At 38.4% G+C, this 121,896-nt stretch overlaps 3 protein-coding genes across 5 annotated transcripts; 1 reads left to right on the top strand and 2 right to left on the bottom strand.

The window, feature by feature from the left end:
* The first annotated feature begins 3,446 nt into the window (after nucleotides 1-3,446).
* On the top strand, nucleotides 3,447-63,039 carry LOC121315691 (cullin-9-like). Of its 3 annotated transcripts, XM_041250003.1 has the most exons (42): nucleotides 3,448-3,635; nucleotides 16,660-17,298; nucleotides 19,971-20,125; nucleotides 20,893-21,423; nucleotides 23,916-24,057; nucleotides 24,760-24,950; nucleotides 25,090-25,462; nucleotides 25,661-25,853; nucleotides 26,656-26,857; nucleotides 27,205-27,395; nucleotides 28,820-29,034; nucleotides 29,279-29,516; nucleotides 32,200-32,305; nucleotides 33,383-33,610; nucleotides 33,994-34,084; nucleotides 34,609-34,780; nucleotides 34,967-35,072; nucleotides 37,727-37,822; nucleotides 38,024-38,199; nucleotides 38,376-38,509; nucleotides 38,884-39,069; nucleotides 39,528-39,557; nucleotides 44,894-45,015; nucleotides 45,292-45,477; nucleotides 45,627-45,784; nucleotides 48,962-49,163; nucleotides 49,390-49,561; nucleotides 49,665-49,810; nucleotides 50,141-50,270; nucleotides 50,615-50,817; nucleotides 51,140-51,402; nucleotides 52,278-52,653; nucleotides 52,940-53,080; nucleotides 55,717-55,881; nucleotides 56,140-56,303; nucleotides 56,636-56,729; nucleotides 57,064-57,138; nucleotides 57,260-57,370; nucleotides 57,711-57,828; nucleotides 58,228-58,361; nucleotides 59,422-59,513; nucleotides 61,851-63,039. In XM_041250003.1, the coding sequence occupies exons 2-42, from the start codon at nucleotides 16,674-16,676 to the stop codon at nucleotides 62,038-62,040; spliced, it is 7,623 nt and encodes a 2,540-aa protein (XP_041105937.1). In that variant the 5' UTR covers nucleotides 3,448-3,635; nucleotides 16,660-16,673; the 3' UTR covers nucleotides 62,041-63,039. The 3 variants fall into 3 exon arrangements, with proteins under 3 accessions (XP_041105940.1, XP_041105937.1, XP_041105939.1); XM_041250006.1 differs by lacking the exon at nucleotides 59,422-59,513 and having other exon boundaries at nucleotides 3,447-3,635; nucleotides 61,851-61,969; XM_041250005.1 differs by lacking the exon at nucleotides 39,528-39,557.
* Nucleotides 62,556-66,397, bottom strand: dnph1 (2'-deoxynucleoside 5'-phosphate N-hydrolase 1). The gene is made up of 4 exons (XM_041250007.1): nucleotides 66,055-66,397; nucleotides 65,306-65,377; nucleotides 64,481-64,591; nucleotides 62,556-63,867 (listed from the first exon to the last, which is right to left on the bottom strand). The coding sequence occupies exons 1-4, from the start codon at nucleotides 66,200-66,202 to the stop codon at nucleotides 63,743-63,745; spliced, it is 456 nt and encodes a 151-aa protein (XP_041105941.1). The 5' UTR covers nucleotides 66,203-66,397; the 3' UTR covers nucleotides 62,556-63,742.
* A 12,920-nt stretch (nucleotides 66,398-79,317) lies between these two features.
* LOC121315690 (serine/threonine-protein phosphatase 2A 56 kDa regulatory subunit delta isoform) lies at nucleotides 79,318-108,586 on the bottom strand. The gene is made up of 17 exons (XM_041250002.1): nucleotides 108,391-108,586; nucleotides 107,182-107,259; nucleotides 96,859-97,039; nucleotides 91,539-91,738; nucleotides 90,767-90,877; nucleotides 90,440-90,532; nucleotides 88,852-88,982; nucleotides 88,011-88,070; nucleotides 87,782-87,890; nucleotides 87,462-87,515; nucleotides 84,667-84,837; nucleotides 84,235-84,362; nucleotides 83,402-83,503; nucleotides 80,684-80,756; nucleotides 80,395-80,463; nucleotides 80,154-80,270; nucleotides 79,318-79,630 (listed from the first exon to the last, which is right to left on the bottom strand). The coding sequence occupies exons 1-17, from the start codon at nucleotides 108,415-108,417 to the stop codon at nucleotides 79,493-79,495; spliced, it is 1,842 nt and encodes a 613-aa protein (XP_041105936.1). The 5' UTR covers nucleotides 108,418-108,586; the 3' UTR covers nucleotides 79,318-79,492.
* Nucleotides 108,587-121,896: the final 13,310 nt, after the last annotated feature.

Genomic DNA, 121,896 nt, shown 5'->3' with positions numbered 1-121,896 from the left:
GAATAAAAAAGACAGCTCTGGGGGCAGGATGTGCCCTATAGCCTGGGGATTGTAGGTTCGAGCCCAGGCTGTGTCACAACCAACCGTGACCAGGAGTTCCTAGGGGGTGACGCGCAATTGGCCGAGCGCTGCCCAGGTAGAGAGGGCCTAGGTCGGCAGGGGAATCCACAGCTCACCGCGCATCAGCGACCCCTGTGGCCGATAGGGCACCTGTGGTTCTGCAGTGGAGCCGCCAGTTCGGTGTTGTCCTCCAGCACTATATGTCTGGTGGCCTCGCTGAGGATCCGCAGTGCGAAAAATGACGGATTGGCAGAAGTATGCTTCGGAGGACGTCACTGAGCCCTCCAACAGCCCCTGGGCCTCCCCTGCAGTCCTGGTACCAAAGAGGAACGGTGAATAGTGACTAGTGCCGCTTGAATGAGGCTTCCAGGAAGGACTCTTACACGCCTCCCCGGAATGACTAGTCACCGGACCCGATAGCCGGGTCAACTTGGTTCAGCTCATTGGATCTACGCAGAGGCTACTGATGTTCGCTACCCTCAACGCGGCCCTCATCCAAACTCCGGTCTTGACACCCCTGGCTCCAGCTGCCCCCTTCCTGGACACAAGTGACCAGGGACTGGGAGCTGTCCTCTCGCAAGTACTACCAGAGGGGGAGAAGGTCATCACCTACTACAGCTGGGCCTTCAACAAAACGGAGAGGCGGTATTGTGTGAGCCAAAGAGAGTTGCTGGCTGTGGTAGCTGCACTTCATCAGTTCAAAGCGTACCTTGTAGGAAGACAGTTCACGCTCAGGACTGACCACGCCTCCCTACAGAGGCTGGTTTCAAGGAGCCGGAGAGGCAGCTTGCCCACTGGCTGGAGCGCCTCCAAGAGTTTGATTTCGACGTCCAGCACTGGGCCGGGAACAAACACAGAAACGTGGACTCGCTGTCTTGCTGCCCCTGCAAAGCGGTCTACTGTAGCTACTGCGCAGTGAGAGAGAGCAGCAGGAATCATAGAAGAAGCGACAGGACGGATGCCAGGGCTGCCCCCCATCAGAGCTTGCTTGCCAGGAGGTTTGTACACTCTCCGTCACCGAATGGAGGGAACGAAAGGAACGAGAAGAGGACCTGGAACCCCCTCATCCCCTGGCTCTTCAGAGGCCAACGCCCCCGCTGGGAGGACCTGTCCAGCGGGGGCATTACCACCAAAAGCCTTCTGTCCCAGTGGCAGGGACTAGCGCTGAGGGAGTACTGCAGCGACGCTGGCTGGAGCCCAATACCCGCACAGAACAGTGGCAGTTGGCGGTTGCCCGTTCCTGTCAAGACGACATCTTAGCCACCATCCATGGATCCATTCCCCGCTGCACAGTAACAACTGGGCCTGTTCGGCAGTCATTAGAAATTAATAGTCTGCACTGTAAAGTTGATCACACACTACCATTTACTTTCCAGTCAGGATTATGGTGTGCCATTTAATGTTTACAATATCAAAAAACATTAACCTCAAGCTAAAACTATAACTAACAATGACACACTTTTTTTTTTTTAATTAAAGCCAGCAGAAACATATCAAGAAGGACTCTGTATAACTTTATGTGGCTTTGCACTTTCTGTAGGCTGGTGTTTTCTTCCTTCGTTTTTCTTTTGCAAGTAAACCAGCCCTGCTGTTACTCTTGCAGCCGCGGTAGTAAATAAAACAGACAGGTCAAAGTATGAGTATTGTGATTACTATTTGTTTATAGGAGTGTTGATACATTGTGCTTCACTGACAACACGTTGAAAACAGTGAAGATCATGAGCCGACATAGCACTCTCCATAGTCACAGTCGTCAAGCGCCTGCTTTCAGTGTTGCCAAATCTCACGAGAAAGAAAAGCAGCACTGCCTTTCAAAACAAGCCCAAAACAAGCGCAATCCAAGCTAGAGTATGGGTGTTAATGCAAATTCCAACAACGACTCTTAAAAAAAAAAAAAAAAAAAGCCCAATCCCGTTTACTGGCGATAGCGGAAATCCACTCAGTCGAAATGTAGACGTGAAGATTCAGTATTTTATTTTTTTTTATTTCCGATTCTCTTTGAGCTGCTAAACAACGATTACATAATAGTGGTTAAAATATCAATTCAAGACCATAATTTTATTTTACATTCATTTTTATTTGTGCATTTCAGAGTCGTCCAATATACCCGCGATTGAAAAGCCCTGATACAGCATATCCGGGAATCGGTCATGGATAGCAAAAAAAAAAAAAAAAAAATGATAGGACAATGATGTAATAGATGGGCGAACCTAAGACATGGTCGAGTGCCTGGAGCCCAGAAAGGATATTCTTGTTCAGGTTGCAAATGGGATAGAGTGACAATGAATACATTTTGCAACGACTATTAAATTCCAGCCGAATTGGAAGAAAGGCTGGAATAACACTGCTGTGACTCTGGACAGTCAATGCAAAAATACATGCAAAGTTAATTCTTATACGTTTTTAAATAATCGTTATAAAAATAGGTATCAAAAAAGGGTTCTGAGTTACGCAGAACCGTTAATTCCTCAAATACGCTGCAGTGTGTTTACTGGGGCAATACTGTATAGGTTAAAAGTTATTGTGACACCATGTGTTGAAATTTCACCTCTGCTGTTTGTTGCAATAATTAAACACTTAAAAAAGAATGGTAAGCGATAAAAGGAAATATGCAAGCAAGAAGTGATAAAACAATCGACTTTTTCTTTGAGTATTTCCATATTGCTCCCCACAGCCATTAAGGTAATAAGTTAAATCAGAATTGAAATATTCACTCTTCGGAGAAGCACGAACAAATACACGACAACCGGGTTTTTAAAAAGCTCTTTAAACGTTTCAAAACAAAGAACGCGGTCAAGTAAAATGTATCACACCAAAATATTTCAGATGCGCGGGAACATCGGCAAATCCATATGGATGAAACTAAGTTAATTTGTTACAATGTTATTTTACTTTTTTTTTTTTTTTTTTTTTAAAGAAAAGGCAAAAAAAGATTCTTCAGTGCATTCACACCTTCATCGGGACGCCAAAATATAAACAACAATCACACAAATATATACAATTACAGATAAACAACAACGGCTATAAATGGAGCCCAGTTAGACAGCTTTATACAAAAGCATACAACGTTAACTTTCAACAGGAGAAATAAAAAGAAAATAAAAAATACACATTTCATGCAAATTAAGATGTAATTCTTCAAAGACACTCAAAGTGCATAAATAATCTTTAGGAATATAATATTAACGTTAAAATCGAATTACAAATCAATTCAAAGTGTCACTTTAACATGGATTGTTTCCTTACAAAACTAGAAATTGTAGCTGTTTCCTCTGCCGCCTGGCCAATGCTTTTGTATTACCCGCCTGTGAGTGGGCTCCAATAATGGCACCTGTAGTGGTTAACGCAATGAATCATGGGAAGCACGATTGACCCAAGGGATTGATTGTCCTCCCCTTTTTGCTATGCTTGAATCCTTGCTAGGCGCACGTAATTGTATGTGCGCTGTATAAACTGGCCGAGTCCCGGAGGATTACGGTAGTTGGAGGAACCAGACGATATAACAAGGCAGGAACAGTCTCGCAACAGCAGTTTCAAAGAGTGAGGGGTTTCCATAAGAGAAAAAACGATTAGAGGTACGTGGACAGGGCTCTTATTTTCCATAAGGAGGCGGTGGCTGCAGGCCGCGTCCAGGGCTGTGTACAGAGTCGTACTCGGTGGGAGTAATTTCGAAAGGGTGGAAAAAGATTTTGACCCGCAGTTTGTAATTGTACATACCATTAATCAGACACACGCTGTAGTGCCTCGTTTCTTTATTTAGCTACCTTTTTTATTTTTATTAAGTGCTCGCTAGTTTTTACCCGTACTCACTGCTTTCCTGTTGTCTGTACGGACCAAACGTCAATGATAATTAATACCGCAACAACAACACATTTAAATAAGAATTCAAACTTACAGGAGGACCTCTAGGACTTAAACATATTTTAATAACTAACGTTAATGTTATATGGCTGTTCTGGAATTACAAATGTGTAGTTATGCAACCGTCCCAGACACGTCGATATCTTATTTTTTCATTGTTTTTGCTTAACTAAGGCTTTGTCAAAGTATTTAACTGATATTTTTTAAAGCTGTATTTCCTGTAAAGCCATGACAATTCATAGATTATTTCGCTTTGGGGATCTGTCTTAACTAAAAAGCGAAACACTGCTTACTGTAGCAGTATTTCTATTTTTTACTGCCTTTAACACATTTGTTTGTGACTGGTTCTAAACTGATAGTTGTTAACCTAGCAAACGACTGTTTAACACATTTAATCATTGAATGTAACTGTCAAGAAAATAATTGTTTTGGGTTAATGTAAACCCCCAGCTGGAAAGCTGGATTTATGCATACGTGTATTTTTCTCAGTTGGCATGCTCGCTGGAGGCTGGCAGCAACCTACCTGCTCTGCACAGTAATCACGGGGTGTGCCCATTATTGTTGTGAGCTTTGCATTGATAATGGATAATTGTGTTTAAATATTAGACAGGTCTAGAAAATCGTGTGCATTTTCTGTAGGTTCGAGTCGTGTATATAATTTTATTAGAAAGTAAAATAAAAATATCTTGTGTCCTTTTCCTAATATATATATATATATATATATATAGATATATATATATATATATATATATATATATAATATATATATATATATATATATAGATATATATGATATAGTATATATAAAATTTATATATTTTTAAATTATATGTTAAATAATATACATTAGTTTCAATATATACAGTTGTAATCAAAAGTTTACATACCCTAATGGAAACTTATTTCTAGAAATTTATCAAACAAAGAATTTTAGGAAAATTGATTTGTAGCAAAAGTTTTGCTTTTGTGGATGAAGAAAAAGTTACAACAAATAGATGTCTACTATGATTTATTTCAGCAATTATTTTGCAAACCTCCAAAAATGCTAATTCAAAAGTGCTCATACCCTTTGATGCTATGATAGTACTGTCTACAACAGTGGTTCTCAACCTTTTCTGATTATTATACCCTTTTCTTTTGTTCATCTTGAGTACCCCTAAATTACTACACACAAAACAACTTGCTAATGTGAATAGGTGCACAAGAAAGTGCAGCAACATATTAATACTAACATTGTTTTTATATAGTCCCTGATCTGTGTGATTGAAAAATAGTCAATATACTTACAATTCAGTGCGAAACTTGACTCTGTCTTTTGCAACAAGGCAACAGCACTTGTTAAATGTTTTTCAAAATTTAGTATCTTCCTGTGTTTTGTTTTGATTTGGGTCATTGCAGAAAATGCCACTAAACACATGTAACTTGATCCAAATGGTAGCAGTTGATCCAAAGCATGCTTTCCAAGGTCAGAGTATTCTTTCTGGACCAAAGTTAGTGTGGAGTCAGCAAACCTAATTTGCAGGCCACGGTCTGAGGACAGCTCCAGCAGTTTTTCCTGCAGGTTGGCAGGTAAGTTACTGCTGCTGGTGACTGGCAAAAGGAAGGGGTTTTGGACCCTGTCCAGTTGGGCAGGTTTTTTCTCGGTGTCAGGAAAGTATAACTTGAATTCACAAGTTTGTTGGGCCAGATATCCTTCTACAATACGTTTAATTTTTTGCTCTCTCGATTTCTCCATCACAGAGATAAGCATCAAGCTGAGGAAAACAGCTAAAATCCCCCTGTCCACATTTTGTCTTCCAGAATTCAATTTTCTTGATCAAACCACACACTTTATTATACAGATTCAGGATGTTGGTGTCACTGCCTTGCAAGGACAGGTTCAGGTCATTCAACTTGCTAAATGCATCGGCAAGATAGGAGTGTCGCGCTAACCACTCAGTGTTTTCAAACACAGAGGCAAGAAAAAATGAATGTTCTGATAGGAAGGTGTTCACTTTAGCTCACATTTCAGCCTTTGCAATACCTTCCCTCTGGAAAACCAGCACACCTCCTTATGGAGCAGCAGCTGCCAGTGTTCAGATCCCATGTTTTCACACAGGTTGCGAAACAACCGAGCATTAAGTGGTCTTGTCTTGATGAAGTTGATTATTTTTATGGTATCATTTAACACTTTTAGAAGCCAGCTCTTCTCTGTGTATAACATAGTGCAACCACTACACAGAAAGGTTTTCTTTTCTGAACCGAGCTCTGACACCGTTCACTCTCCCTATCATCGCTGCGGCCCCGTCAGAGCAGACATATCTCAATGAATTCCAACTCAAACAGTGTTCAGAGAAAAAATCATTAACGGGATAAAAATTTCCTCTCTGGTCGCTTTTGCTATTAAACTTTTGCATAACAGTATATGCTCCTCAGTGTCAGCACTTATATTGTCTGTGTATCGAACGAAAGCGAGAAGCTCTGCTTCCCCACTAACATCTATAGATTCTTTAAGTTGGAGGACAAATGTAGTAGCCACTTAGTTATTCTACAACTTGTGAGACAGTGTCCTCAGCCATGTCATCGATCCTACGACAAATGGTCATTTGACAAGGGTACTTTCTTGAGTGTCTGCAGCTTTTTTATCAAGCATGTTCTCTGCTAGCACCACAGCAGCGGGCAAAATTAATTCCTCTGCAATTGTTTATGGCTTTTGCGATTTTGCAACAAACAGCGAGACCACATATGACGCCTCAAGTGCTTTGGTTGAGGTAGATGAAGCTTTGTGCATTGTAAACTGGCAAGTCTTGAACTCTGAAAGTTTTCTTTTAAAAAAACTCTGCTGGCTTACTGACATGTGCAGGGTGTTTTGTTTTCAGATGTTGTAAATGCGCTGGCTTCATGCTGCTGTTTGACAAAATTTAAACAACGGTTGCGGTGGATCTAAATCTGATGTAATGATGTAATCCTCATGAAACTGACGGTGTTTTGGGGTTTTCCAAATCCGATGTATTGGTTTTACTGCTACTGCTCCCAGCACCGCATCCATTGCGCCACAAGCTAGCTAGCAAATTAGCTTCAAGTATTCAAAAGCACAACCTGAAACACGTACACAGCATGTGACAAACTAGCTAACTGGTGTCGCCTCACCAGTTGCCTTGGTTACAAACGCAACTGCATAAGCCGTAAGGTATGTTGCCCTAAAATACCTTATATACCGATCTACTTAATAGAAGCGCCAAACGTTTTGTGAAAGTTTTGTTGGTATTTTTGATATTCACAACATTTTACATGCCAAGGTCGCCTACCTCCTAGGAGATGATCGCGTACCCCAGGTTAAGCACCACTGGTCTACAAGGTGCTAGAAATTTCAGTATGATGATGCAAACCTAATTCTCAAAGTCTAGAAAATGTTGGCTTGTAAGTGATCATTCTTGGAGTATAAAAGGGTTATGCATAGGATGATTGCTGTTATTACGAATTAGTCAATATGGGAAAAAGTTAATAGCTACATGAAGACCTTGGGCAGAAAATTATTTATTGTCATAAAGCTGGAGAAGTATACAAGAAGATTTCCAAGCAGTTGAGTATCCCAATTTCAAGCATTGTTTCTGTTATCAAGAAGTACAAGACTCATGGTACTGCCACAATGCTTCCTTGGTCTGAAAGAAAGAAGATTGTTTCACCAGAACATGAAGGTTAATAACAATCTGAGATTGACTGCCAAAGATATTCAAAGTGAATTGTCTGCAAGTGGGATTGGGGTTCCCCATTTCAACCACAGGTCGAGTATTACATGGTGAAGGTCTCATTGGTCGCAGGCCAAGGAAAAAGCCACTCTTAGGAAAACGTCACAAGGACTGTTGCTTAAAGTTTGCAAAACTGCATTTGAATGATGGATATGAGTTCTGGTCAAAGGTTTTGTGGAGTGATGAAATAAAAATCGAGATATTTGGTCACACTGATATTCGTTATGTTTGGAGAAAGTCTGGTGAGGCGTACAAAGAAAAGAACACTGTACCTACTGTGAAGCATGGAGGTGGTAATATCCTTGTGGGACTGTTTTTTTTCTCCTCTAATGGCACAGGAAATTGTTCCAATACATGGTAAAATGAATTCCATAGCATACTAAAAGATATTGGCCAATCATTTGAAACCTACTGCTACAAAACTTGCTTTAAAGCACAATGGGACGTTCCAACACGACAACGATCCAAAGCACACATCAAAGTCTACTTCAGAATGGTGGAAGAAGAATAAAATCAAGGTTCTGGAATGACCTAGTCAATATCCCAATCTAAATCTGATTTTTAATCTTTGGTACGAGTTGAAGAAGGATGTGCACAAGAGAAGTCCTTGGAATTTGAATGAACTGGAACAATTTTGCGTTGAAAAATGGCATGATTCTTTAGTGATTTTTGACCAATTAGCTCATTGACAAATCGTAATCCTTTAAAGAGGTATGAATACTTTTTGTATTAGCATTTTTTTAATTTAGCAAAAAAAAATTGCAGAAAATAAATGATTGTAGACTGTTTCTTGTAACTTTTTTTTTCCTCATCCACATTGCAAAACTTTTGCTACAAAGATTTTTTTTTTCTATAAATTATAAATTTCCATTGGGGTATATGAACTTTTTACTACAAATGTGTGTGTGTGTATATATATATATATATACACACACACACATACACACAGTGCTTATAGAAAGTCTACACCCCCCTTTCAAAATTTTCACCTTTTGTTGCCTTATAGTCTGGAATTCTTCATTTATCTACACATCCTACCCCACAATTTCCAAGTGAAAAAAAATATTCTAGAAATTTGTAGAAAACTAATTAAAAATAAAAACTGAAATAGCTTGGTTGGATAAGTGTCCGTCTGCCTTGTAACCACCTTGTAACCATTCGCCTTCAAAATCACACACCAAGTTAGGTGGCCTCCACTCGTATTAAATTCTAGTGATTCACATGATTTCAGGATAAATTCATCAGTTCCTGAAGGTTCCATCTGCTGAGTAGTGCATTTCAAAGCAAAAACTCAACCATGAGCACCAAGGCGCTTTCAAAGTTGTTGAAAGGCACAGATCAGGGGATGGGTATAAAAAATACATCAAATGTCTTGAATATCCCTTGGAGCATGGTCAAGACGATTATTAAGAAGTGGAAGGTGTATGGAACCACCAAGACCCTGCCTAGATGAGGCCATCCCTCCAAACTGGATGACTGAGCAAAAAGGAGACTGATCAGAGAGGCTACCAAGAGGCCAATGGCAACTTTGCAAGAGCTACAGTCCTTTATAGCCAAGACTGGTCAAAGTGTGCATGTGACAACAATATCCCAAACACTCCACAAATCTGGCCTGTATGGTAGGGTGGCAAGAAAGAAGCCATTACTCAAGAAAGCCCACCTTGAATCCCATTTGAAGTATACAATGTGGCAAAAAGTTTTGTGGTCTGACGAAACTGAAATGGAACTTTTTGACTTAAATGTAAAGTGTTATTATGTTTGGTGCAAACCCAACACAGCGCATCACCCAAAGAACACCATCCCTATTGTGAAGCATGGTGGTGGCAGCATCATGTTATGGGGATGTTTCTCATCGACAGGGACCAGGGCACTTGTCAGGATAGAAGGGAAAATTAATGGAGCAAAGTACAGAGAAGTCCTTGAGGAAAATCTGGAGCCCTCTGCAAGAAAGCTGAAACTGTGACAGAACGACAGCAACCCAAAGCACAAAGCCAAAGCTAAGGATCAAAAAGGTAAATGTCCTTGAGTGGCCCAGTCAGAGCCCCGACCTAAATGCAATCGAATATTTGCAGCATGACTTGAAGATTACTGTCTGTCAACGCTTCCCCAAGGAACTTGACCGAGCTTGAACAGTTTTGTAAAGAGTGGTCAAATATTGCCAAATCTAGGTGTGTAAAGTTGGTAGAGACCTATCCCAACAGACTCACAGCTGTAATTGCTGCCAAGGTGCTTCCACCAAGTATTAACAGAGGGGTGGAGACTTATCCAATTATGATCTTTCAGTTTTGTATTTTTAATATATAATTTTTTTCTCAATAAAAACTTTTTTCCCCTTAACAGTGTGGAGTGTGGTGTGTAGATAAGTGGGGGGGGGGGGATCCTCATTTAAATGCATGAAATTGTGAGGCACTGACGCAACAAAATACGAAAAAAAGTTCAAGGGGGTGTAGACTTTGTATAGGCACTGTGTGTGTGTGTGTGTGTGTGTGTGTGTGTGTGTGTGTGTGTGTGTGTGTATATATATATATATATATATATTTATACATATATATATATATATGTATTAACATCATTATATATATATATATATAATATATATAGATTATAAATACATGAATGAAAAAGGTTTGGATGTATAATTGTAGCCTATAACTTGTGCAGTAAACTAATGAATAACTGAGCTTGAAATCCATAAAACCTACTGAATACATATTTATTATTTTTTTGGGTATTCAGTGACTAGCTAGGCAGCTAAGTGCAGTACATACAAGATGTGAAATACATAGGAAATGAGGGTAATGATTCATTGAATTTTTTAGGCTGAGTCATTGGTTCCCTTCCGTACCATTTTATTTTTCTGTAGCCACCCACAAAGTAATTTCAATGTATCTGGCTATTTTTTGAGCTCCCTACTGGGAGTGAGTTAGCTAATTTAAGTTATGTAAATGACAGCTGTATAAACCAGGTGGTATTGTTGGCTTTATTATTCTACTACACCACCCACTCACTATATCGCGGGTGTCGGGGTCCAATATAAATCCGCTATATATCGAGGGCTGTGATATAGCGAGAAACCCATTGAAAAACAAATAGGCTAACAAGTACTGTACAACCACTCCCTCGTTCTATCGGAAGCATCAGGGTCTAGTATCAATCCTCTACGCAACCCGTGTAGACTTCAGTTTCCCATACATAGATTTTCAAATAGTATGTAGGTTTTAAAATATAAAATGTTGGGCACAGTACATGTCCAGTTTTACTTGACAAGTGATAAAAACATTTGTTGTATATTCCTTAACTAATGAACAACAGTAACAAACAGGTTTTCCACTTCTTGCAAGCACACGTGTGATCGTGTAAGTTCCGTCTTTTAATGGTGCAGCAACAATATATATCGGAACAACGACAACTAAAGCAAAACTCCACATTCGCATGATCACAGTAAAGTTTATTAGAATATTTAAAATGTGAGATGATGCACGTTATTTGTATAGCTTTTTTAGTAATCAGTAATAGCCTATATTAACTACAAAATACAAGTTGCATGCAGAAACTACTACTATGCAGTAGGCTACTATTGGGGGGGGGGGGGGGGGGGGGGGGGGGGGAAGCCGTGAATTAAAAGAAAAAAATGTTTAGAAAACCTATATGCTATATTTGAAAGAACAATAAAAACAGCACTAATTACATCCACATAATCGTAGGCCATTCTTAAAACAACAGCACTGGCAAAAATCTAGTTTCCTTTACCTACTGACATATAGAATATTATATATGCTGACAACTACTTCCACACAGCGTAAGCATGTGCATGACTTTTCCTGCCTCTCCTGCAGGGGGTTGTGAGGCTCTCCGTTTCTTTCACTGCTCCCACCCCACCCCCCCGCTCCTCCGCTGTGAAACATTCCTAGTGAGAACCCTGAATCCCTATCGATGCCGCCGACATTAAAAAACTTTGTGCCCGGGGGGGTAATCTCTGGCTCCCGACCAGATCCTTTTGATGCGAACGTTCTGCTGCCCTATGTGAGACCATTGATGTAATTTGAGGAAGGAATCTGTTCAGAAACATAATCTTGTTGCACCTTGGCATATTTATTTCAACACTCATCGTTGTTATTTGGGATGTGTAGTGTGCAAGGTGTGTATATATATTTTGACTTGTTTAAGTTGTTATCATGTAATACCTTATTTGAATTCAAAATCATGTAGGACCAACCTATATTGAAATCAGAATGGATTGCTGGATCAGCCTTGTAATACCCACATCAATTTGTATAAGTCACATACAACAAACAGTTACTATAGTGTTCTAACTCAAAACATGAATTGAAAGCAGTAATGCTTTCTTTACAGTCTACCTCTAACTCTAAAATGCTAATTTTACTTTAAGGTCTGCTTAGTCTTGAGTTCATAATTGTTGAATACTTAGACTTTCGATGTCTCTTCCAGCTGGTCTGTATCTCATCAAAACCCACTCAAATGCTCTCCTGCAGGCAAGCAAAGTCCAGGTTCTGGGGGTCTGTCTTCCTTGCGTTGCGTTTCCACACCAGGGGACGAAATAATTGTTTTTCATTAATTATTTAGGTATTCCACTGAAACAGCAAATCCTCCACACGACGTGCACGTCAGAGTATGTCTGGGATATTCTACTGCAGACTCCAGCACTGCTAGCTGAATAACGAACTGAATATATTTCAATCTCTGTCGACTTCAAATGATATGTCCAGCTATCTTCCTCCTGTGATTAATCTGGGCTATGTTACAGATTTGATTCCAAGTACTTTTAGGATTTTATACGTCTTACGTGGTGGACTTCCACACCAAGGCAAACGCTGGGGTGATTATCCCGTATCAGTTTCTGAAAAAGGTATCTGTTCAAGCCGATCGCAGGCTGCAGGTCTTTGTCGTGGAAGTTTACAACTCAAACTCCTGTAAGAGAGAGACTCAGTAGAACAAACAAGATTGAGTTAACAAGTTTAATAGTTTGCAAACCCGAGAGCACACTCAACACGCGCAGGTGTTAGGAATGCAAAGCTATGCGCTGACTGCGCAGTGTCAATAAACGTAATATATACCTTGTAACCTACAGTTTTTGCGAGCCAATCACAGAAGCTTAACTCAGTATACGTTGGATAGCAACAACTTGGAAGATTAAGATGAGACCAATCATATGCAACAATAACAACTTATCTAAATTGCAAGCATCCTAAAATTATACCTGTTCTAACTAAGTCGGTGACATTTCTGTGAGCTGTCACGTATGCAGCTTGCGGTTGCTAAATAAAGAGAACTTCCTCTTTTTAGCTAGTAGTCAGTATCTTTCTGTCACTTATAGGGGCCGCTTGCCCTGCAGCAAGAAAGAGGAAGTATGTTTAAAAACAACTACCAGTACATAATACATTATTACTATATTATACCTAAATCTTATAACCCGTAATAGCATTTAAACCTGAGCATGGAAACCCTAAACAATCATAGCAGTAGCAACATTGTAATTTTCCCACCACAGTCTTCAAATTGTCAGAGTTCAGAGTCTTGTTCTGCGTGTCAGGGAGCCCCAATTTTGAAAGTTGCACTCGTCCTTTTCTAATCCTTTTTCACCCCGATGAGTGGATAGTTTGTTTATTTGGGGCTGTGCCCGAGTCCCCGTGGGCTGTTTTCCCATTGACCTGTTCTCGTTCCAAGACGGCCCAGTGTTCTCAATTGGTCTACTGTTTTGCCCTTGCCTGCTGGATTTGTGAGGTGCTGTTCTCTGTACGTGGTGTCAAAGCATTCAAAACTGTCTGGTAGTAAACAAGAAACTTGGCACCACAGAATTTATTCAAAGATGGTGAAGATATACTGCTTGTCCAGTATTTAGTTTACGACTCTTTTTAAAAGCATTTTTAAAAGCAAGTAAAAGGTATTTAAATAAACTGTGGCTCAAAAGTACACATCTCAAATAAAGATCTTGCGCACCCTAATGTAAATTTTATTTCCATTTAAAGGAAGCTGTTTTTTTTTTTTTTTTTTTTTTTTTGTACACAGCTCAAATATAAACCTGCCACACCTAGGGTATATTGAATTTCAATTTAAGGTATACAGTTTTGTTAATAGATTTTTCCTAATAGATGAGTTTGCATTATATTTACTTTATGTGCTTTCACCTCTCACTTTCACATGTACAATTAGTTCACTCACTTACTCAAAATGGCCCAAAAAGGGAAACAAGTTCAAGAAAACTAATAACAGCAGGGACTTGTGAGAATATTGCAATTGGTAAAGAAAATGGTAGCCAACTCCCTTTTTTTTTTTTTTTTTTTTTTTTTTTTTAAATTCCAAAAGGGTAAAAAAGCCTTCGTTATTGAACCATACTGGTAATAATTAAAAATGACTACCCTTTTAATATTTGTGTCCTGTTTAATCTTTAAAAGAAAGACATTTGTTCAAATGTATTTCCAGTTTTGGTGCAGGAACTCGCTCTTGAGATTTTCTAGCCATTTTGCAGATTTGAGCAAAGACTTGAAAGTAAAAAGTTCTTTGCTGGCAGCCATCTCTGTTGTAAAGTTGTTAAGCTTGCTGTAAGATTTGGCAACCCAAGTACAGGAGAACTCTTTGAAAGCCTTCCTTGGAGAATTCAGGCAAAAAGAAAACATCTTTATGATGGTTGTTCTGTTGAAGTTTGTTGAAGGAAATGCAACATGAAAAGAAGTTACCCTTATGTTTGTAAAAGTTTGTGACCCTACAAGTCTGGCTAGGCTTTGTGATTTAAATAATTTGTTTATAAAGAAATCTATTGCTTAATGAAAGCAAACAAGATATTTATAGCAACTACACTTTGAAAAGATTCAATGCAAGTTATATGTAACCTAAGGACAAGAAGTTGCTTTATTGTGTGTTTTTTCTTATACACTTTGCATTCCATTACTAATACTCACTTATTTGGAAAAACGTAAAGGCGTGTCTGACTCACTTGAAACTTCTCGTAAAATGAAACTGAACTTGTGAGCATAATGCAGGCTCTGGTCCAGTGGAACGTTAAGTGTACTGCAAGTGTGTTTATATAGATTATGCATATTAATTACCAGACAGTGGCTCTAAGTAATGAGATTTGCCCAAGTCTGTATTTACTTTTTGTAAAAAGCTTAATCTTAAGGAAAAATATTGCTACCTGTTTACAGAAAGAGACTAATTACTGTTGTCTTGGTGTTTACCATTCTTGATAATTATTTATTTTCTGCAGGGTTTCTCAAACTTTTTTTTGCTGGGCCCCCCTTTGGAAATGTTTCGAGGTGTGATATCATGTGAAATTACTGTACATCAGTGGTCCCCAGTCTTTGCTGGCCCATGTGGAACAACACTGAACAAGGAACGCACCGCGGCCAACATCATACTTTGCTCTATCTATCAGTCTGAAGAAACGTGCATTTGTGGCAAGCACAATATAGGAGACAGCATTGCTCTCCCTCACCCTAAGGAAACATTTATGTGTGCAAATAATCCACCAGCCCAGTGGCTCAAAAAAGGATATTAAGCAAAACAGCCACACTTTTTTCTACATGTTTGGAAAAACAGAGTAAAGAAATAACTGCATTGTATCTACCGAACCAAAAACGAGCATTAATAGACTGCTATGGCCAAACTTTTTCTACGTTCTATTTGTAACGGCAATTTGTCCATGTTTGTCAGTGCATGTGGCTTAGTAAAAAAAAAAAAAAAAAAAGCCCACATTTATCAAAAAGTTATTTGTGGTTTAAATAAACGTGCTAGTAAACAAATTACTTTATAACATGGTTTTTATACAGTCAGTTCACTTCCACTCACCTTCCCACCAAACACATACATTTCAAAATGTGTTACTTGAACTGCTTGCAGTGTGTGGTGGGCGGGGAGAGGCGATGCTGTTGAGGACTGTACGCTTATGGTATAGCGCTAGTCGAGTAAAACAAACTTACTTAGCTGACCAGTAAAACACGGCGGGAGAGCTGGCTTCATAATACATCTTTTGATGTTAGGGATGAGTGTACTATGCACTGTAATTAAATGCTAAGGTTTTTAAGATTAGGGCAGTGTTTTGTGGTCACGTGACTCCCCCTGCAATAGCCATTTTGGGTCAGGACCACCAGTTTGAGAAATGCTGCTCTACCCTAACCCTAATTATTTCCTTCTTAAGGAGGAAGAAAGTCAGTGTGATGACATATTTAGCCAAAACTCTGTTAGTTGGGTTGATTGTGGTCAAAATCAATTTTTAAAGTAGAAACAACAATTTGTAAACAAGGGTCTTCAACCCAAGATCAAAGGGGCTCTCTGAACCTCAGAAGAACCAGTCTGTTACCGTGACTCCTTAGAGATGCAGGCACCTCCCCCCACTGAGTGCAAATTCACATAGCCCCAATGATTCCTCACCTTGCCATCCAAAGGGGCTCAAAATTATTCCAATTGATGTAAAACCTTACAACACTACCTTTTCAGAGCTGCTGCTACATTTTAAAATATATATATTTGTTTTACATTTAAAATGTTTTTAGATTTTGTGAGAAACATGATGTATATAAATAGCTGGTACAGAATGCACTTATTAGTTATGTCAGGGATTTTCTTTTTTTTTTCTTGTTTACTTGCAATATTTTTTATCTCCTCTGTGGCTATTTTAAGGCAAAACGTTCATATTTTGTAGACTATGAGAATATTTATGTTATTACAAATGTTTGTTAAATAAAAATGTGGAAACTGGGAATCAAATTGCAGGAGGATTGACAGAAATCACAATGTAGTTTTAGCATCCTCTTCACAGACAGTTCACTCTTCCATATGCCGAGCTAAGCTACATGCTTCGATTCACCAAAGCACATTCACAGATGAGATTCTGGAAAGCCGTGTAAGTGGCAGTTTACTCAAACTTTTGTGAAAAGTGAAACAAACAAAAATACATTTTTAATTGTTTGCTGCACTGGTAACATGACACCCTAAACTCCCTTGAGGATTTAGCCCCCATGCCCTGTTGACATTTGTTCTTTCTGTTTGTGTGCAGGTTCTGCTGTCAGGATGGTGGGCGAGCGTAGGAACGGGAACCTGTTGGTGCAGCTGGGTCCCAATCTCCAGGCTTACCCGGAGGAGCTGATCCGGCAGCGACGTACCCATGATGGCCAGACTGAGTATCTGATTCGATGGAGCGTGGTGGCCATGGACGAGGGTGGGGGAGTGGAAAGCACGGGGGAAAGTGGAGGTGGTAGCAGCTCCTCTAGTGACAACAAAAGCGAGCACATCCTGTTGTGGATGACGAGGGAGGACGTGTACGCCAACTGCCCCACACTGCTGGGCAACCGCAAGAACGATGCGCAGAGGGCCGTGAAGGAGGAGCAGCCCAGCAGCGAGTTTCCCTCTGACGTCACCTTTGACGAGGCAGAGCTCTCCGACATGAAGGAAGACGTGAAGCAACTGGTGCGGCGGGCGCACAGGCAGATGGCTAGGAGTAATGATGTGGACATTGCCGTTAGCATCTCCCACACCATCCACGTGCTCAGTGCCTACGCCAGCATAGGCTCCCTGGTGGGAGTCTTCAAGGAGACTGGTGCCCTCGATCTGCTTATGGAGCTGCTGTGTAACAAGGAGAGGCAGACCAGGAGGAGCGCTGGCAAGATGCTGAGAGCCCTAGCTTCGCACGATGCAGGTAGGCTGGCACAGTCGTTTGTACGTTCACTCGGATGAACAAATGTACTGTTATAGGCAAATGACAAAGTGTTTAACTGTGTTTAAATTTTTGAGAAAATAAACATGGTTCATTACTCTTAAGCAGGTTGACAACTCCAGTGCTTCAGGAAAGTACTCAAGCTTATGGTTTTCAAAGAACTGAAATTGGGGAAGTCCCTGGTTTAGTGTGCCAGGAAATATTAGATTTGCATTAAAGCCCAGCCAGTGACAGGTTGACTTGTGTATTCTTCTGCACCACCCAGCTGTTAAATTGGGCTGACTCAGAATCATACTGGAAACGAGGGTTCCCTTTTTACATTTGATTCAACTGAGAAGTTTATTGTGGTCTTGGGCCCATTTATTTGGAGGCTAATGGGAAACATCTAAAGAAGTTTAGTTTGGTTCTGAGTCTGCTTCTAATATACACATCTCTGAATATTGACAATGTGTACACTAGCCCAATCCCAGAATGGTGAATAGGTAAGTGTTCTAACCCTACCCTCAACTTTCAAGTGTGATTCATACTCTATAATCTTCTGTTTTTTGGTCAAAAGATAAATATAACTTATTTAGTCTGCTAGTTCATTATAATATTTGTCAACTAAGATTTGTAATGAAGGTTTACTAGTGCAATATTACAGTATGCCCCTTGTTTTAAATTATCGTTATTTCAAAGTTAGAGATACTAACTTTTATAGAGTGTTTTCAGAAATGGGAATTCCAGGGCACTTCACAATCTAACAAAGCTTTTAAATACAAAAAAAAAAAAAATTGTATTGTAAGCCTGGCTGTTGCAACATGGGGACGGGGGATGTATTTTCCTTTGAGTAAAACTCCAAGCCTCTCCTCCACACTCCTCCTTGTTTGAGAAAGTCATGCTGCGATGAGTCACTATATGGGGAGTGGAGGCAGCCAAATGCCAGCACCACAGCTCTCCACTGGTTTTCATTTTTAATTTGCAACTCTTGCTTCCTCTGCATTTTCATCAGCAGTGTACATTACACATGTTTTTTTATATATGAATACTAGCCTTTACAAGCAAGCATGTTGGTGACATTTATCCCCTGTCATGGTTATAAGTTTAAAATGAAAACCATCAATAGATCACCATGACATATATCCACATGTGAAAGTGTTGTGAAATTTAAAATACCACCAGATTTTAGTACTGATTTTAGTACTGTGGACTGGCAGACTTCAGCAGACCGGTTCGATATAGACAGATATGCCCCCATCCCCACTGCCACTTACTATTATAGTTCATAGTTCAATGTGTACTTGTATATTAAATCTTTAATCCGATCCGAATGGGGGTGAAAAATGTATGAATAGATAACATATAAACAACTTGTTCCAAAACCTGAGGGTACTTCAGTTTTTAAACTTGGGACTGGTGCAGAATTAGAGTGAGTTTCCAGTACGGTTTGGGAAAGCCTTGAAATTTGGAGTCTTTTGAGTGTACATTTCACCAGCATCATTATTTTTTTTTTGTTTTTGTTGAATTTACAATTTATACAGTGTTTAGAATGTAGACTGAAATCTGTAAACTTCTTTAAGCGAAGTGAACAGCTCCCGTGACACTACCAGCAGTGGTAGCGCATGGAGTACATACAACACAGCGTACGGAAACTTTGGTGGGATCTACAATCTCTGAACTAATCGTCTCTGTTCAATAATAAACGGACTCCAACTACTTGGCCGGCTGTCGGTGGTTTCGACTTGCTCACTCACTCTTCAGTATCCAACCCTGGTTCTGGTTCTGGTTCTGTCTCTCCACTCTCATTCAAAGTACATTTTTCTTTCGCAAATATTTTTTAATTTTGTCTTTTGTTTCATCTCCAGTCACGCACTGTTTAATTAATTTCAAACTCTTTAAGCATTGTGAGTGCCATGTTTTTTCGGCAAAGTCAACAACACACAATTTCACATCATGCCTAGAAAATTGACTTATACAATGTTTTTTACGGTACCTGTTGATTTAGATTCCACACCTGGTAATTGCACACAACAGGCAGGCTCTCCCAGGAGCGTCAGGTACTTCATTCATTAATTACAATAAATACACACTGTTTACGATATACATTTATACAAAAACCCGTCTTCATGTGCAAGGCTCCTGCCCTGCCACAGTGCTGTATACACTTACATTAGTGTCTGGTAATTTAGCAAAATGTATAGGCTTACAAAAAAAATAAAATAATAACTTTCAATTGTAAGCACAACTTGCTTTTGCTTTCCTGTAGCCATTTTGCATTAACATTGCACACGTGTGTGACGTTGCTGAAGAGCTTGATCATGGCGGATATGTGACGAGCGGGTACACAACGCATTGCTATACTTTTTTTTTTTTTTTTTTTTTTTTTTTTCCCTTGCCAAGTACTTTACTGTATATGGGGAAACTATTTTAGAATTATATTTCCCACCTGTCTCAGTGACTAAGTCACAGAGACTTACCAGTTATGTTGCAAAGTGAATAGTGCATTGCAGTGTGTTTAATGGTGTGGCGTGCTTTGCTTTCATTCACCAATACAAATGTCTAGCCTGTGTGAAATGCATTGAACCTTTTATTTGTGACTATTTTTACTGTAGTTGAGAAGATTGTGTGATATCCTTATCACTTTTTTTAACCTGTTATTATTTCTTTTGTCTCAGGGAGTCGTGCTTATGTCCTCCTGTCTCTCAGCCAGCAGGATGGGATTGAGCAGCACATGGATTTTGACAATCGCTACACCCTCCTGGAGCTGTTTGCTGAAACTACTTCCTCTGAGGAACATGGCATCTCTTTTGAAGGGATACACCTCCCACAGGTACTGTACAGCTCAGATAAGCTAAGGCAAACAGTCCAGTTGTATTCCTGGTACACTAAATAGACAAATTCAGCAACTTCTGCAGTAGTGCCTTACGCGTGTGTAGGCAACCTTAGTTAGTCTAGTTCAGGTCTCTGTACCAAATACTGTAACATTTTCTGATGTTGGGTAATGGAGCATAGTTTGTCCACATACAGTTTAGCTGAGATCATGATATCTTTATATTATATTATGTTTTAGCGTGTGTGTATTTAAAAAAAAAAAAAAATCGATGGGTCAGAAGTAGAATTATTAGTCAAAATGTGCATGTGACAAATGTATGTTCAATGGTTGGGTTTGCAAAGCAGTTACACCTTTTAAAAATGAATATGCATGTTTGCCTATCTTCAAGTAAGTTTTACTGCTCAGTTTACGTTATTACCTGGAAAAATGACGCTGTAATCAGCCCGTTACGCTTTTTAGTTTGTTCCGTCTTTTAATGGTGCAACAGCCATATATATCAGAACAACAATAAAAGCAAAAGTTCACAATCACATGATCACAGTAAAGTTTATTAGAATTATTTAAAATGTGAGATGATGCACGTTATTAGTACAGCTTTTTTAGTAATCAATAAGTAGCCTATATTAATACAACTCGCATGCAGAAACTACTACTATGCAGTAGGCTACGATTGTGGGGGGTGTATGAAATGGCTAGCCATAGGATGCTGTAAAATGAGGGGGCATCAATTTTTATGTATGTATAAATATATCTCTTATCTTCAGATACCTGGGAAGCTGCTCTTCTCCTTGGTAAAGCGTTACCTCTGTGTGACATCGCTGATGGACAAACTGAATACCAGTGGGACTGATCAGAATGCTGAGCGATCGGACTGCGCATCCTCTTCGCACCAGACGAAGCAGTCGCGGTTGCAGCGCGAGTTTGAATTCACCATGGCTATGGCTAACCTCATTTCCGAGCTGGTGCGGGTCATGGGCTGGGATAGGAACAGACAGGCAGAACATGCATCTGTGCTCAGCTCCATTGAGGAAGAGGAGCAGAAGGTCATCCGCTCAATATTCCAGCCCCGCCACACCCCCTTTCAAACCGTCCTAGCTGCTGCGACCCCCAAGAAGAAGACCGGCAACGGCTTCAAGACCCGCACAGACTTTACCAGCCGCAGTGCCTACGTGGAGTACATACAGGAAAATCTGAAGAGTGGGATGATGGTGCGCATGCTGGAGGACTATGAAGAAGTCAGTGCTGGGGATGAGGGAGAGTTTCGATACAGCAATGATGGTACACCACCTGTACAGGTAAGCCTTTTTTTTATTTCTGTGCTATAGTTATGTTTGTCGGTAATCAGAACCAGTTTTGAAGGAATCTTTGCTGTTGGTCAGCTGTTCTGTGTGTGCATTCTGCGGCTGCACCTTCTACCGCTAATATTTCAAATGATCTAAGCTTGCACTTCATATTTTTTGAATTCTTATGAACTGGCCACCATATTAGGGTAATGTGAATTTTTTTGGTTTCTGAATGTTAGTTGTAACGCTTTGAGATATTGCCATCATTCTCAATACACAGCTGTATTCTGTGATTCTCTCAAGTTTGATCTTGGGTGTTATACATTAGAAATGAACCCTTTCATTACTTTTGTGTGTAAAATTGTCAGCCCCACTGTGTCTTAAGCCTTGAACCTTAGAACTAAGTTGTGACTTCATATATTCAGGGTTATGTAAACCCTGCATGATAAATGTGTTACTTCAAACATCAAAAGACCTCACGATTAGAGACAGTACACTTTTGAGTTAATCTTAGTTGTTAGTGGTTGGTTCACAGCTGTATTCTTTGATGTTCTTACTTGAGTTCCATTATAGTGCCTTTATCGTTGGTGTCATTACAGGTTGTTCATTGAGTTATCTTTCTCTGCTGTCTTTAACCGATATTTACCCAGCTGCGAGTTTGGTTGGATAATCCTAACTGCCAGGCAACATAGTGAACATTTGCTACTGTCCAAAACATTGACACATTATTTGAATGGAATGAGGAAGCCTGGACAGTCCTTGCTGCCAAACATTGAACAAACAAGCTAAGAGTCATGGTGGTAAACATCATGAAAAAACAAACATCTATACCAATGCCAATGGAAGCTACTTTGTTATGGATGACAAATTACAAGAACACAATAACGAAGAATATATGCATTACCATGGAACTGGATATACTAGTTGTTTAGGATATGCTGATAATGATTTAAAACTGCAAAAGCCCATTGAAAAAGCAGGTAGATTTTAGTTATTTCCACCTGATTCAGGCTAATGAAGGCTGTAACTTCAGAAACACTTGCCTATATTTGACAAAAAGGTCACCAAGTTGAGACCAAGACAGAGACCAGTAATATATGCATGCTACGTAGAAGGTAATATTCAGTGGCTCGTTGACTTCACAGTTGCTTCAGTAATTCTGTTCTCCATGTTTTCACTTACATGTAAGTATGCTTCTAAAATTGCATCAGACTTTTAGAAATAATGAAGAAATAAAATGCATTCACTTTTACAAATATTAATAATATAAGCATGATATACAATTACGCATAGGCTGAACACTTGTCTTTTTCACAGTGGATTAGCAGACGCTGGTATAACCAGATTACAGTTGTGTATAAATTGACTGAAATGAACTATTAGAATTGCTACTTTAACGTTTCATTGCTCAGAAATTGAATGTATTAGTAATTCTCTCTCTCTCTCACTCACACTTGGACATTTTAATTTTTTTTTCTTTTTTTTTAAAGCAATTGTCATTTGGCTGCCACTTTTCTCTTCTTAAAGGAAGACATTCCCCACAGTTCCGACACCTTTGTGTGGCAATGCTTGCACTTTGCCATCCATTTATTTTTCATATATTCCAAAATTGATGAAGGCAAATTGGGTAACGACTGGCCTGCTTGGATGCCATTTCAATTCTGAAGTGTTCAAACACGTGACCGCATTACTAATAGTAATATTTAAGCTGTAAGAAACTTGAGGGGCATGAATTTGTTGCAGAAACCAAAACTAAACCGCAACTTTTTGTAGTTGCCCCAATTTAGTGTGCCTACAGTGGCTTTCTATTTAGCTGTAATTTTTTGTTGCAAAATATTACTGAAAAATAAACGGAAAAAGAAATGTCCCACTCAGATTCTCTTTTGCTAGTGTAGGATTGGTACATCTTCTAATCACTCCAGCCAATCAATGGTTGTCTTTTCTCTTTTATCCATGGTAATTGTGTGGTCTGTGTTCAGAGGACATTAAATGTATGCATGCCTGTTTCACATTTTTTTTTGTAATTAAACCATATCTTTTGTCATTTAATAACTATGTCTGTGAGTGCATGTCAGTTTTGGGGGATGAAAAGAAAGAATTCATTTAGGTGAAAATTAGGATATAAGACAATACAGTATTGTCAAGAACAACGTGCCGAGATCAAAATCTCAAAATTTGATCTTGAGACCAAGACCAGGTTTCGAGACTCCAAACTGTAAAAAAAAAAAAATAAATAAATCCAAAAAAAGAATAATTCCACATGGTGACCTGCTTCTTCGCAATAGTGATTGTCTGGCTGAGTTTTGGAAGGCTCTATCTTGAAAAAGTTGGCCGTACTGTATTGTGGTGTACTGCATTGTGTGTACAGGTTATTGTAACCTAATTTTAAATACTGACACTTTTTTTAATATGATTGTGATCCTTGGGGGTGCATACTGACTTACAGGTTAAATGTGCTGCGGTCCCTCAAGTGTTCAGCTCTATTCCCTTCCCATATCCTGCAGGTGTACTGGAACTCCCTGAGCAGGACCTACTGGGTCCACTGGCACATGATGGAGATCATTGCCAGTTGCACGAGCGGGCAGGCTGAGAAGGAAGCTCAGGAAAAAGCATCGTCGCTCGCAGAGACTCTGAAGCTAAACACAGGTGAGCAAGATCCAGGAACGCACCAGTTTTGTTATGAAATGAATACACCGCTGAGTGATTTGTGTGGTCCATGTTGTACATTGTTGAAGTTCTGATAATGTGTAACTTCTTTTTATGAACTTTGTCGTTTCCTGCATTTATTGTTATAATGTGTACAAAATATGATTTTTTTTTTATTTTTTTATTATGTATTTAACATTTATTCATAGTGTGAAATAAATGTTGAAAAACAAGTAAATATATCCCCTCTCTTGCATGTTGTAAATTCATTGTAAGAACTGTTATGGGAAATGTTTGGGGAGTTGCCGGATGGGGGTGGGGGTGTGTGGACTGTTCTTCAGTTATGTGTACAGATTTGTTTTAAATAAGCCAGCAACACTGCATTACAAATTTAAATGTGACCTAAGGTCCTCTCAGATGCCTCTTGTTTAATTGGGACAGACATCTCTCGAGGCATCCTGATAACGCAGTGCTGAATGTATTAGTAGACGGTCAGTAGACGCTTGTGGCAGCAGTAACAAAGTGCAGCTGAATAAAACAAATTTGAAAAAACAGGTTTGTCACCTTGCAATGTTTTTGCATTATCGCACCGTTAAGTAATTCCGTGACCGTGGCTACCACTGTGTGTGTGTCCTTGTTGCATTGCATTACTATAAAAGCACCCACTTTCTATTTAACACCCTCTTTGTCTCTGATCGGCAGTAAGCCAGACTTTTTTCTACAAGCCCCCTGGTGGATTATATTCATTGCCTTACCTGGCTGAGAGTGTGAGGGAGGACACAGGGACTCTGAGCCGGGCTGAGTGGTGGGAGGTGCTCTTCTTCATCAAGAAACTTGAACCAAAGCAGCAGCAGGAGGTGAACAACATCATACGACAGAGCCTGGATGATCAGGTGAGATTGATTAGAGCCTATTTTAGAAAAAGAGAAGACACCACTGGAGTCTGTATATTTAAAAAAAAAAAAAAAAAAAACTGTAGCTTTTTACAAAAACTAGAGATGTTAAATAATTGTCCCTGTTTGTGTATGGCAGATGTCTGAGATCGATGATGCCACCTTAATCCAGCTGTCTGTGCCGGTGGAAGTTGCCCAGAAGTTGCTGCAGTACCTGACCCAGCACTCGTTGGCGGCCAGCCTAGGCGACCTACAGAGCTCCCAGGTCTACATCAATCACTACTTGCGCAAGGGGGGCCTTGAGCAGGAGAGGCTCACTGGGATGCTGAACTCCATGGAGTATGGAGATGAAGGCAGCTCCTCCTTCCTGGGGAGCCTGGTCTCGGTCTCCAAGAAAGCCAAGAAGGAGATTTTGTCAGACTCTGCAAGCTCTGCTTCAGCTAAGCCAGACAGTGAGCTCCCTAAAGACGATGAACTAAAGTTCCCTGAAGATCTAGAAGAAAAAATGAAAGGTGAGCTGCTTTTGTGTGTTAGGAAGAACCGCAAAAATATGGCTTTTTTTTTTTTTTTTTTTTTTTTTTTTTTCCTTTTTCAGTCTGACCAGATTCTGGATTTAAATCCCAACCCTTCCTTCAGTTCACTTCATAACCTAGCCAGGGCAAGGTTTGATACATGTTTTTTGTTTTGTTTTTGTTTTGTTTTTTAAACAGTGTTCAGTAACCCAAAGATTCAGGGGAAGAAGAATTACCTGGAGAAGTTTGGTGAGGTGATTGACATCATGAAGAAGAACAGTTCTGATCTAGGGCAGCAGCTGGCTGGTCTCAAATTCATTACCAAGATCCTGGAGGATGATGGAACTCAGGAGAAAATCATGCTGAGGACAGACTCTGCGCAAACCGTCCGGTAAGGCCATGTCCTGTTCTGTCTGTTTCTGTATTAACTTGTGAAACACAGACTGCTGAGTAGTGTCACCTGCTGGAATAGTTCTGGCCAGTCTTGTGCAGAGTCTCTATTTTCTTTAATTCATTTGAACTCCAATTAAGATATCTCATTTTTAAAGCCCTCCTACCAAATTTCAGTCCAGGTGATGATTTTAGTTTCGCGATTCAGATGAACAGAGGGGAAACGCAGTATTTTGCCTTTTTTATTGAGATTTAATCGTAGTGTTCACCTTGTATTGCTTTGGTTATTTATGATCTGTGGATGGTTTACATTACGTTGATCTGCGTGTGATTTTTAAATACATAACCTTTACAGTAAATACAAAAAAACACTTAAAATATGGTTTCATTGATTATAAATATACATTTACATAATGCAGCCATATATATGGGTGTGTATTTTATGCTTTGCATATTTATGCATAGCTCAGTTATTTGTAGTATTGTGTTGAAAAACCCAAACCTAATTTAACACATTTTGACTCCTTTTATCTCTTTACAGTAACACCACCGATTTTTAGGGACATTATTTTGTTAACATGTATTAAAGTTTGTTTACTTTTAAAGGTGGGGACAAAGTTTGCCATGATGCCAGGGTCTTTCTCTGGTTATACCTTTTGTAGTCATCTCAAGGGTGTATGGACTATGGGCTGTCATTTCCTATAAACACATGGCCTGTATGCATGTCAAAAAGGAAATGAATGGTCCTTTTTGCTGCCACACCTGTCCATTTTCTAAAGTACATGAATGTTTCCGGTCTCCAGAGAAAAGCTGTTGAAGATGCTGGTGGAGATGCTCATCACAGATTCGAAGGAAAAGGTGGTCAGTGCTCTGCGGCTGGTCCATGCCCTCATGCTTAAGTACGAATGGAGGGTCATGTTTGCCACAGAGGGGGGTGTCAAAGCCATCCTCACCTGCATGCAAGAGCACTCCAGCTGTGCTCAAGTGCAGCAAGCAGCCTTGGCGGTAAGCTGTGAAACTTGAAGGCAACCTAAACAGTTTTATTTATTTATTTTTTGTAAACCCTTTTGTTGAGGTAAAATGTATACCCTGGCGGATTAAGCCACAGCTATGTTTTTTTAAAGAACATTTTGCAGTATCAGGTAGCCACACATGGTCTCATACATTTAGAGGTTATATTGGAATAACCACTAGTCACTGTAATCCTCCACCAAGTTTTCATAACAACCCCACTGTCCTGAGTATGGCCATGATCATAATCCTAATCGCAGCTGCAATAAAAACAAAACGGTGTGAAATGGTGATGCAAATTACTGGTATCTACACTGGCATTGTTCTTTCTTTTCACACAGGCTTTAAAGGTGGTTACTGGAGCCAGCAAACATGACATTCGCAGTTTTACAAGCTGCTTCCCACTTTCTGAATCTGGAGCACAGATGATGCTTGAGATCTTTGCCAGTATTGGCTCCGCAACCCCAGAAGGATCAAAAGGTCTCCTCGATGCCATTCCAGCTGCTATTGACTTAATGTTAAACACTCAAGGGTAGGTGGGGCCAGGGTGTGGTTTGGTTGTTTAACTGTTCCGCAAATCACTCTTGTTTAACACTAGAACCGCCGCGGTTCTACTCATACCTAGAACCCCACTGCCGGCAGTTATTATCACGGTTACATTTTAAACAACATCAATATTAAAATGAAAGACAAACTATTGGATACAACTCAAAAGTTTTATTCAAGCAAGTCATGTCAAACATCTGCACAGCCAAAACGCCATATTTAAATGAACAGTTAAACATAAAAGGGTTTATTTTCTAACTTGCCATATAAATATAAAGCACTACTTTAAAAAAAAAAAAAAGAAAAACTATAATAAAGTAAACATTTCAAAAGTGTAAACATGTATATGTACATGATACTAAAAACAAAAGTAGATTTTAATTTAAAATGAACGTAACATGTTTTCTCGTGTGTGTGCGTCACTCTGTGCAGTAGAGAATCCAGATTGAGTTGAGCTATATAAAAAAATAAAAACATGTATTGTAAAAAGAAGTCAAAGTGATGGCTGTGGCAGTTCTAGGTAGAGGGGATTATAACTGCATTTTTTTTTTTTTTTTTGCGATCCTGCTTTTCAAATGGCATCAAAGTATTTAATACATGTATTTAGGATTTTAAAAGTGAAAACCATCAAAGTGACTGCGGTGGGGATTCTAGTTTTAATGTAGTGTGTAAGTATGCTTTTTGTTACATTTAACAAGATTTTCATATGTAAACGTTTTCCCATGTAAACAAGTATTTTTTCTTTTTTTTTTGTGTGTTCTGCTTAGGGTTACAATCGGTACATAGTTTAGGTCTAGTATTCTGGCAATATATAGTAAATAAAATGATTCATTTCTACAGCTGAGTAAACATTCTTTATGTATTATAATATGGAGGTTAGCAAAATGTTTTGCCAGTTCACACAACTATTCATAAAATATTTGTCTTAACCCAAAGTAGGCCAACAAATCATCAAGAACATTTAAATTCAGTATTGTAGACACGCATTTAAAATAAATATAATAATGGCAAGCTACACCCTGTCAGAAGTTAACAAGTTTTTTGGCACAATGTCGGCCTTCTTAAATTAAACTCTTGTCTAAATACAGTTTTCCAGCATTGGTGTTTACTGAGATTTGCTTTTTTTAGGTAGTGACACCTTTATCCTTCCATGAACTGAATACTTAGCGACACCTATTGTCTGTGTGATTGGGGAAAGTTGTATGTTTTTATATGGCTTTTCTTTGTCGGTTACTAAGAACCATTTCTTTGGCACAGCGTCACGCTCACTAAAGTAAACCGTCTGACCTGTATTGCTGTTCTTTCTGGTAAACTTTGATTTGTGCCAATACGTAATATGACCTTGTGACTTCTCCTACATGTCCTATGAGAGCGAGTATGTATTTTTAACTTATTTATTTTTCTGCCTAGTTGCTCCCTTGCAGTATGCAATGGCCTACTTGTGATCATCATGCTGGTGTCGTACCACAAGAGCCTGGCGGAGCAGCTAGTGGCTTGTGATGTATGTCTTGTCCTGAACCGCTGCATAGGAAAAAAGAGTAGCTCTGCTACAAGCCCAGTACAAAGGCTGGCCATTGTTGCCCTTAGTCACATCTCAATGGTCCACAAGCTCCCAACAGGACTGGGTAAGAAAAATGTCTTTATGACGTACATAGTGAAAATCCAATCACTTTAATTGTAGTTTTGAAAAGCTAAAAAAAGTAATTACTGGAGCCAGCAAGCATGACATTTGCAATTTAAAAGATTCTTCAGCTGCTATCATTTTAAATGTTTCTTCTTCAGTTTCACTGCATTTAACTTAGGCATTGACCAATTATGTTTGATTAAACATTTTGTGTATTCTTGACTTCAATCTCTTGTTGATTCCAGAGCCCAAGGAAGAGCTGGACTTCAAGGACATGGAACTAAAGATGCTCCTGGTGAGCCTGAAGGAGATGACTGCGACCAAGGAGATCATCCTGACTCTGGAGCGACTGATCTGTGACGAGGTGCCCCGGCTGGACCAGGAGCTGAGTGATATCATGAAAGACAAGGACTCCTACCAGGCGCTTGTGCGGGCGCTAGAGCACCACAGGATGGACAAGGCCACGCAGCTTTCTGTCCTGAGGTAGGCAACATTGCCTTTATCACCTGTAAAATGAAATCCAGGATGGGTGCGTTACAAACACAACATATTGTATGTACAGCATTGCATTGTGTACTCCCTCTTTGCTCTGTAGAAATAACTACGTGGAGGACATAAAAGCATAAAGAATGCAGAGCACATGCTTTTATTGTGTGAAGTATTGTCCTAAAAGCAGCAACACTCAAGTTTCTCAGAAATCCTGTGTGTCTTCCTGATAACAATGTGAACTTCTGAAGTACAGCAGCATCATGGTGTTCAAAGATTCAGGAATAATGACACAAGCTGGTCAAACTCCTTGCAGTGCACCTAAACACTGTCACCTTCTAATGCTATCGGTAGCTATAGTAATCGGGGGTATTTTTAATTCGAGAACCACTGGTGTGCTGTACTGATTTAAGCACTTCCTTGCACACTGTAAACCTGTCACCAGTTCTCCTATGTAACCTTCAGGCAGTTTGTGGGGGTGACCTAAGAACTAGTAGTCAGGAGATCCAGGCTGTAATGGAAACATGTTATTTGAGGGAAGTCACTATTTTTTTGTAAACTTTAACGAATGTTTAATACTGTGTAAGCAGCAGCTTTTCATTAGGATTGGGCTAGCCTGTATAAGCTGATAACTTTTTGCAAAGGGGGGAAAAGGAAAAAAAAAAAGCACATTATTGTATTTTGTCCAGAAGTACAGCTTTCTGTCAGCGAAGACTTACAGACTCTGAAATTAGTATTTGTCAGGATTCTACCTTGCAGCCGTTCAGAAGAATCCTTAACCTGCTAAATTATTTCATATTACTGCATCACTAACACAAGCTGCAATCCAATACTTGGATTGCATGTTGGGTGTTTTTTTTGTTTGTTTTTGTTTTTTCTCATGGGGTGTGTTGTTTTTCCAGTTCAAAGCTGTGAGAGCAAACATTTGGTCAATTCAGTCACTTGTCAGGGGTGTGCAAATTTTGAAAAAAAAAATCCATCTGTTCTTAAATCTACTTGCCTCATCCCTGTCGCACAAAACACACACACAAAAGTAAAATAACTTGTACGGTTTTGGTTTTATTTAACAGTTAACACAATCAATCAACTGGTGATTAACAGGGGTGGATCTAGCCTTGTAGCTTGAATGGTTCACAAAATTCTTCAAGATCCACAAAAGGTTCCCTGTGACCCCACCTCACCTCAATAAATGGATAACATACTTTAAGGAAATGTTCCTTTCAATGCAGTTTGGAACACATTTGCTAGTAAATGTAAGTAACATACCAAGAGTACAACTACAATAAGCAATACTTGGGAGTTACTCAAATATTAAAGTAGCTTCTGCCTGTTTTTTCCACTCTTTCCCTCAGCTGAATTCAACTCCTGATGTACAGGTGTTTTAGTTTGTTGCATCACAGACACAGTCATTGGCAACTATTACTGCTGCTTTGTGGAATTCAGATATTATTTGACTGCTGAACCACAGATTTTGTTTATTTCTTGTGTACTTATTTTTTTTTAAACAGTGTACAACATTTTACAGCTATTTTGGGACACTATTTTTTTCCTACTCACTGGGGGGATCCCCCCCCCCCCCCCAAATTCATTTATGGTTAATACATAAATACATCGTCATGAAATGTAGTCTATTTTAAAATAAAATGTCGTACAGAATATCATATTTCTATTTCATTTATATCATTATAAACATTTGTCAGACTTCATGTTTTATGTTTCACTAATTGATGGATTGTGCATCTCCAATAAATAACTAATATCGAATCTCTTCAAATCTAGTAAAAGAAAAAAAGTGTAATTTTTTTAAATATATAAAATATGTAAATATGGTAAATGGCAAACTAGGTTAGCAACACTAAAATCGAAAGAAAAAAATCATACATTTTTTGCAAGGAAAAGTTTTTCTTGAGATGCTTCTAAATAGTAAACATCCCAACAAGAACATGCTTGACCATAAAATAGATGAATCATTTTATTAAAAAAAAAAAAAACAAAAAAAAAACGCTTTTTTATTTTTATTTTTTTATAAACTGGCAATACCCAAGTACCTACAGTAAAATAACTTTACTAGATTTCTGCTTTTAAATGTCAGGTTTATGTGTTAAGAAGTCAGTATCACTTATTTGCTAATTCACAAAAAACATAAATAATACCTTAAGTTTAAAAGATTAGTCTGTGCATTGCCAGAGGCTCTCGAGTGGCTGTTTCTGGGCTTCCTTGTATAAAAGATCAGCTTCTTCCACAACTAGCCAATCCAGAAGTGGTAGGGGTGGGATGTAAACACTTTTATAAATGTTTGTGCTTAGGTGCTAGACTTCCGGAATTCCGTTTTTAGAAACTTGCGTGGCTCAAGAAGAAGCTCTCTTGTCAGCTACATTTGAAATTAATTCCACAGTTGCAAGCTATAACCTGTGTCAGTGTTATGAACAACCATTTTTTTCAAGCTTTCTTGCTAAAGTAAACCTACAGTCTGGCCAATTCAGTCTTTGTAACTGGGATCTGATGGTATATTGACTCCAGTCAATTTTAATCCTTCTCTCCTTCCTCTGAGAATGTACTCATATGTTCCGACAGCCTCACATGAAGTACAGAAATGAATTGGAGAAAGAAATTCCAATTGCCACTGGCTATATATCCTGCGTAATATTTTTTTTTTTTTTTTTTTTTCCCTTCCCTCTAGGACTTTAAACAAGTTTTTAGATAACTACCAGGAAGATGTCCTGCCCTGGCATGAAAGCATTGAGCCCTGCCTATCCTCCATGACAGCCCACATTGGTGACAGAGAGGTAAGAGAAAAGCACCAGTCATAAGTACCGATCCCAGTTTCCTCTACTTCAACTGCTAAAATATTGTAAACCAAGATGCCTATTTTCTTGGTATTCTAAACTCTATAGGAAAAAAAATCAGGCAAAGTCTGTCAGACAGTACATTTGACCTGTGACCTAATAAGACTGTAATTTTGTGGTCGTAAGACTAGTGGCATAACTCTTACTCAATAATTCTTTAGGTAAAGTTCTGTCTGTGGCAGTAGTTTTCCAAAGGTGATGTGGCCACACGGTCAAAGCTTTCCATTTCAGATTTGAAGTGGCCATTACAAACCGTTGAAGTACAGATGCCATTACTTTATTATTACTTTTTCAAATTTTCAAATAAATACCACAGTTGCAAGCAATGCTCTGAGTAAAAAGTTAGTAACATCCATTTTTGGCACAGTGTAACGCTTGCTAGATTAAACTAGTCTCAATGTTCCTTATCTCTCTTAACAGGGATTTGCTGGGCCATAGACTAACAACTTTAGCTTACTATGTAATCTCATTTGGACTTGATCACAAATATTTACCTAAAACATTTAGATTAGACATGGCTGCTAAAGCTGCAATTATGACATGCTGTAGCTTTTACTTGGTTTGCTGGCACAGTTGTTCAGTTAATTCTGCATGACCCTCTTAGTATTAGTCTTAGATCTGTTCATTTGAATTCAATGTTCCCTAGGTCTTTGTGAACAGGAATTGATTCTATTGTAACCTGGTAGGCATTACACTGCAAAAACATATGTACTTTGCACTGTCCCTGAGGTAAAGGAAATTAAATAACAAACCATACTAAATCCATGTAGTTCATGATGGCAAAAACAACCACTGTCTCGTCAGTCCTTTCCTTCAAGTTGTATGGTTAGTTAATTTACTTTTGACACATCAGTGTATCTTGTAGTGTTTCTCTAGAGCTACTCCAACGTTCATTGCAGACACTTCGCCTTAGCGTGTTGTTTGCACAGTCATTTTAGAATAATTAATAGAGTATTACTAAATACCCTTATTGCACAAAAAGCTAGTTCATTTATTTATTTTCTGTACTTTCACCAGGTTGTGCAGCTGTTCATCCGTTTCTTGCACCGACTAGCCACAACGAATAAGGACTATGCTGTGGTAATGTGTCGCTTAGGCACTAAGGAAGCGCTGATCAACGCCCTGGACAAGCACAGCACCAACTTGCTGCTGGTGACAGAGCTGCGTGACCTGATCAGTGACTGTGAGAAATATGCCAGCCTTTACAAGAAAATGACAACCAGTATACTGGCTGGCTGCATACAGGTACAAAGGGAGCATTCTCAGAGATGTTTGTATATGGGGATGTGTGTACAAGATTTTGTCAGTCCTATTTTAACTAGGACATTCCCGAGATGACATTATTTTCTTAAATGTTTAGAGGGGCCTATTAGCCTGTATAGCTGCATAGCTTTTCTTGTTTGCTGACTCCAAGTTCAAGTTAAGTAGTTGCTGGCTAGACCAGTGAAGTACCCCTTGCAGTTTTTGGAATTCAAAGCTGTACTGCATTCCCTCTTGAACTGTGCTATTGTTTATGTAAGGGCAGTAACTAATTGTAGTGACTAGAATAGGACAGTTAATGCACAGTGTAATTTGTGTAAAGTCCCTGAATAATATATTCCTTCCTGTAATTTGCTATTTTTGTGCAGATGGTATTGGGACAGATAGAGGAACATCGGAGGAGCCATCAACAAATCAACATCCCCTTCTTTGATGTGTTTCTTAGAAACCTGTGCCAAGGTCTGTGTTCTCTGAGTGAACTCAGTTTATCTGAAGTCTTAGATACGACTGCATGCCATAGTTAAGATATTTAGTCAGTGCATTGTTGGAAAGCACCCTTTTAAGTTATGTTCCTGACTGCTTTCCCTTCTGAAAATGAGCCTTGTTTTTTATGTGGTAGATGGGATGTAAAACTACTATAATTACTGCAATTCTGCTAAAGGAATTATCACTTTTTGTGTAATAGTTTAGTGTACAGGAGCAACAGGGTTAAAATCATCTCTGATTCCATCTCTTTGTGCCTCTGTTTCGCACACATACATGCTCTTCTAGACTGTTATCTGACACTAGTTTCCAAAATGTTCTGTTCGTGATACGTCATTTCATTGTTAAATGCAAATCGTTGAAACTTGTCAATTTTGTAATACCCTTTGCAAAATGGCAGAATGCATGTTTTATTGTAGACATTAATTAATCCTAGTTATCAACTGGAATACATAGTGAAGAACTAAATCCTAATTTCTCTCACTCGGTCTTGTCCTTAGGATCTAGTGTTGAGCTTAAAGAGGATAAATGTTGGGAAAAGGTGGACGTTTCCTCCAATCATCATAGAGCAAACAAGCTGACGGATAAGAACCCCAAAACATACTGGGAATCTAATGGCAGCACAGGTTCCCATTTTATCAACATTTACATGTACAAGGGGGTGGTGATCAGGTAATTTTGATAATGGAATATGTCAGTTATTTTCCGAATATTGTGAAACCATTTTAGGAGCGATTCAAATGTTATAATAAATTATTAATAAAAATATTATTGTACAGGAGGTAAATATTCCACCAGAATTGTTTCAATATGTTCCCTGAGCCTAAACTAATGACCCATTATGCTGTTCTAACACAGACAGCTGGTAGTGTTGGTGGCTAGTGAAGACTCCAGTTACATGCCAGCACGGATAATAGTGATGGGTGGTGATGACCCCTCAAATATCAACACTGAACTTAACACAGTAAGTAACAAAACATTCCAGTCTTTGGGGTAAGCAGCTGGTTGGAGAGAATTTCACTTTCCAGGAAAAATGATATAGCATAACAGAGTTCAAAATCCTTATGGGCGTCTGGTTCCTAGCTTTCAATTTGGTCACCTTTCAAAAAAATAAATAAATATGAACCAGGTAAAATACTATATAGTGATGTCACTGTTTGACACCCCCTTGGGCAATACAAGTGCCTTAATCCACTGAAAAGCCAGCCCGAAATACATTCTTGTTTAATCACCGTTCCAAATCAGTCTGCCCGAAAAAACATATACAGTATGACTTTGCTTGTGTATTTGACCGTTTTCTGCTATGTGAAAGTAAATCTCTGTTTTTGTGCACATCGTATGAATGCTGTCAATGTGGTATATGAAACAAAAAAATTAATCTAAGTGTTTGCAATCAGCGGCAATAACTGCTACTCTCTGGTTTTAATGACGTGTAAAAATAACACATGGATGTTGACATTGAGCAACTTGATTTCAGTAGTTCATTATACAACAACAGCAGACTTTGAATAAACTTTATGAACACATTGAAAACTAAACAAACAGCACGATTGGGAACACCACATTGGCTACGAGATGTCAAATTATATTACTTTCGCTAATACATTAAGATGTAGTAGTAATTAAATTAAGTTAAAGTCTACTGAAATCTACACAAAGAAAACGCAATGAAATAATATTTGTTAAAAACAAAACAAACAAGCTTGATTGTTTAACATGTAGGCTAGTTTAAAAATAAAGCGTTGACAAACCAGGACTGTTTTTAAGGTACCTACACTTCATGTAAATTAAGAAAAAAAATTATTTTGCGCTGTTTACTGCACCGCCGGGATACTGAACCAAAGCCTGAACCACGCATGGAATTGAGAGAAAACCACGTGGAATGTTGAGGTCAGCATTTTCAAAAATTACAAAAAATAGTGCTTAATAATAGGTGGGGAGGGGGGGTGGAAACAACAATCTGCGAAACTAATACTATAACTAACTTACTTTGTGTCTGACCTGCTCACTCCCACGGTCGCCATTGGGGAATAAAAATTAATATTTGATCACAGCAAATTTGATCCCCGCATAAGAGTACCTGAAAGTAAGGCATGCTATCAGAAGACACTTTAACCTAGAGTGGTGCTATACAAATTTGTGTTAACATGCACATTTAAAAAAAAAAAAAGCACATTTGAGGCCTATACAGCGAATGGAAGTGCACAAAAAGTAAGATTTTAGAACTACAGTGCCTATAGAAAGTCTACATCCTCTTTCAAAATTTTCACCTTTTGTTGCCTTACAGCCTGAAATTAAAATGCATTATGTTTTTTTTCATTTATCTACACATCCTACCCCACAACATCCAAGTGAAACATATTCGAGAAATTTTTAGAAAATTAATTAAAAATAAAAACTGAAATAGTTTGATTGGAGAAGTGTCCACCCCTCCCCCCCCTTGTAATAGCAATCCTAAATTAGCTCAGGTGTAACCAATCAACTTCAAAATCACACATCAATCGGCCTTCACCTGTGTTAAATTGTAGTGATTCACATAATTTCAGGATAAATTCAGCAGTTCCTGTAGGTTCCCTCTGCTGGGTAGTGCATTTCAAAGCAAAGACTCAACCATCAGCACCAAGGCGCTTTCAAAAGAACTCCGGGACAAAATTGTTGAAAGGCACAGATCAGGGGATGGGTATAAAAAAATATCAAAGGCCTTGAATATATCAGGCCGTCCCTCCAAACTGGATGACCGAGCAAGAAGGGAGACTGATCGAGAGGCTACCAAGAGGCCAATGGCAACTTTACAAGAGCTACTGACTCTTATGGCCAAGACTGGTTAAAGTGTGCATGAGACAATAATATCCCAAGCACTCCACAAATGCGGCCTGTATTTTACTCAAGAACGCCCTCCTTGAATCCCGTTTGAAATATGCAAAAAAACACTCAAGAGATTATGTAACCATGTGGCAAAAAGTTTTGTGGTCTGACAAAACTAAAATGCAACTTTTTGGCCTAAATGCAAAGAGTTATGTTTGGCGCAAACCCAACACAGCGCATCACCCAAAGAACACCATCCCTACTGTGAAGCATGGTGGTGGCAGCATCATGTTATGGGGATGTTTCTCATCGGCAAGGACTGGGGCACTTGTCAGGATAAAATGGAAACTGAATGGAGCAAAGAGACAGAGAAGTCCTTGAGGAAAACCTGCTGCCCTCTGCAAGAAAGCTGAAACTGGGACGGAAGTTCACCTTTCAGCATGACAACGACCCAGTCAGAGCCCTGACCTAAATCCAATTGAAAATTTATGGCTTGACTTGAAGATTGCTGTCCATCAATGCTCCCCAAGGAACTTGACAGAGCTTTAACAGTTTTGTAAAGAATTGTCAAACCTAGGTGTGCAAAGTTGGTGGAGACCTATCCCAATACTCATAGCTGTAATTGCTGCCGAAGGTGATTCCACCAAGTGTTCACTCGGGAGTGGAGACCTATGCAATTATGATCTTTCAGTTTTGTGTTTTTAATATATATTTTTTTTCTCAATAAAACCTTCAAGGGGGTGTAGACTTTCTATAGGCACTGTATTTCATTCACTAAAGCCCCTTTTCAATTGTTCTTCCTTGTCAATGCAGGTGAATGTTTCTCCGTCAGCCAGCCGCATTGTCCTTCTGGAAAACGTGACACGCTACTGGCCTATCGTGCAGATCAGAATCAAAAGGTGTCAGCAGGTGAGACAACTGGATATGTTGGCATTACACTTTTGTACTTCAAACTTTCACTTAACAGCTAACATTATGCTGAAAGCAATTTGCCAGTGCCTGACAAGATTATTTACTGCCTTTGTAACTAGATTATTATGATTTAAAAAGTAACTGATTTTTCAGATGTCTCCTGCTGAGTATTGAACACAACTGTTTTCCATGAGACAGGGTGGCATTGACACACGTGTCCATGGATTTGAAATCCTGGGGCCCAAGCCCACCTTTTGGCCAGTGTTCAAGGAGCAGTTGTGCTGTAGGACGTACCTCTTCCACACAACTAAGGCGCACACTTGGTGTCAGGAAATCCTGGAGGACAAAATGCAGCTCCTGCAGCTCTTTAATAAGTAAGCAGTTGCTCCTCTTTCAAAATTGTTTTTAAATAAAAAAAAAAAAAAAAAAAAAAAAAAAGTTAAAAGCTTACCAGGATGAGTAAACACCTAAACAATAAGATTCTGCCATAAAATTGGCCGAGCAGACTCTTATGTCACAGTTGCATTGATACATTCCTTTTGTCTTTCAGGTTGAACAGTGCTCTTCGACACGAACAAATGTTTGCTGACCGTTTCCTCCCAGACCCAGAGGCAGCTGAAGCCTTGGGGCGTACGTGCTGGGAGGCTTTGATTACTCCCATAGTGCAGAGCGTCACTGTGTCAGGTACCCTAAGAGAGAATTATCTGAAAGTAGTTTGTGGATGTTTTTTTAATGCAAATATAATACCCTCAAGTATGTGTTTTAAATTTTTTTTATATCATCAACCATTTTCCTTGGTAACCCCCCAATGAAATACCAATACTGGGACTGTTATGTAATCGTTACTTGTTGATTTGACTTGTTTGCAGCAAGTTGTTACTAATGGAAAAGTTAGATAGGAGAACATCTAGAAGAACCACTTGTGTTGCTCCTAATGAACCATTGCTGGAAAAAAAAAGTCCATACTGAGTGTTCTATATAAGTACCAACATGCTTTTGTAGATGGTATTTAGAATTTATTGGTGATCAGTATATGGACTATTTTGTGTCTCTTACAGATAACATTACGGTGAGCCCTCTGTCCTGGCTGCTGAATGAGTACCTAGAGAAGTCTGAGATTGCAAAGCGCTGCAAGAGTCGGGCAGCTGTCTTTAATTCTCGTGTTCGGAGGCTGACTCACCTCCTGGTCCACGTGGACACCAGCCGGGTGGACACAGAGGATCTCAAACCACCTGTGAAGTCAAGTAAGGATTCATTTGTCATTAGTCTATTCTGAGCTATACCCCTTTTATAATTTCTCCCTGTTTTTGTATTAGAAGAGGTATTTATTGTTAATACAAATGTGAGCAGTCCAGCACTTGCATCCTCAGACCATTTTCTGTACCTCCTTGAAGTTAAATGATTTAGATCCTAAAATAATGTGTTGATCAGATGTTCCATATATCGTGATCACTGTACTTGAGCAAGTGTTTTTCCTTGAAAATAGACTGGTCTACAGTACCGATTACCAAGGGCTGTCAATAGATTATATTTATACGTTAACTTACGTTTTGTTCTTTTTTGAAACCCTGTTTTCCCAAATTGATTTATTTCTTGGTAACATTTTTAAAACGCAGTTGAAGATGGTAAACAGTTTCTATCTGGAAGTAAGTAAGCTATGTTTTTACGCCTTCTGTATTGAAGATATCTTTCTCATTTTCAGAAGTTATCAACAGAAGCAAAGTTACTAAGTGTAAGTTATCTTTACTTTGTAACTCATAGCCCAGTTTTCGACATAACAGCAACATTTGTTTGATATCTCATTTGGGGCTAGATTTGATCAACCTATACCGTGTTGGGATAAGCCGCAGCTGGATTTTGAGAGCATTATACAGCATCTATTTGAGGTTGTCCTGAGTTTACCTCTAAAATTGTTGATTCAATACATGGGGATTTTCCAGGGCTGTGGAATACTCCCAATAAAATCCAGTGGTAGCTTATCTTGGCGGGGTATGTGGGGATCAAATTGACCCCTTATATTAAGTCTTAGCATTAAAACATTATACAAATATTAATTAAATTAATGTAAATATCATTTCGCTATACGTTTCGAGACATTTGGTAGGAGCTTCCAGGATACTTGGGTTTCTTGGAATTTCTGACTAAAAGTTGCTAAATACATATATAAAGTTTGGTAAATACATATATATTTTTTTCCATTTCTCCTTATTTCATTTATATTTTTTTTATTCTTCTCTGAACAAGTTAAATGTCTTTCATTAACATAAACCACAAAGTTAATACAGAATTATGTTTTATATCTCTCTATCGATCTAGAGAGAGAGATAGAAAACACAATTTTGTATTAACTTCGTAGTCAAAAGTTTACATACCCCAATGGAAATTTTAAAACTTCTGGAAATTTTTCAAACAAAGAATTCTAGGGAAAAACCTTTGCTACAAAAGATTTTTGCTTTTGTGGATAAGGAAAAACAAAGTTACTAGAAGTGGATGTCTGCAATTATTTATTTCAGCAATTTTCTTTGCAAAAATGCTAATTCAAAAGTATTCCTGCCCTTTGGTGCTATGATAGTATTGTCTACAAGCATTTGAGTATCCTAATTTCATCTATTGTTTCTATTATCAAGATGTACAAGACTCAGCAGTGCCAACCTGCTCTAGCGAGAATCTTTTGGTATAGAGTTTTCAGTTAGGGTGTCTTAAAGGGAAACACCCTTTTTGTAATGGAATATTAACCATTATAGAATGGATTTTTCCCTTTTAAGACACCGACCTGAAAACTCTATACCAAAGATTCTCGCTAGAGTAGGGTGGCGCTGCTGAGGCTCCACCCTGCAATCATAAAACAGCAGCGACCCCTACAAACATTTTTTTTTTTTTTTTTTTTCAGCTGAGCTGATTACTCCTGAGAGATACTGTGCCTATAGAAAGTCTACACCCCCTTGAAATTTTTTCACATTTTGTTGTGTCAGTGCCTCAGAGTTTCATGCATTTAATGAGGATTTTTTTTCCACTTATCTACACACCATACTCCGCTGTTAAGGGGGGAAAAAAGTTTTTATTGAGAGAGAAATTATATATTAAAAAAAAAAAAACTAGAAGATCATAATTGGATAAGTCTTCACCCCCTGAGTTTATATTTGGTGGAAGCAGCAATTGCAGCTATGAGTCTGTTGGGATAGGTCTCTACCAAATTTACACACCTAGATTTGGCAATATTTGACTATTCTTTAGAAAACTGTTCAAGCTCTGTCAAGTTCCTTGGGGAGCGTTGATGGACAGCAATCTTCAAGTCATGCCACAAATTTTTGACTGGATTTAGGTCGGGGCTCTGACTGGGCCACTCAAGGACATTTACCTTTTTGTTCCTTAGCCACTCCAGTGTAGCTTTGGCTGTGTGCTTTAGGTGGTTGTCATGCTGAAAGGAACTTCTGTCTCAGTTTCAGCTTTCTTGCAGAGGGCAACAGGTTTTCCTCAAGGACTTCTCTGTACTTTGCTCCATTCATTTTCCCTTCTATCCTGACAAGTGCCCCCCAGTCCCTGCCGATGAGAAACATTCCCATAACATGATGCTGCCACCACCTAGGCTCATCCTCACCCAAGGCTTTGTGCAAAGTGAGACCCACGCACCAGGGAATAGATAAGTTGTGGGCAGCAGTTTTCCCACAGGCACGCATGCATGATGGTGACAAAGTTGCTCCGTTCCTTTTGGTTCTGGCCCGCTACCGACCGGTATTCCCTTCCCAGTATGGTATCAAGCAGGCCTTATTGACAGTCCTGTTACCATCCTTTGCAGCTGAGATAGCAGCTGTACTGTACTTTGCTTGCTATTGCATGTGCCAGTATCTTCAGGGACCAGCACTGCCAGCTGCGCCTGCAGTCAGAATGCCACCTGGTGTAGAGGCAAGAGCCTCAGGCCAAGCCACAGGGTGAGCAGCAACCCTAAAGGTTTATTACCACATGTCCTGGGCCCCTTCTCAGGGATCCAACAGTGTTTACTAATGTCCAGACCAATTACTGACTGCAGTTCAACCACAGTCTCCCTCCCTGTTGGGAGTGTGACTGCAGCATCAGTTACGGACCCAAAGGACACTGCTGTGGTGTCTCAAGAGATAGCTCTGCTGTAAAAACGGGCTATACATGTTACATCCCCTCCAGTTGGAGGATGGGTTCTACTTCATGCCGAAGTGGGATGGTGGCCTCAGGCAGGTCAACCTGTTCTGAGCCGAAGGAGGTTAGTCCAGTCAATTGGTCCTCCAAGTAGACTGCTAAGATGCCTACTTCCATACCCCTGTAGAAACTGCCGCACAAGTACCTGCGGTTCACTTTTAGGGAACAACGTACAAGTTCAAGTTTTGCCATTTTGACCTGTCTGTAGCTCCCCATGGCTTTCGAGGCGCAGGTAAGCTATGCTGGCTACTTTGACTCAAAGGTATCACAGTTCGGGAAAGCAGCGTAGATATTGCCTCCCAGGAATCGATCCGTTGTCCCTGCTGGTTCTCCATAACAGGAGCCGGGGCAGCTGCTGTATGCCTTCTAATGCTCCTGCTGTGTCTGGAGAAATCTCGCAGGACTGGGCAAGGGTGCTATTAGTAGCTCCTTACTGGCCAGGAGTGTGGTTTTCCAGTTCTGATGTAGCTACTGAGTGGCCAGCTGTGAAGCCTGCCTGAATGTCGCGACCTGCTCAGTCAGGAGCAGGGCACCTTGTAGCATCACAACCCATCGAGCCTGCAGCTATGGGTCTGGCCACTGAACAGCTGCATTTGAGCTGTCTGGGGTTATCAAACAGGGTGATTTGACACCTACAAAATGCCAGGGCAGCCTCTACTTGTTCCTAGAATGATTACAAGTGGGGTGTGTTTCAGAGGTGGTGTTTGGCTCATGGGTTTGAACCCACGACATGCCCTCTGGCAGTTAAACTGCAATTTTTACAGGACCTTTTTTGATGAGGACAAATCCCCTCTACTCCTAAAGGTCTATTTGGCAGCCATTTTGGTGTGCCATGTAAAAATCGATGCAGTCTCGCAGGATCTCATTTTTTGGCGGGGCAATTTTACAAAGGCATCCGGTGGCTTAGGCCACCAGTGAAGGTCCTCGTTGGAGGTTAAATGTAGTACTTTTATGTACTGACAAAATCTCCATTTGAGCCCTTGCATTCAGCTGGGCCGAAATTTTTGTCTTTTCAGGACAGCCATTCTCTGTATCGAAAGCCTAATTTTTTTTCAGAGGCCAGAGTGATGGTCACCCGTTGTACTAACCCAGTTTTCCTGCCGAAGACCATCTTGGTTTTCCACATTAATCAGTCGTGGAATTGGAGGCTTCCATCCCCCTCTTTTCTAATCTGATGAGGAGCGCCAGCTTTGTCCAGTAGGGGCGTTAGCATCTTATGTGGAGCAGACTAAAAGCTGGAGGCAGTCAAACAACTTTTTGTTTGTTACGGGGCTAAACAACGTCTATGCAAATGGATCACATGCGCAATACAGACTGCATATGAACTGGTCAATCTGCCCCCGCCTGAGAAACTCAGTGGCCTTTCCACCAGGGGGTCAGACGACTTCATGAATTTTACCATGTCCTTGAGACAGGTTGGGTATACTCACAGAATATTAGAGGTGAGCCCATACTAATGTATTTATTCAGGCTTGCACGTATATTGATTATAGGCACAAGGCAGCTTTGGCTTGACTTTGTAGTTTATTGAGGTATGCGCCATGTACTTGTGACAGCTTGGCTGTACTCACCCATTTTGTAGTGGTTAGTATTCCCTGCTTGAAGGGGAACGTTAGGTTATTATCATAACCCTGGTTCCCTGAAATAGTAATATTAACTTCAGGGTCACGGCGTTCATGGCGATTGATGTTAGGGGTTGCTGCTGTTAAATGGTTGCGGGGTGGAGCCTCAGCAGTGCCACCCTGCTCTAGTGGGAATCTTTGGTATAGAGTTTTCAGTTCGGGTGTCTTAAAGGGAAACACCCATTTTGTAATGGTTAATATTCCTATTTCAGGGAACCAGGGTTATGATAATAACCTAACATTCTTTCACCATGAACAAGTAAAACAGTTGTGAGAAAGGTTAGTAACAATCCGAGATTGACTCCCAAAGATATTCAGAGTGAATTGGCTGGAAGTGGGGCCGGGGTTTCCATTTCAACCACAGGTGACGGTGCATGATGGTGGTTTCAATGGCTGCAGGTCAAGGAAAAGGCCACTGTTAGGAAAATGTCACAATCTTAGTTTGCAAAAGGGCATTTGAATGATGGATATGAGTTCCGGTCAAAGGTTGTGTGGAGTGATCAAACAAAAATCTAGCTGTTTTAATCATACTGATAGTCTTTACGTTTGGAGAAAGTCTGGTGAGGCATACAAAGAAAAGAACACCATACCTACTGTCAAGCATGGCGGCAGTAATATCCTTCTATGGGGCTGTTTTTCCTCGCACAGTAAATTTAGTTCCAGTACATAGTAAAATGGATTCCATAGCATACAAAAGATATTGGTCAATCATCTGAAACCCTCTGCTGCAAAACTTGGTTTAAAGTGCAACTGGATGTTCCAACACAACAGCGATCCAAACCACACATCAAAATCTACTTCAGAATGGTTGCAGAAGAATAACATCAAGGTTCTGGAATGGCCTAGTCAAAGTCCCTGTCTAAATCTGATTGAGAATCGTTTGTATGAGTTGAAGAAGGCTGTGCACAAGAGAAGTCCTTGGAATTTGAATGAACTGGAACAATTTTGCTTTGAATGGTCAAAAATCATAAAGAATCATTGACAGTCAATCAACCAAAAGCTCACTGATAAATACCCTAATCGTTTAAAAGAGGTTATTATTGCTAAAGATGCCTCAACTAGCTATTCATTTCATTTTCTTTGTCAGGGTATGAATACTTTAGAATTAGCATTTTTGGAGTTTGCAAAAAGACTGCTGAAATAAATAACTGTACACATCTATTTCTTGCAACTTTTTTTTCCTTATTCTCAAAAGCAAAACTTTTGCTACCAAATATTTTTCATATTCTTTATATATCCCCTTACACTTGAATCTTATTTTTTTTTTTTTTTACAGATGGAAAAGAAGGAAAGAATAAAGAGGCCACTTCTGTATTATCTGCTGCCAGACCCAAAGTGAAGAAAGCCAGCAGCATTGCAGGAATAGCACAGTGCTGGCAATGGGTGGTGCAGCAGCAAGTAAGTCAAATGATAATTGGGCTGTCCCAATACTTACTTTTACTTTATTGTTTTAAGAGGAAGATACATTTCATGTTTCTAAGAAGTAGGTTGACTAGCAAAAATCCACTTGCAGTTGCATTTTTAATTTGTAATTGGTTTCTGAATGGCTATTAGCCTTATATATTTATTCCAGACTATAGAACCACTGAGTAACACAACAGTAACATTGTCAACTTTGGAAGGAGAACTACAAGGGTGTAATCCTGTTTTCTGCTATTTTCCCTTTCTGCTCAGGTTAAGAAGTTCCTCGACTCCTCTGCCTGTAGCGTGGCCGACTTTGTTGACCGGTACCGTAACCTGTATCTGCGTTTGAAGAATGCCATGGAGGAACTCTTTGGACAGCAGACAGCATTTGTTCTGGCACTGCGTCAGGGTTTCTCAGCTGCGCTGCTGCAGCTCTCCATCCTGACCGCTATGCATGTGAGTAACCAGCACCCCGCTGTGTGGCATTAGCAATGCGCTTCTCTAGGTCTAGGAACCAACTGACGAGCCACTAGTGCAATACTTGATGTGCTTATCGTAATGCAGACATCTTCCTAGTGGTGCCTTACTGTCCTTTACCCGCACAGGTTAGCGAAAGGTTTGCTCAGCACATCGACGTGATGATCCAGGAGAGTGGTGCAGACTGTGCAAACATGGAGAAGCTCAACCAGCTCCAGCAATTCATGGAACCCATGCTGTTCCTCTCTGGCCTTGAGCTGGCCAACACCTTTGAGCACTTTTACAGGTAACTTGTATATTGTTCTTACCACACAAGCCATATAAACTGTATGATGTAGTTCTTTCTCCTACAGTTAACATAGTGATCTTCATATTACATTTTGGCAAAACCTTTGATTTTTAAATTGATCCAACTGACTGACCTGAATTTTGTTTTAAAAACACATGTATTTATGGTGGTTGTACAGAACACCAGATAATTTGCAGGTCTGTGCAATTCGTATCGCCTGACTGCCGGTACAAGATTTGTGTGAGGGACAACAAGTTTTGCCGTTACTTTGCCAGTTGGACAGAGTTTTTGTTTATTTATTTGTCCTTTGTTGGTTCTGTTGCTAGAAAGACACTCCGGGTGTATATAGAGAGCCACACAAGTTTCTGGAAACTGAATTGCATAAGTATAGCATCTACACACAAACATTTTAAAAAGTGTTTACCTCACGCTCCTGTCACTTCTGATTGGCTAGCTGTGGAAGAAGCTGATCTTCTTCTATTGGTTACAAAGAAACCCAGAAATGGCTGCCTGAGAGCCTCTGGCAAGGCACAGACTAGTCTTTTAAACTTAAGGTGGTATTTACATTTATTAATTGTCAAGTAAGTGATACTGCTTTCTTAATACATGAACCTGACATTTAAAATCAGGAATCTAGTAAAGTTACAACAAAAAAATCACCATTGTCACTAAGTTATTAGCGGATTAGAATAAAATCATGTTGTGTAATTTTATAACCGTTCGTGGTCAAGCATGTACTTCTTTTTTGTTTTATTTCTTTTAAACAAGGTGAGGTTTACTGTTTAGAAGCATTTCGGACAAACTAGTCTTGGCAAAAAATGTAATGTGGTGGGTTTTTTTAAGGGTTTGTAGGGTTTTTACTAGATTTGAACAAACTGTATTAGTTATTTATTGGACATGCACAATCCATCAATTTTGTGAAACTATTAAAACATGAAGATTGACAAATGTTTATAGTAGAAATTAAATGCTTGTATGACAGCTGTACAATATTTTAAAATAAAATACACAATGTAAATGCCACAGCAATATTTATGTATTAATTCATGTGTGAGAATAGTGCAGGGAAAGAATGTTACCTCTGCCTCTGCCCCCCTCCCCCCACTCCCAATTTAAAAAATAATGTGGGTATGAAACCAGATGCACTCTGTTGCAGCAGTGTAGTTAGTCATCATGGGACAAGATGTTAGGAAAAATAGCTGTAAAATGGTGTACACATACCTGTCAAAATATTGAGTTTTCAAAATAAACTGAAATTTCATTGGCCTACATTGCAGTGATTACCTCCATAAGACAAAGGCATTCAGTTATTCAACTTCATTACTTCCTTCTTACTGCTTTTAAAGGAAGAATATCAAACACAAAAACAACCATGACATGCCAGTCAACCAGATTATCTTTTGGGCCCTGTGGTTCTTATTGTACTGCAGTGGTAGGTGGCTGATTTGGCCAACGTTGTAGAAAAAAATTAGGAGTCGAGTCACGGGTTAAAGACTGTAGTCGAGACATGACAAGGTCGAGTCATCTGTTCAACCAGGGGTATGCATACCCCTGGGGGTCCTTCTAAGAGTGATAGTGGGTATGCAGGATGACTCAAATGCGCAAATAAAAAGTTAAAGTAAAATAAAATAATGGTTTGAGTCGAATGGAGACTTTTGGTTTCGGGGGTCGAGTGTTTTCTTGCAGTGTGTCGAGTCACCGAAAATTGCAGTGTTTTTCATTACACTGCACGTATGCTGTGGATCAGTAATACCACTGTCAATAGCATTTCATTGTCAACTATCTTCTATTTTAAATGAACAAACTATTGCTGTATATAAACAAGTTATCAATCAATCTGAATTTGTAAAGCAATGTTGATGCTGAAATTGTAATAGAAACACTTATCTTTCATTTATGCATGTGACTTACTTTCCTGCAGATACTTTTCTATGTGCGAGTCTGGGAACATGTCTACTATAGATTTGCTGAATAGCCACAGCATGTAAAGGTCTCTTCATATGCAACGTACTTGATCTCCATTTTTCCTTTGGCAATGAAAGATGTCATTGAGGAGCTGTTTTTTGGTGTTTTTGTGATCTCTCATGCTTACCACAAACATCATATTTATTGCTCCCATGTCCCAACCAGAGTTTAAATTCAAGCCTGCATAGTTTACAGAAAGGATGTTGTTTTCCAGTGTTGCTAGTATTTTGTGAGAAAATCCAAGAAGCTTGACATTTTGGGTCAATCTTTCATTTTTTTTTTTTTACCGGACCAGGAGGGCTTATCGCACATGCAGCCATCAAGTATATATTAGAAATGAACAAAAGAAAATACATATTTTACAGAATTTGATGGAGCCTACTGTAAATATTGTGTGCATTTGGTAGAAAAGCAGTTCAAAATGCAGACGAACTTGATGGGTTATTGTGGCAAAGTGGCTGCTGATAGTGAACAGGTGCAGAGGTGATGCAGTTTTCAGTTACAAAACCTGAAAACATCAAGACAAATCTGAATACCACCAAGAAGCAGTAATAGTTTGCAATGATTTTGTATCTGGATGCAACAAACTAAAACACCTGTACATCAGGAGTTGGATTCAGCTTATAGAGAAAGAGTAGGAGGGGCGAAGCAAGTGTGTTCCAAACAGCACTGAAATGAACATTGTACGTTATAATTTTTTTGAGGTGGGATCATAAGGGAAGCTTTTGTCTCTTGAAGAACCATTCTGCCCCTGTTAATCACTAATTGATTTTGATTGTGTTCACTGTTGCATAAAACCAAAATCCTACAAATTATATTCTACTTTTTTTCTGTGTTCTGTGCGACAGGGAGGGGGCAAGTAGATTAAGAACGACAAGTGGATTTTTCTGGCATTTTGTCCCTTTTGGACAAGTTTTTTTCAAAAAATTGCACACCCCTTACTCAAAAAAATACTTGACTTGGTTCTACTCATCTCATATTAAGTTTTAAATTATAGATAAAAGCCCACTAAGAATTGATCTATATTACAACAAGCAGTCAGGATTAAATGACTGTACTTCATTATAACCACTCAATAGCTTTTTGAACAAATGTGTTCACTGTAAACCATTTTTTTTTTTTTTAAGTAGTAGGTGTTGTCTACAGTTTTTTGCTGTATCTAGTTTTTAATATGCTTGCATTGACATTTGCCTACCTCCCTAATGTCAGGTACTACCTGGGTGATCGTCTTCTGGGCCAAGGGAAGGTGTGGTTGGAAAGAGCTGTGATTGAACAGATTGGTACGTGTTTCCCGAACCGCTTCCCGCAGCAGATGCTGAAGAACCTGAGTGAGTCGGAGGATTTGCAACAGGAGTTTCACCTGTATAGGTTACAGCAGCTTGACAAGACTCTGCAGGACCTGGATGAAGAGGTACGTTTGCCCAAAATGTGTCCCGGTATTGATTTAAGACCACATCAAGTGTTCTTTGGGTGGAGGGGTGGGGGTGACTTGGATTCATCCAGTGTTCTGTCTTAACCCAAATTGTTACAAGTTGTTCATCTTTAGAAATGCAAGAACCATCCAAGACCCAAACAAGGCATTAAGTTGGTGAAAACATAACACTAAACACTGACCCTTTCCTACTGCTCTGTTACAGATGATGGAGGATCAGTCATCATGCCCTGAAGATGAGAGTGAGGTGAAGGTGCTGGTGCTATCCCCCCGTTGCTGGGTTATCTCTTCTCTCTGTTACCTGGAGAATCCCAGAAAACACTTTCCATCACCACTCTGCAACTACCTTGGAGAATTCACAGAGTTCTACACAAACAGTGAGTATAAAAGAGAACTGAAAACAGCAGACTGTTGCTGATGTTTGTAAGATGATTTTTGAATGGAAATGGATTTGTAAAAAATGTTTTCCATCCTTCTCAGGTCAGTGTATGTACAGCCTGACCCACTCCAAGCCCCGGCGCCTGCAGTGGACATGGCTGGGACACGCTGAGCTCAAGTATGGGTCCTTTACCCTTTACGTGTCAACACTGCAGATGTACATCCTGCTGCAGTTTAACCAGCAAAATGTAAGCCTAAGTACTTTGTGTGGGTGTGTATGTGTGAGGTCTTGATTACATTTGTACACTTTTCTGAACGTATTAATAAAGCATTGACGCTCAAATAAATATTAAAGTCCTGGCATACATTATAAACAGCCCGTAACAATTTGCTTCAGATTTTTCCCCCCTTGCTTATCGATTTTTATTGTCCTCACCTCCTTTTTTTTTTTTCTTTAGATAGATTCTGTGTATGATTTCCTTACTATTTGACATACCCCTTTTAAACATGTTCATTTTTGCAACCATACGCTTAATAAAGTGTTTCGCTTGAACGATTGTTTTATTTTCCTTGTTCAGGAGGTGACAGTGGAGTCCCTGCTGCAGTCTACAGGCCTGTCCCGAGCCCTAGTCTGCCAGGCACTGAAACCCCTCACAACAGACAAAGGAGTTCTGGTCAAAGTTGTGTCTACGCAGGACCCAATGAAGGGTAAAAGTTTGGGTGATCTAACGCTATGGCCAAAAGTTCAGAATTGAGACCATAATTTAAAAAATAAATAAATTTAAACTATATGAAAATATGTTGGATTTCAAAATGTCACATTTTTCAGTTTGTCAGTTTTTCATGATGTGGGGAAAACTACAAAGCAGTATGGAAATAAATATGTTAACATTATTTAGCAGGTTTCATTCATCTTTATGGAATGAACTCTAAATAGTTCATGCAAATCCTTTGGCCGTAACTGTGCAAGAGGTACTTGTTACTGGCATTGTTTTTTGAGAAACTAAAATGACCAAATACTTTTTTTTTTTTTTTTTTTCTTTGTAATGCAGGGGTTCTAAGTTTGAATGAAGAAACACTAATCCGTGGGAACAAGGAACAAAGCTACTGCTGCCTGCTGCCAAAGCAGACCTACCTGAGTGTGGATGAAGATGCTGCCAGCACACTGGAGAGGAAGAGGAACTTCATCTACTGCCTGATTATTCAGATCATGAAGGTCGAGAAGGAGCTGCACATTGATAACCTGGTGTTTAGGGTAAGAATAACCTGGGACTGGGGACTGCAAAAAATATTTTCATTATTCATACCAAAGGGGTGTGGTTTTTTGGGGGGGTTTTTTGGGCGTGACAATCGATAGCTTACTTAAATAGGTTACTGTTTGGTGAAATATAGCACCTGCTGTGAACAAAACCTACAGATGCATTTAAAGTGCATGCAGTACTTGCAAACTTGGTTTAATATGCTTTGAATTCTGCATCTGTCTGTTTTATAATTAAGGAAATTATTTATTTATTTATTTTTTTAACAATATATCTTACGGGACACGTTTTATCCTGCAATGCAATGTCTCTTTGCAGGTGATCGATATATGCCAAAAGCAGGAGTCTAGGAAGTCCCCACTGTTGGTGCGCTTCAGCTGCAGTAACACAGACGTGCTGTCCTGCATTATGCACCTTCTCAACAAGGGCTACATCAGGAGAAACGAGGATAGCCCCCACATCCTGGAGTTTGTGCCCGAGGACCCCACCACCCCTCAGAAGAGCCAGGCTCACTTCACCTTTACCAAGCATGACATGAAGAATTCCAACTTGTGTAATAAGGGAAATGTATCCCCATTCAGGTATGAAACTAATGAGTGGTCACACAAGAAGGCTGTTTGGGGCTCCCGAGTGGCGCATCCTGTAAAGGCGATCTGAGAGAGGTGCAGGATCTGCCCTATAGACTGGATGTTGCCGGTTCGAGTCCAGTCTATTCCATTGCCAACCGTGGACAGGAGCTCCCAGGGGGAGACGCACAATTGGCCGAGCGCCGCCCGGCAGGGGGAGGGCTTAGGTCAGCCAGGGTGTCTGGGTGACCCCTGTGGTCAGGCCGGGCACCTGCGGGCTTACCTGCAAGCTGCCTAGGGCTACGTTGTCCTCCAACATTGTAGCTCTGAGGTGGCTGCTTGGTGAGCCTGCATTGTGTGAAGAATCAGGTGGCTAATGGCATGCTCTTCAGAGGACAGCATGCCTACAGAGTCAGTGCAGGGGTGGTAGCGGTGAGCTGAGCTTAAAAATAATTGGACATTCTAAATTGGGAGAAATTTTATATAGACTCTTATGCAACGATTTAGATTTTAGGTCAAAAAGTGTTTTTTTCTGGAAAATTAATTTCCTTGTCATTTCCGTGCTTGCTCTGAAGGACCTAGTGGGGCACCTTGATGGGCAGCCACTTTTTGAAGTTAATATTGAAATGGCTCAGGTCATGCACAACCACCTCTGAAACTAAAGAACAAAAATCAGAGCAGTACTATTGCATTAGAAAGGCTGGTTTGACACAGGGGTATGTGGAAATTGTTGATTTTATGGAATCAAAGGTTGAATCTTGCCAAATGCAGCCCAGTTTTACAGGTGTAGCGAACACCTTGTGAGGTCAGATAACAGAACGGTTATTTATAAGTAAGCAAAGGTTGCCTGCTTTTTCAATTTAAAAAGAGGTTTCCTATTTGTTTGCCAGCTTGGACGGTTTTTCCCCAGCCCCGCGGAGCTCAGAGGACGGGGTCCTGGAGGCAGTGCTCTTCTCAATGGGCCGGACAATGACTCGGGATGAGGTGCGGCAGCTGATGAATCAGACTGTGGGGCAGGTGGCTGACACTCTAACCATCTCCAATGACCAGGCGCAGCACCTGCTGGTGCACTGCAAGTGGAACGTGGACCTGCTGATCCAGCGCTATGCAGAGGACTCTGACTCCTTGTTGCTGGCCTCGGGCATGCAGGGCAAGAACCCCCAACCACCGCCCAGCCCTGTCACCAACTGCCCGGTCTGTCTGAGCCAGCAGTCTGGAGAGCACGTTGTAACACCAACCCTCAGCTGCATGCACTATTGCTGTAGAGTGAGTTTTGCTTCTATGTCTTATTTACCTAACAACCCCAGATAATTGGTGGACCTTTTGTGTCTAAAGTTTATGATGTTGCTGTATTTTTCCGAAATATCTCCACCCCCTCCTCAGATTAGTTTACTGTGACGAAATATGCAAATTACACTAAGTGGAGCACTGTTTTATCAATGCCAGTGCCTGTTTAGAAAATATGTGTACATGACACCCCTAAGCCTGAAGAATGATACAACAATGGTGGTCAACACTGACATACAGCATATTTTTTCCCTTTGTTTCTCAGACTTGTTGGAAGGAGTACTTGACAACTAGGATCGAACAGAACCTAGTTCTAAATTGTACCTGTCCCATCTCAGACTGCCCTGCCCAGCCGACCACAGAATTCATTTCCTCTGTTATTACAGACAAGGAGGTTCTTGCCAAGGTAAGCAACTAACAGTTCACATTTTGTGGAGAGAGACAAACTGAATGTGTAATGCATATATTCTAGTTGCAAACATTTATAAAATGCCAAGTTCCCTTTCAAGTACGAAATGTAACCATTACCAAATGGATATTTTACCTTCTAAAGACCCCTGAACTGACTACTTCATACGAAAGCTGCCCTTTGAACCTGTGACGCAGTTGTGACCCCGCCCCCAAGGGATCAAAAGTATTGCAGTCACAAATCTCTGTGCCGTTTTTCCTTTGACTGACCTGATCCGAGAGCTTTGTTCAGATAAGCACATTGTTGCTTATCTATACATATTTAGCATTTTGTGTTATTACACATTTTATTTGTGATAATTACGTGAATTGCTGAAATAGTTTTTGTATTTACACATATTGTATGCACTACAGCCTTTTGCTCTGCCTGAAGCCAGCGGCTCAAGTCGCTCCTTGTCAGGGAGGTACCCAGCATGTTAAATCGGATGACTTTGTGCTCTCCCTGCTGGATAGTTCTTGCTGGAGCTTATTTTCTTGTTTTTGCCAATTGGCACCATACAAGACGTTTCATATTTAATGAACTGTTAAATTACTGTTTTTTATTGAATATTTTCTCATTGTGTTATTTCTGTCTTTCAGATAATCACACGCAGACCTATCTGTAATGTGATACTTGCACGCGTACAGTAAGAGCAGCTGCTTGCTTCTGCAGAATTGTGCATGACAGAGATACTTGCTTCAGCATTGTTGCGGGTTTGCTTTACAACCACAGTATCTCGACGCAGTATCTCGACGCAGTTTTAGTGACAGCTGTTTTAGCATTGCCATTGTGAAGGCTGTTAGTTCATTCTAACAAGCAGGCTTCCCTCAGTTTTGCCAGTGACTTTTACAGGTGTGCATCTCTGTATGCTGCCACCTGCGGTAACTGCAACCCCGTGATACTGAACTGGTGCAAAGGTCACTGAGGCTACCGCACTGGTACCAAAGCGATGCTGACCAGGTGTTAAGTTCACCGAATCGACCCGGTACTGAACGGGTCCCGTTCGGGTCTTGATCTGCCTGGTTAGTGTATAAGCAGATTAAGGCAACAGCTGTGCAATCTTATACTGTACATTGCATTGCTTGCTCCTTGCATCATGTCTGGGTTCAATCTGCCTATGGAGGACAAGCACGACAGGTGCTCGTCCTGCCTGGGGCCAGAGCATGCTGATCGCTGCTTCTGCAAATTCTATGCAAGGGTCTCCACATCAATTTGTTAGAGCTGCAGGCAATTTACATGGTATTGCAGAATTTGTTGCAGGAGGTTCAAGGGAGACATGTGCTTGTCCACAACCACCAGGGCGGCCTGTGGTCACCCAGTCTCAATCGTGTGGCTAGCAAGCTTTTGCTGTGGGTGCACAAGAACATCCTCTCACTTCGGGCAGTTCGTATGGTCGAGGTGACGAAATGGGCAGCGGATATCCATTCAAGGGAGTCCCCAACAGCTCAGAGTGGAGGCTTCACCCTGAGAGATTCATCTGGGAGTGATTCGGGAGACCTCCCAGAAATCAACCCACTGTCCCCTCTGGTTCTCCATAATAGGAGGCAGGACCCAAGCCATCTGTTTATATGCCTTGTTACCCCACTGTGTCTGGGGAAAATAAGGCAAGAACTGGCCAAGTTGCTCTTTTAAAGAGGCTTTTTTGCTTGCTATGACTTCCAGAAATCAGATGAGTTTAGATGCAGGCATTCTCTATTGTGAAAGCCTGCTTATTTTTTTTATTTATTTTTTTTATAGGCCAGGACAAAGGTCATGCAAAGCACCAACCCTGCCTTCTTGCTGAAGAATGTCTTAGCTTTCCATGTTAACCAGTCTGTGGAACTGGAGGCTTTCTGTCCACCTCCTTTCCAATCTGACAGAGCCACACACAGTTTGGGCCCTGGCTTATCTTGACAAGACAAACAGTTGGAGGCAGTCTGAACAACTTTTTGTCTGCTCTGGGAAGAAGTCCCATGGTCACGCCCCGTCTAAGCAGAGGCTGTCCAAGTAGATAGCAGACACAGTCAGGACTGCCTATGAGCTGGCCAACTTTATTCCAGGGTACATCTGTCAAGGACATATGCAGTGCAGCGGTGTGGGCTACTCCCCATACCTTCACTTGGAACCTCAAAATACCAGTTTTGGAACTAGAGTGTTAAGGGCGGCTTCCCAGTCGACCCTTACAACACAAGCACAGAGGTGAAATTCTCCTTCAATTTATCACCCTAGTTACTTGTTGCTGGGTCTCCGAATGGTAACGCAGAGGGCAGCCTCTCTGCTTAGCCTTGTAGTATTTCAGTTGTTCTGCAATCATGCCCTTACCACTGCTTTGGTATTCTCATCCAGACTTGAAGGAAAAATGACGATGAGATCCTTGACTGCAGTTCTTTTGTTCCCTCGGGGGTGACATCACAACTGTGTCACATGCTCAAAGAGCAGCTTTGGTTAAAGCATTCAGTCCAGGGGTCTTGTGGAGGTCAATACCCATTCGGTAATAGTTACATTTCCATTTCAGGGAACATTTTGTGCCTTGTCCCATTTTGCTTCTGTGATTGTTTGTGACTGATATCCTTTAATTACTAGCATTTTGACAGTCTTAATTCTTTCCTTTACAGTATGAGAACACTCTTTTGCGAGGTTATGTGGAGTGCTGTTCCAACTTGACCTGGTGCACCAACCCACAGGGCTGCGACCAGATCCTGTGTAAGCAAGGCATTGGCAATGTGGGCACCTGCTCCAAGTGCTGCTGGTCATCGTGTTTCAGCTGCAACTTCCCAGAAGTAAGTGGAGTCCTCCAACATTGACCAGTAGACGTTTGCATATGGTTCATGAAAACTGGTATTAGGATTTCAGAAAATATTTTGGTTGCTAAAAGTAACCATGTTAGGTTTTGTCTTGTCCAATTAAGTTCTGTGTTTTAGCGCTTCAGTAAAACCTTTCTAGGTTTTATTGAAGTGTTGCAACACAATTGTAGTGATGCCTTTTGTAATCTCATTATTTGTTCCATCTTTTCCTAAACGGCATAATCTTATTTTCAGGCTCACTACCCTGCAAGCTGCAGCCATATGTCTCAATGGATGGACGATGGTGGATATTATGAGGGAATGAGTATGGAGGCGCAGAGCAAACACCTGGCACAGCTTATCTCTAAGCGGTGCCCGAGCTGCCAGGCTCAAATTGAGAAAAATGAGGGATGTCTCCAGTAAGTACTCAAAGCTGGAACATTGTTATCTGTGACATATGGTGCAAGTGTCTCACAGTTAATGAATGGATGAACTGGGAATCAGTCCCAGGATCTGATGGATTTTGGTGCCATAACCATTAGACAACATTGTGCCTCCTCCTGTTAGGACAGGGTTTCTCACTGTAAAGCACTGTAGTCAAACCAATATTCTCCTGGAAATTGGCTGCTAAGCATTCTTGATTTTATGGAAATGTTTCCCCTACTGATGAGCTGCACCTGCTGATAGACATGCAGAATTATGTTTGATGCTGGCATACAAATGTAATTCCTTCCCTAATCTTTTTCTGCAGTATGACTTGTGTCAAATGTAACCATGGATTCTGCTGGCGATGCCTCAAATCCTGGAAACCAACGCACAAAGATTATTATAACTGTGCAGCTATGGTGAGTGGTGGAGTAAGCGTGTTCCTAGTTGAAACTTTATAGCATCTTTTATTTTATTTATTTATTTGTTTTGTCAAGGCTCTGATGACAAACAAATGCAAATTGTAAAATTGTAGGTTTTGTACCATCACAGTGTGGTTTTCCAGTAGATAAGGCCATATACTTGGAAAGAAATGTAATTACTTTTTTTTTTTTCCTTGCATGATGGTGATAAATGTTAAGTGTTGGCATGCTTTTGGTATTTGATTGATTTACTTTTTCCTATGTGGGGGGGACAGGGACTGGACTTTTATTATAAACAGGGGCGTTGATATTGTTTGTTACCCTTTTATAGGTGAGTAAAGCAGCACGCCAGGAAAAGAAGTTTCAGGATTACAATGAAAGGTGCACTTTCCAAAATCAGGCTAAGGTAACTCCTTTTTTAAATCGGAGTGAAAATAATATATGAATACATGAATTGGGACTTTAAAGATTCCATGTCTGTGACTTGTATTTATAAACTTTTTTTTTTTTTTTTTTTTTTTTAACAGGACTTTGCTCTCAATCTGGAAAACAAAGTCTCCGCCATCAATGAAGCCCTTCAGATGAAGTCACTAACATTTGTGATTGATGCCTGCAAGATCCTTGCACAGTCCCGCAAGGTGAGAGAATAATTCTGTAAAGCAGAGCACTCCTGATATCTTGGAATATGTGCAGAAGTAATCATGTAAATGCACAATTAACAGTGACTGTTTTTGGCTTTACTGAACCAGACATTGTGTAAGACAGAGGCATCTCTTGTAAACCTTATTTAACTCTATTTTAAGTGTGCTGGGATTGAATCTAAAAACAGAGACCATATAGTTTTATTTTCCAGTCTTCCCAGCTTCATCTTCCATAAGACTCCTTTTTAATCTGTTGGAGACACCTGTGGGAGGCTTTGTGCTAGTGCAGGCTGGATCTGATCTGATATTTGTATTGAAATGTTCTGTGTTGTTTCAGGTTCTTGCTTACTCCTGTGCCTATAGCTACTATAACCAGGACACTGAGAAGATGGATATTATGGAGCAGCAGACAGAAACCTTGGAGCTTCATACCAATGCACTGCAAATACTGCTTGGTAAGTAGAGGAAAGCATTAAAGGTTAGCAGTCTAAAAGATCACGCTGCTAACATACCTTGTGGAATTTGAATTTTCAAAGCTTATACATCGGTTATTGATCAATAATTTGATCAAACCAGTGGTGGAACCTTTTCAATATGCGATTGATTTTTGTACATTCCATTTTCTCTCTTTCGTGTCAATTTTTAACAGAATGTGTAGTTTTTATATGCTTTTTCCAACATGAACAACAAACCTGGAGTGCCGTAGCATTAACACAACCTTTAAACTTTGGATTATCAGCTTTGGCACTGTTATTCGTTTAATTAGAAGATTATTGGTGAAATATTATCACCATTAGCTATTCTTCAACATGTTAAAATTATAAAAAACAATAAGCTTCAATTAATCTTTCCAGAGGAGACACTGTTACAGTGTACAGACCTGGCATCATGCATCCGTCTTTTGAAGCCAGAGCACCTGAACACTGGGCTTGAGCTGATACGCAGGATCCAGGAAAGACTGGTAGCAATCCTTCAGCATTCTACACAGGTAAACAAACAAGTAGACATGATTATGCATGTGTACAGTTTGCCTTTAAAAGGGAGCATTACTAAATATGGCAAGTAAGTTTGCAATCCAAACTACTTCAGTCAAAGTGCTATTTGCATAGACTGGCTGCATGAGTGAACAATGTAAGATATTCAGTGCAGTTAGCATCAGTTAGTTTTAGTAAGAGTAAGAAGATTGTCACACATTCCATTTTTTGTCAGATCAGTGGATAACGGATCAATTGCCAGCCTGATATCCTTAATATATTAAAAATGTGATAAACGGATACCTAACAAAGACTTGCACAGTAATCCACTGAAAGGAATGAGTAAGGAATGTACTGAATTAACAACCATCAAATACAGATTTGCATTAGCATCATGCAGATCTATAAACAGGTAGTCTTCAAGGAATGTGCTAATTTTAGAAGCGCTTGATTTAAAATGGCATGCAAATCCTACTGTGAAATATTATTAATTGCTTCCATAATTGTCCTCTATGTTCAGAGTTTGTCAATAATCCATTTGACTGTTAACCCCAAGTCAAGCACTAGGTAGAAAATAAATAACTAGAATAAATTTATATGACCATTTTGCACCTTGCCTAGAAAAATAAGGTAGTGGATGGAATGTGGCTGGTTGTGTGTAGGCTCTTTTATTTCTCATAATTGCATGCATGGTATAACAATTTAAATTGCCTGAACTCACTGAGGAGATGCCACTGGCATTAGAACTAGCCTTGGGGTGGTCAAGAATATTGCATGTTTATTCTTGTTTTGTTTTTTTTTTCATTATTCTACATTCTAAGAATAATTGTAAGTCACATATCCAAGTTTTTATTCACAACTTGTAATATTCATGGCCACCACCATATGCTTCCTCATGACCAGCTTCTTCATACTGTCCTGAAAGGGTCATTGGCTTTTTATATTGACTTAATCATTGATAGATGAAATGTCAACCGTATAATGACTTAACAAACCCTCTTTCTTGACATCCAGTGAAGAGAAAAAAGTATAATAAAACCTGTCTTTATTTTATTTATTTAATTTTAACCCCAGGATTTTCGAGTGGGGTATCAGTCAAAAACGGGAGCAGATCAGGAGGTGGCTCAGTCTTCAAATCTAGCTAACCAGTCAGACTCGAACAAGGAGTAAGTATATCTAGGGAGGGGCAGAGACTGCATGCTAGGTGTACAGCTGTGGCCTAAAGTTTTGCATCACCCTATAGAGTTAACTCATTTTTCTTCATAAAGTTGAATGAAACCTGCTGAATAATGTTACATTTAACATATTGAATTACATACAGTTTTGTGTTTTTCCATATACCGGTAATTAAAAGAAAAACTGAAATTTAAAAAAGTGACATTTCAAAATCTAACATGAAATACTGTACTACTATTATGGCTTCCGGTAGACTTTTGCAATGTCATTTTGATTACATGATGTTAAAAGATTTCAGTCATTTTGTGAAATTACTGTTTCACTTGGTTGTTAAATGAAATGCCTAAAAGTTTCATTGTACTTCATGAAATGACTGGTACACTATTTGACTGATTTTAAAGGTTAATTAATTAAGAATGACGAGAATCTGTCATTTTTAAAATGTCAGCTTTTCAGATTGTTTACTGCATTTCTTGGGGTTTATAACGAGGTGATTATAATGAGAGATTATAATCAGGGGTTCACATAACTTTTATCACTAGGTTCTCACATGGGTGCTTAGCAGTTTAGTACACACCAAAATTAGGGGTCATTACCCAAGTTGCTGACTAGCTCCACCTCCTCCTCCGACAGTTCAAACAATTGGGATATCAAGGATCAGGGGTGCAAATTTGGATCTAGGTTCTAGTGCCAGGGTACCTCAGACAGCAAAAGCGACATTAAATTCTGGCACCGACAGACAGGTTTGTTTTGATTCTTCTTATTTGTTGGCAACCATAGATGATAGTTTCTCATTGGATCTGGCTCTGGACTCAAATGACCCACCCACACATTGGCTCTGACGCTCCCAGGGTGGGGGATGGGAAACCGGCAGGGACGACTCCTCATCGTGCAACAGTGACCCCTACTGGCCATACACCAGGCCAGAATAAAAAGCAGGCCTGATCTCTGTTCTCCAGGATCGGTAGCCTGCCCACATCTGCTCTAGATTGCTCGGCATAACAGCGATTCTGGCTTTAGGCTGGTGAGATGGGAGGACGCTCACACGCCGTCAGAACCTCTGTGCTGTGTGGGGACCTGCTGCACTGAGGAGAAAAAACTAAACATAATTGGACATTATCAGTTAGGGGAAAATAAAAAATAATTGATCAATTAAATAAAATGATTGTTATCATTTTTGAACTGGAGTGACCCCACCTATCATTCTCTTTTTTTTTTTTTTTTTTTTTTTTTATAAAACCTTTTTATAAAAGCAGCCAATGATAGCGCTAGCAGAAATTGACTTTTTATTGAATGGAACCTTCCAGCCTTAAGTGAACTATGGGGACCCCTGGTATTTAATTATGGTCTGTGATAGTAAGCTCAGTTACCCAGAGATCGTTGACAGATCCCAGAGCCCTTGAGACTCAGTAGAAAATCGAGAGGTTAGGCAGGTATGAGTTACAGCCAGATAATGCTTGATCTTGTAAGCGTGAACACCCTTGCTGCCTATATGAAAAATGTACTGATAGTAACAATATGGAAGTCTGCATTCGTTTCTTATTGGTGCGCATGTGTTCCAGTGTACCAGTTATCTGAACCTCTGATTATGATTCTAACAAGAGATGCTTCTCTCATGGTTTAAGACGAAACTTTATAGTCCCAAACTACACAGAATGTGTCTCTTACACCAGAAGGTTCATAAGGGGCATCTCTCACGGTACATACATATTTTATGAAGTGATGAATGTGATGATTTTTTACATGAATATTTATGTATAGCATTAATTGCTCTTAAAACCAGTGGACAGCACAGGAACTTACTGCAGTAAGCTTCAACAGAAGAACGTCATGTTAATCCCAAATATTTTAAAACAGAATATATTAATTTATGCATTATTGTAACACTAGTTATATCTCTGACTTAAATTCACTTAAACTGGTGAGACAACCTCTCTCAAGGTTTTTATTCCTGATACAAAAGCATTTCTGTGGGTTTTTTTTTTTTTTAATTTTTGGAAATAATTCATGGATTTTTTTTTATTTATTTTTTTTAATTTGGTATCAGGAAGACGTGGGAACAATTTTAACACCATACTGGGTACAACTGAAAGCAGCAAAATTGTGTTAATACCACATGACCAGGGATTAGGCATTTCACATAAGTCATAACTGCTATATGAATTATCTGGGAAGCAATATATTTAAATAAAATAAATGTTTATTCTTGGACTGTGTACCAGAGTATCACACAAGTTTGAATCCAGGTCTGTTCTTTGGCAGTGGTTCCCAACCTGTTGTCTCGGACATCCAAGATCTCCCCTTTTTTTTATGTTTTTATTATGCAGGAAGAAGTCAGATGGTGGGTCTGACTCTGGCGACTCAAACAATAACAACAACGCAGGTGACGGGGAGGAGGATGAAGACGAGGAGTACGATGATGAGTACGTCCCAGAGTGGCATGAGGACTACGACGATGACGACATCGATGAGGACGAGTTCTTCTCGGAAGACGATGAGTCAGAAAACCTTGAGTGAGACTTCAGCCCCTACGGCTTAATACAGAACAACAAAAAACAGCATGCCATTGTCAAAAAAAAAAACATTAAAAAATTAAGTTTAATAAAATGTGGTCTAAAAATAAACATAAACAAAAGCGGTAAATAATTCTAAATAAAAATAGTCACTTCAAAATGTTACTTGGGAGCTAACCAGAGGTTTTGGAATGTCTTCTCTTTCGGATGGGAAATTTAGCAGGGGTGTTTCTTTTTTACTATGCATACACATACTGTAATCTGACAGGTAAGAATACTGTTTAATGGAATATTTTTTTTTTTAATAATAAAACTCTCTGGAAGGTAGGTAAGTGTCTTTTTATGGAGGATTTTTTCTAGTTTTAAGAAAGTTTAAGAAATGGAAGACTAATTCAGTATAACCCATTTGTGGCTTAAGTATTAATGAACATTTGATTGTATAGGTTTAGACCAAGAAAAACATACAGCGCACGCAGACGCACTTTTTTTTTTTTTAGATCTTCTGATGTAATGATATTGTAACCCCTCAAGCTTGCGAATGTGAAAGGAAATGGGAAGGTGCTTTTTTCAATTGTTTTTTTTTTTTTTTTTTTGTTAGAAGGGCCCTATGTAAAAAATGTATGACCTAAGAGTGATACAAAAAAAACAAATCTAAACCAAGGGGTTAGTGTGGTTTGGATGTTCCAGAGTGCCCCACCAAAGAGTTAAACTGATAGGTCTCCGATTCTTAACCTTCAAAACTTGTCACCTATTCTCTAGTACAGAGGTTTCACTGCAATATTTGGTGAAATACTGTGGCTCATAATCAAATAAATAATACATTGGTTTTGTTTTTGTTTTTTGCAAAGCTTCATGTAACATGCTTTTCTTGTTTTTTTCTTTAAAAAAAAAATGGAAATGAGTTGTTTTCGAGCATGTTAAATATTCACTTATATAGACAAATATTTGTTGACAGATCTCAGATTCAGTGACAAGTTTGATGGAGTTATCAGGTTAATTCTCGCAGGAAGTTGGATATCCTTACATATTCATATACTTATATTGGACACCTATAATGTTCTATCTTTCTGGGGGTGATCAAAAACTGAAGTTTATGCGACTTCAGTTTACTAAATAAAGAGCTTTTTCTGCTAATTGATGTTTGTTTTTTCTTTGGTATTGGCTTGTATCTCAAAATGGGTAGTAAAAGTATGGTGGTGTGTGTGCTTTTTTTTTTTTTTTTTGTTTGTTTGTTTTTTTAAGACCAATAATAAATTTGTAAGGCACTGGCTGTAGAAAAAAGAAAGAAAAAACTACTTGTGTTTTTGTTGTATATCTATCCTGTTGACACAGACTAAAAAGCTTACTGTGTCGCCCCTGGGTTTTCAAAGCATGGACGGATAATGTACATTCAGTATTTAGTGGCAGGAGAAAACATGGGGTGGGAAACAAATGTTTATTAAAAAAAAGTCTGATATTGTACAAGATTCTTAACACTCTTGCAGTACATACAAATAATATCTGTTATGATAATCCCTAAACTCTTCCTTACGTTAACCACATTATCCAAATAATGTAATATCAGATTAGTAGGAATGAATCCGCTGTTTTTTTTCTCTGTACAACATGCATTTAAATGTGTATGTTGTGGGCATATGACTGATCACCTATCATTCTGACAGTATTCCTTGTGTGGAGGTCTGCATTTTACATCCTGCTGTATGAAGTCACTTGGATGAAAAGTTTGCACTGCTGAAATATTCATCTATGATGTCTTCAACTTCTTCACTTGTGTAGTCGCGCACCTGGAACTTGGCTCTGTTTTCTGCTCCCCTGATCATAGCAGAAAGAACTGGGGGGCAGAGAAATGAAGATGATTACACTGTGTAACAATTTTATTTTATTTTTTTTTTGTTCCTGGGTAGTAAGTGTTATTTCTGAATTGCTTATGCCTCAAAAGTATAGAAAATGGCTATTATTCCCCACAAACTTTGCTTTTGTGACCAGGACAGTGATATTTCAAAATATCACTAATTCCAATGGGAAAACGGGCAAATGTGTGTCTTTTCGTTCACATAAAGTCAGAAAAAAACAATATATGAATCCAAATTAACAAGTATTTATACTAAAGTAATACAAAAATGACTACAAAAGATTTAGAAGTGAGTAGTTTTTCGAGATTTACGATTATACTGTATTTACTTACTACCCAGGAAAAAAAATTGTGTTACATAGTGTTATCTATAACACTTTGGGCCCCAGGAGTCTCTAAACCATGTTTAGGTCTTGGTCTTGGGGGCTAAATCAAGTTTTCACTGCTCATTATGTTACTAATAATAGACTTTGATTTGAGAGATGTATATTTAAAACCAAAAGAATTATGGGCCAGGTACTAACAAATGCAAACCAAAAATGTGTTTTGAAGGAAAGAACCCATTAAAGCCACAATATTTCTGGGTTCTTACCTTTACCCGATGAAGGGCGGAAAAGGCAGAGGATCTTCTTATTCATGGCGACAGCCCTGCCAAGCTCATACCCAACCCCAAGGGAAGGTTGTGTCACCTCTGCTACAATCACTGATAAAGAGAAGAGACAAACCTGTACACTAATCCTTATGAATGGAAGAATTACGGTTCTTGTACTCTGTAATCCTCATAGAACCCATGCTATTTTACAAGAGAAGCATGATGTTATCCCCCACAATGCTTAAAAGCACCAGTCCCCTTAAGCTTGCTCTGCACAGGAAATTCAGTTGAAATATATGCTGTAGCTGGATAAGATTGCCTTGTCTGCTTTATTTAGATTTCTGTATGATTTTGTCAACAACAAAATAAAAGTTCATTTCAATAAGTCATGTCAAAACAGGTGATGCATGCATAACAGTTCAAAACTGTCTGGCTTAACTTGCTTATTTTTATACACATGGGTCCTTTTATTGTCAGGCATGGTTGGTCTTGGAAATGTACTTCCCTTCTGAGCCAAGGGTTAGGAAGCTAACGAAACAAATTCCGCTTTAATTCTCAAACTATAACGCAGCTAGTGGATGCAACGTGTGGCCTTTTGCTGCTGCTGCAGGTGTTTAACTTAACTATAGATGTCAAGCTTATAGTTTGGACAGAGAAGCGTTTGTCCTTTTGAAGAATTTTAAAAAATGGAATGCCTTCTTTTTTGGATATATTTAGTCCACAGAAATCTAAAACACACATTTATAAAATAGTGACAAATTTAAAAAATAAAAAAAGACAACTGCAGTGGGTCAATTCCTGAAGTAGTTGTACAGGTGTCTTTACCATCAGATTCCTCCAGCCACTCCACATCCCTGTCGTGAATGAATTTGTCTCCCTGTGAGGTGACATCCTCCCCTGAGGAGAGAACGAAACAAGAACAGGACCTTTTCAAAGATGACCAATGCACATGTGAGAAACTGGACTCTGTATTGGATTTCATTCAGGCAGAAGGCTTAAACAGACAATAATATACAGTATGACTAAAAAGCAGGTAACTGCATTTGCAGTGTAAAAATTATGCTGTAGTATTTTCATTACAGGGTGATCCCCAGCACTACAGAAAACTGGAACACATCCATCCATTCATCCTTGTAATTCATAAGACTATTACCCTTTTTTAAATGTGACTTTTAAATGGGAGACAGATCGCTTTCAGAATGCCTGATATTGTCTCCCTGTCATAAGGTCTGAATGTGGTCTAACTAAGTACTAAATTCTGATGGCCGTGAACAGTCAAAAATAAGACTGCTGCAATGTCCCAAATTCTGACGACGTACAAAATAATATAGCCTAAAATGATATGTCATGCCAACGGTGTAGCACCAGGTGCTCTGCCAGGACCCCATTGAAAATGTGATGTACACCTCAAGGGTGTTCATTCCTAGTTAAATAAATACATTTCAGTACCGACCATTTATGTTATTAACACTATTTTACTTACTGATTCACATTGGCAATTTTGTTCACAAAAAGAACATTAAACGATTCTACATATTGAAATTGTTTAACAGCAGGACAAACACCATAAACACCTTTCTCGGTCAAACCACTGGAGCTGACGTGCTCTGTTAGAACTTTTCCGTATTGCTGCAGCTTCTTCACGATCTTCTGATAAATCTCCACGTCCTGCCTCCCTCCTCGGATGCTGCCGCAAAAGTATATGCTGAAAGTCATTTTCATAAAAACAATGTAATTTGTACTACATGCAATCCCTTGCCTTGTCTGTCTTTGTTTTGCCGCCCTGCCTCCCCCCACTGTAGTCGTAAACGAGTCACGTGGCGATTTCGTAAACGGAGTAAAAAAATAGAATGTATTTGTGCGTTTTTACTGGTATTTAATCCTAATGTTGATACCTTCCTTGCTTTTGTTATTTGTCATCTCTGGACCCATTACATTGATTTACATAACCTTTACTTCCAGTAAACAAACTGCACCACCATCAGCGCTATATTTTACTACTGCGCTAGCTGGTTTACGGTTCCACTTTTCATGTATGATTTGCTACGTACTTTGCTCTCTTTGGTAAATTATTACAAGTCTAACTAGACAGAAAATTGATTTTAGAAGTTGTAGTGACGCTAGCAAAGCATAAGACTCTAAAACAATTGCCATATACCTAAAAAACGTAACTCATGGATTGCACTGCTCCTTCTGCAGTATTTACTCTGAAACTACAACTCATTTATTTTGGAACTGTAATTGCTCAAATATTTTTGGACTGACCTAACCAACTATATACATAAAAGATATATAATAAAATTAAAATACATAAAGTAATAAAGTGGATAACGTCACATAAAAAAAATGTAATACATTGTGTACCTCAGCACAGGTGAGTATCTTAAAAAGAAACACCAGGGGTATCACAAGGGAAGCCGCTACAGTCGTGTTGAAAGGTAATGAGAGAGAGAGAGAGAGAGAGAGAGAGAGAGAGAGAGAGAGAGAGAGAGAGAGAGAGAGAGAGAGAGAGAGAGAGAGAGAGAGAGAGAGAGAGAGAGAGAGGAGAGAGAGAGAGAGAGAGAGAGAGAGAGAGAGAGAGAGAGAGAGAGAGAGAGAGAGAGAGAGAGAGTACAAGTTACTGAAGCCATCGTAATTTAAATAAATTCGTTTCGATATGTTGTACATATCTTTCAGAAGGGAGCATGTATTGAGACCTGTTGATTTGGAGAAATATTGTCTATGAATAGCCCATAAATTTGATTATTTCTAATCTTTCATTTTTAATTGTTACAGTAGTCTTAGGTTCTGAGCTACTGAATTATTGCCTGACTTGAGTATTTCTGGGGCAGAGATATCAAAAGTAAATTGGATGTCAGTTATAACACCCACCTTGTTTAATGTAGTTATTGTGACCCAGCTGGGGAGGTGCTGATTCACTGTATTTAAGTGAAATTGTGCCAATAAGGTGTGTGTAACATGATATAAAAGTACAGTAGATGTAATTCTGAAGTAATAAACAACTTCACATTGTACATGTACATGTTTCAGACAGTATATGTGATGCTTCAATTTCAAATTCAATTTCCATTCCTATTAATTGATATTAGACAATTACATACTATAAAAATAATGAGTATGAAATGTCCACGTGATTCACTGATAACATATGTTATTATAAATCGGTGATGTCACTTTTAGACAGGCAGCCTCTTTAAAGCCCTTCTTTTTTGTGGGTTATGTGAAAAGGCATTTTAAAGTTCTGTTCAACCTGTTACTAACACCCCACTCCATAGGTCAGGACCTTGAAGTGGTGAGGGGGCTTCTTACCAAAGCTGACCTACAGTATTTGTATTTAATTTTTTTCCACTACTGCTTACTCATTAAGTCCTGGACAGCACTTTACAATGGAAAGATGCAATTTGATCATGTACTCGTCTTATTGTGAAGAATACAGAAAATAAAGTCTGTTACATGTCTTTCTCGTTCTGACTTCTTTACACCTGATACACAACTCACTAAAATGATGGTGTTCAGGTTTCTGCTTGCTATGCAGTGCTCTGTTAAGGGTTCGCTAGCACTAAAGCTGGACAGCTCAGATCTCGACTGACTTCTACTCTAGCATTTACACAAATCTGATATCCTGTATGCTTAATTAGTTAAGTGCCTGAATTATACACACTAAAGACAGGGACAATATGTAGTGGTTAACAATCACATTGCTTCTAGTTCCAAATTTGTACTTTTGAGTGTTCGCAGTTATGGAAGAAACATTCTTATTTTGTTGCATATGATATAATTTGGCTTCATACATATTTAACAAATGCATGTACAGTATTACTGATAACAAAGGAACTTACTATAGCTAAGTATCAGAAACAACAACCAGTCTGGAATTCTGCTTTGAGAATTGACAGGCTCCAAGATGATGCTAATGATTTGAAAAACACTGTAGGAAGTGGCAACATATACAATGAGGGTGTATTTATTTTTTATGGCACGCTAAATGGTTAAACTAAGAATCGTTTGACCTGTTCATTCCTTTAACTCAATTTTTGACATTCCCTAAATATTTCTCACAATTTACAATGAAGCTACTGTATAACCTATATTAATCATACTGCCCTATGGAGTAAATAACAATATTTGTTGATCACACACTTATTGGCACCTTTTCAATTAATGTCTGTAAGTTAAGGTTAGTCTTAATTGAACTAGTTAAAACACTATTCATCAATTAGAAACTACTACTTCTCAATTTAGCAATATTATAAAAACCATTAGCTGTAAAACATGCACAGAAACTGACACAAAGTACTTTGTGCTCTTAGCACAGCATGGTCAAAACAAAGGAATTGGATCTAGATGTGAGATAAACACTTGCTACAATAAATACTACAGCAGCAGGGGAATCGATAAAGAGTGTTATAGCACAAGTAAAATAACCACAGTTATATAACAAGTACAACGGTTGAAAAGAAAGTATGTTTAAAACTATATTTACATCTGATTTGAAACCGTGCAATTCACCCAGTCATTGGATTTCAATCTGTGACAGATTCCACAGTGAGATCCGGGAAGAAACATATTCATTCAGGACTGCCGTATATGAAAAAATAAAGTATTGTCATGATAGATATCTCAAAGCTTATGTAAAAAGTGATCCTAATGTAAGGTTGGTCTTCTTCACAATAAAATAGTCTAGACAAAGATCAACAAAGTCTTTATTGTGGAAACAACAGAGAACAAAATAGTTTTGAATACAGCAACAAAGAGCATCTCTTCAGCGGCTTCAGAGTAGATATCTCAGCCATGGCATCACAGTACAGGTTATTATCTCAGCCATGACATCACAGTACAGGTTATTATCTCAGCCATGGCATCACAGTAGATATTATGTCGGTCATGGCGTCAGAGCAGATGTTTCTCTGAGCACTCCTCTGGTATCAAAGATGTATTGGCGTCAGCGAGATGGTATGTCTGAGAGTGTCAGAGTAGATGTTTAGTTTCTGAGCACAGCTCCACAGCAACATACAGAACAAATATATATATATATATATATATATATATATATATATATATATATATATATATATATATATATATATAGTTATATTAGCTCAAAGAGCCAGCTGCCCAACGTTTCGATATGTTGTACATATCTTTCTCAAGGGAGCCTGTGTTTGAATCAAAACATTGGAGGTATTTATAGGTGTTTGACGGCATGACAACTACTTGTTATTGTTTATATTCAAATCCATGATTTATTCTTACATGATGTAATGGTGTTCTATATGTGACATCACTTTTACTTATATCTTTAAATCTATATTAATTCTAATTAACATTATTTTATATAAACTTATATTATCATGCAATGCTGGCTCTGAGGATCAGCCTTGATATGGTCTCCCCAGCGCATCAGCATGCATAACTTTTGAATTAATTTTGTTTATTTAATTATTTTTAACTTTTATATATTTATTGGAATTAATTAGTTCATTCTTTTCTGTTGAGTCCCGCTGGCATAATTGTGTTCAGTCTATTTATCCATTTACTTTCTTTTATTCTTCTATATGTGGCATTATCTAATTTTAGCTGTTCTAATACTACAAACTTTACATAATTTATGTCATGTCCTTGACTGGTGAAGTGCTGTACTATTGGCTCATTCATTTTTTTTATTTCTAATTAATGAAAGGTGGTTCTGAATTCTTTTATATAAAGTTGTTCCAGTCTCTCCAACATATTTTATTTCATCACATTTTTCACAGGCTATTCCATAAACAACATTGCTATTTTCACAGTAGGTATTAGTTTTTAGTGCACATGTGGTGTTCTTATGTTTAATTATATTTTTACTTTTGTCTATGTATTTACAAACTTTACATGTACTAGTACAAGTATTTGTAGAACCTATTCTGTCAATTATTCTTTTATGTTTACTGTGAACTAGAATATCACCTAAATTAGCTTCTCTTTTGAATGCTACAACTGGGGCCTTAAAAAACACTTTTTTCAATTTTTCTGAATTATGTAGAATACGCAAGTGTTTCCAAACTATCTTAGAAATATTGGGCAAATGTTTAGAGTATGTCATTATTAATGGGACTCTCTTGACCTTTTTATCTCTATTTTTATAATCTAGTAGATCATCTCTTTTTAGTTTATCCACTTTTCTTAACTCTGTCTCTAATTCTTTCTTTGTATCCTCTTTTTTTTAACATTTGTTTTTAATACATGTCTTTGTTTTACATAGTCAATTTCTTTAGAGCATATTCTTCGTATTCTTATTCCTAGCCCCTTTGGGATTGCCCTTTTAGTGTGTATTGGATGTGCAGAGGACATGTGTAAATACTGGTGCATGTCAGTAGGTTTATAGAAGAGGTCAGTCTCAATTGAACCACCTTCAAGTTTTACTACGGTATCTAAAAATTCTATTACTTTTCTTGTCCATCGAAGGTCCACCTTAATATTACTGTGTATTTTGTTTGCCATTTTATGAAACTGGAAAAGAGATTCTTCTCCATGTGTCCAAACCCCAAAAATATCATCTACAAACCGAATGTATTCTAAAGGTTCTTTTTCTGATTTTCTAAGTAATTGTTCTTCCCATTTCCCCATGTATGTACTGGCAAAATACAGTCCTAATTTAGATCCTATTGCTGTACCATCGTTTTGTTTGTAATTTTTATCAACAAATGTAAAATAACTGTTTTCTAAAACTACACTGATCATGTTCAGCACCTCTCCTGTTGGTATTGATTGATCTAGTCTATTATCGAGTGCTTTTTGACAAGCTTCTAAAGTTTCTTTAGGAGGGACACTTGGATACAAGGATTTTACATCCATGCAAAATAAAACTGTATTCTCTGGAAGGTTGTGCTTTAGTGATTCAAGTCTTTTTAAAAATTGTGTTGTATCCTTAACATAGCTTGGTAATTTCTCAACGTGTGACCTAAGTTGTTTCCAACCTTTTTCAATGTAGCATTTTGAAACTAATATCTATGTGTATATTTATAAGTACATATAGAATGTAAAAGGATTTATATAATATACCTGACTTCATAAGATTCCTGGGCTTGAATCTTCGCTACCAGATCAGCAAGGAATGTTGCCATTTCATTTTCTTTTGTCTAATTTTTTTTTTTTTTGACATTCTGAATGTTTTGTAGATAAATTGCGTCTCAGTTTTGCAGGTGTAAGAGTCTTGTTTGACAAAACTTCCTGACAAGTAATGCATCCTTGGATCCAGTAAATGTAAACACATTAATGCATCCAATTTCTAACGCAATTTATTGCACTCGCTGATCGCCAGCTTCACTCGACGTGCATATAAAAAACACCGGAATACGAAGACGAGGTGGATGGGAAGTAAATTGAAAAATTTAAAAATAATTTGGCGGGTTGAAACGGGATTGGTGGCGCGCAGTCAATAGGATTTATACCATTTTGGCTTTATTACAGCGTCAAGAACAGACTGTACAAATTATTTCCAGAAGTAGCTTTAATACAAATTTCTTTTGGGATATAGTCTTGCGAGATATTAAACCTGACCCAATAAATCATATAATAACATAGAGCTGAAATCGAGTCAAGCTACAAATCTAGCCTCTTTTTGTTTCACATTAACTTCTGTTACCATATGCAGCTAACCTCTCCAAAAACGTATTGAAGTAATGGTATAATGCATTCCCTTACCCCTAGCAGGACTACAACATCTATACTCCTCAAAATGAAAACTACTAAAACGGTGGTATTAATTTTTTATTTATTCAAACCAAATTAGAAATATTCAATGCAGTATGTTACTTGTACAGAGTGAAAAAAAAATTGAAAAGGTTTTCCCTCCCTGCAGTTCAAACAGTAGAATGAACGCACAATAGAAAGCAGTGCATTTACGTGAATGCTAGATGTAGATTTGCTCTTTTAAAATGCAGGCTAAAAGAAAAGGTCTATTAATTTGGACAAGACAAATGTGCTTCATGTGTAAATTATTTATAATTAGTATGCGTTTCACATTAAAAAGCCGTTTCAGTTAATGTCGGCTTTCAAGGTGATGCTTGGTATTGCTTCAAAGGGAGCTGTAATATACAGCATATTCATTTATAAACGCACCCGCAATAAAAGAAAACAGATAGAGGTAAACGCAGACTACATACTTATAATTATATACCACGTGGTTAAAGCTATTTGTTGTGTTGCTTAGTAATATTGGTAGCACAACGTGATTGTGTAGAAATAGTTTTTTGCAAGAATTGCGTAACCCAAATTTTGGGAGTTGCTTGCGGACCAACTTGAGTTTACTCAAACTGGACCAGAAGAGGCCCGCGGACCAGTTTGGCAACCAATGCACTATAGAATGAACAAATTTTGCTCCATAATGTCTAATCAGATTTGCTGGATAATGGTACGTTAACAAAAATTAATACATACCGCTTTGTCGTTTTCCATCTACTTAACGAAAGTGACATTAATTGTGACATTTCATAATCTAAGATTATATACTGTACTATTATGGCTTCTGGTAGACTTATGCAACATCCTTTTGTAGTTTCTTTGATTGCATGATGTTAAATAAAATATCTAAATTATGATCATGTAGGTTTTTTTATTATTATTTTTTTTTTTTTATGCCCCAATGGTAAAGTTCTAGGTGATGCAAAACCCTAGGCCATAGCTTTAGATGTGTGTATATACAAACTTGTAACTGTGCCTGTTTCATTCTCCCACCATTATGAAGCCATATATACATTTTCACAAATCTGTGATCATAAGTTATAAGCTTATCGCAACTTAAAAGAAAAAGACATCCAAACAATAAAACAAAAAAATAGTATTAGAACTGGAATATTCTCCCACAACTGACAAACCTACATTTTATAAAAACTTGCACATGCTGAAACTGTCAGTTCTTTTTACCTAAAGAAAAGGAGAAGAGAAAATTGTAAGAATAACCATTACCCCCAAATTAGACAAACTCCACGCCAAATATTAAGCCAACTTCACATTCTTTTTTCATGAGACCCTTTTTATTTTGGCCTGTACATACATGAACATCTGTACAAAATGACATTTTCATACTATGTAATGTCTACCTAAATAAAGTACAACATATGTACATATATGACCTGGAAAGCAGCTTAAGTGTCAGAATTGAAGGAAAAGGGAGAGAATGGGGAAAGAGCATTTCTTCTCTATAAGCCTCTAATTCATCTAAGGTTGCTGGAGAGAATGAACACACAGTACACTCACAGTAAGGCTGCACTCTGTATACCTCAAGCTAGGTTTCTCTCAGCACAGCAGGAATGTACAAACTATTTAGAATTGGCCCTTATCTAGGAAGGCACGCAAATAAACATGGGTGATATCTTGCTTCTCAGTCTCTTGGGAATGACAGTTTTAAATGCAAACTGAGCATACTTCAGAAAATCAGGCCCCCTAGGGAACAAAATTAAAAACATATAAACCGGTTGAGATCTGGCCATAGATAACACAATATTTTATACAAATCCAATGGATTTACAAATATTGAAGAGTTACATTTTAATTGGCTCAGAATACACAGACAGAAAAATTCCTTTATTCAATTAAAAAAAAAAAAACTTTAAAAATCACATTTCATACAATTTATGAAAAAATGAACTTAAAAAGAAAACTGCCTGCATAAGCTATGAAAGTAGTCATACACGGATGTATTTAGTATTTTAGAAAAGAGTGCTTTAGATTTCATAGAATCTGCCTATACTAGTTTTAACTGTTGACTCAAGTGTAGCCTGATATATTTGGGCAACAAAAGGAATAAAAACAACATATTTTCACAACTTCACATTCTTAAAAAAAAAAAAAAATGATTTTGTGTTTTTCATTATGCCATGGAGTCAACAAGGGACCACTAGATTTACAAAACCAAAAACTAGCAGAACAATTCTCACACTCCAGGTACAGTATTTAGTGCGGCTTGGTTCATGAATACAACAAAAATTGAAGTGCTGGTCTTGACAAAGCCAGGAGAAAGGAAGGACTGGGGAGCAGTACATTACAGTGCACAAATATTTGCAACACTTGCAGGCTTCTCCTCCACTCCCCAAATAACAGCCTCATATTTTCTTGCCCACCCTTCCCATTGTTTCTAGTCTCAATAAGGTTTCTAAAGCGCTGTCTCAAACACCCGACGCATAGTTGTTAAAATATACTGAAATATACTGCAGTTTTTTTTTTTTTTTTTTTTTTTTTTTTTTTTACCCTCTCCTAAACATGATTACAGATCCTGCTGTTTAAGAGACTGCGGTCTAAAACCACACACTACGTTCTAGTTTTGCATTGCACAAGTAATTTTAAAAAAGTAGCGTGGAAGGCAGTTTACTCCTAAATACAGCTAAAAAATACACAGTTTACAATGACATGGGTACTGGAAAAGGAAGTCGATGCTTTTAAATTGATGGACAATGTCTCATTGATCTCTAGAACAAACTAGTTGAATCCCTGGCGATATCACAGTAAACATCCCACAGAATTTAATATAATTTATGTCGACAATGAGTTTTTAAATGACTCAAGTTGGTTCCCAATTCGGTCTGGAGCTTGAATTCTCTGGTCCGATTTCACTCCTTGGACTGGCCTGGATTCTAAAGTCTGAATTCGGGCTGGGAGGAAATTACAAATCAGAAATGTTGTATTGGGGCGGGAACAAGACATTTTGGCAGGTTTTAAAGTCGGCAGAATTGAAACCTTAGGGTATTTTGATGGTTTTTGAATTGCGGATTTTCACTTGGAACGTTCAAAAACATTCAAATAAATGTTTACTTAATGAAATCTGTCTGCTAAAACAGTACAACTTGTTATAGCATCTACAGTGTCACTGCAGCAACTTGGAGAACAAAAGCACGTCTTCGAATCAGTTATAGTACTTCTCGTCCTTTATGGCCCTTAACTTTAAGGTACCGGTAAACTTTTACAATAAGCATTTGCCATCTCTCAGTTTTAAAACCTAGCTATGGTTCACAACATAACAGTGGAAGGACCACAGTATAATGTAATTGTAGAACAGTACTGATCTATGAACTTTAATATAAAGCCAAAACAAAAATGCTTACTTTGCTTTGAAGTAATTTCAAACTGGTTAAAAGACGGCAAGCACTGGTAAAATCAGCTCAGTTTTATACAGTGAAGAACCAATTTATTTTAACATTTTGTCTTATAGACTTAGCAATTACCTGCATGATGGGATTCTTCAGTAATAGTTGTATCTACAACCGCCAATAAAGCCAAAAAAAAAATTCTCCACCAAAATTTCCCATTGTACAGAAATTATACACCCAGGTTCATGCTCGTCAAAAACAAGAAAGGTGAGAGCCATTTTTACTAAATAAAAATATGTGAAAACAGTAATACTTAATGAAAAAGCTTTCCTTTGTTAGATGCTCTCTCTCTCTCTCTCTCTCTCTCTCTCTCTCTCTCTCTCTCTCTCTCTCTCTCTCTCTCTCTCTCTCTCTCTCTCTCGAAAAAATTAAGAGACCACTGCAAAATGATCAGTTTCTCTGGTTTTACTATTTATAGGTATGTGTTTGGGTAAAATGAACATATTTTATGTAGTTTTATTCTATAAACTACTGACAACATTTCCCCCAAATTCCAAATAAAAATAGTCATTTAGAGCATTTATTTGCAGAAAATGACAACTGGTCAAAATAACAAAAAGATGCAGTGTTGTCAGACCTCAAATAATGCAAAGAAAATAAGTTCATATTCATTTTCAAACAACACAATACTAATGTTTTAACTTAGGAAGAGTTCAGAAATCAATATTTGGTGGAATAGCCCTGATTTTCAAGCACAGCTTTCATGCGTCTTGGCATGCTCTCCACCAGTCTTTCACATTGATGTTGGGTGACTTTATGCCACTCCTGGTGCAAAAACTCTTCCCAAGTTAAAACATTAGTATTGTGTTGTTTAAAAATGAATATGAACTTATTTTCTTTGCATTATTCAAGGTCTGACAACACTGCATCTTTTTTGTTATTTTGACCAGTTGTCATTTTCTGCAAATAAATGCTTGAAATGACAATATTTTTATTTGGAATTTGGAAGAAATGTTGTCAGTAGTTTATAGAATAAAACAAAAATGTTCATTTTACCCAAACACATACCTATAAATAGTAAAACCAGAGAAACTGATAATTTTGCAGTGGTCTATATATATATATATATATATATATATATATATATATATATATATATAATATATATATATATATATATATATATATATATATATATATATAGATATATATATAATATATTAATCCAACCTCAACTTCGGTGGTAGTTGAAGCCACCATCTCCGAGTCTCCAAAGACCAGGACAAGGACTGCCAGAGTCCCTAAAGTTCAAGTCTGAGTCGAGCAAAAATATAACTGCCGGATATCTGGATAGTAATAATTGAGAATAATTACTAGTACTACTAATAATAATAATAGTAATAATAATAATAATAATAAATCAGTGGCGGCTGGTGAACTTTGAGAGGGGTGGGGCATCAGAGAATTAACTCTTATTTTATCCTCCAACCATAACCCCCTGTATTTCATGTCCCACATACACGTATAACAAACACATTTTATACTGCTTACACAGGATGTACTGTATTTAACTGATCTTCAGTTATTCTACCTTGTGTCAAATCAGTGATTTGAAATCACTGTGTCCGTTTCTTTCCAAAATACTTGAGAATCCCCTTAATTGCTACTGACTGTACATTACTGAAACGAAAGCCTGTGATGTAAAAGGCCAGAGATACTAGGCTACTGATTTCTGCATATTCAAATAAATAGGTAGTCAGCTATGTTAATAACTAGCTAACTGTAGTAAAACATTCAGACATCTATTAACACCACACCATATATATATATATATATATATATATATATATAATATATAATATATATATCATATATGAATAACCATATCGCTGTATGCTTAAGTATTACTTTTAGTGCAGAGGGAAAACAAATGTAGTGGGCGAGATTTAATTTAGATAATAGATGGTATGGCAGCCAAATTGGATTTTTAAAAAATGTTGGAAGTTTTCTATCCCAGACTTTGCACATACTACAATACTAACACCATTACACAGAACCTCAACCTAAGCAATAATAAAATAAGTTATTAGAATAAATCCAAACATATGAATACAGTGAACGTATAACTAAGAGGCAATGTGGTCGTGTTTAAAGAAACAGGCTTGTAAACAGAAGGTCCCAGTTCAAATCCTAGCAATTGACTAGTGTGATCCTCAGCAAGTCACTTAACCTCCTTGTGCCCCATCTTTCGGGCGAGACGTTGTTTTAAGTGACTCTGCAACTGATGCAAAGTTCACACACCCTAGTCTTGTATCTTGTAAAGCACTTTGTGATGGTGGTCCAAAGACATAGAGTCCTAAACTGAGACAGACTCCCAACAGGTCGACTCAGAGACCTTTAAAATCTGATTTTATTTATTTATTTATTTATATATAATTACACAGTTATATTAGAAATGTATGTATATGTACTGCGTGAAACAAATGTGAAATATGTAGACAGATTTATCTTTTAAGTCACTGACATCCTGACTATAATACTCTCAAGTATTTGTGTGGAAAATCGGTAGTATTTCCTGACCAACTCACGTGATAAATCGGAAAAGCATGGAAACGCCACATTTTTCACCAATCCGACTTCTGGGAGAATTCAGGCCAATTCAAGCACACGAGTCAACTCCAGGTAGCTGTCCATGGAAACGAGCTACAAGATACCCCTAATCTCTATCTGAACCAAACACTTCCACGCATTGAAAATGGGCTGTTCCAAGCAGGGGTCTGAAGTGTGCTTGTTCAGCAGTCTGAAAGGTACTGACTGACTAATCCTATCGAATTATCACAGAAATTGCCTGAATCGTCATATTTCAGCAGAACAGAACATTTTGGATTAAAATCAAATTATACACAATACCTGTTGGGGGGGACGACAGGTTACTAAAGTTTACTTTTCAAAAGTCTAAATCCAGCAAACAAAAATAAAGTGAACTTGTGTCTTCCTACAATAACCGTGATCAATTAAAAAAACGTGATGTCTAGTAAATACTCTAGATAAATTGATTTTAAAATCCTAACCATTTATTTATTTTTTTATTAAATCTAAAATTCTTTATTTATCAAGATATCACTGACTGAATAAGGTTATCGTATATACATGGGATTAAAGGGGGTAATAACAGTGAGATTAGAGGAATCATGTCAAAGCAGGTAGTAACACAATATTCCATGCCAAGTGAAAGACATCTAACTGATCCAGAAATTCAGTTCCAACCTGTACATTATCACACTAGTAAAACAACATTTTGCGATGAAAGCCGCAGGTGGGGAACGAACGAATCACCTGTCCTTTTGTTGGATTTTTTACATATATATATTTTTAAATACTTGTTTTTATATCAGGTATTAAAAACAAATTGAACAAAACAAAACCCAAAACACTGGAGTAGTTGGCCTTATTTTGAAACTCCAAGAAGAAATATTTTAACAAAGACTTGTTTGGAAAGGAGATTTACAAGCAGTGTTAAAACTTTGTAATAATCTAAAGTAAAACTTTTTCAAGTGCTTTGTGTTTTCTCTAAAATGTATTAAGTGGCATTAAGTGACAAAACGCAAGATCTAGAGAAATGCTACTTCCACAGTTTTCATAATGCTAACTTCTGATCACACTGAATACTGTAAAAATGAAGAAAGGATGAATGGAGAACTTTAAAAAGGTGATATATATATATATATATATATATATATATATATATATATATATATATATATATATAAAACAAACAAAAACAGTAATAACACAAGGATAAAGACAATAGGACAGTTCAACAAAAACACTGCTCAACGAATTCTCTTTCCTTACACGTGCCTGTGCGTGTGTGTGTGCGTGTGGAAAGGAAAGCAGGTGATGTGGAAGGGTGGGTGCTTTCCCTACAGGGGAGGGCAGGGCTGGTCCCATGTCAGAGTGCCTCCTGGTTGGCAGTCAGGTACTCCTCTGCTCGCTTGTGGGACTCCAGGGCTTTTATAGTGTACACATCCTGAGGCAGCTCCGACTTCCGACGCATCAATACCTTATCCTTCTTTATTTCCTTTATCACCTTTAACAAGGAGGGGGGGGGGAGAAAGTATAAAAAAATTAAATACAATTAGTTTCCTTTCAAAGTGCTAAAAGGTAGAAGAAAAAACCTTCCCTTAGCATACATGTAATTGAGTTTCTGAGTGGTGTTATTCATGATTTAGTTTATTTAGTTTTTAAATCACAGATTGAGTTACAACTCAGCTGGGGAATACAAAGCTTTCATCAGAGACGCAGAAGCTGACTTCTGCCCATCACAGAGAGAAGTATCCAAATAAATGTTCCTTTCTGTAGCAAAGCAAATGCTCAGCATGATATGCACAAAACAGTATAGAACATAAAGTAATACATTGGTTGTAGACACTAGAGGGTTTTCTGTAACCCTGCAGATATGTCAGTAAATATTTAACCTAAGGCATTAAAATCCTTTAATTACTTAGCTCTAAGGTAGTGTTTTTTTATTTAAATATAGCAGTAAAACACTGCCTTCCAATGTGCAATATAACACATGTCTGGCTGCACACTTATTGAAAAGCAGCCCCCACCTGTGTGGCCTCAGTCTCAACAGTTTTCTTCAGCAGCTGAATATCCTCAGCAGTCGGGGTCTCTGTCTCCATGGAATATAAAGGCATCACAGCAGGGGTCTCATTGTACACCATAAACTGCAAATCAAAGCAACAGCACATGTTCAGAGAGAAGGTGCTTCACTAAAAGAAGCAGACTGCCTACTACAAAACAGCTACGCATCATGTGTCCTATATAAAACAAAAAACAAAAAAATCAGACCTCTTCTGAAGGATGAAGTACACCAGCAAGGAGTCTTGGAGTGACATCATTCGGGTAAACCTTTGCAATCTATGAAAGATAGCAGGATGTTGGTCTTTCATAAAAGAACCGTGAATTAAAGGAACATATATTTATCATTTATGATATTACATAAGTAATACACTAATTTTAAAAATAAACTAGAATACATTTTTAAAGGGGCAAAACGAAACCTCTCTCAAGATGACCAATTCACCCAAGATGAGATAAAAAATAAATCCTCGTAACACATGTTACAACAATCTCCTACCTGAGGATTTTGTTGAGCCAACTCTTCAATCTTGTACCACATCTCTTCTCGCTCTTTGAGTTTATATTTCTCCCTGAAAGAAAAAGGTGGAGGGTAATTAGTGAATCAATGTTCACACTCTGGTCAGGCTAACATGAGCATTTTTGACTTGAAAAAAACACATCCTGACCCATTGCTAACAAAATGTATAATTTGTGTTGAGTGAAATTGTACGTATTGCTAGAGTAGTGCATATTCCATTGTGATGAAACTTTGGTAGGACACTTCCTAGTGCGTTATTTGTAGAATCTTTGTGTGTTGCAAGAAAATTGTGGAGTGTAAGTGATTCCTAGGCTATAGAAAAGGTTGCCTTATACGACAGCTGAAGCAAACTGGTGAATAAAACATTATAAAAGCAATTATTACCAAAAGCCTCAAATCAAAATTAGTTTTACAAGAACTCCTCTACATGGAGAGAATTGATAAAGTGCACTGCAAATAGTTTGTATTTGTCATGTCTTTTTTAGGCTTCAGTGCTGCTTCTGTGTGGTTACACGGTAAATGTTAAGAGCAAATCAACAACACTATGTAAGAAATATGTGATTCCCTTTCAAGTACGAAATGTAACCATTACCTAATGGGATATACTCTTATAGCCCGAAGTTACCTGAGAACTTAAGTGCCTTGCAAAAGTATTCAGACCCTTCCTATGGAGTCCCATTTTGTCAAATTACAAAATGATGCATGCACATTTGTTTTTAAACTTAATATTTTATTCAAAACTTAAAATGCTCAAACTGAAGACTTCCAAGGGCAAGATAAGTTACTGTAAAGGTCAGCAAAAACTAGAGAAAAAACTGAAATGTGTCAATTGCATAAGTATTCAGACCCGTCAACTCGATATTTAGTGGAAGCACCTTTGGCAGCAATTACAGCCGCAAGTCTTTGCACACTGTCTCGGTGCAATTTGTGCCCATTCTTCTTCGCAGATATGCTCAAGTTCTCTCAATTTGCTTGGGGATCGCTTATAGACAGCAGTTTTCAAGCCTTTCCACAGATTCTCAATATGAATCAAGTCAGGACTTTGACTGGGCCACTCAAGGACATTCACTTTCTTATTCTCAAGCCACTCCAGTGTAGCTTTGGCTTTGTGCTTTGGATCATTGTCCTGCTGAAAGGTGAATTTTCACCCAAGTTTTAAGTCTTTAGCAGACTGAAACAGGTTTTCCTCTAGTATTTGCCTTATATTTTGCTCCATCCATTTTTCCTTCAATCCAAACAAGCTTGAAGCCTGTTGAGGAGAAGCATCCCCATAGGATGATGCTGCATCACCATGCTTGACTGTAGGGATGGTGCTGACTGGGAGATGTGCTGTGTAGGGTCTGCGCCAAACATAACGCTTTTATTTAGACCAGAAAGTTCAAATTTGGTGACCACAACACCTTTTGCAGGATCACTCAGTTGCTTTTTACAAACTCAATGTGGGCTTTGGAGAGGGCTTATTTTTAGTAATGGCTATTTAACTAAAACAATTACTTTAAAGTTTTAAAACAAATCTTAATGTAAAAAATTGCTGTAGTTAAATTTCTGCTACAAAACTTGTTAAGAAAATAAAAAGGTTCCATTAATTTGAAAAACAATATTACAGCAGAATGTCTATTTAATTATACCACACTAAATGAACTGGTTTGGCTTTGAAATCTCCATTTGCAAATGAAAAAGGTGCTCTAAATTGTACAACAAATCAAATTACAAAGGCAGGGGGCTGTTTTAATAAATTTGTACACATCTAACATACATAATGGAATATCGAACATGTAAATAAATATGTTAAAGCATTTACAGCAAGTTATTTTAACAAGGAAGTTTGCAAGTCAGTGTACTGTTAACAGCAACACAACTGCATACTTATTTTATTACAGTATCTGAGTTAAACAGAACAAGGCGGACATGTTGCAGACATGAAGATTTACATTTTAAATCAGCAATGTTTATTAGGCAGTCAGACAATTATCACATTCAAATGTCCTCTTGTGGAGGTATTTAAATCACAATGCATACTGTATGTTCTACTTCGTACAGATTACAGTGATTCCACTAAAAACAAGTTAAAAAAACAAAACAAAAACAAACACACAACCCTGGTGAAAACACGCTTTCTGTGTATCAACAGCCTGATTTAAGAGGTTGCAAAGGGGAGTAGGGTACCTATAGTAAGACAGTACAGTTTACACATGCTACGTAAAAACAATTTCATTTATATTTTCCCAGGACATCTGGCAGCTTAAATAATATACATAATAAAGTTGTGTACTTACTGTTCATAAGCCACTTCTCTCGTGCTATTTTTTAAGACTATATTCTGTGGTAGAAAGGTATAATACTTATGCAGCTCTATTTTCTTTATGATGCAGTAGCAATACAGTACAATCTTGTCAAAACCGAATATGCAACGCAATTGTTTTGTTTAGCACCGGGACAAATTACGCAGCTTCAATTAAAACATATTCTATACACGTCACAGAATTCATAAATGACAGTATAGAAACTACTGTAGCAGGCCTTCCGGTACTGACCGGGTTGCAGGGCAAAAAAAGCATTAGGTAATGGTTACATTTTTATTTCAGGGAACCAGGGGTATAATTATAACCCAGTGTTTTAAATTCTTGATTACCACTTCTTTAGGAGCTTGCTCTCACTATAAACTGCCCCATTTTGCAGAGCGTACTAGTAACTCACTTTTGTTTTTCTGCTTTGTACTGCTGAGTGCAATCGTCGAACAGCTTCTGGTTCATTTCCATGAACAGCTTCAGTGCATTGTAGATCAACCCATGGATCGTCCTTAGCAGGGAACAGAACAGAAGAAAATGTTAATACCCGATTTGCACGCTTGATACTTGTGGTGGAAACAGACAAAAAAAAAAAAAGTTTAAAATGCAAATGCTTAGAAGTAGTCATCATGTATAGTATTTTACTATGCTATACAAACTCAAAACAGACAACCTGTAGCATTCAAAACAACGCTACGGGTTACTCCTGCTTTCGCTACTTCATATCCATTTTGCGGCAATGGTCTAGACCAGGTAGCCAACACTAATTGTGTACTACAGAACAGCAAGTTCACTTTTTTTAATTTTTTTTTTTTTTTATACATTTATAGCTTTTCATATTTAGGAATAAAAAAATGCCACCAACCAACAGATTTTCATTACAATAAATGAGGCGTAAGTAAATGTTTCTCACTTAAAAAAAAAAACAGATTTAAAAAAAAAAAGTAGGTGGCTGAAGCATTTGAGATTGTAACAGTTGTATTATGTACAATTCATGTTCTGTATTAATATTTTGCTTCCCTCCCCCCTCAAAAAGCATGTGATGTTTACTTCGGGTTAACAAAACACTGTATATAAATCTACTTGATTTAAAATATACTGTGTGTATATATATATATATATATATATATATATATATATATATATATATATATATATATATATATTATATATATATACACACACACATACACACACACACAATGACACATGAGCGATCACAAGACAGAGTGGAAAACATACTTGTTCCAGTGGCTTTTAGAATTTTTGTATAGTGCAGGGAACATGATGGGGAGGATTTTTGCTGCATTATCGCTGATCAAACTCATGATATATTCATTGTTCCAGTAATACAGTGCTCTCTCTGCCACCTACAACAAAAAGTGTTACACACATTAACACGGACATCGTGAATAATAACAAATGAGCATGTAACTTTTTCTTAACTGGAAAAAAAATAAATAAAAAAATGTAAAGAAAAGAAAAATTGTTGGGCAAGAAAAACCATTAGCCCATCAAGCCAGTCCATTTTCTAAAGAAAGAAGAAATCACTAAAGTATAGTCTAATCACCAGGTTAAGATTAACAATTCCAGTAATTTAAACCTGCTGTGAAGTTCACTTAGAACCAGATGCATTGTTTTACAGGTGTTGTTTCAGAAGTCTTCAGTTCTCACCTGAAAGTGCGGGCTGGACACACATTTTGCCAGCTGTCTGAAAAGTGGCTCCATGACCTTTACAAACTCTGATGGCTCGATGACGTCCAATATCTCCTCCAATTCATTCAAAAACATCACCTCCTTTGGACTGTGAGTCTTTGGCCAGAACTTCAACAAACCCATAATCACCTGGGAATCACAAGGTGGTCTTAAGTTTTTAACAAAGCCATATGATCTGAAAATATTTTAAAAGCATATATGCATAATCCTTTATACCAGGGGTGTCAAACTCAAGGCCCGCGGGCCAAATATGGCCCACGGAGGTACTTTATCCGGCCCCACGCAAAGTTAATTCATTACAGTGTAATTTGGCCCGGCCCAGTTTGAGTCTATTGGGTTATTACACGTAAGAACTCCAAATCCCATCAGCCATCAGAAAAGTAGCAGGAAGCGCAGCGCTAAACAAACAGCCAATCATATCTCGTGCTTGGTGCTTAAGGCGTGTTTTCCGTTAGACACTATAGCATACTGGCTGACAAAAACAATAATATAACTCAAAATGTCCAAGAAAAGAAAGCTCGAAGGCAGATTGTTTCAGGAAAAGTGGGAGTCTGAATATTTATTTGCTGAGCAGCAAGAAAACCTCATTTGCTTGGTATGTAGGGAAGTATTGCGGTGATGAAAATTCAACTTAATGCGCCACTGAAACGAAACAAAGAAAAACATTGCGAGTTTGAAGTAAAGCAAAGGCAAGAAAAGCTGATCAAATTAAAAAGAACCCTTGATTTACAGCAGAAAATGATGAGGCAGTAAAGGCAAGTAACCTTGTGTCAGAGCTAACTGCAAAGTTGTCAAAGCACTTTATTGAGGGTGCTTTTGTAAAAAACTGCATGCTTAAAGTCACAGAAACAGTCTGTCCTGAGAAAAAGCGTGTGTTTTCCAATGTCAGTCTTTCAAGAAATACCGTGGCTGAAAGAGTAGATGAACTGGCTACCGATCTTCAAGACAGCTCACTGAAAAAGCAACCGATTTCATAGCTTTTTCTCTTGCTGTTGACGAGAGCACAGATATTACTCATGCTGTTGCGTTATCTATTTTTATCCGGGGTGTTGATGCAGACTTCACTATTACTAAAAAGCTTTTGGATGTTGCAGCTATGCACCTCACTACCACAGCAAACAATATATTTCAACAGCTTAAGAAGTGTGTGTGCAACATGAAATTACAGTGGGAGAAATTAGTTGGATTGATAACAGACGGAGCGCCTCCCATGTGTAGTGAAAAAAATGGGCTTTTTGTTTTGGTGTGAAAAAAACTACATGTGAATTGTCCAACGACACTTGCAACGTACCACCGTATTCTTTACCAACAAACGCTGTGTGGGAAAGTGCTGTAAATGGATCACAATGGTCACAGTTGTGAAAACGATAAATTTCATCAGATCAAAAGGTTTGAATCACCTGCAATTTCAAAAGTTGCTTGACGAGCTTAATGCTCAATATGATGATTTGCTGCACCACACCAAAGTTTGCTGGCTTAGCAGTGGTGTAGTACTTACAAGGTTCTTTGAATTACGTCAAGAAATAGAAATTTTCATGCACAATAAATTGAAATAAATTAGACAGATCAGATCAGCTTTCAAATGCAAAGTGGTTGTGTGATTTGGGATTTATCTGCGATATAACAAACAGCTCAACAATTTAAATGTGAAACTACAAGGCTGTAAACAAGTCATAAATGAAATGTATGACAGTGTTAAGGTGCTTCAGCTAAAAGTTACAAGTGTGGGAAAAACGCATGTAGCAAGGAAACCTTTTCTATTATCTAAACGTGCCAAGCTGAATGTGATTCTATGGCGTTGTGTGTGGAATTTGAGCACCGTTTTTCAGATTTTTGCAAGTAGCAGTTCCAGTTGCAGCTTTTTTCAAACCCATTTGGTGTAGATGTGGAAACTGCACCAGGCAGAAGACATCCAAATTTATTGAATTGCAGTGCAAAAGCGCACTCAAGGCTGAGTTTGATTGTCTCGGCTGAGCAGTTTTACCTGTTCCTTCCAGCCACATTCCCACAGCTCTGCATTCAGGCTGCACGCGTCATGTCAATGTCTGGCAGTACTTCTGCGAACAGCTAATTTCACTGATGAAGATTAATAAATCCGCTCAACGATCTAACCTGAATGACAAGCATCTACACTCTGTGCTAAAGATCGTTTCAATACAAAACATGAATCCTAATATTGACAAGCTTGACAGATTCTTCAGTCAATGAGAATGCAAAGGGCAGCAACTAGGTAAAATAGATAACGTGTTTTAAATTAATAAGTCATATATAAAATACATGTGTATGTATTAAAAACTGAATATAAAACATGCATTTTCTATATGACCTATTAAAATGCATGTGTATATGTAAAAGGTATGCATTTTGTGGCCTGCGAATCAAATGTTAAGATTGGCCCTTGGTAAAATTGAGTTTGACACCCCTGCTTTATACTGAAATGCTATTTTAAACCAAGGTAATACTGCTATTGTAATTTGACAAGAAAAATAGACATTTCCTATAGACTACTTATACAGTAGATCTCAATCTTTGTGATCTCTACGCAACTATAATGGGATCAGCAATAATAACTAAATAAGCCCATCCTGTTTGTACATTGAAATGCTATCTAGTTTGGAGACTGTGTTTTGTCCCCACGTGACCGCTTTTACTTGACATAACTTGCTGCTAAATCCAACACTACAAACGTCCAAGGAAACTGTAGTGTTTAAGAAAGACACAGATACAAATAGAGAGCTGTACTTTGCACTTACTGGTTCTGTAAGGCTGCTGTCTTTTTCTAAGAACTGCACCACACAATAGGCCAGCTAAAGAAAAAACAAATTGGTCAGAAACATCACTTTCTGAAGGAAGAAAGAACACAGAAGATGTACTACAAAGTTATATTCCCTTGCTATTGCAGGTGACATCTCAGCTCCAAGACGGTGGTTTACAGCAAGGAGGATTCATGCAATTTACTCCAGTGTTATGTAAACACCTTTGCACTACACTGACTGAGATCTGTCAGAGAGCATTTCATTCTTTTTTCATAAGACGTACTTCATGGCTCCCATCTTCAATAAAATGTTCTTACCTGTGGGTGGTAGACACTGAGTGACTTCACTTTGTGCAACGGGAGTAATACTCTAATTAGAAACATTTTATGTTCTTCTTTCAGTGGTAATGCAAAGCCGTTTATTATACTGTGGGGAAGACAGCAAACCATAATTAAAATAGGAGCACAACAAATAAAACGAAATTAGAATGTAACAAACAAACAATGACAGATTAGATAATAGTGCACTTTTATTAATAGCTCTTACCTTCCCAATATTTCTAGAAGTTCTGCAATTCCATTATGGTGTTCTGTTTCATATATAAACCTGAAAAACAGAAGGGGCTAGTCTTAAAAATATAAATGTACTGCACATACATTACCATATCTTGCATAGTAGCAGACAAACAAAAGCTCTCAGATGTACACAGAAATAAAATAAATAATATCAACATCAGCTTTTCTATATTGCAAATGTGTTGTCAATGTTTCAGTTCCTTTTAAATATGCAACACAGATGGAACAACACAGGTTTCTGGCCTGAATTACCCCTTAATAGTTGTATGCTGGGTATGTGGTTGGGTTTAGGGAAGCCTGTGGTTTTCCAAAGTAATGTCCTTGTGGCTGGAAGACCAAGTAGCAGACAAGACAATCAGTGAAGAACTAAGAACCAGCTTGCCTCAGGAACACAAGCTGTGATCCTTAATCTTTTAGCCGCCACAACAATAGATGAGGAGTCTGTTGGTGTGTGGTAAAAACTCCAGCTTTGGATTATTCTATACATTTTACAACTAAACTATTAAAAGTAGCGGCAATGTAAAATTAAAAAGAGCACATCATTTAAAAGTTGTGTTGTTCATTACACTGTTACATCCTTTAATTGTATCAATATAATGCATGCCAAGGTCTATTGTCTTAAATATGCTAGGAGGATAATATAACAAGGACTGCAATGTCATCTGGCACTCAAAAGGCTGCAATAAAAGAAATACAGGCCTATTGAATGAGCATAGGTGACCAAACTGCTCTCTCAACCTTTCCAAGACATGCTCATTGCAGAACTTTAATATCTTCTGTGTCAGTGGTGAAACATGCTGCCACTTCCCTACCTGTAAAATATATTGTTGATCTGCCGTCGTATATAAGCTCTCAGGCCCAGGAACTTGCCGTAGATCCTGTGAAGAATAGTCTTCAGGAAATCCCTTTCCCTGGGGTCTTCACTATCAAATAATTCCAGCAGCTTAAAGTAAACAGGTTTTTTAAAGATTTAAAATATCTGGTCCAATCTCCTGCCTGTACGGTAAAAACACTGCTCACTATTTGTAAATGAGAGAAAGTGAAAGCTTTAGCATTCAGTGTTCATACAACTCAGCAAATATGGAAGTCAAACTGATTCTGAGATGAGGCCTTGACAGTATGGCAGTGGCAGCTTTTTAAAGGGTCAATTTTTTTTACTGGATAATCAAAATAGTAACAAAATAGTACGACTGATAAAATACAGAGATATACTGAAAATTAAGCCTGTATGTAAAACTGCTGGATGTTATTTGGAAAACAAAGTCACATGACCACAATAAGCCAGTCATAAAACTAGTTAACTTGTTTATTAGCATTTTCAAAACACAAGCTCGCTTTCATCACTTCCATTATGAAATGCTATGGTTCATCAAATGTTTTTCAAGAAAGAAACTCTTGCCAACAACAGTACAAATACAAATTATGCAAACGCATTGGGACTGGAGCTGTTTAATGGAGGTATGATAGTACTGAAATAAATAGTGTTAACTTTTGTAAGGACACTAATTTGTTTAGTTTATGTATGGTATAGTAACCTTATATAAAATAAACCAAGCATTTGGGAATGACACTTGGCAGAGTCTACTGTTTGCCAATACAAAACATTATTTTGATGGGCCTCATATGAGAACTGGACAATTATTTTTAATTTGAACCCCTGCATATATGCTTAATTAAATTAATTGCTAGGTATGTGTGATATTCTAGGTTTCTGCTACTTACTCAAGATAGCCCAAGGGTTGGAGTGGGCCTCAGTATCATGCAGATAAAGTGAATGTGTCTCTTGAGATATGGGTCAGACGGCACTGAATGCATATTTCAGCTTTACAATGCAAACAGCGGCAGCAACACCAATATCTACAGTAAAAGGGCGCAGTAAGTTTTTTATTTTACTTTACATTTTTATAAATTAATCCAAACCATGACCCTTAAAATGATAATGCAGAACAAATCAAGGGAATTTCCTGTCCGACATTTAATTCTGTTTATGTATGCCACAACTAGAATTGATTTAAGACTGGAGTTATTCAGCCTCATGAAAAACCATTACACCCTAGAGCTTAAATATACAATGAAACATTATTCCTTTAGTTTGTGCTCAGTTTTTAAACAGTGTTACCTTACATTCTTGCCAGTTTGATACCAACTCCACTCGGCCCCCATATGAAGCACAACTAGTATGTAAGATGTATGATGTATGAGATCTTTAAAAGGGGTATCAACCAATGTCTAGGAAACACTGTTCTTACCTGCAATTAGCACAACTGTTTTTCAAATACAGAATGTTAAGAGTAAAGAAAATGTTGTTTTGGTTAACGATATGAAAATGTTCAAAGCCTTGGTAATTACTACTGTAGGTAGAATTACATAGTGATTTTATTTATTTTTGCAAATACTTACAGACAATACAAACTTCTGGTCAATGTATTTTTTCGCTATATTTGGTTGAAAATCTGGCGATTCCAAGAATCGTAGGAAAAACTCATATACGAGCTGAAAATAAAAGGGAGAAACAAGTTTTGGATTATAAAACAAAACAAAATTCTTACAGTAATTACTGCATATATCTTCCCCACACCTCCCCTCCCCAAGGCAATAAGCATAAATTAACAGAAATACATGCAAGAAAACCAATATGTGTTATCACTCTAGCACAATGAAAGTCAAATATGCGTATACAGCCGTTTCAGGGGTATATACATATATATACAGTACTATTATCATCACCTGTAGGTGAGGCCAGGCTGCTTCCAGTGTTGGTTCATCCTCCTCTGGATCAAATTCAGCCCCTGTTGGGTTAGATGAAGGAGGCAGGGTCCTGAATAGGTTCACTGAAAACTGCCAAAAAATGTAAAAGGCAAACTTACTAACAGCACACTAAATCCAAACCTCTTTATTAAGAATCTGGCAGAGGGGTCTAATACATTTGTATGGCAACCTGAGGCTTACATTATGACAGATCTGATATGGGATTTTACAAAGCTCTCAGCGACTGATCCCTGGCAATAACAAGCATGTTCATTCTGTAAAAGCAGCACACGTTAAGGTTTCAATAACACATTTTCAAATGAAACCTTGCTACACTTTTTGTAGATTTAGAAGTGCATTCACGTTCTTATTTCTGAAGGTGATGTCATCCTCCCTTGTAGCACTATCCTGTCAGATGTGCTTTTGTCAGATGAAATGATAAGCAACATCTTGTAGAGTGTTTCTTGTCTGCAGCATGGGGTTTCAAACTTGTTTTTCTGGTTTCCATGTTATACAAGTTGATTAGAAAGTATGTTTCATCACATCAATGTATCATGTGGTGATGTGGTAAACTTACGTTCTAATCACCCTGTATATCCATTTGAGTGGTCTGGCAACTTTCTTTATATATAAAGGTTTCCAGACCCCTGAAAGGAACATTGCTGACATCCACAGGTTGCATCTCTGTATCTATGAATATTCTTAAAATCACTAAAAGTGCAGGGCTGCCACCATGCAGTCTCTTGCTTACCATGATGACCCCCTCTGGGTAGATGGACTCAGTGATGACATCCCGGTTATGTGTGATGTACTCCACCATCTCATTGAGACCAGCTCGCTTCACCTCCTTGTACTTCAAGTCACTGAGGGGGTCTGTGACAAAGTCAAAGAGCACGCAGCACTGCCGCAGCTTCTGGATGAAGAGCTCTTCCCTCTCATGAGAGGGCGCATCTACAAAAACAAAATAAAATTGTCACTTTTTTCACTAAACAGACAAGCTACCTTTCTACCTTTTCTAGTCTGGGTCATTCACAAGAAGACTAGAGTTACTAAAATTAGTTCTCAACAGCAAGCAGCTTGCAGCACAGTTGTCAAAGAACTGTTTACAAGAAGTTGCCCAAAGCTTTACAACAGCTGTTAGAAAACTGGGAATTGTTAAGACTTATGAAGGAGCTGCTCATCATGTGATAAAAATGTTCTTTAGCTAGAAGTTATAACCAACATCCAGAGTCCTAGAGAGAGCATTGTTCAAGAATGCTTTGCCCAAACAAGGTGCCACAGGCAAGAGCTTGCATTTAAGTTTAAAAAAAAAAAAAATCTATATTTGAAAATATTTAAAACATTAGGTTATTATCATAAACCCGGTTCCCTGAAATAGGAATATTAACCATTACAAACATTACGAACCTGAAAAACTTTATACCAAAGACTTGTCAGAGCAGGGTGACGTAGCTGCTGCTCCGCCCCCGCAGCATAAGACAGCTACACGTCCATTTTCCTTCGAGAACCGCGACCTCGAAGTTAATGGTTAATATTCTTATTTTAGGGAACCAGGGTTATGATAATAACCTAACATTCCCTTTCAAGTAGGGAATATTAATGATTACAAATGGGTGAGTATATCCAAGCTGTCGCAAGGGCATGGTATACAACAATGAGCTACAAAGCTAGCAAGCTTGCTTGAGCGGAACAGTATTCCAGCAATCTGAAAAACATTTAAGATGAACTCACCTCTAATGTTCAGATGCGAGGGTGGACTGGGAAGCTGCCCTCAATACCCTAGTGCCAAAATCTAGTATTCTGCAGGTATATGACACATATTCAGCCGATAGAACCTGGCAAACTTATGAGAGGAAGCCCAAACCGCCTAACCTAACCTGGTGAAATGGCCGGTGAGCTTCTCAGGCAGGGGCAGATTGGTCAGTTCATAAGCATTCTGGACTGTGCCTGTCAGCCATTTATATAAACGCTGTAACAACTCTAACTGAAATAGAGCTGAAACAACTCTAAGCAGGCGGTTACTCTCTTCACTCTGTCATCCAACAGCGTGGCCAACATAAGCCCTGAGTAGAGGCACACTCCTACTTAGGCGCCAGCAGGGCTCTTTCCATAATTCACTTTCAGACCCAACCGATGTAGACAGTTGGCGATGAACTCTGTCTGTTCGTGCACTTGTACAGGAGACCTTGCAGATAGTTTTTACAAAATGCGTGGAGCCAGAGAGGCCAAACTGCATAACGCAGAACTGGTATGCTCTTCCCTGAAAAAAGAACCTCAGGTATTTCCTGCATGCTGGTTTTATGTGGATGTGGAAATAGGCATCCTTTAGGTCTACCACGGTGAACCAATCGACTGGCCTGATGGACTACAACACCCTTTGCAAAGTCAGCATCTTGAACTGTCTCCGACTCAGATACAGGTTTACCTGTCTGAGATCAAGGACTGGTCTGAGGCCACCATCCTGTTTTGGCATCAAAAAATACCTGAAATAGAACCCCATGTTCTTGTTGGGTAGGTCTACCATGCAAATGGCATGCTTTTGCAGCATAACTGCCATCTCCTGCATCACCTGAGTGACTGTTTGTGGGTCTGTGACAGCTGTTATCTTGACTACCCAAAATGGAGAGGGGCAGTGTTGGAACTGAAGACAGTAACCAGTTTGCACAGTATTGAGCACCCAGGGGTATGTGGTGCACTGGTTCCAATAGTCCAAGTAGCTTCTGGAGGAAGAGCACTGGGCCTGTGGCAGCAATATCCAAGGGCAGCATCTGTTGCCTAGGCACTTGAAAGCATGGTTGCCTCCGCGAAACACAGTTGTAGACTGCCTTTGGGCGGGTCCACCTGAACAGGATGCAACCTGTTATGCCGGTTTCCTATAAAACTGGGGCTTAGGATGCCACTGTGCTGCAAGGCTTACGTGGTGGCTGGTCACTTGGGGAGAAGACGCACCAGTTCTTTGTTAGATGCCAGTGCACGCTAAGCCTGTTGCAGCATCTCGTCCACAGCCGGACCAAAAACGTGACCTGGGGTGACTAGAAGCGTCCAACAATGCCATCTTGTTTCCAGCAAGCGCACGTGGCTAGGAGAGCCAAAGCTGCCTGCGAGCAGCCACCAGTGCTGCAAAGTTCCTGCCTATCACCTGTCCATTCAGCTTGGACAGCTGGAGCAGGTTCCTGGAGACCAAGCTAGGCTCGTTCAGTTGTTGAAAAAAGGGCTTGTGAGTCTCGGCAACGGACCCAATAAGGTGTGGCTGGTAAGATACAAGGATGCTGTTATAGCTTCCCAGGGTGCGGTAAACAGACTAGCGCTGCTTGTTCAGGCACACCAGTCGTTTGATAGCAAGGACAGGCTGGTAGGCTGAACAAGAGCCGGAAAATGGGTCAGGCCAAGTTTGTCCACTTCGAACACCTTTTACAAGGAGTCCACAGAGCAGGAGACAGCTGCGGCTGTAGCCAGGTATTCCCATGTGGACTGCAGCTGAAATAGAAAATCCGGGTGGATAGGAGGGGCAGCAGAAGCAGCTGTAGCTTCTTATCATAGATATAGCACTTCTCCCCTTGCTGCAGGTCAGGGCACTTGCAAGACTGCAGTAGCCCACTGCATTAGGGGCATAGCCTCTGCTGATAACGAGATCTGTGACACCGGAACGCTTTCCGAGTTTGCATCATCAGATGTCGTTTTTTTAGGTAGTCTGTCGGGAAGCAATGTCACTGGAGCCACAGGTTCGGGTGTCTTAAAAGGGGAAACACCCATTTGTTAATATTACCTACTTGAAAGGAAACTTATACTGTAACCAGCCTATTCAGTAAGATTTAAACCATCTGCTAGGTCCTGGAGAGGCTATTTACATTCAGAAGTCAATATAAAATTAGTCAGCCATAAGATACCAGTAAAATAAAATACAAAAGGTTGCTTGAGCTAGTGTGCAGTGCACATGCATTTACAAAATGCAAGTATATGCAAGAAAAAAAGTCCTGAGTGCAAAAGTTCTACAGAATGATTTCAGCAAAATATTTTAGAAATAATCATACCAATTATGAGATTCTGCCTCAAATTTCACAAGAGATCAACATGCTACACACAATATGATGGACATGTCAAATCGTGGTAGTATCATCTTCCTGACATTATCGCGACTCAGCTCGTGGCCTGAGGCTTGTATCATAAAATGTTTGTATTGAGATATTGTGGGTACCGGTATATCACCCAACACTACACAACTGCAGGGATCTAAATGACTGAGGCCTATAAAGCCTGCCAAATGTATGCTTTGCACTAAAAAAAAAAAAACAAGACAGAGAGAAGCGTACTGAAGCTTAAGGTTAGGAAAACTTTTTTTTTTTTTTTTTTTTAAACTTCATTAAATAATATTCACACACAACATGCTGCAATCAAGAACAGCAAACAGAGAAGATGGGAAAAGAGTGCAAAGTTAGTGTTAATTTCACTGGTTTTGCAGTGCACGGTTACTCAATTCTGAAACCCAGTAGTAGTCAAGCAGAGGAATCCAGCAAGCAGATGTGAAAATTCCTTCCTTGCTTGACACAGGGTCAGTTACACCAAGCATTAGTTTAGTTGTGACTTGTAGCTGCGTTGAACCCCACTTAAAATCTATTGAAAGCCCATTAACCCTTTGTGGTCCATTTATTTAGCATATGTCGGGCACAACTTATTTTCACACGCATTGTTTATTTTACACACGCTATTTAACCCTTTGCAGTCCTATGTCGGACAAGGTCCGACACTACAATTTTCCCTTTCCTGTCCAATGTCGGACCCTGTCCAAGATCAAAAAGACGTAAAGCACGGGTCGCCAGTCGTTTTTTCTCCGTAAAAAGCCGAGAAAACCTTTCAATGGCTGAGTAAGACCGATAGGAGCCGAATGAAACAAACATAAAAAAATCCACTACAGAGATAATAACAAAGAAGATAGCTGCTTCCGCATCCAGCGTTCAAAGAATACCACAGACATTTGCAGAGCTTTTTGGAGATGTTATAGTAATAAAATAATGACTTGGATCACATTATTGAGGAGTTTGGTGATAAAACTAGTGATTAGGAGAGGATTAATCAGTATGAACGTCTATAAAGAGATATGTGAAAAACACAGCAAACAAAGGGTGGGGCTTGGCTGGAGATGCAGTACTGATGTCGTTTTGCCATGTGAAACAGGTTTAAAAGGCACTGCGTATCAACGGGTCACTCAGTTCTGCATCTCCAGCCCCGCCCCACCCCTCGTTTGCTGTATTTAACAAACATCTCTTCATAGTTGTGCATACTGATAAATCATCTCGTTTTATCACCAAACTCCTCAATAATGTGATCCAAGTCATTATTTTATTACTATAACATCTCCAAAAACCTCTGCAAATGTCAGTGATATTCTTTGAGCACTGGATGCGGAAGCAACTATCTTCTTTGTTTGTGTCCGTGTTATCTCTGTGGTGCAGGGGCTATGCGTATTGCTCAGATCTGCCCCCTCCCCCCTTTTTTCTGCTTCTCTCGGCTCCCATCTGTCTCACTCCGCCGTTTTCTTGTTTTTTTCCGGAGAATAAACGACATGGTCCGACATCGGACCGGAAAGGGAAAATTGTAATGTCGGACATAGGACCGCAAAGGGTCAATACCATACCAACACAATACTAATGATCAGGGTTAAGGAAATTTACCAAATTATAGTTATTGCGAAGGCGCTTGGGGGCACTCTGCTGTATCCTAAGTTTTTTCTTTGTGATTATACCTTGAGGGGAGGGATTCAAGAATTTAGGAAGGATTTTCAAAATAAATTATTATTATTGATTATAGTATGAGTTTCCAACATAAGAAATTCATTTTAGTAAACTTTTTTTTTTTTTTTTTTAAGTTTGGGTAAAGACTATGGATAGATCAGAAAGATTTTATAGGGACTGTAGGATCTGGGAAAATAGTTTGTTTTTGTTTTCTTTTTTTAAAGGAAGGTTACATTTACTAGCTTTTATGGCTTTTACCTCTACAGCTCACGTAACAAGTGAAATGTGGATATAAGTCCACAAAACAACACTTTTCAGAAGCATACAAATAAAACTGCCTACCTTTGAGAGCAGGTAGTTTTTGCAGCTCCCGGTTTTTGCTGAGGTTGAAGCGGGACGAGCTCTGGCGCCTTTCCTTCTTTACAATCTGTGGTCCCCCGGAGTATTTGATTTTATTTAGCTGGGTAGGAGGTGGGGTGCTGTTGCTGGGGCGTTTGCTTGCAGTCTGTAGCTGCTGTTGTGCCTAAAAAAATTAAAGTCAGTAAGTTAGTCTGGGAAACCCTTGTTTTCAACCAGACATTGTCTGTCTGATTTAATCTTTTAGCAAACTTCCATCAACTGTCCAAAGCACCTTTGACCATTGTTCCAGTCCAATTTCTGTGTTCTTGTGCATATTTTACCCTTGTTCCCCTTTCTAACAGAGGTATTCTTACTGCAATACCTCCAAGTCCTGAAGAGTGACTGTTGATTTGATGGACAACGACACCTGTGCCTTCTGCCAATTCTGTTGTCAATTCAACACTTGTCTTCTTTCTATTCCATAAGGATATTATCTTGCTCATCCTTGTTAGACAGCTTTTTGGGTCTTCCAGGCCTTGGTTTGTCAATTACAGATGATGTTTCTCTGTACTTGTTGATTATGCTTCAGATACCACACCTTGAAAAAACAGGTTTTTCCTTCTTTATACAAGTCAAGGTTGTTATAAATAGTAGAACACACTAGTGGAGGCTTTGAGTAAATTGTTGATGATCATAATGCATCAGAGTAGAAAAATGCAACATGTCTAAGACTTTTACACATCTGTGTATAGCTGAAACTTTGGCATGTAACGCCATTACTCATGACCATTTCATGCACCAAACAAAACTGGAACCAATAGGTGCAACACAGGCTGAGACTCAAAGGGATTCTGTGAGCAAGTGTTGTCAGAGAGTGACGGACGGTGGCTGAAGGCAAGTATAAATGTAGTTTAGTCCCTGTATCACAATACACAATCTTCAAAGTGAGGTGTTCAAAGTATTCTGGCAGACATCTACAGTACATCTGTCCCTCTATTCTTTAGATGAATCACTTTGCTCATACATATTGCAAAGCTCCAAATAGAGCAGAATGTTTTACAGCAGGAATAAAAAAAACACAATGTGGTCTTTGTTCTGACATAGATCAAAGGTGATTTTATCAAAAGAAAAAAACAGGATATAGGCCTATGAGGTTTTAAAATTAAAAAAAAAAAAAAAAATTGCTACTTTTCCAAGTGAAATTATTTTATTACAGGTAACCATGGATCTACAGTATGTTAACTTCTATGAAACCTAAAATATTTTAAAACAAGCTGCTTTCCTCAATCTAATCCATGGGTTACCTTTTGTATATTATTCATTTTTGCCAAAAACAAAACATATTTCAACCTATTTTGGCTATAATGTTTAGCTTTGCAAACAGAAAAGCTTTTCACATACACATTTTCTTTCAAGTGTTTCTTAGTCATGTCAAATCTCCATCATATCAGGCAGCTTCAATGCACATTGGTTACAAAGTTATAGAAAAGGACTACATTTCATTCCAAAGCAACTGAACACGAAATTCTCTTACTGACATGTTTAGTGCCTTCTACAGTTCTTGCTCACATGAGATAGCAGGTTGCTATGGTACTGTAGGCTGTATAAAGATATAAAAGTACATTAAATTTATGTTTGCAACACCAGTGTGTGCATAAAACAGTTTTGTTGAATTTAATAATACATTAAAACTACAGCATATAAATAAATAGACTGTTTAACCTTTTGAGGAGCAATAAAAAGTCAAAGGGACTATTTTCCACTGGTGTAAAAAAACTGAAAAAAAATAACAAGTATAAATGTTGGAACATTTTATTTAGATATAAATGAATTTTTGGTCTTAGAATACAATGGATTACAGATTAACAGAATGGGTTAGAGATTAAGTCAGAGTCCACCTGAACAGGATCATCTCGCATCTGATTTGGTACGCTACAATCAGGATCTTGTTTAGTCCGATTTAACTGATGATCCGCCTGTGGTGCAATCGGCATTAACAAGCGTACTAAGTTTAGTCTAAGCAAGTGGAACAAAACTGCTTAAAACTCTGTTAGTTAGAAGCATCAAGTGGCCTAACTTTGGTACGCTGCATGCTCTCAGTGACGTAACACGAAAAAAACCTACCAGGAAGTGATCGTCAGTCCCTGCCCTATCCACCGATATGTTTCTCAAGCCTGTACTGCAAAGTACGACGGCCCTGTACTTTTTTGTATCGTGGTTACACGATGGCGGTCCTAGAAGCCCACTTCAGCATGATCGTGTTAACACAATCCCAGTCACTTTTTTAAACCTCAAACTCCAGCAACATTACATGAAACTTGAAAGTGCGACCGCAGATTTACTAAAAGTAATAAATTGATGCATCCCCTCACTACTAAGGCAAGAGTCTTAAAATACATCCTGTAAAATGTCTTTAGACCATCTTTTCCTTGGACTCCACTCCCAACACACCCTATTTAAGCACCAATGAAGGCAAAGGGTTCATACACAAGTTTATTATATATATATATACACACACACACATACACACACACAGTGCCTATAGAAAGTCTACACCCCCTTTCAAAATTTTCACCTTTTGTTGCCTTATAGCCTGGAATTAAAATATATCCACTGAACAAAAATATAAAACGCAACACGTAAAGTGTTAGTCCCGTTTCATGAGCTGAAATAAGATCCCAGAAATTTTCCATACGCACAAAAAGCTTATTTCTCTCAAATTTTGTGCACACATTTGTTTACATCCCTGTTAAATGAGCATTTCTCCTTTGACAAGATAATCCATCCACCTGACAGGTGTGGCATATCAAGAAGCTGATTACACAGCATGATCATTACACAGGTGTACCTTGTGCTGGGGACTATAAAAGGCCACTGCATTGTGCAGTTTTGTAACACAACACAATGCCACAGATGTCTCAAGTTTTGAGGGAGCATGCAATTGGCATGCTGACTGCAGGAATGTCCACCAGAGCTGTTGCCAGACAAGTGAATGTTCATTTCTCTACCATAAGCCGCCTCCAATGTCGTTTTAGAGAATTTGGCAATACGTCCAACCGGCCTCACAACCGCAGACCACATGTAACCATGCCAGCTCAGGACCTCCACATCCAGTTTCTTCACCTGCGGGATCATCTGAGACCAGCCACTCGGACAACTGATGAAACTGTGGGTTTGCACAACCAAAGAATTTCTGCACAAACTGTCAGAAACCGTCTCAGGGAAGATCATCTGCGTGCTCGTCATCCTCACCAGCGTCTTGACCTGACTGCAGGTCGGCGTCGTAACTGACTTCAGTGGGCAAATGCTCACCTTCGATGGCCACTGGCACACTGGAGAAGTGTGCTCTTCACGGATGAATCCCGGTTTCAACTGTATCGGGCAGATGACAGACAGCGTGTATGGCGTCAAGTGGGCGAGCGGTTTGCTGATGTCAACGCTGTGAACAGAGTGCCCCATGGTGGCGGTGGGGTTATGGTATGGGCAGGCATAAGCTACAGACAACGAACACAATTGCATTTTATCGATGGCAATTTGAATGCACAGAGATACCGTGATGAGATCCTGAGGCCCACTGTCGTGCCATTCATCCGCCGATCTGTACACAATTCCTGGAAGCTGAAAATTTCCCAGTTCTTTCATGGCCTGCATACTCACCAGACATGTCACCCATTGAGCATGTTTGGAATGTTCTGGATCGACGTGTACGACAGTGCGTTCCAGTTCCCGCCAATATCCAGCAACTTCGCACAGCCATTGAAGAGGAGTGGGACAACATTCCACAGGCCACAATCAACAGCCTGATCAACTCTATGCGAAGGAGATGTGTCGCGCTGAATGAGGCAAATAGTGGTCACACCAGATACCGACTGGTTTTCTGATCCACGCCCCTACCTTTTTTTAAATTTTTTTTTTTTTTTTTTAAAAAGGTATCTGTGACCAACAGATGCATACAACAGTGAGTTTTTCCCCCCTTCACTTTGACGGCATTTCCATGTTTGTTTTATTTGAAGTGTTTAAAGTTTCAGTTTTCGTTTGCTTGTTCAGCTACAAAAAGGCACAAGTAAACCTCATGTTATTACTTTATGAAAACGTGTTGATGGCCACTGTTTACTGTGAAGAAAAGGCAATGGCAAGGAATGAAATGAAAAAAATAAATAAAATGCATTGTCAACTTTACATGCTATTTAGTTCAGGAATAAACAAAACAATGGTTTAACTTGAACTACTATTTGGCACACTTTGTTTTGTAGTTAATTCACTGAGGTAAAGTGAGTCCTACACAACTTATTTACTCCTGGGATATTTTTCCATATTGTAAGGTCTTGCTGTACAATAAATTCACAAACACGGGGGCCACTGCCACGCCCCTACCCCTGCTGCTATGCTGTCTCTGCCTGCATTCAGAGCAATATAATGGCTTACTACAAGATAATTCCTGGAAGCGCTGTCATTTTGAGCTCAGTCTAACAGCATTGGTGTTTCAGAGGCTATAACTCATGAAACAGCCACTGATCTGTACTATAAATGTGCAGTAGTTCTTTTGTCAAAACACAGCCTTAGGACATTAAAAAAAAAAAAAAAGAGAGGAAAAACAGGGTCCCCAAGTGGCTCATCCAGTTAAAGCGCTGCCACTGGGAGCACAGGATGAATCACACAGCTTGGACGAAGCAAGTTTGCATCTGGGCTGTGCAAAGAGGCCGAACTATGCTGGGGTTTATGAAGGGAGTGTCACATTGGCTCAGACAGTCCCGAGGTGGAGAAACCAGTAGGTACTCTTCCTCCACGTCACGCAATAGCGGACCTGTGTTTTTTTTTTTTTTTCTTTTTTTAAAACCTGTCATATTTGTTTTGCAAAATTTCTAAATCTAATTTCCTTAAAACTGACCGATTGTATTGATTTTGTAATTATATTATTTTAGTGCATTTGTAATTTTGTTCTAAATAACTATTTTAAAAGATGAATCAGAAAATAAAAGCAAAGCGGTTGTGTGAATCTTATTTGACACAAACCTGCTTTATTCCAAACACTTGCACTATCAAATGACAGAATAATGAAATTTTTATGTTTCACACTTGCATTCATATCCCTCGCATCACGATATGCACTGTATAGTGAAGACACTCCTGATGCACAGACCTACATTTAATACATTTTAGGTAGGCACTACTTTTTCTCCAAGCACCAGTGAAAACAATAATTTACACGCTAATAAATTGACCCTAACATTTTAAATGCTCAACTAATGACAGCCTTTCAGCATTTACTTTTGTCTGCAGAAGCATAGGCTTTCCTGCTGCAAACTGGTGGAGAAATTGTACCTTAGCAATTATGCGTAATAGGAAGTACATCATGTCATTATTCTTAAAATAGATTAAATCAATAATGTTTTTCCTTTTGTAATGACAGAAATATTGAAGGCACTGTGACTATTACTATCAATGTTGTGGGAGCTGAAGTACTACACAGAACAAAAGTAAAGAAAGCAAAACCCAACCATGTATTAAAACATTTTTATATGAGACACACAACTACTGCAGCTCTGAATAGGGATGCCACAACTGGAGTTTCTCAATATGATAATCATGACAATAAATATCACAAAAAGACAAAACACCACCCTCTCAGTTAATCGCGGGTGTCAGTGTCCAACAAATTCTCTTCAGTATAGAACGAGGGCAACAATAAATATTGAAACACAGTAAAATTAAGCCAACAAATAATGTAACTGTAATATACATGTAATGTACTTTATTACTTTACAGACTGTCAACAATTGCCAAATACTAACGGTACAATTAAACGGCAAACAGTACAATTAAAAAATGACACACCTCACCAGTAGTTTACAAGTGTATTGATAAACAAAATGGCATATTGTTAAATACAGTAACATAGCCTAAATAAATAATTAAATACAATATGTACACTACCAGATCCTTTTTAAATTTCAGGCAGAACAATTTCCAACTCCAGAACACAATATAACAGAATGGCAGTATAGTAATGTGCTATATACCGAGGGGTGAGTGTATCTGCATGGTGATATAGAAAGAACTGCACTAGAAACTGCAGACCAGTAACTAACCTTGGGTATGAGCATTTTTGTTTATTTCCCCAGTATACTACAAAACACTGCAAGTCAGTGAATCAAGTTATTTTTATTTGCTATATTTCTACTGTTACTTTGTGCTGAAATAGTGCAATACATACATGAAAGAATGAATGAATGAATGAATAAATAAATAAATAAAACAGTTCAGGATAAACTATGGTGATCCAAATGAACACAGGAATAATGAACCTATGACCAGAAATTATTCACTTCTTGGTATTTTAACTGAAATACTTCTTAACCAATCAAAAAGCCATGTTTCATTTATTTGTAACTACACTATACAAGCATTCAGGCTTTGACAGTTTTACAGCTTGCTAAAATGTTTGCTTTATCAAATTAATTATTAGTAAAAAAATTGTATTAAAGTGTATCTTGCAGGTCAAACACACCAATACATTTTGGGATAGATTTCATCAATATAAATAAAATAGTTTTTAACCAGTTAAAAAATATTAACAACCAAGATATGAAGGACTTTGTGTGGTTTATTGCCACACCCACTCAAAAATCGCGCTGGCCGGAAAAAAACCGGAAGTTACGCACAAGATGGTAAACACACATGGCAACAGCTGCTGAAAACGTCGAAGACCTTAGGGAACAGAGGCCACAACCATAATTTTTTTTAAATGCCAGTGAGGCAGCGGGATCCCACTGATCAGAGGCAGCGACTAAATGGGGATCAACAAGAAATAAGAGTTGTGGACCCTCCAAAACCTGTGGCGGGTCATCAACACTGCATGGTGAGTCTAATTTCCAAAACTGTAATGTGTTTTATTACCAATAATATCTATACTCTAATTAGTTTTTATGCGTGTAGCAATCGTCTTATGAGCAATAATACCCATTCTTGTCATACTTTGTCTGTGATCACAGGCTACAGACGGTCACAGAACAGCAGACCACTGACAGTGACACTGTGATACAGTACACAACGATTGATAAGATGGCATTAAATAAAGCAGGTAAGACAATGCCATACTACTACTTACTTGTTAGGTAAGCAAGGAAATTAAGAAAAATAGACAACCCACAAAACTAATTCCTCTGAGTGGGGGTTCAATAGCAGTTGTTTTGTCCCTGCCGGTGTTGTATTAAGTGACAAACATTTTTCAGCAGCATGATAATTGCTAGATGAATCAGCTTTTCTGATAACCTTGATCTTAAATTGCATCATAACTTCTTCATAATCCCTTTGATACTTGACCCCTTTTCAATACACTCTTTCACATGATATCTGCAGCTAGTTTTATCAGTTTTCATTACTGTATATTGTACTCAATACACACTTTTGCAACAGCCTTGCCTTGACAAGGCTAGTTGTATTTCTCAAATCTTATTTTCATAAAAAAGAAAAAAAACCTTGCCTTATATTTGGGCTAAAACGAGTGTGATTATATATACACACACACACCTGTGTGTGTGTGTGTGTTCATGGTGGTTTCCTATAAAACCTCAATGATATATTTATTAAATAAAAAAAAAACATTTAGTGTTTAAAGTAATTTGTGATAAGCACAAAATTGTAATAGCTCCATGGCTATGTTATATAAAACAGTCAAGCTGAATTTTACAACCTAGAATTCAAGTCAAGTTGAATCCTACAAACCTGTAGTGCCACTTCTACAACCATTCTTTCACACGACAGCCAGCCCAGGCTTTTGAGTTAAGGGTCCCCTTCGTGTGGACAATGGGACTGCAACCAATGGAAGACATGCATTTGCAGGAGAGCATCCTTGGGGATTTATGGACTATGTGGACGCATTGAGATAATGGGTGGCGGGATGGTAATGCCTGTCTGTGATTGGGGGCGCACGCACAATGGAGAGAAATGTAAGCCTCGCAGAGGTGAAGCTGGGTGAAGAGTGTTTTGGAGCTGTGGAAGAGAACCTGTTGTTTTTTTACAGAGTCAGACACACAGAGACTGTTAGCTTTGTGTGTTACCTGGCTGTTTTTTTTAACCCTTTTATTTATCCTGTGTTTTACTGCATTAATTTTATTGACCTGCTCATTCTTGTAAAATAAACTGAATTTGAGGTGAGAATACTTGCCTGAATTGCTTCATTTACCTTGACATTACAATATCAATTTAAAATTGTGTTGCAACATAAACGAATACCAATTTTAATGTTCAATTCAACATCATGCATTGAAAACATACTGACAGTTGTGCAGTTTTTCGTTTTTTGCAATATGCATTGTAAACAAGGTAGGATACATTCAACTCCTTTGCGACAATGACTGATTTTTTAAGACCGTCTCGCTGTTTGGTGTAGGCCAACGTTTCCTTAAGAGGGGGTCGCGATATGGGTTGAGGCAAGGTTTCTGATGGGTCACCAAACAATCTACAAAATATTATGTTCAGTGCACACGATTATGACTTTAGTTTCACTATACTTTTTGTGCTTATATTCAAAATAAATATTATTCACATGCAAATCATTAGCAGTAATTATGTAAACAATGTGTTTTTTACCACCAGTCTTCTGCTTTAAATATGAACTGGAAAATAAAGCGGCACCTTGAGACACAGCATCCAGATTGCAGACAAGTTTTTCCAGAAGAAAGCTGACCAATTAGCTAAACAGCAACATGTTTTTAAAAAAAACTGGTCATGGTTTCAGAGAAGGCGATGAATATGTACTACATGGTTGCAATGCATATTACAAAAAACTGCAAACAAATTGTGAGGAATTAATATTACCAGCTGCAATCAACATCTGCAGTGAAATCCCAGGCGCCAGTGCTGCAGAAAAGTTCAAAGTAATTCCACTGCTTTCGACACCGTGAAGCTCTGGCCTGTAAGAAAATGTCTGAACTTCATGAAGCTTTAAATGCAGTAGATAAGGTTGTCAACTATATTGAGCCTGGTGCTTTTAAATGCATGTTTCTTTTAGGCTTTGTACTGTGAATTAGGAGCCGATCATGAACAGCTATCAATGCACACTGAAATACACTTTCCCGTGGGAAGATGCTGCAGTGTCTATTTAAGCTTTGAGAAGAGGGGTGTTCATTCCTCACTGAAAAAAGCATCCCTTTGACGATTTTACTGATAATAAATTGGCTTCTTTAGCTAGGATACCTTGCAGATGTATTCACTTACCAAAATTAATGGCATTTAGCAATGCAGGGAAAAGGCGGTAATATTTTTGAGCAGCACTGCAAAATTGAGGAATTCAAAGGAAACCTGCAACTGTCGCAGAAACGAATGACAGAATGCTGTTATGGCATGTTCCCACTTGTGTCTGAATTTATTGAAAAGAACAAGGAGTTTGATGTCTCTGTTACCAAATAGGTAATTGACCAGCATTTAAAAAGCCCTTTACGATAAGTTTCAGGACTACTTCCCTAGAAATCCACACAATGAATACCGCTGGGTTGCTGATTCTTTTGCTGTGGACATAGCAAATCTCTCTTTGCCATACCAGCTGAAGTCACAGCTTGTCAATCTGTCATGTGATTGCTCAATAAAAGGTACATTAAACATGTTACCGCTGAAGACATTGTGGCTCCTTGCTGTAGGCAAATACACAGAACTCGCTAGTAAGGCAATTTCAATTGTACTGCCATTCACCACCATCTATCTGTGAATCAGCATTTTCAGTTGTGACTATTAAAAACACAATACAGAAACAGACTGCATGTAGATAACATGTAAGTGCCCAGAGTCAGTATGTTTGCATTGCATGATGTTGAATCACCACTTGTTGATTTCATTTTACAGATAGACAGTCAAATGTAACCAATACCTTTAGCTATGAACTATTAGAAACAATTTCTAAAACTATAATATTCTACAGTAAAATACAGCACAACGCAGCACAAAGTAAACAAAACATTAAATAAAAATGGCTTACCAGAACGTAATTAATCTGTCAATCCACCTGCTTTAAATATTTGTTTCTTAATTTCTAATAGGTCAACCACAAAATTAGTTAGTCATAAAGATGCACACAAAACGTTACAATACTTTCCTTTAAAAAAAAAAAAAAAAAAAAAAAACCTACAATCCAGATTACACCAACAAATAAGTATTATACAAAATAAAATAGTGTTAATAAAACAAATAAACGATTTCTTTGCTTGACGCATGGACATAATGATATCAAGCCTCAAAGAAAACATCAGCAACCGTACGTAGCACTGACTATTGAAACCAAACATTTAAAAATTATCAAAAATAAATAAATCTAATAAATAAATGGTTTACCTCTTCTGAGTTCTCTGGAGCTGTGTCCTTTCCTCCGCTGCTGTTTTTAGTGCTGCTTTTAGCAGATTTTGTTGGCTCCTGCAGATAAGAAGTTATATTTCATACACTTGCATTTTACCCCGGAATGTGTACCTACCACGTCCTTTCTCCAGCACCCTGCGTTAAAATTTAGATAGCGAGTTCCAATCCATATACATAAATAATTAATACATTAAATCTCTCTCACACACACACACTATAAATAGATACATAATAGTTAGCGTAATGCTTTTGTGTTCGTTATTTTAAACGCATCTTGAAACATTAAGCGTAAGTCAGGTTCTCGTTGTTCGATTATGGACTGGCTAGCTAGTCTACTTGGTTCTGCAGAGGTGGGTATAGATGACAATACAAAAATTTACTGTCATGACTTCTGTTCCCACAAAAAAACGCAATTACCGTTGTCCGGTACAGTATCTATTTGAAATATTTCACGTACACTAACGTTATATATATATATATATATATATATATATATATATATATATATATATATATATAATCATTTTGTTTATTTCTAAATTAATACTGTATATTTCAAGAAATCTGATTATAAAATTGTGAAAAGAAACAAGTAGCTTTCATCCGCCACCAATGGAGCAACCTAAGTCAATGAAATGACCAAGCGCATTCTGTTCAACATGATATTTTCCACACAATTAACAACAAAATAAACTGTAATCTTCAGACAACTATTATTACACCAATATTCAAAAACGGTATTGACTTAAACAAAGCTGTACAGCTACCGATACCCAGAACCGATATATGACTTACACATCGGCCAATGCCATTATTACATTAAATAAATAAATAAACGTATGCTTATAAAATATAGATATTTGCGTTTCCCCTACAAGGAACTAGTACTTTATTTTTCAAAAATACAAATTACAAAATTGGCCTGGGCTGTCTTCTCACAAAACGATAACAATATGTATTACTTCAAAATTTTAAAAAAAACAGGCCGTTTGGTTTATTTTAATAATACATTTACTGTGATCAATATTAACACCACACAGAGGTGGGCAGGTAGGGCGCTTCTTGCCGTGATTCAAAGGGTAGGCCTTGTTGAAAATAAAAAAAAAATCCTACTGAAATTAAACTCCCGTTTTCATTTTAACAAACCAAGATATCATATTTCTGTTTCAAGGGCTCACGGTGCATTACCTTTTCTTTTTTAGTTTTATTCGGCATTTTGTTGTTGTTGTTGATTTTTTTTTTCACGGCGTCTCCGAGACTCGCTTCCCCGGGACTCACTAGCTCTCCGGTCGGTTACCTCCAGCTCCCTGCGCCCTTGTAGGCCAACAATATTTTGATTGGCCGGCGAATAACAAACTCCGCCTAGTGACACGCCTTCAATATTTTTTTTTTTTCATAGGACAAATGCTGTTCTACGATTTTCTTTAGGCTGGACAATATGAAAGAACTATGCCTGGTAACTACGAGAGAAAAATACCATTGGCTTGAAGACAATTTTGCGGTTTCTTTTGTAGTAAGCGTGTGTTGTCGGAGGACACAAGATTTTTTATTTTTAAAAAAAGAAACATTACTACTAAATTATCCATAAGACTTAAACCCACTCTTTATCCTTATGATCATGAAAACATTGCAGCTTATTTCTGCGCAATTATAGCAGTGTAGACTGGGGTGGGGACGGGTCACTCACTATTTTTGGTGAAACGGCATTGTTATTTATCTTGCATAGTCGCCTATTTTATTTCTACCAAATACTTCATCGTTTAACCCTATAATTCCAGAGAGAAAAAACAGACACACACAATAATAATAATTTGCCAAAATTCTTTATTTTGAACCTCATTAAAAAAAAAAAAAAACACGTTTTTTTTTTTTTTTTTTTTTTTTACAAATTGTATCATATATGATACGTTGGGAAAATATGGTTATAGTTTTTTAGGAAAACACATAACATTTATTTCCCTTTCAACCAGGTTCAATTCTGACCTTGAAATTATATGAACATGTCTTCTGGTGATAAATGTGCATTCACTCCATGTACTTTCCACAGAAGAAAAAAAAAAGAAAAAAGCCATAGTAGCAATAGCAGGAATAATAATACCACTGAGCTACTATGTACTGTATGTTATACGGATGAAAGGTATTGTGGCACCGGTTTGCCACGGGTTCAGCGAGAGAAAGAGACACTGCAACAAGGGATTTCTTTGGCGTTGCATAGGCCGTTTATTGTGAACTGGATTGCCGGTAATTAGTACCGCTGTTTCAGCTCTCACATGATTTCAGCTTACTGCTGTCACTCTCAGTCAGCACACTCACCTCAACACAGCACGAAGGCTGCACCTTATATCAGGCGGGCAAGAGCGGGCATGGTTGGAACCAGGCTGCAGCAGCTACACAGAAAGACAGACGCACAACACAGCATGAAATGAATCCCTCAGAAATATGCATCTCCTAGTCATATGGGCATGCACAATATCTGTTTCAGTAGTCCACGCCTCACTCTTTTGTCCCGCCTATTTAATTTTTAAACATTCCTTATTTAAGATCCTTATAGGGGCTATATCCCATGTACTGGGCTGGACACTTGCAATACTAGTTTATAAACTACAGTAGTTTGAACTATACATGCTTTGACACCGTTCACGCTTGCGGTTTAGGCCCGCCCTCTCTCATGTGTGAACGCTCGAAAAATGAAAAGCTGTCCCTGGGCCGGGTGAAATTTAGATTAGCTTTTTGATGTGGCCTAAAGTACCAATGCCGCCTCAGGGCCGGCCTATCTGTATATATGAACCCAACGCAGGCCCTGGGCCGGCCTTAACGCGTCAGTGCGGTGACGTATATCAAACCACTCCCCTACTAGGCCGAGCATAGTAGATCAAAACAATGTCGGTTTTAAGGGGTAGCACCTGGGACGATGCAGAATTTTTGTTTCCCCCAGAGTAAAGCAGGTTCATTAAAACGATCAAATTTGCGCTCTCTCGCGCTGTGTGTGTGTGTGTGTGTGTGTGTGTATATATATATATATATATATATATATATATATACACACACACACACACACACACACACACACAACACAACACACAGTCATTGAAGATTAACTAAGATTGTAAATCTCAATATTGATAAATAATGCATACGACATTGCATATTCAGTCACCATAATAATTATTAATTATTATTAATAATAATAATAATAATAATAATAATAATAATAATAATAATCTGTATTGTGACTAATGTAATGTACACGTCCTTGTTTGCTGCATTTACGCATGATACAACACGATCGCTTCTTTCCACAGTAACCGACTACACTGTCAACACACGCCTTTATCGTATCTTATGCAACAAGTACAGTACCAACAGTGTTGCAAAAAATAAGATGGTCATCTTTACGTCTGCAAATTTCCCAGCTCAATCTCTTATGTTAATTTCCGGGAATGCGGTGTTTACGTCACTGTTTACATTCCCGACAAGCACTTCGCCGCAATTTAGGATTCCTTTTCAGCCACATATGTGAACGTACTCAGGCCCCCGAAAACCTCAACTGTGAACGGAAATTTTGAGGCGGCCCAGAGGTGGCCCAAGGCCGACTCAGTAAGTGTGAACGGGGTTTGCCATTACATTAACCCACCATCAGAATGCCTGTTTGATATTCCAATAATGATGGCATCATCATCTACAGCAGGGGTCGTCAACCTTTTTTGTGCAAGAGAGCTAAACTAAATAGAATCATTACAGCAAATCAAACCCTATACATCGTAAAACAGACTCCAGGAATGGAAACAAGAGGGTAGGTGGACCTAAAAGTGAGGTATGATGACTATGAGTCGAGCAGCGGTACATTTGTGAGGATGCTACTAGTACGGTTTTAAAACAAACAACATTTATTCAAGAGTACCATTTTTGGTCATTTGAATAGCCAGGTATAGCTTGGGAGCCATAGGTTGCCGACCCTGGATATATAACTTTCTTGGCAGGTCAGCTTTTAAAATTTTAGACTAATCTATCCAACCATTTTGGCCAAAAGAAAGGGAAAAACATGTTTAGTTTACTAAAAAGAACCAAAATCTGACAAAATAGAAGCAACTACACTCAGACACAAACTTCACTAGTTATCTGCGTTTTGAAAGATTCACGTTTAAACATGTATTAGATTTATTTTTGTATTTTTAAATTAAAATGTATGTGTGTGAAATAAACTAAACATGTTGATGTTTTCTCATGTTTATGCAGTATATTTGTAATCTGATTGATAATGGAACAGATAAATGATTGTAAGCACAACATAATTTTACAAAAAGTAGCATTAAGCTGATCAACAACGTTTATTTTAATCTCATTCACAAACATCATAAAAAAACATGAGTAAAAATCATTTGAACCTATTGTAACACAATAAAGGATTAAGAATCATACCATTCTATGCTATTTATCACCAGTTTTGACAGCTGTATTTCCCTTTCACTAAAAACTTAATCACTGCGTGTAAAAAATAAAAAAATAAAAGAATTCATAAGTAGAAGCCAAATTGCTTGAAATATTGTTTGCATTTACATGTGTTAAATCTAGTTTTTTAAAAAAATACTCACAGTACAGATGTGCAAAAATGTTGTTGCTAGATAAAGTTTTATTGATTACTCTATTAACAGGATATCACCACCTGGTGGTCGAACATGGTTATTTTATTAAAAGAGAATTTCTGCAAATCCTTAATTTCTCTAACCCTTTATTTATTTATTTTTTTTGTGCACCTTTCATAGATTATTGGTTTTCAAAACTTAATACCAGATGTTAACAAACTAGTGACCTAAGTTGCGCTCTATTGGTTTTAATTGGTTGAGAGGCATTCCAGCAGGTGTATTGGGCTCATTTGACACACACATTGTTTCTTATGCTTTGTTGCATCATTTTATTAATAATATTGCAATTTAATAAAAGCAAGAAACATTCATGACATTTCTTATAACACTTAAGACAGTAAAGTAATACACATGTACTGACTTTCAGTTTCTATTACAGTCACAATTTGCACATTAGGCTTTTGCCACAGCCACAAATCACTGTTAATTCAGTCAGTGTTGTCAGCATTCATAAATGTGTCTGATTGCTGTAATCCTGTACTGGGGTTTAATATATCTTCTCTGGGTATCCAGTAAGAAACCAGTAAGTGTATGTTCCAATCACAAACTCAATGGAATTTTTGTAAAAAAAAAACAATACAAAACAATCATCAAAATCATCCTAATGTTAAACTCAATTGCATTCTTTTGATACTTTAATACATCCATTCATAGTTAAGGATTTGATTGCACAGCCCTGATCGTATCTTTATGTGACCTGGGGATGACCTGTGAAGTTCTTGTTTGGGCTAAATGAGAACTTTGCTGCTGTAGAAAAAAAATCTGTCAAACGAACAATTGGTGACAGTCTGGGTTACATGCAGACGCTGAATGAGAATTCACAAGCTGCCTGCATTCTTAGAGCATTGTGTGTGTGTGTGTGTGTGTGTGTGTGTGTGTGTGTCATGACCTGGGTTATCTCCAGGCCACCTCTTGAAGAATAATGAAGTGGTTGTTTATGTAAACTCCAACTAGTGCCGCCGATCTGGACATTTTATGTAATACTTTTTGAGTCTTAAACACAAAAAAAGGGTTCCTGTAATAACCATGGTTTTCTCTGTGACCCTTTTGCTATAGTGTCATTCTATCAAAATTGAAAGTTTTTTTTCACTTAGATGAGTCAATGCTATCTGAATACTGGCAAGTCCAGGTTGTTTCAGCCCAAAAGGTTGGGCAGCTCTGGTCTATTTTAATGCATTTGATGGAATTAACTGGACTGTTTCAGATAGCTGATTAACATGGCATGAAATAAAATCTTAAATGCCATGGCAAAGCCACTGATGACAGACTAACCTATTTCTGAAACACCTCAGCTGCCACTTGACATCAGGACCACACTGCTTTGTGTAATTACTGTCTTCAGGGTCGGGGTCAATTCCTGTTTTTCAATTCCAATTCCTTTTTAAAATCAATTCTCAATTATAATTACAATTCCAACACATCATTGATAAAAATTGCAATTAGCAGTATTCTATTCAAATTAGCTTCTCACACTGGCAACAGATTACTTCAATTGAAGTTCCTGATAGCCCATTAAAACCCTTAGCGGTGCATTTATTCAGCACCTGTCAGGCATGTCAGGTCCAATTTATTTTCACACGCGCTGTTTTTTTTTTTTTTTTAAACAGCAAAACAGGTTTAAAAGGCAGTGCATATCAACAGGACACTCAGTACTGCATCTCCAGCCCTGCCCCACCCCGTGTTCGCTGTATTTATCACATACCTCTTCATAGTAGTGCATACTGATAAATCCTCTCCTGATCACTCGTTTTGTCAAACTCCTCAAGAATGCGATTCATGCAAAGTCATTATTTTATTACTATAACATTTCAAAAAGCTCTGCAAATATCCGTGATATTCTTTGAGTGTTGCATGCAAAGGGTTAAATTGGCTTAAAATGAAAGCAGTTGAACAATCACAACAATTATTATGTTTCTAAAATATAAATTCCAATTCCTTGAAGGAACTGGAATTGATTTCAAAAATTAATTGGAATTGAAAAACTGGAATCAGACCCAACCCCAACCCTGCAGGAATCAGATACAGCCCTGCAGGAATTAGATACAACCCTGCAGGAAACAGACCCAACCCTGCAGGAATCAGACCCAATCCCAACCCTGCAAGAATCAGACTTAACCCTGCAGGAATCAGATACAGCCCTGCAGGAATCAGACCCAACCCCCAAACCTGCAAAAACCAGACCTAACCCTGCAGGAAACAGACCCAACCCCAACCCTGCAAAAATCAGATACAACCCTGCAGGAATCAGATTTAACCCCAACCCTGCAGAATCAGACCCAACCGTGCAGGAATGAAATCCAACCCCAACCCTGCAAGAATCAGACCCAACCCTGCAGGAATCAGACTCAACCTTGCAGGAATCAGACCTAAACCTGCAGGAATCAGATACAGCCCTGCAGGAATTAGATACAGCCCTGCAGGAAACAGACCCAACCCTGCAGGAATCAGACCCAATCACAACCCTGCAAGAATCAGACCCAACCCTGCAGGAATCAGACCCAAACCTACAGGAATCAGACCCAACCCTGCAGGAATCAGACCCAATCACAACCCTGCAAGAATCAGACCCAACCCTGCAGGAATCAGACCCAACCCCCAAACCTGCAAAAACCAGACCTAACCCTGCAGGAATCAGATACAACCCCAACCCTGCAAAAATCAGACTTAACTCTGCAGGAATCAGATACAACCCTGCAGAATCAGACCCAACTGTGGAGGAATGAAATCCAACCCCAACCCTGCAAGAATCAGACCCAACCCTGCAGGAATCAGACTCAACCTTGCAGGAATCAGACCTAAACCTGCAGGAATCAGACTCAACCTTGCAGGAATCAGACCTAAACCTGCAGGAATCAGACTCAACCACCAACCCTGCAGGAATCAAACCCAACCCCCAACCCTGCAGGAATCAGACCCAACCCCAACCCTGCAGGAATCAGATTCAACCTTGACCCTACAGGAATCAAACCCAACTCTGTAGGAATCAGATCCAAACCTGCAGGAATCAGACCCAACCCCAACCCTGGAGGAATCAAACCCAACCCTGCAGAAATCAGACCTAAACCTACAGGAATCAGACCCAACCCTGCAGGAATCAGACCTAAACCTACAGGAATCAGACCCAACCTTGCAGGAATCAGATCAAACCCCAACCCTGCAGGAATAAGACCCAACCCTGCAGAAATCAAATCAAACCCCAACCCTGCAGGAATCAGATCAAACCCCAACTCCAACCGTGCAGGAATCAGAACAAACCCCAACCTGGAAGGAATCAGACCCAAGCCTGCATGAATCAGATCAAACCCCAACCCTACAGGAATCAGACCCAACCCTTGCTCTCTTTCACTCTGAAGTTTTCTATATTTCTTTCAGATAATACACTACCAGGGCTTCCTGAACCCAGTCCTCAGTGTCTTCTGGTTTTCATTCCAACTGAGCTCTCAGTTATTTAACTGAACCTTTAGTTGAACTAATGATAAGGTCACAATGGTCTCATATCACTAGAAGTATTACATTGTGAATATTAATGAAATTAGACTATTTTACTTTAGATTTCTTTTTAATAACTTTGTATCCTTGTTTGTTATTATGATGTCTTTATTTATAGATAAACCACACACACAATTTGATGTCTTCCAAAGTCACCCATCAGATTGTTTATAATGAATTGGTTTCAACTTAATTTCATTTGGTATTCTTTTTATGATACAATCTGTGAGACACAATGCATAATGTCTTTATTGCTGCTTTAGTGATTCAGAAAGACTCAGAAGCATATATTATTTTTTAATGGAACATTAATAAAACCAATTACAAAATATACAAATGCAATTAGTATTTGTAGAGGAATTATCAGCAATCTAAATACAATGCATTGTCCTCTCATCCGAATTATGGGGCAGCCAGTCAACCTTCAACCCATGTCTGGGGTGCAGGACTAGGTCTTGTTGCAAAACCCGCCACAAGCACACATGATCCAATGCTGATGCTGAGACAGAAACATGAAATCTTACCACCATTGCTGCAGAGCCTTCAAATCCAAAGCTCCTGATTTCTTTCTGGGAATCCCAGTCTAAGAGGCACTTCCCAGGCAATCTAGATTCAGCAAGTTGGCAGGAGTGACTGAAAAGTTAAGCAGATTTTAGAGAATGCTGGCTTATAATGAACTGATCTGCTGATAATAAAAAGCAAGAGAAGAGCGGAGTCATGCAGGGCATAGGAAGTTGAATGCATGTTTTCTTGGTTTCAGTACAGTTTGACATTCATGAAACATCATCAAAACACTTTATGTAACTTCAATTTTAAGTTGAAACTTAGTTGGGGGAGGGCATGAAAATACCTGAATAAAAATATAACAAAATAACTGTTTCTAGTGTTTAAATTGAATAAAAAGGGAAGGGTGCATGCCAACATAATAATAAGATACCCAGAAGTAATACATAAATAAATAAATAAACTAGGTGTCATTTATATTTTTTGCTTACCTTGCATCCAAGTTGTTTTGTTGTATATATATATAGTATTCCCCAGCTATCAAATCTCCCCAAATGTTTGAACAGCAACAATTTTTTTTATTAAAAAAAAAAAAAAACATAGGGCATTTTCTAGAATTTTTGCATTTCTACATAACATGGATATTTGTTGGTAGGTTTTGTAGGTACCTAGCCAAAGTTTCTCTGTGACACAAAATGTTACACTATTCACAATAGGCCTCAAAAAAAGTCTTGCTATTTGTGGAGGGGTGTGGCAAAGTGGGTAAGGTGGTGCAGGAGAAACAGACAGACAACAATATTCAGGTGCAAGGGTGTTTACTGAGTTAATAGCCAGAGCCTGACGGCAAACTCCTGTTAATAACAATATTGTAAAGTGATACAGCAGCGTGACACTCATGTTTCTGATATCACAGGGGTTTCCTTCAAGGCGGTTTCTAACCATTTACAAAGGAACAGATTACTTACACTATGACCCCTTGGTTAACGAGCGCATCCACTTCTCCAATCCGCGGATGCAATGCCGTTTCCCATCTGCGCCATTGAGTTCAGGTACCATAACTCCGCCCCTTTTCTAGATGGCCGACTTCCACCTAACCCTGGGAATAAATTGTCATGCCATTTAGTCCAGGGTACTCTGTTCCCTTTACACAGCGCCCTCACAAGTTGGGAGGGAGAGCTAACACCAGGAATAATTTGATCTGTCACAAGGGGAAAAAGGAGTTATTTGTACTATACATACCGGTAAATACACTAGACCAGGGGTGGCCAAAATTCCTGACCCTACGATCCGCATACCAAAATTTCCATATGGCCGAGAGCCAGAAGACACATACTGTAAAACGCGAAATGTTTGCGAGAGCAAGGCATTTTAATACTAGCATTGTTTACAAGTTTTTGTATTAATTCTCTCAAACATTATAATGGAATCTTGAACTTACTCTGTGTATTACAGTAGTTGTTATTGCTTGATGGCAGCAAAATACACAAGAACAAGGGATAGAACATTGCAGAACCTACAGTTTCTGTGTAATTTATATTGTAGCTCTAGTGTATTAAACCTTAAATGTAACACTGGTGTTTTTACATTATTTCTGTTTATACTGTATTACGCACTTTGAAGTTATTATGAAGCAAAATACCGTAACACCTAATTTCACCAAAAACACCACATAAAAATACATTTTGTAAGGATTCTTTTTGTCAAGCTCTTCCTCTGAAGATCTGAATGCTGGGTTTAAAAAAAAGAAAAGAGAGGGGGCTTTTTCTGTATGACCTCTGCCTATATTAAATACTTTCAAGAGCTTTGACAAATGCACTGTATTTATTGAAAGGGATACAGTACCTGCTTATGACGAGATGCAAGCGATGTAAATAATAATTTTAGACCTGCACTATAACATGTAAACATGCACTCTCTAGTCTAGCGCCAACACTCCAATTTTATAAAAAGATGAATTCATGTGAATAAGGACGTTTGACACAAGCAATATTCCATGCCATACAAAACTCGCTTGAGTCATTGAATCAGCTTCTTTACTGAGCACCGAAAGGAGTATCTGTTGACTGCTGAGGCATGCTTTGAAAGAGGCCAGCTTGTTTCTCCTTAGGTCTGATACAGTGGAATATTCAGATGAAAATATTTTGATTTTATATATTCTGAATGATGAAAATGTTTCAATAATAATAATCTTTATATAGCACCTTTCACAGTAGACCACTATCACAAAGCGCTTCACAAGATATGAGACTAGGGTGTGTGAACTATGCAGAGTTGCAGAGTCACTTACAATGTCTCACCCGAAAGACAGAGCACAAGGTGGTTAAGTGATTTGCTCAGGGTCACACAATGAGTCCGTGGCTGAGCTGAGATTTGAACCGGGGACCTCCTGGTTACAAGCCCATTTCTTTAACCACACAGCCTCCTATAATGACATTTGAGGTTGCGCGCCTTGTACAGGCTACAGTGTGCAAATGATTGTTGCAGATGAGACACAGGTTTACCACTGTTCTCAGCGAAAGCAGACTCTCTCTCCCAGTCTGGTTTAAAGCCTCATACTTTGGTTTATTACTCATGGAGGGTTTGCTCAATGCAATTGTCTTCATAAAATGAACAAGCACTTAACAAGCATTTAATTATGAAACTGACTTTCAACTGCACATCTCACTTTCACTCGAGGTGATTGAACTACGCATGCGCCAGTGAGCGGTGTCTTAAGTCATCAAGTGACAAAATGTACTTGCAGTGAACATGCAGATTAAAAGAAATAGGAGAGAACGGGAGAAAGAATACTTAACACAAATGAATACAGAGAACAAAATTAATAAACTTGTGTTTACTTGTACTTTCTCTCTTAGTTTGTTTATTATTCTTTCTTCAGTTCATTCCAGCCGCAAAGTGTGAATCACCCAGCATTTCACCGCACTAGACTGGATTCAGAAAGCTTTATTATTCCAATAAATGGAATGCAGACAGCACAGTGGCAATGCTTTATAAATACTTCTCACTATTCTGTATCGGAAAGATTTAAAACAGAAAAAAGTAAAATAAGCTCTCTGACCCAACACACACAAACATTGACACACCCTTAAAATGGAATAAAAAGAAACTGGCCTTGGCTGGGACTACATAACAGAACACCACCTGACATAAAACAGAATGGCAAAAAGATAGAGAAAGTCGCATTACCGATTATTTCATTAATGTTTTCTTATTACACTAGGGTTCTAAATGGCCAACACTGGGTTTTCTTTTGCTTTAAGAGTGACATCTGATAAGGAAAAAGGATGAAAAGACAAACAACATTTTAAATGATCACTGTTGAAGAATTATTTACTGTATTATAACATACAGTACTTCATATGCACTTTATAGTCCTACTACAAATAGAAATGCCGTTGCCACTAGAACTTTATATATATATATATATATATATATATATATATATATATATATATATATATATATATATATATATACACACACACACACCTCCAAAATTATTGGCACCCTTGATAAAGATGAGCAAAAAAGGCTGTATAAAACAAAACACAGGTAATGCGCTATGTTTTATGCTCAAAATATGAGAAAACTATTCTACTAAACTATTCTTTTATACAAATACAATTTCTCAAAGAAAACATTTATTTTTAATAAGTAATTTTTTTTTCTCAAAAAGATGTGTCAAAATTATTGGCACCCTGAAAGATTATTATAAATAAAATCAAACAAAATTAAATCTGCATTAACATTCTACTTTAAGTGCATCTCAGTCGTAAGGAACTGTATTGTGGCCTTCCATAGCTTCCTGTTTCACTGGGGTACAAAAATGAGGTAACACGCATGTAAAATCCATTTGTCATCCATCACCATGGGGAAAGGCAAAGAACTCACAAATGAAAAGAGACAAATGGTTGTTGACCTTCATAAAATCAGGCAATGGGTACAAAAATACCTAAATATACCATTTATCACTATTAGGGCAATAATTAAGAAGTTCAAAACCAGTGGAACAGGGGTAAATCTGCCTTGTAGAGGATGCAAGTGCATCTTGCCCCCATGCACAGTGAGGAAGATGGTTCAGGAGGCAAAGAAGAATCCAAGGGCCACAGTTGGAGAATTACAGAACTTGGTTGCATCTTGGGGTCACCAAGTCTCCAAATCTACAATTAGACGCCACCTCCATGCCAATAGCCTATTTGGAAGGGTTGCCAGAAAAAGCCTTTATTGAGAGCAACCAACAAATGTAAGCACCTGGAGTTTGCTAAACAGCACTGGCACTTGGATTGGAACCGGGTGCTATGGTCAGATGAGACTAAAGTAGTTATTTGGCCATGCACACCAGTGGTGGGTTTGGTGTCAAAAGAAGGATGCATATTCAGAAAATAACCTCATACCTACTGTAAATTATGTTGAAGGATCTTTGATGTTACGGGGCTGTTTTGCAATGCTTGTCCCTTCTTAGCACACCATTTGCCCTTATTAGGGGAATCTGATTTATAGTTACGTGGTAGGTATCTCCAATAGAAAAATGAGTGTATCCAGCGCAGAAAAACAGGATACATTGCCAGCAAACAAACTGTGTATTTCCTTTTGCTGTATATATTGCAGAGTACACAAACAAGAAGTCTACAAAATATACATATCTAATTTAAACCTGGAATCACATTTTGTAGTTTATATTTGATTTCACTTTCTGAATTAATATTTTTCAAAATACCCTTCCCTTTTTATTTACTGGAAGTGCAGCTACATCTCTAAATGCTTGACTAGTTAGCGCTGTTTATCCTTTTTTTGCTTGTGTAAACCAAGTGTAGGCAACACATGATCCATTATTGTAAATAGAGGCAAATGTATATTTTTCAGTTAATTTAATAAGAAATTGTTTTTTATGCTTCAACCATACCCATTCTGTAAAACAACATATTTCTACAATTCTACAACTTGGAATTAGTTCTCCATCTCTACTTTAGACATGTCTCAATATTAACTCCTGAAAGAGGCAAAGTAATGTTGAAAATAAGACGAATGAATACATTGAACAAGGACTGATTTTTTATACATTGATTTATTGTAGAACAAAGAATACAGTTGTTCAAACAAGCAAAACCAACATTAACGCTAGTGATAGAGCCAACTAGCACATTTATAAATAAAAAATGGTCAAAGTCTGTAATATCCAGCCAGTTGTTCAAACCTTTTCTTTTCTGTATCTTCAGTTCTTTTCTTTGTGTGCTGTAACAGACAACAATAACTGGATCACAGCAGCATGACAATATACACATTAAATGCTTTTTTATGCTTTGGTCCATGGTGCAGTCCCGTCCTTACCAATTGTTTCTTCCTTCCATGCCAAGTTTTTCCTTTTCACTTCTTACCAATGAAGCTGTCCTCCCTGTTTTAGCATATTTTTTCATAAAAAAATAAAAAACACAAACTGAGTCTGTGGTGGGCAACAATATGGAAATTTCACATATAGAGTATCTGTTTTGCTATTGTTAATATCAAACAGATGTATGTATATATTATACATTACTTAGTGATCCTTTGATACATAATATCCATGGACTAACACCCCACGGACAGCCAAAAGTGCCAAACTTAATTCAAAATGCAAACAGCTTTTGGTATCTAAATGCCAATCAATGAAATAAAATGCTTAAATACTTTAGTTTGTGGGATTTCTTTGCCTATAAGACTGACAGTGGTTGGTATGTATAAACTTTATTGCATCTGAATATAAACTTGATTATACTGCGTTAGTATTTTAACAGTATCAGCAATAACATAAAGCAAATTTACATTTTTGTTAAAACTTCAAGAAAAGTCATGTTTAGATTAGCAGTTATGGGTCAATTGCCAGTGATTCAGTCCACATCAAGTGGACAAAAATGCAAACTAGAAAATCAGCATATCTGTACTAATTTAATTCTGAATGCAGCGTACCAAACAGATGATCCTGGTAATTGGTTTAACTGACTGGAACAAGTGGAACAAGTTAGACCGATAATGGGGACTAACCTACAGCTATGGCCAAAAGTTTGGCATCACCCTATAAAAT

Source organism: Polyodon spathula, chromosome 5 (assembly GCF_017654505.1).
Source record: "Polyodon spathula isolate WHYD16114869_AA chromosome 5, ASM1765450v1, whole genome shotgun sequence".
In the NCBI taxonomy this organism is placed as follows: Eukaryota; Metazoa; Chordata; class Actinopteri; order Acipenseriformes; family Polyodontidae; genus Polyodon; species Polyodon spathula.
This window is presented reverse-complemented; position numbering and strand designations above follow the sequence as displayed.

Bases quoted from the DNA above. Each gene is read 5' to 3' on its own strand.
- LOC121315691 (XM_041250003.1), top strand. From the start codon at position 16,674: ATGGTGGGCGAGCGTAGGAACGGGAACCTGTTGGTGCAGCTGGGTCCC. The intron at 35,073-37,726 runs GTAAGTAACAAA...TTGTCAATGCAG, and splicing joins TCAACACTGAACTTAACACA to GTGAATGTTTCTCCGTCAGC. The intron at 49,164-49,389 runs GTACGTTTGCCC...GCTCTGTTACAG, and splicing joins TGCAGGACCTGGATGAAGAG to ATGATGGAGGATCAGTCATC.
- dnph1 (XM_041250007.1), bottom strand. From the start codon at position 66,202: ATGAAAATGACTTTCAGCATATACTTTTGCGGCAGCATCCGAGGAGGG. The intron at 65,378-66,054 runs GTGTTTATGGTG...TTCTCTCCTCAG, and splicing joins CAGTGGTTTGACCGAGAAAG to GGGAGGATGTCACCTCACAG. The intron at 63,868-64,480 runs GTAAGAACCCAG...TCTGCCCCCCAG, and splicing joins CCGCCCTTCATCGGGTAAAG to TTCTTTCTGCTATGATCAGG.
- LOC121315690 (XM_041250002.1), bottom strand. From the start codon at position 108,417: ATGCCGAATAAAACTAAAAAAGAAAAG. The intron at 90,533-90,766 runs GTGATGATAATA...TTTTATTTTCAG, and splicing joins CAGCCTGGCCTCACCTACAG to CTCGTATATGAGTTTTTCCT. The intron at 80,757-83,401 runs GTGAGTTACTAG...TTTTTCTTTCAG, and splicing joins TACAAAGCAGAAAAACAAAA to GGAGAAATATAAACTCAAAG.